This window comes from Sciurus carolinensis, chromosome 3 (assembly GCF_902686445.1).
Source record: "Sciurus carolinensis chromosome 3, mSciCar1.2, whole genome shotgun sequence".
In the NCBI taxonomy this organism is placed as follows: domain Eukaryota; kingdom Metazoa; phylum Chordata; class Mammalia; order Rodentia; family Sciuridae; genus Sciurus; species Sciurus carolinensis.
In genome coordinates, this window is record NC_062215.1 from 69,466,749 (window position 1) to 69,610,927 (window position 144,179).

Consider the following 144,179-nt stretch of genomic DNA (forward strand, 5'->3'; position numbering starts at 1 on the left):
GTTTGCAAAAGGTTTACACTTTTGAATAGTGGATAGGGAGAGAACAGAAATGATAAAGAATGTGATGATTATGAGGGAGGAGGGGAGAAGATAGAAGTAAAAAATTAAAGAAAGAGTGAAAGAGAAAACAATAGAGATTGGATCTTAGCATAAGAAAAGAGAGAAAGAGTCAAGGAAGCAGGTGAGAGAAAAAATATAAAGTAAAAATTTTAAAAAATCAAAAAAATAAAAAGTTACAAAACAAAACTGAAATATACAATCAAGCATCCTAGTCCTTAAAAACTGATCCATGAAAAATAACTGACTTCAAGAACTGCAATTCTTTTTGTTCATTCACATTGCTGAGTAACTACCTGTTTTCTTAGAAATGAGGAAAAATCAAATATGAGTATGTATAAATATCCATGAACCACTAAGATCACAATTATACAGAACAAAGGAAAGAGATAGATAGATGAATCTCAATGAAAAGTTAAAGAATTCTTTCTGTTGGAGTTCAAAAGATTCTCAGCTTCTCTTCTCAGCAGTGTTAGATGGGATCATCTGGAGCATGATGCTCCACCCTCTGGTTGCTGGAATAAGAGAGGTAATCCAGTAGGCAGAGTTCCTAGACGTGAGGTTTAGGCTTAGTTGGGCTCCAGAGTCGTGACTGAATGCCAATTTTTCTGGAGATTTTAAATCAGTGCACCTCCAAGACCCAATAATTGCCACTCATGCTGGAAGACTGCAGTTTAGGGATGTCCTCTGGGTTCTACCTGTGTGTTGTGGAGCATTATATCACCTGCAGACCCCATGTTTCCTGGTCTCAGGTTCAGTATCCAAACTCAATCTCTCCTACCCTCACCCTTTTGAATTCCCATCCAGGCACATCTCTCCCAGGTGGTCCTGCAAGCAACTGGATTGGAGGGTGAGGAGGTGAGATGGGTGGGTTTCCACGATCTTTTGTGTAAGCTTCTCTCCATGTTTGATTTTTTTTCCCCTGGTCACTATGTCGTACAGTTTGGGTTTGCCAGACATGTATTTTGGCCAAACTCAGATTTGCCAGGAATCAGCTTCCCCCGCTGCCATCCCCATACCATGTCCTCCACATGGTGCCAGGAGAGATTGTGGCTTCTTTCCCACACAAAGATATTGTGCAGTGTTCCTTTCAGTTTAGTTGGCCAGTGTCTTTGATCTCTAAACTCTCCATATCTACACATGCTTTCTACAAATGCAGGTTCTTTTAATTTCCTTATCCCTCCACTTTTCTTGCTGAGGGACTGCTCTGACTGGTGCCTCTGGCCATGGCAGTGACTGTGGCACTGGGGATTTTTTCCTTATTTTATTATTTCCAGCCTCCTGACTCCCCGATCTACTTTGAATGTACAGTTTTAAAATTCCAGTAAAGTCCCTCCCCCACTTTTTTGTTCATTCACATTGCTGAGTAACTGCCTGTTTTCTTGGTTTCACTTGATGGAGTAGCCAGGAAACTGACCTTATTTCACCATCTTGTTTTTTAGTACTTTCACTTTGAACCTACCTATGTCATTAAAATTTAAGTAAGCTTCTAACAATCAGCATAAACTTTGGTCATATTTTGAATTTACTCTGCTCATCTCTGTCTTTTTATTGGTGTGTTTGGAGCATTTGCACTTTAATTATTGGTATTATTTTAGTCAACATTTTTGCTGCTGTGATTAAAGACCTGATCAAAACAATTGTAGGGGAGGCAAAGTTTATTTGGGCTTCACAGTTTCAGAGATCTCACTCCATAGACAGCAAACTCCATTCCTCAGGGGTTCAAGGTGAGGCAGGACATCATGGTGGAAGAGTGTGGCAGAAAGAAGCAGCTCACATGATGATCAGAAAGCAGATAGTGACAGATCTCCACTCACCAAATACAAATATATATCCCAATGTCCTACTTCCTCCAGGAACAACCTACCTTCCTTCAAATACCACTCCATTAGTTCCATCAGGTGATTAATTCACTGATTTGGTTAAGGCTGTCGTAACCCAATCATTTCTCCTCTAAACCTTCTTGCATTATCTCACACAATAGTTTTTTTGGGGGACACCTCACATCCAAACTGTAACATTATGTTAGCACTGAAGTAGCATTTTGTATGTTTTTATTTCCTCTTATTTTCATTCCTTTGCTTCTCTTTTTCTTGCCTTCCAGTGGATTATTTGAATGTTTAAGAAAGACTTTGTCCTACTGTTGACTTATAGTGCTTTTGAATACATTTCTCTGATTAGTTCTTTAGTTGTCATTCTTGTCATCACAGTATACATATGCAGCCTATCAACATTTTATTACATGTTAAAGTTCAAAGATTAAAGCTACTTCTACTTAAGTCCATGTACCTTCATCACTTTTAAATATTGTTGCCCGGTGTACATTTGACATTGTTATAATATTTTTATTCAATCATAAAATGTATTTCAGAAAATTCACAAGTAAAAGAATAGTCTGAAATATTTATCCCCTTTCTATTGTTCCTTCTTTCTTATCATGATCTAGGATCATTTCGCTCAGCATTTCATTTGTATGTGAAAACACTCTTTTTGCCCATTTTCAAGGACAGATATGCCAATTACAAAAATATTCAGTTTTATTCCTTTGAGAATGTTTTGATTTCCTGTTCATTTCTGAAGGCTTGTTTTGGTGGATATAAAATTTTCAGTTAGTGATTCTTTCCTTTCAGTGCTAGAAGAATATTGTGTTACTTGCTTTTGAGCCCCAAGTCAGGATAGGTTTCTGTCATTTAAATTGTTGTTACCCTATAAGTAATGTATCATTCTCTCTGAATATTTTCAAAATTTTCAATGTCATTAGTTCTCAAGAGCTTTCTTATGATATATCTTAGCATGAGTTTCTTTGGCTTTTTCCTGTTTTAAGTTCCCTAAGCTTGGAGCTGTAGTTGAGTCTTTTGCCATATTTGGAAAGTTTTTAGCCATTATTGTTTTAAACGTGAATTGAGCCCCTTTCTCTCTATCATCTCTGTCTGGGACTCCAGTGAAAGTTGGATTTTTTGTTGTTGCTGTTGCCTCACATATTTCTGGGGCTCTGCATAGTTTTTGCAGTCTATTTTCTTTCTGTCAATTAGGTTGAGTAAAGTCTATTGATTCATCCTCAAGCTTATTGATTCTGTGCTCTCAAATGTATTCTGCTACTGAGTATTTGCTGTGAATTTTAAAATGTCTGTTATTTAGTTTTATTTTGTTTCTTCTTTAGAGCTTCTATTTATCTGCTGATATTTTCTGTTTTTTTTTTTTTCATTTATTTGAAGAGGACTTATAACATAATTTAAGCATTTTGTGATGGCTGTTTAAATTCCCTGTCAGATAATTTTAACATCTCTTTCATCTTGATGTTGGTCCCAGATGATTGTTTTTACTTGTTCAAATTATGATTTTCTTGGTTGTTATTATGATGAGTTAATTTTGATCACATCCTGGACATTTTGCCTATTATGTTAGGATACTAACAACCAATTAATCTTTTGTTTTAGCAGGGTATTCGCTCTGTTTAGGTTTAGCATTCATGTCTTGACTTGCTCTTGTGGGCTGAAATTAAAATGGCAATTTAATTTCTGAGGTTTCGCAGTGTTGCTTTGGTTTACCAGACTTATCTGTGGCCAGTGGGCTGCTGCCATTTCTCTGGCATTGAGAAGGAAGGGGGTCCTAGGCTAAGAGGCTGGGTCTCTCTTTATTGGGGAGGTTTTGGTGGGTTATTCTTACTGGTGACCCTTGGTTTCCTTATTGTCTTTATAAAAGGGAGGGGAATCCTTAAGATAGTGTCAAAGACTGGATGCTTTCTATAAGGAGGTCCCTCTTGTCAATTCATTCTGGCTGGGAAAGAGAGTTTTAGACTCTTGGAGTCATGGAGTCTGTGGAGTAAAGGAGGCATTCCATCCTGTCTTGATTGCTTGAATGGTCCTCCTCACTGGTTCTACCTTCTTTTGGATCAGTGAGGACAAAGAATTCCTGGACTCCAGTGTCTCCATGTAAGGGAGTGGATTCTGAGGCTCATGGGCTTTTCTTATGGAGGCTTCCTGGACCATGTTGCCTATGGTTGGATCCCACCAACTGGACTCTCCTACCTTCCCTAATTTCTTTTGGTAAGGAAGTCTCGGTATGGCAGGAAAGGACAGTGCTTCCTCTAGGCTATTGTTGGTAAGGCTTCAACTGATACTATTTTGTGGTAATGATGAGCTCACCTCATGTTGTCAGATAAATTCCTGTTTCATCCTGACTAGGACTGAGCCAACCTGGACTACCCTCTGTTGCTAGATTAGGGACAGAAAAATGCTAGGTCTGGGGTGACTTCTTCCATTGGGGATGTTTGGGACGTATGACATCCTGCCAATGTGTTGTTACTCAGGCTCAAGATTCCCAAATCAGTTGTTTCCTTCTAACCAATTTTATTGTATTCTTCTCGACTATCTCTTGAATTATCTCCAGGGTTATGCTTAGGTTTGGAGAAGCAGGGAGCAATGAACGGGTTTGCACCATTTGTCCCTAGGTATATATTTTAATCCTGAGTTCTGTTGGACCATAGACTAATGTTCAGTTCGTCAACATAGAAACTGGGAGCTTCTTTCCCAGCAGGGTCTCCTGTGGCTGGTCTGCTGTTGCCACCCTGGTTGCTGCACTCATATGATGTGGTCTGGTCATTTCACCATCTGCATCTCCCACAGGTTGTGACCAACACGGCTCAGTTGTTCCCATCTGTATCCCCAGGGCAAGGCAGCATTCCTGGTCCTCAGTGTTCAGTCAGTAGTAGCTGCACTATGCCTTTTGCTCATCATTTGACTCAGTCAGCTGCCTTTCTGCTTTCTACATTTGTTGTTATTATACTGGTCTATTGTGTCCAGGGCAGATTTGTTGAAGTTAAGAATTTCAATTCTGAATCTTAGCTGCCTGCTTTTGAATTCTATCTCTGTGACTTGCTACTAGTGAGACCTTGGGCAAGTAACTTAAGTCAACTGTGCATCAGTTTCCTCACTTGGAAGATGGGAATGATAGAAATACCTTCTCATTAGGGTCATAGATTGAACATGTAAATGCTTATAAATTTTTTAGAATGGCACCCATCACATGCTGAGCACTCTGAGAATTTACTAAATCAAACCATTTTAAAATTGGTCATGAAGACATCAGAGGGATGAGTTGAGTCCCATCTGTTCTAAGTGCACGCAGGCTGTTTCCAAGTGATGGATGGCTGTTTGTTTTTAGTTACCTATTCAAAATCACTTGCTGAATGATCTGTACCTAAGTGTTGCTGGGTACGAGGTCTGGCTGCTCTACAGTGCAAAGGTTGTTCCTCTATCAGCTTTGTCAACCCTGGGGTGATGATCTCAGCCCTAGTGCTTTCACAATTGGCCCAGTTCTCCACCTCTTCCCAAGGATCACAGGCTGTGATGCTGTGATTATAAATGACATTACTTCATATGCTCGAACTCCATGTCTGGGCTTTGGGCCCCAGCCTCAGTCGATTCTGAAAGCTCTGGGAACACCTACCCTTCCTCTGCAACTTAATCTTCTGGCCTCCCAGAGAGAGGACAGAACCTTTTAGATAATAACTGCCTTATTCACAGGTTTGAGTAACCTTTTTCAAATAGAAAACCACTTTCATTAGTATATAAAATGGAGCCAATCAGGAAATAAATGATTCTGTCTTTATTTTATAGTGCATTCAGATTTCATTTCCCACCCTTACAACACTAACAAGTGGTGAACAGACACACCACAATTCACTGCTTTCCCTGAACTGTGTGTTTACTCACTTCACCTTACCTTCCTCCCTAATGACCACCAGCCTGCAGTAAATTACTAGATTTTGCTGATGTTGCCTTTTGCATTCTCAGCTTAATGATTTGTTTATTGATAACTGATTTCCCATGTAGGCTTTTATCACATTAAAATCATAGTTGCTGCTTTTGCTGGACCTCTGCTCCTAGGAGACGAAATAATTGTGTTTTTAAACAGTACAACTAAAAACCTCAAATAAAACAAACATAAGAACAAATAGAAGGGAGTCCCATGGAGGAGAGAAAGGGCACCAGGGGGATGGAGGAAAGAGGAATAGGGGAGGTTCTGGAGAATGAAACTGACCAAATTATGTTATGTGCAAGCACAAATATGTCACAGTGAATCTGTTATGCATAATCATAATGAACCAATGAAAATTTTAAATTTAAAAATAAAAAGAAGAAGAAGAATAAGATGGGTTAACTAAAGATCTTGGAGTACGATGACTGACAAGGTTGTAAGGTCTATAGGTTTTCTGTTTGCCCAGAGTACTCCAGCACCTTGGAGTACCAATGGGTGCCAGAAAGGAGGCAGTCTAGTAAGTCAAAAACCTTTCAGACAATAACTGCTCTATTCCAGTCAAACACCATAGAAGAACCCGTGGCCCCCTTGCCACCCATGCTAGTAGCCCGAGTGGGGATTCTGCACTTCTAACCCACCTGGGAGGAATGACGGCTTCCCCTTTCATTGTCAGAAGTGTTGTTGTCCCAACTAGAGGTTGAGGACTTTTACTTTCCTTCAGTACTAGCAAGGCTGGAGGCCACATGGGAACAGGGCTGGGATACTCCTATTCTGAACAGAAGGGGAGCTTTCAGGGAGGCTGGGTGGGGAGCTGGAGTCCCACCACTACCCGGCAGGTGAAAGGAGACCCTGCCCTCTTTGGCATCATTGGAGGTTGAAGGTAAGACTTGAACTTCCTCCCTCTCCTGGCAGTGAAAAGGCAGCAGGATTCATTCCCCTGGAGAAGCATGGTCTGGGAGGGTTGGCAATGCTGAAGTTTCAGTAAGACCTGGAGACTCATTGAATCACGCCCAGAAGTTCAGGCTTCAACCGAAAACCACTCGTCACACTAAGAACCTAGAAGATTTCGAACTGGATGGCAAAAGTCAATGGATGGATGCCAACACCATGATGCCAGCAATGTTAGAATGATCTTACAGAGATTTTAAGCCGCCGTCATAAAAAAAAACATTCCAATGAGCAATTAGGAACATGCTTGAAATAAATGAAAAGTTGTACATGGTCTCAGCAAAGACATAGAAATTATGAAGAAGGATCAAGTGAAAAATTTAGAACTGAAAAATACAACAAAAACTAAAGAAAAAATCTCACTGGATATGTTCTATGTGAAATAAGAGGGCAGGAAAACTTGTGAAATGAAAGAATAGAAACTCCTCATCTGAAAAATGGAGAAGAAATAAAAAGGAAAAATAAATAAATAGCCTCAGGTTCTTGAGGGACTACAACAAAAGACCCAATCCTGTGTCCTCTGAATCCTGGGGAGGGAGGGGAGATAGAGTGAGGCTGAAAATTTACTTGATGAAATAATGGCAGCAAATGGCCCAAATTTGGCAGAAAATAGAAGTGCAGAGACTAAAGACGAAGAACAAAACTTAAACAGAATAATCCTGAGGAAATCCACATTTTGATGCAGTAGAGTCAAATTTATGAAACCCAAAGGTTTTTAAGAAAATTGCAGCAAGACAGAGACACACCTTACCTCTGGGGAAGCAACATTCAAATGACAGAGACCCTCATTCAAAACCTTGGAGGCCAGAAGGGAGTGGCTTGGTGTTGCTCAAGTGCTGAAGGAAAGAACTGTCATTCTTGTCAGTGGGAATGCACATTAGCACAGCCATTATGTAGAAGAGTATGAAAATTCCTCAGAAAACTGAATGCAGATCTACCATGGGATCCAGCTATCCCACAGTTGGATATATGTCTAAAAGACATTAACCAGCACACCGAAGGAAAGAGCTGTATAGCCATGTTTATTGTAGCACTATTCACAATAGATAAGATATGAAATCAGTCCAGGTGATCATCAACAGGTGGATATATAAAACATGTGTTATACATATATAATAAAATCTTATTTATCCATAAAGAAGGATGAAATTCTCTCATCTGCAGCAAAATGGATGGAATTAGGGGACATTATGTAAGTCGAATAAGCCCAACATGGAAACACAAATACCACATGTTCTCTCATAGTCAACCTGAATATAGAATAGTTATTAATAGAGGTTGGAAAGGGTGTGTGTGTGCAGGGAAGGTGAATAAAGGGAGGCTGGAAATGATCCATGCATTCTATATGCATGTGTGGAACCACATTACTATGCACAATTAATACATGTTTTAAAAATAGAACTGTAATCCCAGAATCCTATACCCAGTCACAACATCCCTCAGTAATAAGGGGAAATCAAGACAATTTCAGATATGAGAAAAGCTTTGAGAAATTCATTAAAGAGAAAGAAAATATCTTAATAGGAGAAGTCTTGAACCATTGGGAAGGAAGAATGAACCTAGAAGGAAAATATGTAAACATAATAGGCTTCTTTCTCTTGGGTTTTCTAAATGATATTTGATATAAAAATTATAGAACTCTCTGTGTTTCTGAATTATATAAATATTTAAGACAATAATATTATAAATGAAGGATAGTTAAATGATCTAAAGGAAGATATATTTCCTACAGGTCACTTAAGTTGACCAACTCAAAGCTCTAATAGATGGTGACGCATAATGTAAAGCATAGAGCAGCCACTGACAAAACTGTGTAAAAAGTAAACTCAAAAACAATATAAATAATATGAAATTCCAAGATGAGCGCAAAAAGGAAAAAAAATGATAAATTGAACATTTTCAAAATTAAAGACTTTTGCTTTGTGACTTTGGTAAGTACACAAAAAGACAAGTCATAAACAGAGAAAATATTCTCAAGTCACATATTTGATGAAGGATTACTAAGATACAAAGGACCTTCGAAACTCAGTAATGAAAGAAAAAACAACCCACTTAGAAAATGGGCGAAAGATATGAACAAATATGTCAAAAGAGATGATTTACAGATGGCAAGTAGGCTTATGAAAAGATTAAAACCATAATGAATGAAATATCATACACACCTATCAGAATAGGTCAAGCTTAAAATAGGTGATAGCAGCATGTGCCGGTAAGAAAGCAAAGAAACTGGATTGTTCTTACTGCTGGTGTCCATGTAAAATGGTAAAACCGCTCAGAAAAAGTTTGTCAGTTAAGGAACTAAACTCAGCACACAATACTTGACCCAGCAATGATGTTCCTGGGTGTTGTCCAAAAGAAATGTAAACTTAGGTTCACATAAAAAATACATGAATGTTCACAGTGGATTTCTTTGTAAAAGTCTAAAACTGTAAATGACTTAGATACAGATGGTTAATGCTATAACATTCTTACCATGGAATAAATAAAAAGGAAGAAACTTTTGAAATAACCTGGATGGATCTTTGAAAAATTATGGGAAGTGATAAAAGTCAATCCCCAAATGTTACATACTCTCTATTTTCATTCCTAGAACATTACTGGAATGACAACTTACAGAAACAAGGAACAGATTGCCAGTTGTCAAGGCCCCAAATTAAAGAGAATGAGACATTTTCTCTAAAACAATGGAGAGAGATTTGGTTGTGCATGAACCTTTAGGTCCCAAGGGAGAAAGAAAGGAACATGTATTCTGATCTTGCTCAGAGAGGAGAGGGAAGAAGAGTTGGATGGGAGGGAACCATTTGGAATAGATTCATTTTAGGTAATGTTGAATATGAATGAAACTCAAGAGAAAGACTCTCAGGTGCTTCTTGATTGAATCATGCATGAATTTAACTGTGATGAATGGTGGGGCGTGCTATGACTTAAAAAGTGCCCAGACTGTGGGAGCAGCAGGGCAGTGGTTTCTTTTCATCTCTCTTTTCTGCATGCCAACAACAGCCTTCTCATCCTACTCATACCCCACTCACTCTAGAAACTGTTGGAGGAGAGGGAGATTCTAAGGGCCCCACAGTGAGCTCTGGCCTGGATTACATGAAAGGCTTTCCCTACTAGAAAAGGACATAGCCTCAGGCATCCCATCCCTTAGCTGGGGCTCTGAAGGGATCACTCTGGACCTCCTAAATTAGAATCTCCAGGAGTAACTTATTTTATTTTATTACTATTATTTTTTGGTAAACTCCCAGGTAATCCTAATGCATGGGTAAATTTGGGAGCCAAATACTGATGTTGGAATAAACTGAAGTCACTGTCAATCTGTAATAAGTGTACATAGCAGTACAGTTCTCTGGCTTATTGCCTGACATGACATCTCCAAGTAGAGTGATGTGCTGCATAACAATGATCCAGTCAATGAACACATCACATATAGGAGGGATCTCATAAGATGATAGAGCCTAGTGATGCTGTAGTTATCTCTGTTGTGTATGCATAGTCTATGTTTGCATAAGAATATGAAGATCTAATGGTGCATCGCTCAGATTGGATCTTCATCATCAAACAACGTGTGACTACGCTCAGAATCCGTCCATCAAACAACCAAAGAGCAAGCCATGTACTGAAACAGTTTATAGCTCCTGCCTGATTTTGGAGAACTTCTTGATGCACTGTGTGGGAATTCATTCATTTATACTGGGAGTTAAATGGTAAGATTCTTACTTTATCAATAAAGGCACAGAGGTTCAGTGAGAATAAATATTTAACTTCCTAAAATGGGATGCAAACCCCAGTCTGTTTAGTGTTTTTTTTTCTGCTAAAGATCACTCTGCCTGCCCCACGGTGCCAGGCACCTGGGGAGCTGGGTCATGGGGCCCCTTCTCTTTAGAAGCTGCCATTTGATGGAGAAAGACAGTTCTAAAGCACATGAAACTATTAGAGGACAATTAAGTGTGAATCAATGTGGTATTGATTCTTGAAAGCAATGGGGACAAACACAGCATACAATTGTGTTCCTGTGGTTGATCTGTCAGGAAGTTTTGTGCTAATTTAAGTGGCTGACATACCCTCCTTAAGGTAAAATGAGCTAGAAAGCTTCCTTAGGTTGACAGGCTGTCTCCCTGTGTTGACACTTGTCTCAATGAATGAGAAATGGAGGGCATGCTCTCCTGTCTTTGTCCCCAGGTGAAGACATGTGTCTGAAAGGGTCATTCCACGCTGGTGGCACCTGCTTTCAGGAAATGAAAGGGAGCCCAATGACAGCTGCAATGCAGGCTGCTGCTAGAATCACGAGGGACCAGCAGTTTCAGTTCAAGCGGGTGTCCCAATAAATAGCTGGGGTTAATTTGTGGATGATATCACAATTCAATGGTATCTGAGGCAGAAGAAGAAGAAAGAGCATTTGCTTTACATTCACTGCTGGTTTTGGAGTATTTGCCCCAATATGTATTTATAACGTGACATATGCTGGGACCAGAAAGTGGCCCTTGACAAGCATGTCAAGAAAAGGAGAAGAGAGAAGACGGTTAGGTCAGACCATCACCTGCCTTCCAGGAAGAAGTGCTTCTCCCTCTGTTATGCTTTGAAACATAAAACCTTTTCTGGTCTTCAACAGTCACAACATATATTTGCTGGCATAATGACCTGTCAACTATTTAACATTTAATAAAAAGTGTCAGTCATGCTTCTGTTTTGATTGGCTTACAGAGATGCCACATAAGGAGAGTTTTATTATATTTGGAAGTAGTTTTTAAATGCCATCACATAAAATTTAAGAAATTCTCCTTTTGTGGGAATGATCTAAGCTAAATTCCAACATACATTGTCATTGTAATGCAGTAGTGAAAACGCAAATTTTCTACCTCATGCTTAACCCAAAATGCGCCACTTCTACTTCTGCCAAAATATTTAGGTGAAGAATGTAAAGGTCAGGCCAAATAACTATGCCAAATAAAGAAGGTAAGGTCAGAGTTCCTCAAATAATGCTAGGTGATGTCTTTGTGATGCTAGTTATTTGGAGTGGTTACCAGGGTGGTGATCATTTTCACTCAACTGCCTGTTTTCTCTTGGAATTCAGGTATTACCATGGGGCCCTCAATGTCCTCCACTGGAAGCAGCCACCAGGTACGTCTTATGTCAATCATGTCAGCTCCTACTGTTTTTGTCTTTCTTAAATTCATTAACCCACAGCTCTTCATTTATTCTTCCATTAAACTCTTTTTTGTTTTGCTCCATAGCAGATGTGACCATAATCAGAGTTGATTCTATGTTTTCTGGGGTGCTTTTAATCTAATTTCTTCATTTCTTATATCACCAGTGAAACTATAAATCCATTAGGAATGGGGCATGGTACACCACACAAAGATACTAGTGAAAGGCACCATCCCACATGGCCTACCCTATCATGGTGTTCAACAATAGGACATAGAACTTGTGAAGTCTATGGGTTCCAGATGCTGAAACCTGGATTGGATAGTGTCTTCAGCATTCTCATCTCAGAGCCCTGTACGTCACGGAATGTGACTTCCTTTCTCTCCATCTCCCTTTCTTTCCAGGCTGTGAACATGCCCCTTGTAGCCTAGTATCATCTCTGGCACACGAGAGGCACCCAGTAAAAGCTTTCAGAGTGAACTAATACATTAACCTGTTCAATCCTTATATCACTGAGGTGTTACTGCATGCAACACACTTTAACAGGGTGGTAGATACTTGCTAATTCTATGCCTCAGGAATTAGTGAGCTCTTTAATGTCTTGGCTATGGGGAAATCCAGACATCTCTTCTTTCATCATCTTAGACCAGTGTTGACCCTCTTTTCTCCCTGCTACTGTCTTACAGCAGCCTGTGCCATCTTTGATCTCAGATTGTGGAGAATCCACAGTCAGTTCTTTGCAAGGACAGAGGAATTCCATCCTGCCTTCACTTGGACACATCTCACAGGGCAGCTCCTGTGCTGTGCTGATAATTGCTTCAGAAGAGCAGCCAGCATTGGTGGGACAACTGGGGATAAGAGTGAAAAATCTGCACTTGTGAGCCACTGAGTCGGGTCCTTGAGGGACCATTACATGTTGCCAATCCTGGTTGTCAGAGCTGGAATTGTTGTGCTGTGAATGTTGCGGGGTGCGTTGTTAAGAGGATCAGAGTGGCAAGATGTGGATCCTTTCAGTCTTGGGGACTCTGGAAGTTCATACCTGGGCTTTAGATCTTGAAAAGCTTTCTCAGTTTCCAAGTATGCAAATATTACCATTTAATGAAAAAGCCTGGGAGACACTGATTTATCTCACCTCCCCCTCCATATAGGAATCTTTTTTATGTCACCTTGGCATGTGCCACCCTCTTTCTAGTTGACAGCATGCAGCTCTCTGTGGGATAGGACACCTTTTACTCAGAGAAATAGCATCATGCTGAGCTCAAAGCTTAGCTATATCTTTCCCATTAATCCTCTTTCCTCCAGAACAGTGCAAATACACTTAATTCTTCTTATAAAAGTTTTGAATGTGTAAAAGATATGTCTCAAAAGAAGAATATTTTAATAATTACTGTGAAATTAGTATAGGTACATGCTAAAAATTTCAAACTGATATGAATTAATGAAAATAAAACTAAAGATATTCTTGTATGTCCATAACATTTAACCTCAAATATTCAGTTTCTAGTACATCTTTCCAGAAACATATCCTGTCTTACATATAATAGTATTTTAAAAATTATAAAATGTAATCTTGTATCCATAGTTCCATGTCTTGTTAGTCTTCTCTTCCACATCAGCATATGTGTGTGGTTATAAGCTAAAGCAGACTAAGTTGCTGTAACAGAAGCCCCAACACTTAGTGACTGAATGCATTAGCAGTCAATTTGTTGCCCACATGGAGGAATGAGCACTCCTGTTCCACCTGTTGGAGAATTCGTGCACCAGATAGGCAGGCAGCTCTCCTCTCAACCGGGAAGCTCCTTCTGTGCTGTTGCTTTTTCAGCAGACTATTCTGAGGTCTCTGTACTTACTGCCATCAAAGGGTAGCAGGTAACAACGTGTAGCATTAAGCAAGGGAGGTTTCCTAGGAGCCAGTCTTAAGGTTGAGTGGATTGTGTAACTTGCATTCCATTGATTAGAGCTAATCATGTGGCTACTGGCTACTTCTGACAGCAAGGGTAGCTGATGAATGTGGTCCAGCCCATTAACCAGGAAAAAAGAGAAGATGGATTAGTTATACACTGGCAGTGTATAACAGTCCACCCTCTGGTTATCAGATGCCCATACCACGCTTGAAGATGGAGCGAATATGATTTATATTTTGGAAAAAGAGTTTCACATGGCCATTCAGTTTCTGCATCCAGCTCAAAAGAAGGAAGAAGTATACTATGCTTGCCAATCAGTATACATACATGGGGTTTCTTCTAACTCAACCACCTAGGGATTAAAAGAAAAGGTATTTGCATCCTCCTCAATCCTTTGCAGTACCCGATGCTGGGGTAGGGGGTGGAATCACCATAATATGAATTGTTTTAATATAGTTAGCAAGAAGGAATAAGTTCTAGTGTTCACAGCAATTTATTTTATATTTTAGAAAGAACTAGAAGAAAACATTCCCTTAACAAAGACATGATAAACATTTAGGGTGATCAAAATGGTAACACCCTAATTTAGTTATTACACATTGTAAATCTGTATAGAATCAGCACACTGCACCCCATAAATAAGTACAATTTTTATCTGTCAATTTAAAAAAATTGTCTTAGGGCTCCAATATTCAAATACTGCATTAGAAGAGATTTATGATCTTTTGGTAATGTTGATCTTAGAAAAACTTGGTAGGTTTTTGATGTATTTGTCTTTGGTCTGCTTTATGTGCCTCTAAATATACTGAAAATTCTTCCTCAGACACCTCTCAGGCTGTATCAGATCAAAGAGTGTGATGTAAGCTGCCCACATCTGATCTTTCCAGTGAGCCAAGTGAAAGGAGAAAATGTCTTTGCAAACCTCTCTCCATCTTTTCTTGTTTTTGGTGCTGTTGAACCATCAGATTTTCTAAAATATTAATGTTCCTAAATTTCTACCTTTTTTTTTTTTTTACTCTTCATTTCTTCTTACACACATGCCAATTCTTCTCAGTTCATGTTTTCCTTATAAAAAGCAGGAAATAAAAACAACTTACTCTGTTATTTATTTTCTTATGCCTGCTATTTCCTATGACTTCACCTAGAGTCATGGGCTTGCCAGCCATGGGCTGACCTTCCAAATTGCAGCAAACACTTTCATTAACTGCTTGGCCGCTGCAATATATGGACTCCTCTTTCCACTCTCTCCCATCAAGCCAATGCCACATACTTAAGGTATGTGCAGGATTTTAAAGTACCCCACTTCAGAGTAAACATTTTAATTTTGGTTAGGTTGATTCTACTGTTTTTAATAGAACTACCTAAAAATCTCAAAAAACCCTGCAGACACTTAATTTTTAGTCACATAATATCCAGGACTAGTTTTTACACTTGGCAGGTGGCTTGTCATTAGCATTGATCCAGGTTCTTCACACTGTTCCTAAATGGCTTTCAGGTCACCTTGGTCACCTGCATCAGGTAGAGATGGGGAGCAACATGGGAATACCCATGTGGTGGGGATCACACAGACATTATTCTATGCCTGATTTCAGGAAGCTAGGGAAGTACATCTGAAGTATGCTCACAAAAACAAAATCTAAAATCAAAACAGTGTTGCCAGACCTTACCTCTCAACTCCTTATTAGCTTTACTTCTAGAATAAGAATATGTTCAAATGGTATCCAGTGAAAATCAAGGCTGCTTCCCTGAACCACTCTTGCCAAAGTATTACTTTTAGCAGTCTCTCTGGTGGATTTCTGAAATTTTCATATATATGCAAACATATATGCAGGCTTGCAATTGTCCCTCTAACCAAGGGAGATTGGTTTCAAGACCCCTTGCTAATACTAAAACTCATAAATGCTCAAGTTCCTTATATAAATTGGTGTGGCATTTGTATACAACCTTTGCACATCCTCCTGTAGACTTTATGTCATCCCCAGATCCCTTAGAATATCTGACACAATGTAAATGCTATGTAAATAGTTGTTTAACATATTATTTAGGGATTAGAGACAAGAAAAATGTCTGTACATATTCAGTACAGACCTTTTTTTCCCAAATATTTTCCATCTGAGGTTGGGTCTTTGAAAATGGAACTGGTGAATATAAAAGGTAAGTATGAAGGTGTGTGAATATGTGTGTGTTTCTGTGTGTAGAAGTGTGTGTGTGTGTGTGTGTGTGTGTGTGTGTGTGTGTGCAATTTTTGCATCCTCAAATTGTCCTTTACTTTTAGGTCTTCAAATTTACAGTTAATGATGTTCTATGAGGGGTTTCTGAACTTTAAAATTATTTTCTTTTTTTAAAAAAAAAACGTAAATATTGCAATGAGCTTTCTTGAAATTTTGTCATGATCACATCTCCAGGGTAAATGGGTAAATTTCTAGGACTTCAGTCTACTTTTTTTTTTTTTTTGGTACCGGGGATTGAACTCAGGGGCACTTGGCCACTGGGTCACATCCCCAGTCCTATTTTGTAGTTTACTTAGAGATAGGGTCTCACTGAGTTGCTTAGCACCTCACTTTTGCTGAGGCTGCCTTTGAACTCCAGATCCTCCTGCCTCAGCCTCTCGAGCTGCTGGGTTTACAGGTGTGTGCCACTGTGCCTGGTCTCAGGCTACATTTTTAATTTTGTTATGTCACAATAGTAACAAAGATGAAATAGCCTTACATACTATTCTTTCCCTGTGAATACACATATTGTTATTGGGTCAATTATGGCATTCTTTTATTTAGTTCCTATAATTTGCTTGTTGTACATCTAAAGTAGTTTCTGTAAAATGTCAAGAAATGACTACTGCAAGAAGTTTATTTTCCCCACTGCTGACTTCTTAGGCTCAGATAATTTGCTTCCACTCCCTGACTTATTTCTTCTTTTATAGTTGGTTCAAGGGTTGTAAAGGCCAGAACCCAGCAACTGTGGAGGGGCCGTACTGCAGAAGCAAGGACTTCCTCTTGCTGAGCCACATGCAGCCCATGGAGCTTGAGGTTGAGATCCTGGTCACAGCAGTTGGGTTCCTTTGCAGAGTATCTGCCCAAACCTTCCCAGTTGTCTTCCTATCGTGCATCATACTTGCCTGTCATGCCCCTGCTCAAACCCTCCTTGCTGCTCATGAAGTAAATTTCAAAACCACATTCTGGTTTTGACAACTTGCTATCAGTTGGCCTTTCTGGTTCTAAGAAACCATGAGGAGTCAAATTCCTGAGGTTTACAGGGTCATGATGTGCTGGTGCAGGTATGGCCACCATGTTGGGGCTCCTGCTGTGGTTGTCACTGACCCCAAGGTTTTGCAGAGCCTGCCCTGCCTCCTGTGGTTGAGCACACGCTCCTTTTCCTCTCTTGTTGCCCAGCACTGTTAGTGTGTTTGAAGGCTTAAATTATACCTGCATTGGAAGCCTCCTCTGCCCTTCGCCCCATGTCAGTTGGCAGGAGAGGTGTCATCTTTGGTGCTCAGTGGGTTAGTTGTCTGTGTCTCTCAGGTGCATGAATCTAAGACCAGTCCCTTACTCCTGCCAGTCATATGGAAGGTCATTCAGGTTTCTGGGCCTCTGACCCCTCAGATGTCAAGTATAGGTAATAATTACAGATTGTTCATAGACTCCGGTCAAGTAAATTAAGACTTTATTACTGTAACATGCTCGATAACATAAGTCTTATTCTGTCTACTGACAGATTGAGGGTATTGAGTCACAAGGGAGGCAGCAGGGAGGATTGGGGAGGTGGTCTCTGAGGCACTGACCATGAGTCAGCTCCACAACTTTTGTGCTGTGATCCTTTGAACCTTACAAATCTTTTAACAGGGGAAACTCTGCAATTGCCTGGAGGCTCAGAAAATCATCCTGGATCCTTGCAAGAAGATTAGGGTGATATTGCAAAGGAGGGAAATCTATGTGGTGCCATCCCAGGGATGGGAGTCTGGAGGGAAGTGTCCTGGAGGGGAGAAGTAGACCATAGAGTCAAGGCCTGAGTTTCCCTATGGGCAGTTCATGTGGATAGAGAGATGATGAGAGGTGACCAGGAAGTGACATTGGTAGGCCCAGCCCTACAGTCAGTCCCTCTGTCTGCAATGTGCTGAATGGATACAATGAGGATTGGTAACTGAAGCTGAAGGCTGCAGTCAGGTCCTGGAAGAGTCCCTGACAGAAGCAGTAGGAACTGAGACCCAAATGTTTTGTAAAAGTTGGGTCTATGATTATCAGCAATGATCAGTACGTGGTGTAGGGAGCAAAAACAGGGATCTAAGACACAAACACTGGGCAAAGTGCAAAGCTGGTGCCATGACTCCTGGGGCAGAAGTGGGGGTTCAAGTCCTGTGGAAACTGGGAGCCCTGGACTGACCCACGTGACTCCCTGCTGCAGGGCTCCCCCTGGTGTCCTTCTAGCAGCAACAGCATCCCACCCTGGTTGCTCCTTGCCCAGTCCTGACATATGGAAATGTACTTCAGGGAGGTGCTGCCCCTAGGAAGGGCTGAGGTCAGGGACAGTGCTCTGGATTGGGTTGGAATTCCAGCTTGGAGGTGATGGAACTGAGTTCGGTTGCCATGCTAGTTTTTCGAACTTCGGTTATTTTATATATGAAATAAGAACATGGTTCCAACTTATTTATTTACTTATTTATTTAAGCATTTTTATTCATGCATTATAATTATGTATAATAGTGGGATTCATTGTTATATATTTGTACCAGCACATGATATGATAATATAATTTGGTTCACTTTGATGACGAATTTCAATGCAAGACTTTGAAGTAAACAGATTCCCGGTTCTCATCCAAAGCTATCCAGCTCCCTTCCCTTCCATAGGCTGGGGATCTACTTTGGCATGTAAAAACACATTCACCCCTAAACTTGAAAACACACATTTCTTTATTGATACAAATGGTAGCACATTTGATATTTTCTTTTCCCTTTTAAAATAAACCTTAGTAATTGTTACATATTGGTACACATTGCCTTAGCTTTTGCATGGAATTACCTTGTTTGGATGTATCACAATTTTAAGTTGTTGTTTTGTTATTAGTCTAAGTTGCAATTATTAAGCCATATTTCCTACATACCTGCAAGGTAACTGTAAAATAAACTTCTGGAATTCTAATTTCCAGAACTAAGAGTGTGTGTCTACATATAATTTCCCATATAGTGGTAAATTGATCTCCATGAATAGTGTACAAATTTAAATATGATCATGCATTGCATAATAACAATTCAAGAACAGAAGCAAACTCTATATCTAAAACATGAGTTCCTACTGATATGGCCAACTATAGTCCATTATCATGGATCATTCTTGTAATCTCCCACTTCATCAGTGAGGTAACGGATCCCATATACAATGGTCCATAATATTATAATGGAAGGGGGCAATTCCTATTGCCCAGAGATGTCACAGCCATTTCAACATCATGGCACTGTGCATGACTCATGTATTTGAGGTGGTGATGCCAGTCATATGACAGTATAGCATAAACAATTATGTACAGTGCTAAGACTTGATAATGACAATAAATGACTACATTACTGGTTTATGTACCTACCATACTTTTTATCATTATTTTTGAGTGTACTCCACATACATATAGAAAAAAAAGTTTACTGTGAAACAGAATGCTGTGTTATGCCCTTCATTTATATCATGGTACTGTCTCTTGATTGCATTAAATGGCCATATTCACTAGATGACCTCTACCATCCAAGTTTGTGCAAGTACACTCTTGTGATGTGTGTATGCACAATGACAAAATTGCCTAAAGACAGATTTCTCCGAATGTGTCACCATTTTAATTGATGCATGACTGTAATTATATTCTTACAAATGAACAAATATCACCATTGCTAAGGACTACACATACATGTGTGTGTGTATAATACACATGTGTAAATTGTACCCTCAGTCAAATATGTTATTATCCAATTAAAAAAGAAGATGGACTAGACTTTAGTTAAAATTTTTTTTCCTACAGTGGTGTCGGTTAACAATTCTGATACTGGTAAAAATGTGTACTGGAATTGAGCAATTAAGTAAATAGGTGAAAAATGGATAGAGCCAGTTTTCTCATTGATGGAGTAGTAGGTTACTAGAATGAACCACATGATAATAGATTATTGTTGGAGATACCAGTATGAACTCATTTTTAAGTTAATATAGAGAGTTACATATAGAAAGAGATGTGGAGATCATCTTTATAAGAGTTAGCATGCACATATATATTTCTTTGCTCTGCTGAATGACTTTAGGCACAAAGATGTCTTAATGATAGCAAGGGTCAAAGGGAGCAGCAGCTCAGTGATAGGATGCATGCTTAGTTTGTGTGAGGTCTAGAGTTCAATCTCCAGCACTGGAAAAAAAAAATCAGTAAGCACTCTGACTCTAGACCTTGGTTTCTAATAGTGTTCTCCAGTGAAAGAAACTGGGAGAAATGTTTAATTCTAGGACTGGGGCAGGATATAAGATGTATATGTTATGACTTAAGATGAACTTAGAAAATTCTATAGTGCCCAAAATTAAGGAAATGCAAACAAACATACAAGTAACAACAAGGACATGTCCAAGGGACACAGGAGCTAAGTAATGCCTCTAATGATCAAAGCCAGAATAATTTGAGCAACATAATAAACAATGCAGTATTGGATTATATCCAAAGCATAAAATAATTATTTGTGAATCAATACTGATATAAATAAATGATTGAACAAATAAATAAAGAGGGTATGGTAGACAAATATCCCAAGGAGAAAATTCCTCAGAGAAGAGGAGGAACAACATGACTCCATTCCTATCTGTTGACTGTGCACAAAAAATATATTATGCAAGGGGGACAAGGAGTAATTTTACAGGGGAGGAACCCAGAAATACCACTTCAGCCAGGTGATCAAGTTCAACATTGACAGTGATGAGTCACGTAGACAGTACGCACCCTTGATAGGATTTGAAAAAGTGGCACTATCTTCATGGGTTTCCTCCCCCAAATCCATAACCCCAGACTAAATATGAGAAAACAGACAAATCCCAGTTGAGACATGTTCTACAAAGTGTCTGACCAGAACTCCTCAAAATTGTCATACTCATCAAAAACAAGTAAAATCTGAGACACTGTCACAGCCAAGAGAAGCCTAAGGAGACATGGCAACTAGATGTAGTGTGAGATCCTGGAACAAAAAATGTACATTAGGAAAAAACTAAGGAAATCTGCAAAAAGTACGGGTGTCAGTTGATAATAGTGTATCAACAATGGTTCATGAGTTGTGGCCACTGTACCATGCCTAAGTAAGATAGCTGCAGTAGGATTGTGGATAAATGGGAACTCTGTACTATCTTCACAATTTTCTGTAAATCTAAGACTTTTTTCTTTTTGTTTTTGTTTTTCTTTTTTTGAGTGGGGTACTGGGGATCGAACCCAGGGCCTTGTGCTTACAAGGCAAGCACTCTACCGACTGAGTTATCTCCCCAGTTCCTAAGACTATTTTCAGATAAAAAGATTTTAAAAAAGGAAAGTTGAACAACCACCACCTAGATTTATAGTTCCTTTTGAAAATTAATTTAATACCTACTTTCAAATAAATACAATTTTTATAATTTGACATCACATCAGATGTGCTGTTCTAAAATAGTCTTTTTTTTTTGTTTGCTTTTTTCTCTCCACTACCTCATACATGTGTACACATTCACAATACACTTGTGCACATGTGCATTGTACACTCATGCTTTACAGTCACAGACGTGATAAGAATCAAATCTGAGTCGGGCTTGGTGGTGCACACCAGTAATGACAGCAACTCGGGAGGTTGAGGCCAGAGGATGGCCAGTTTGAGGCCTGTCTAGGCAAGTTAATAAGTCCCTGTCTTAAAATATCTGAAAATAAAAAAGACAGGGAACGTCATTCAGTGGTAAAGTGCCTTTGGATTCAATCTCCAGTACCAAAAGGAAAAAAAAATCATATCTGACTGACTGAATCCGATTTCTCCTATGGGAACTGGCCACCATGTACACCAGTCGAATGTGGGTAGGGGGATCTAGGATCAGCTTGTCTTGATGAGACACTTGTGTTCAGCACTGACAGGCTGAGGGACAAGTGAAAAATTAGCCTCTTGAGGCCCATCTGTTATCTGATACTCATTTATCTGCTTCTTAAGGGTGTTGGAAGGAGCAAATGAGATCACCCTGCTCTGATACCATGAGGGCCTTACTCAGAGTAGCCACTGCATAGATATCCTTCAGGGTGATGGTCCTCTCCCAACATCATCTCCTGCCATCATTCTTTCTTTCTATGTGCTAGCCACATAGACCTTGTTTCTTTCTGTTCCATAGAGAAGCAGGCTTGTTCCTGTTTCAGGAACTTTTCATGAGCTGCCGCTCACATTTTAATCCCCGGAACTCTGAAACCTGTCTCTATCTTGCCATACAGTTTCCAGGTACTTCAATGAAGCATTAGAAGGTCTTTCCTGGTCTTAAAAATATCCCCATCCCAGTTGCTCTGTTTTATTTTCTTCAAAGTATCTATCATTACTTGCTGTTTCCTTTTTCTGTAAAGTTTGTTCAATTTGTGCCTTAGATTCTGGAAAGTTGATTCAATAGGGTTAGATTTTATTAGTTTCTATGGTGCTTGAAATCCCAGTGCTTGAAACAGTGTTTGGTCACACATTAAGTGTTCTATATATTTTGGTTAAATGAATGAATATTTTAAAGATCAAATGTGATAATATAGGCAAAGAATATTCAGTGAATGCTTAAGTAGTTACTTAAGAAGTTGTCCCATTGAGGTAGCTCTTATTATAATCCTGAAGAAACGAGGGAACAAAGCTCAGTTAAGTCACCTTCCCCCAAGCCTCCCCACCAGCATATGAAGGGCCCAGCCCAAACCAGTTTTGTCTTCCGTTAAACATGCTTCCATTTCTACCAGCAGCTCACATGGTAGCAGAAGGCTTTCCAGACATTGTGGGGTTTGTCCTGGGGCAGTAGGAGGCTGGGCTAGCGGTACTGGATTAGAAGCCCACCCCTACTCCATTATAACCTCACCTTAACCAATTACATCTGTGATGACTCCATTTCTAAATAAGGTCACGTTCTGGGTTCCTGGGGAAATAGGACCTCATCACATGAATTTTGGGAGATAAAATTCAATCTATATTCTATGCATATTGCAAAATTCACATATTTTAGATGTTCCAGTTCATGGTGTTTGAAATATTTTTATTTCCATGTACTTCTCACCACAGTCAAGATATTCAGCATTTTCCTTTTCCCAGAAAGTTCCCTGATAGCCTTCTCTGGCCAATCATCTTATCACTATCCCCAGGCATTCTTTGCTCTCTTAAATAAATACTTACAGGGGAGTTTTCTCCACCATCTTGATAAGCAGCTGCCGAACTGGTTCCCGTTGGTTCCACCTTCATGTGGAATGGATGATGGCACCCATTGCTTCACACCTTTGCCAAAGCTTTACGTTTTCAGTCTTTTACTATTCAACCACTCCAGGGACTGCAAGACATCTGAAGTTTGCATTTTACTGACGACTAATGAAGTTGGGCAAGTCTTCATTGCTTTTTGTTATTTGAATATTTTATTTTGCAATGTATCTATTCACATTATTCATACTAGTTTTGAAATTGTTTTCTGTTTGTGCATGTGTTTTCTGATTGTTGTTATCTAAGAGTTCTTTATATATTCTGGATACATGTCCAAATATGTATTGTGGATATTTTTTTCAGACTTCAGCTTCCTTTTTAGTGTTTTGGCTCTTCTTGGTCCTTTGTACTTCTTAAAAATCTTTAGAATCAGTTTATCAATTAGTTTCAAAACTCTGCTGACTTTATTTTGGATTTCATTGACGACTGACTCTATAAAGAAATTTGTGTGAGTGGACATCATAACAAAATTTGGGTGTTTCAATCCCTGAACACAGATTTTCTCTTCATTTACCTATATTTTCTATTCCTTTTTTTTATTATTGTAAACAAATGGGATATATGTTGTTTCTCTGTTTGTACATGGTGTAAAGGCATACCATGTGTGTAATCATAAATTTACATGAGGTAATATTGTTTGATTGATTCTGTTATTTTTTCCCCTTCCCCCATCCCTCCCACCCCTCTTTTCCCTCTATTCAGTCCTTCCTTCCTCCATTCTTGCCCCCCTCCCTAACCCTAACTCTAACCCTAACACTAACCCCTCCCACCCCCCATTATGTGTCATCATCCACTTATTAGCGATATCATTCATCCTTTGGTTTTTTGAGATTGGCTTATCTCACTTAGCATGATATTCTCCAGTTTCATCCATTTGCCTGCAAATGCCATAATTTTATCATTCTTTATGGCTGAGTAATATTCCATTTGTATATATATATATACCACAGTTTCTTTATCCATTCATCAATTGAAGGACATCTAGGTTGGTTCCACAATCTGGCTATTGTGAACTGAGCAACTATGAACATTGATGTGACTGTATCTCTGTAATACGATGATTTTAAGTCCTTTGGGTATAGGCCAAGGAGTGGGATAGCTGGGTCAAATGGTGGTTCCATTCCAAGTTTTCTAAGGAGTCTCCACACTGTTTTCCAGAGTGGCTGCACTAATTTGCAGCCCCACCAGCAATGTATGAGTGTACCTTTCTCCCCACATCCTCGCCAACACCTGTTGTTGCTTGTATTCTTGATAATCGCCATTCTAATTGGGGTGAGATGGAATCTTAGGGTGGTTTTGATTTGCATTTCTCTTATTACTAGAGATGTTGAACATTTTTCCATATGTTTGTTGATTGCTTGTAGATCTTCTTCTGTGAAGTGTCTATTCATTTCCTTAGCCCATTTGTCAATTGGATTATTTGCATTCTTGGTGTAGAGTTTTTTGAGTTCTTTATAGATTCTGGAGATTAGCGCTCTATCTGAAGTATGATTGGCAAAGATTTTCTCCCACTCTGTAGGCTCTTTCTTTGTATTGCTGATAGTTTCCTTTGCTGAGAGAAAGCTTTTTAGTTTGAATCTATCCCAATTATTAATTCTTGCTTTTATTTCTTGTGCTATGGGAGTCCTGTTGAGGAAGTCTGGTCCTAAGCCGACACGTTGAAGCTCTGGACCTACTTTTTCTTCTATAAGATGCAAGGTCTCTGGTCTGATTCCGAGATCCTTAATCCATTTTGAGTTTAGTTTGGTGCATGGAGAGAGATATGGGTTTAGTTTCATTCTGTTGCGTATGGATTTCCAATTCTCCCAGCACCATTTGTTGAAGAGGCTATCTGTTCTCCATTGCATATTTTTGGCCCCTTTGTCTAGAATGAGAAAATTACATTTATTTGGGTTTGTGTCCGTGTCCTCTATTCTGTACCATTGATCCACCTTTCTATTTTGGTACCAATACCATGCCGTTTTTGTTACTATTGCTTTGTAGTAGAATTGAAGATCTGGTATTGCGATTCCCCCTGCTTCACTCTTTCTGCCAAGGATTGCTTTAGCTATTCTGGGTTTTTTATTCTTCCAGATGAATTTCATGATTGCTTGCTCTATTTCTGCAAGGTACATCATTGGGATTTTAATTGGAATTGCATTGAATCTGTATAGCACTTTTGGTAATATGGCCATTTTGACAATATTAATTCTTCCTATCCAAGAACATGGGAGATCTTTCCATCTTCTAAGGTTTTCTTTAATTTCTTTCTTTAGTGTTCCGTAGTTCTCATTGTAGAGGTCTTTCACCTCTTTTGTGAGATTGATTCCCAAGTATTTTATTTTTTTCGAAGCTATTGTGAATGGGGTAGTTTTCCTGTTTTCTCTTTCTGAAGATTCATCACTTATGTATAAAAATGCCTTAGATTTATGTGCATTGATCTTATATCCCGCTACTTTACTGAATTCACTTATGAGATCTAAAAGTTTTCTGGTGGAATTTCCTGGTTCCTCTAAGTATACAATCATATCATCAGCAAATAGGGATAGTTTGAGTTCTTCTTTTCCTATTCGTATCCCTTTAATTTCTTTGGTCTGTCTAATTGCTCTGGCTAGAGTTTCAAGGACGATATTGAATAGAAGTGGTGAAAGAGGGCATCCCTGCCTTGTTCCAGTTTTTAGAGGGAATGCTTTCAGTTTTTCACCATTTAGAATGATATTAGCCATGGGCTTAGTGTAGATGGCCTTTACAATGTTAAGGAATGTTCCCACTATCCCTATTTTTTCTAGTGTTTTGAGCATGAAGGGGTGCTATATTTTATCAAATGCTTTTTCTGCATCTATCGAAATAATCATGTGATTCTTGACTTTAAGTCTATTGATATGGTGAATGACATTTATTGATTTCCTGATGTTGAACCAACCTTGCATCCCTGGGATGAAACCCACTTGATCATGGTGCACTATCTGTTTAATATGTTTTTGTATGCGATTTGCTAAAATTTTGTTGAGAATTTTTGCGTCGATGTTCATTAAGGATATTGGTCTGAAATTTTCTTTCCTCGATGTGTCTCTGTCTGGTTTAGGTATCAGGGTAATATTGACTTCATAGAATGAGTTTGGGAGGGTTCCCTCCTCTTCTATTTTATGGAATACTTTGAGAAGTATTGGAATGAGCTCTTCTTTAAAGGTTTTGTAGAACTTGTCTGAGAACCCATCTGGTCCTGGACTTTTCTTTGTTGGTAGGCTTTTGATGACTTCATCTATTTCATTACTTGAAATTGGTCTATTTAAATTGTGTATGTCCTCCTCGTTCAGTTTAGGCAATTCATATGTCTCTAGAAACTTGTTGATGTCTTCAAAATTTTCTATTTTGTTGGAGTATAGATTTTCAAAATAGCTTCTAATTATGTTTTGTATTTCAGATATGTCTGTTGTGATATTTCCTTGTTTTCCGAATTTTAGTGATTTGGGTTTTCTCTCTTCTTCTCTTTATTAGTGTGGCTAAAGGTTTATCAATTTTGTTTATTTTTTTGAAGAACCAACTATTTATTTTGTCAATTTTTTGTATTGTTTCTTTTGTTTCAATTTCTTTGATTTCAGCTCTGAGTTTCACTATTTCCTGTCTTCTACTACTTTTGGTGTTGGTCTGTTCTTCTTTTTCTAGGGCTTTGAGCTGTAGTGTTAGGTCGTTTATTTTTTGAGTTTTACTTCTTCTATTAAATGCGCTCCATGAAATAAATCTTCCTCTAAGTACTGCTTTCATAGTGTCCCAGAGATTTTGATATGATGTTTCTTTGTTCTCATTTACCTCTAAGAATTTTTTAATTTCCTTCCTAATATCTTCTGTTATCCATTCATCATATAATAGCATATTGTTTAATCTCCAGGTGTTGGAGTAGTTTCTGTTTTTAACTCTTTCATTTATTTCTAACTTCAATCCATTATGATCTGATAGAATACAAGGTAGTGTCTCTATCTTCTTATATTTGCTGACATTAGCTTTGTGGCATAATATATGGTCTATTTTAGAGAAGGATCCATGTGCTGCTGAGAAGAAAGTGTATTCGCTCTTGGTTGGATGGTATATTCTATAAATGTCTGTTAAGTCTAAATTATTGATTGTGTTATTGAGATCTATGGTTTCCTTGTTCAATTTTTGTTTGGAAGATCTGTCCAGTGGTGAAAGAGGCGTGTTAAAATCACCTAGTATTATTGTGTTACGGTCTATTTGGTTTCTAAAATTGAGAAGGATTTGTTTAACATACATGGATGAGCCACTGTTTGGGGCATAGATGTTTATGATTGTTATATCTTGCTGATTTATGCTTCCCTTAAGCAGTATGAAATGTCCTTCTTTATCCCTTCTGACTAACATTGGCTTGAAGTCCACATTATCTGAAGTGAGGATGGATACCCCAGCTTTTTTGCTGTGTCCGTGTGCATGGTATGTTTTTCCCCATCCTTTCACCTTTAGTCTATGGGTATCTCTTTCTATGTGGTGAGTCTCTTGCAGGCAACATATTGTTGGATCTTTCTTTTTAATCCAATCTGCCAGTCTATGTCTTTTGATTGATGAATTCAGGCCATTAACATTCAGGGTTATTATTGAGATATGATTTGTATTCCCTGTCATTTGGTTCATATTTAAAATTTTATTTATTTATTTATTTCTTTTTTGACACATCTTGGTTCCTCCTTTATTTGACAGTTCCTTTATGGTAATTCCTCCCTTTGCTGATATGCTTCTTTGTTTTTTATCTCTTCTTCATGGAATATTTTGCTGAGAATGTTCTGTAATGCTGGCTTTCTTTTTGTAAATTCTTTTAGCTTTTGTTTATCATGGAATGATTTTATTTCATCGTCAAATTTGAAGGTAAGTTTTGCTGGGTATAAGATTCTTGGTTGGCATCCATTTTCTTTCAGAGCTTAAAATATGTTGTTCCAGGCCCTTCTAGCTTTTAGGGTCTGTATTGAAAAATCTGCTGATATCCGTATTGGTTTCCCCCTGAATGTAATTTGGTTCTTTTCTCTCACAGCCTTTAAAATTCTGTCTTTATTTTGTATGTTAGGTATTTTCATTATAATGTGCCTTGGTGTGGGTCTGTTGTAATTTTGTGTATTTGGAGTCCTATAAGCCTCTTGGACTTGATTTTCCATTTCATTCTTCAGATTTGGGAAATTTTCTGATATTATTTCATTGAATAGATTATTCATTCCTTTGGTTTGTTTCTCTAAGCCTTCTTCAATCCCAATAATTCTCAAATTTGGCCTTTTCATGATATCCCACAGTTCTTGCAGATTCTGTTCATGATTTCTTACCATCTTCTCTGTTTGTTCAACTTTGCTTTCGAGATTAAATATTTTGTCTTCAATATCTGAAGTTCTGTCTTCCAGGTGTTCTATCCTATTGGTTATGCTTTCTATGGAGTTCTTAATTTGGTTTATTCTTTCCTTCATTTCAAGGATTTCTGTTTGGTTTTTTTCAATATCTCTAACTCTTTATTGAAATGATCTTTTGCTTCCTGTATTTGCTCTTTTAACTGTTGATTGGTGCTATCATTCAATGCCTGCATTTGCTCTTTCATCTCATCATTCAATGCCTGCATTTGCTCTTTCATCTCATCGTTTGCTTCCCTAATCATTTTAATTATGTACATTCTGAACTCCCTTTCTGTCATTTCTTCTGCCATGCTGTCGTTGGATTTTTTGATGTAACATCTAGATTTGTTTGGGGCATTTTCTTCCCTTGTTTTCTCATATTGTTCAGGAATCAGTGGGTCATTAAGATATTGCAGATTTCCTCTATCGACTTATAATGTCCCTGAAGATTGCTAGTATATCCCCTCTTATCCTTCAGTAGCCTGAAGTCTTGGAGGAAGTTGATAATGCGGAGCTCCACGAAGAAGCTGCCTCTCTAGGGGTGGTGACCCTCAGGTGGCGTATATTCCCTGCTAGTGGGCAGAGGTGCCTCCACTTGTTGACCAATGGTCATCCAACGGGGAACTAGGCTGCGGGCTGAGGCAAGGCCTGTTTGTGCCTGTGTCTCTGGTTTTACCATCCCTGTGGGAAAACCTCATCCGGCAGGGAAGACTCACTCGGTGGGGAGGTCTCGCTGGTCATTTCCCCTCATAGAGGTTCCCCTCAATTTACAACTACCGCCTGGGCTGGGCTGTCTTCCTCTGCAACGTACCAGGGGCCCGGACCTACCTCCTGGGCCTGGGAGCCTCACCCTTTGCAGGCGAGTCTCCTTAGGCTGCCTCTCCCAGAGAATCTGCCCGCAGTCCTGGAAACCTCGCTCCGCCCCTAGGTGTGTCTCTGTGCGGCTCTTCCAGCAAGAAGCCACCTAGCTCCTGGGACCCTGCTCTGCACCCAATCGCCTGGCTATGTGGCCCCTCCTCTGAGCCGCCACCTGGAGCCCCGTACAATAGCTCCGAGACCCAGAGACCCGCCACACACCTCCTCCTCCGGACAGTGGCCGGGTTTCCGACGCAGTCACTAGGAGCCCAAGCAGTTCACTTCGCGTCTCCTCCTCCCGCCAACTGCCCGTAGCCGTAGGCAGTCACTCCAAGTCCAAGTGACCTGCCCTGTTCCTCCTCCTCCTCCTCGGGATAGCCCCCCGGGTGTTCAGGAGTGGTGGCTCCGAGACCAAGTGACCCACCACACTCCTCCTCCAGGCAGGCCACCAGTGTTCAGGAGCGGTCGCTTTTAGTCCAAACAACTCACCACTCGCCTCCTCCTCTGGCAACCGCCTGTGGCTCTGATGCAGTCACTCCTAGACCAAGCGACCCACCCCACTTCTCCTCTTCCTCCGGTCAACCCCCCGGTGTTCAGAAGTGGTCGTTCTGAGTTCAAACACCTGGCCACGAAGCTCCTCCTCTGGCAACTGCCTGTGGCTCTGAAGCAGTCACTCCTAGACCAAGTAACCCACCCCGCTCCTCCTCCAGGCAGGCCACCGGTGTTCTGGAGCGGTCGTTCTGAGTTCAAACAGCTCACCACGCAGCTCCTCCTCTGGCAACCGCCTGTGGCTCTGATGCAGTCACTCCTAGACCAAGCGACCCACCACGCTTCTCCTCTTCCTCCGGGCAACCCCCCTGTGTTCAGAAGCGGTCGTTCTGGGTCTAAACAGCTCGCCACGCAGTTCCTCCTCAGGCAGCCGCCCGGAGCCCCAGTGGTTGCTCGGAGTCCAAGCGCTGTGCTGAGCCACCTCCTCTACGATGATCCCAGTTGTCCGTGTTTGCCACTCCAGTGGGGGGAGGGGCGTCTCGCCAAGCAACTCTACTTCACAAAGTTTCCTGCATTCCGGGGCTACTGCCCCATCCGGGATGCCTCCCCAACGGGAGAGACTCACCCGGCGGCTTTGAGTTGGTCCCAAGTCTCTCACTATCTCCTCTTTTGAATCCTGCATCCTGGAGCAAAGTGAAATGCAGCCGCCCCCTAGTCTGCCATCTTGAAACTCCCTCTATATTTTCTTTAATTTCTATTAAATGTATAGTATAAGTATAGAGGTATTACACATACTTTGTTAAATTTATTTCTATACATTTAATAATTTTTAATGCTATTGTTCTTAAACTTTACTTTTTAAACATTTGATATATATATATGTATATGTATATATATATTCCTGTATAACCTGTAACCTTATTAAATACCTTTGTCCTTATAAATTAGTAAAGCAGAATTTTTGCAGATTCTTTGTATTTTCTGTGTAGACAAGCAGTTCTATATTCTACAAATATAGACATTGTTGCTTCCTTTCCCATCTCTATGGCTTTGATTTATTTTCATTGCTTTATTATACTTGCTAGGGCCTCCATTATAGTGTCTAGCGGAAGCGTTGAGTCTGAATATTCTTGTTCTGAACCCGGTCTTCGGGAGATAAAATTCAGTGTCTCAACCTTAAATATAATTTTTAGCTGTATGTCTATCCTAGGTATACATGATCAGGGTTAGAAAGTGTTATGGTTTAGATATGAAGTGTCCCTCAAAAGTTCATGTGAGAGACAATGCAAGAAAGTTTAGAGGTGAAATGATTGGGTTATGCAACCCTTCATGTAATTAGTACATTAATCCACTTGAATAGATTCACTAGGTGATAACTGTAGGCAGGTAAGGTGTGGCTGGAGGAGTGTGCTAGGGGCATGCTTTTGGGGCATATATATTTTGTTCCTGGTAAGCTGAGCTAGATTCTCGGTTTTCTGATTGTCATGTCCTCAGATGCTTTCTTCCTCCACATCTTTCTGCCTCACCTCAGGTCCAGAGCAAGGGAGTTGGCCTTCTATGAACTAAGACCTCTGAAACTGTGAGCCCCAGATAACCTCTTCCTCTTCTAAAAATTTATTTTCAGGTCTTTTGTTCACAGCAGTGAAAAAGCTGATTAAAACAGAAATTGGTACTGAGATGTGGAGTCCTTGCTCTGACTAATCTGAACATATGGTTCAGAAGTTTGACACAAAGTTGAATGATGTTTTCCAGGCACTGGGGAAAGGGGACATGGGACGTTAGTTTTTAATGGGAACAGAGTTTCAGTTTGGCAGGATGAAAAGAGTTGTGAGGAAAGATGATGGTGATAGTTGCTCGACAATGTGTATTTACTTAAGGCCGCAGAACTATATATTTAAAAATGGTTAAAATGGTGAATGTTATAAGTATTTGACTACAATAATAAGTGAATGAGTGGATGGATGGATGGATGGATGGATACAAACAGATATGATTGAATAAATGAGAATGGATAACATGATGTGGGAGAAAAATCGTGGTCTACAGGTTGATACAGGCATGGAGGACTGAGAATAGGAAGCTCTGGGGAGTAACCAATCTAGCACAGGCTGGATGAGGCTTTCACATGATAAAAACATAAGCCAATTTGGTTTTGTTCTGTTTTTCACCAGATCAGGGAGACATTTGCAATGATTGTCCATGTTGTAAATCATAGCATTTCATCTATCCCTGACACAGGAGATGTAACCAGTCAGCTCAGGCAGCCAAACCCATTGGTAAACCTCCAGTTGCAGTGACCCCCAGACCAGCTGCTTCCCCACCACACCCTCTGGTTTCCAAACCAACAGTAATTATTCAATAACTCACAGAGATCCATGCTATAAAAATGATATAACTGTGAAAAATTTTTGAAAAACTCCATATTTAAATATTTAAAATGTACTGATTTTTAAAATGAATTTCCAGCATCTGTTGATCACATGAAAAAAGTGTAATACAACATTTCTCCTTTATTTTCTTAAAATAGTAGATTGCATTAATTGATTTTTCTCTGGAATTTTGAACCAACTTCACATTCCTGGGATAAACTCTTATTAGTCAGGATGCAGAATATTAGATTTGCTAACATTTGAGGAAGATTTTTTTCCTGTGCTTATGATAGGTAATGGTCTATATTTTTCTTATGATGATTTTGGACAGTTCTTCTACCAGGATTATATTGTTTTCATAAAGTAAATCAGAAAAACCTCTTCTCTCTATTTTCTGAAATAATTTGCATAATATTGGTATTAACTCCTTCTTGAAATATTTAATAAAATTTATCATTTGAACTTTCAACTTTCTTTGAGGGAAGTCATTTTATGAACTTAATTTCTTTAATAAATGTAGATTCAGAAGTTCTTTTTGTTAAATTTTGGTAGGTTGTATTTTTGAAAAAGTTGTACTTTTCACCTTATTGTCAAACACACCAATAAAACTGATCAAACATGCTGTAATTATCCTTTTATTATCTATGTTTTTCATGTGATGTAATGTATTTCACTCATAATATGGGCACTTTGTGCATTTGTTTCTGATTTTCTAGACAAGTATTTATCTGTCTTATGAATTCTTTCAAGAGGCAACTTTAGGTGTTTTCAACTTTGTCATTATTTTGTTTTCCATTTCTTTTTTTAAAAATGTTTTTTTATTTGTTCTAATTAATTGTACATGACAGTAGAATGCATTTATGCATTTTGATAGAGCATACATACATGGAGTGTAATCTCTCATTTTTCTGATTGTACATTTTGCAGGACCACATCAGTCATGCAATCATACATGTACAAGAGGTAATAATATCTGTTTCACTCTACTATCCTTCCTACCCCCATTTCACTTCTTTTATGCCTGTTCCTATCTTTACAATTTCTTTTTAAAACAAACTTGTGTTGTTAGTCTTCTCTTCTAGTTTCTTAACATAGAAATGTAGAGAATTGTTATTTTAACTATATCTTCCTTTAAAAATTCATTTTATTTTAGAAAACGATTAGATATACAAAATGTTGCAACATAGTGAATAGAGTTCTAGAAACCTGGTAACTGTTTCCTCTGTTTATAAGATCTTATATCACTATGGTGCATTTGATACAACTCTGACCAATACTGAAATATTATTCACCAAATTTCATACCTACAGTTACTCAGGTTTCCATTGTCCTTCCATAACATCCATTTTCTGTCCCAGGATCCCGCATTGCTTGTAGTTGGCATTTCTCCTTGGATTTCTGCAGGTTATGTGTTTGGTGTTCTTGTTCTAGGCGATTCTGAGAGTTTTGAGGTATACTGATCAGGTAGGTATTTTGAAGTTATGTACCTCCATTGGGGTCTATCTACTGTGTTTTATGGTTTGACTGAGATTAAGGGTTTTAGAAGGAAGATCACAGAAGCAAAGTGCCTTTTGTCTCCCCTGTGTAGAGACACATACTACTAAGTGGCTTTTTGTGGCCAGTGTCAGTGTTGGTCACCTGGCTGAGGTAGTGCTTTTCGATATGAAGGTATTCTTTCTTACCTTCCCACACTGTGCTCTGGAAAAGGTGATCACTATGTAGAGCCCATACATAGTGGGTGGGAACTGTGCTCCATCTTCTAGAGGAGCAGTGTGTATCTGCATACATTTTTGGAGACTATTTTAAATGGAAGATTTGTCAACATCCTCCATTTATTTATGTATTCAATCCCTAATACCTGTATAGATTCATGGGTATTTATTTTATATATCAGGTTATAAGCTATGCCATTTGGATTATAAATATTATTTATTTGTCAATTTGTTTTGGCTTTGTCCTTTGGTGGAAATTCCTGTGTTCCTTGGGCATACTCTCATCGTATGTGTGTGTGTGTGTGTGTGTGTGTGTGTGTGTGTGTGTTTTGTGCATTTAAAAAAAAAAAACATTATTTTTGTGATTCCTAACTCTCTTGACACTATAATATGCTCCAGGCTTTTCTTATACTTTCTCTTTGCCAAAACTAGACTCAGCCATTTCTCCAGTTAACTGGTTACTGTTACAACAGAAGGGCATTAGAAGCAAAATAAACTGGTTACTGTTACCAGAGAAGGGCATTAGAAGCAAAATAAACTGGTTACTGTTACCAGAGAAGGGCATTAGAAGCAAAATAAACTGGTTACTGTTACCAGAGAAGGGTATTAGAAGCAAAATAAACTGGTTACTGTTACCAGAGAAGGGTATTATAAGCAAAATAAACTGGTTACTGTTATAAGAGAAGGGCATTAGAAGCAAAATAGATGTGCACTGGGTATGCTTGTTGCTACTGGGGTGTAGTTGCTACTAGGCTTGCTGCATGAGAAGAAATGTATGCTAACTCGTGCACATACACATATCTAGAAATATCTCATCTATTTGTCTATTTATATTAAGTTATCTGAGTTTACATTTATGTCTCAAATTCTAATTTGGCACCACTTGGTTCATCCTTCTCACCCTGTGTATCTGTAATGCCCCACTCCAGCAGTGAGAAAACTGGTCCCCACCATGTACATATTTATGCAATGACTGTATGTGAGTATAATGGTTTAGCATTGGTGACCCAATATGAGACACAACTTCAAGTAGCATTCAGTGCTGTGTATCGTTCTTTTTGTCTTTAGTCCTACAGTCTCCACTCTTCTTTTACTCACTCCGCAGGGCTGGAGATCAAACCCAGGGCCTTGCAAATGGTAAGTGTGTGTCTATCACTGATCTAGATTCCTCGCCCCTTTACTCATTTTAAATCTAGTTAGCTCAACACCCTTCCTCCCTCCCATGAGGCTAGGTCATACATTTAAAATGTAGTAAGATTATTTTGTCACAGTGTATATTTCATGCTGAGACTTCCCGACCTCCTAATTAATATTTTATTTGTATGTATTGAGCTTCATTCTTTGTGCTTTAAAATTCTATGGGGTTTCACACTGATATACAGGGTCATGTACTCACCTGTGCAGTATCATTCAGACCAGTTTCGTAGCCTTAAAAATTCCCTTTCCTTTATGGAAAGAAGTTTCCCTCCTTCCCAAATTGATTGCTGGAAGCCACTGATCTATTTTTCATGGCTTTAATTTTGCCTCTACCAGAGTTTCATATAAAAGGAATCAAAGTTTGTAGTTTTTTTTCCTGATTTTTCTTTCTTTTTAATATAGGCATAGAAGGCTGTTTTGTTTTTTTTATGAACACAGCTTTAGCAGCATTTCAAAAATATAGATATATTTTCTTTATATTAAGATTCAGTACTGAAATGTCTTCTAATTTCTCTTGTGATTCCTTTTTGTCCCTTGGTTATAAAGAAGTATGTTATTTAATTTCTGAATACTGAAGCTTTTTCCTGATATTTACGTATCACAGATTTTGAATGCAATTCCATTGTGTCAGAGAATATGCTCTCTATGATTTCAGTGCTTTGAAATACACCAAGATTTACTTTAAAGCCTAGAATATATTCTTTTGTGAGCAATTGAAGATGAAGTATGTTCTGCAGTGTCCTGGATGTACCTCAGTGAAAAATTTCAGGTCCAGGAGTCTTCAGAATGACAGGGTACCTCTTCAAACTTAAAGAAGAGAGTTATTTTTAGTTTGTAAATACCTTGCAATCAAAAGTGAGATCTAATGGCATCTCACTTTTCACAGCGACTGTCAGGAAACTAAAAATAAAATCTGTGACCTGTCTTTACTTTGAACATGGTTGTCATTCCCGACCTCTTCTTTTTCCTGCTTTTCCTTTCCCCATGAGGAAGAGAGATGCAGAATTCATTAGACATTTATGTAGACCTTGTTATTTGTTGAAAAATTTGAAACCATTTCAAACACCAATACTATATCTTTTGTGCGTGTATAACTAAAAAGAACCAATAAAAATAAATAAAGAAAAAATCCCTTGGAGGAATTTTAGCTCCTTGCAAATAATACATATGCATATTTTCTTCTTCATTTTGCTAAGTACAACAAAAAATTCCTGGACATTGTAATATAAATAAATATAAGGAGACCCTGAATGGTGAAGAGAAGAAAGCAGATCAAAATAAGGATCCAAGGAACAACATAGTGGTGGATTCCTAAATATTATTTTGTTTCATATATTCCTAACTTGTACTTGAAGTAGCTGCTAACTCAGAAACGCCAATGAGCACAGGCAAAAATAGCCCCAGGAAAAGTCTGCTCTTACCATGAAAGAACCAGAAAAATGACAGCCTAGAAAGACAGAAAACTTTCATAGAGCAACAACTATGGTAGTCTAACACCTCAGAAAAACCTGTCCCACACTTGCACAAGTGAAGGCCAAGTGGGGAGCCTGGACTTGCACTCTTGCCAAGCTGTAATGAGGAACACTGACACCCTCATGGGGTGTTAGAGAGGGCAGGCTCCCGAGCTGGGGTTCCACTTTTACCAGGTTGTAATGAGGTGCTCCTTGCTCTCCCTGTTTGGATGTTAACAGAAGAGGCCAGGGATAGGCAGGATTTTGACTTTCACTGAGCTGCAACAAAGCTAGTTCCACCCTCACAGTGTGAGGGATGACTAGGTGGGGAGAAATAATGAGGAGACCTCTCCTTCTAACACAGTGTGTGACAGTAGAGACCCAGTGGTGACCATCTCCCACTGTTCCCAAAGTAACAGTGTCAGTGAAGACCAGCTGGAGAAACTGGATTTCTGCTCCTACCTGGCATAAATGAGGAAATTCAATCACCAGAGTGGAGGCAGAAGATCACTAAAACAAAAAGATTTAAATAAAGTTCAGAGTCTTATAATACCCCAAATATTTACTTTTTTTGGAGGTGGGAATGAGTACTGGGGATTGAACTCAGGGGCACTTGACCACTGAGCCACATCCCCAGCCCCTTTTTATTTAGAGGCTTAGCAACTCCTCTTTTGCTGAGGCTGGCTTTGAACTTGTGATCCTCCTGCCTCAACCTACCAAGTCACTGGTATTATAGGCATGCACCACCACACCCAGCCAAAATATTCACATTTTAATAAAAAAATCTCTTGTCTTACTAAGAATGAGCAAGTTCTCAAATGAATGAAAAAAAGATAATCAGTAGACATCATCCTGAGATGACAACCATGTGAGAATTAATTTAAGAAATGTTGTAATACAGTCATCATAAAATGTTTCAACTAGTAAATTGCAAATACATTCAACTGAAAACATAGAAAGTCTCAACAAAGAAATAAAAATCTCAGCAGATGTTCTCCAATTCGATGGAACATCTACATCTTGTACAACTATAGAAACGAAAGGATGTACCCCATTTGTGTACAATGAATCAAAATGCAGTCTGTAACAAATAAAAATAAATAAATAAATAATAACAAATAAAAAAGTCTCAGCAGAGAAATAGGAGATGTAAAGAGGAAAAAAATGGAAATTTGGAACTGAAAATGTAATTGTAGTTGAAAAAAAACACCTTTCTATACAGACTCAACAAAAGAATGGAGACGCCAGAGAGATCAGTCAGTGAACACGAAGATAGAACAATAGAAACTGATCTATATGAACAACGCAGACATAGACCCAAAAGATGAACAGAGAACCTCAGGGGCCTATGGACCTATAACAAAAATCTAACTCTTTTGTTATTAGAGTCCAAGAGGAAAAGGAAAAGGTGAGGTTGGAAAAGCATTAAAAGAAACAGGGGCTGAAAACTCCCAATTTGTCTATGTATTTAAGAAATTGAATGTAGTCTAAAGAGGATAAACCCAAAGAAATTCACATCAAGACATATCATAATTAAACATATATAGAGAGACGAAGAGCAAATTTTTTTTTTTTAATACTTCAAAAGGTCTCTTTTTTGTTATTCTCGACCATTTGCTCTCAAAGGCCAACAAGACATGAGACCAGAAATCTCCATATACCTTTGGAATTCCACATTGGTTATATCAAGCATGTTAATCAGCTTTCCAGTGCTGTAACCATTCCTGAGATAAGTCACCTTTGAAAGAGGAAAATTTTACTTTGGCTCATGGTTTAGAAGTTTCGGTGCCTGCTCACTGGGCCCTGTTGCTTTGGACCTGTGGTGGAACAGTACATCCTAGTGGAAGTGCATGGCGGTGGAGGCCTGTTCACCTTATGGCAGCCAGGAAGCAGGACAAGAGAGACAGAGACAGGAAGAAGTCAGGGTCCCAAGATCCCCTTCACAGGAAAATCCCCAATGACCCACCTTCTTTCTACTAGGCTCCGCCTACTAAATGTTCTACCACCTCCCGATGGTGTCATGGGATGGAGATCAAGCCTTCGACACACGAGCCTTTAGGGACATTCAAAATTCAAATTATAACCAAGAAGAATGTGGAAATTCAGGTACCTTGAAAAAACCCTCTTGAAATCATTAAGTCAAATTCTGTTTGGTCTCTTTAGATTGACTAAGCTTTATCCCTTCCTCTCTGGCCAACCTCATCAGGTACTGGAAGCCATAATCCCTCTCATTCACTTTCACAGGCTAATTTTGAACATTTATCTTCCTTAAAATGCAAACCAAGAAGAGCAAGGCCCTAACACATGAGATTACATTCTCTACTTTCTTCTCTACCCAACTTTGTGTTCTAGCTTCAAGTGTCAGAAACGTTCACTCATTGATATTGGACATTTCAAGGAGAGGAGATCTGTAGATGTTCTGAGACGGGTTTGCTGAGGGTGAGGACGAATGATGCCTACCCTACTTACCCAGCGTGCTTACCCAGGCATCAGAGATGGAGCTCTGAAGGCACGGATCTAATTTTATTTAGGGTTGCACAGGACATATGTAGACACACCATCCAATCTGGTTAACACGCTTGTTAAAGTATAACAGAGTCAGCCTATAGGTGAACTATACGTCGAGGGTCTAGGTAGTGTAAACAAACCAAGCATGCCTAAGTAATTCTGCCCAGTAACAGGTCTGAGACAAAGGACTGGGGGAATGGCAAGCTCCAGCACACAGCATGAGGCAAGGCAGTGCGGGCGAGCTCACATCACAGCTTTCTGTGATGCATGTCAGAACAAGGCCTCCCTTCAGTTCAAACTCAGCCTCGGCAGCTGCGAAGAACTTCATTCCATGGCGAGTCTTTACCTTGACCTCAGTCTCTCTGTTCAGACTATTTGGCTTACTTAGACCATGGTGTCAGCGACTGCTGTCAGGTAAACTTGAGGAATGTTCCCTAGAGATCCCCAGATGGGAATGGCCTAGCCCATTAAGCCTTAGGGCAAACATCTCTCTGAAAAGAGGTCTAGGAGTCACTTTGATACAAAGGTTCCTAATAAAACCCACCTTGATGCCCACACAGCAGCTGGGACTACTATCAAGGTTCAGTCACAGCTCTCACAATGGACTTTTGAAGCTTCTTTCAAACTCAACATGCCAGATATCTTGCTCATTTCTCAGGACTTCAAATCTCTTTCTTCTGTTCATAAGAGCAGGGTGTCACCAAGTTCCCCCTGAAACTTGAAAGCTGGAAAGATGAAAAAGACAGCTTGGATGTCCTAATCATCCTACAATGGCTAAGTGTTGAATACAGCATAGGTTCTCACCAGAAGCTTCTTAAGTGGGAATAATCTGCTGCATGGGCTAGCTCTTCCTACTCAGCCACATCACACTGCACCAGAGTCAAACACTTCATTCCAGGGGCCCCAATTTCAAAGCACAAACCTTGACCCAGCAGGAAGAAACAAAGCAATACTTAAAGAAAAAAAAAATTGAATGTCCAGGAATATCTATCTAGAATTATGAAGGACAGAAAGAAGTGGCATGACATCCAACAGTCAAGTGTGAGTTCTATCCCCCGAATCAAGGAATGCAGGGTAAATAAAGACATTCTTAATAAAAAGAAAGTCAAAATAAGTTGTCGCTGATCACTTAAAGGAAGTACTTCGAACAGAAAGGAAATAATATAGGAAGGAATTCTGGAACATCCAGAACATGGTAAGCACAAAATATGGTAAATGCAATAGACTTTCCTGCTTTTATTGAGTTTTCTAAATTATGTTTGATTATTGATGCCAAAATTATAACATAGTCTTAACAATGTTTTCAGTGTATATAGAAGAAATATTTAAGACAACTGTAAGTGGGAGAGGGCGAAGGGACATAAAGGCATGTGTCATTAATATACTTTGCTAGAACTGGCAAAATGATGATACCAGTGGACTTTGATTAAATATAATTATGTGATATAATAAAATAACATACACAAAAATTAATACCCAGAGCAGCCATGTAAAATGCTATACAAAGAAATGCACCCTAAAATCCACTAGAGGAATTTTGGTTTCCAGTTGGTTTGTAAGGAGTTTGGAAGTCATCACTGTCCCAATAACAAGGAAAAAAAAAAAAAAAAACTGAACAAACTGAAACTCAACACTTCTTAGATGCTTCAAAGAATTGAGATCATAGGGAATTTAGCTGCTTCAAAAGTTGGAGACAGGTAAGTGGATACAGAGAATCACCACTTACTCAGAGCAGAGACTCCCAAGCAGAAATCCCAGTGGGCACTAGTACCCAGGAAGGAAAATGTGAATTGGAACCAAAAAATTGTTGGAGGTTCAGTGTGGAAAAGTCTAAGAGTTAAACACCACAGGGAACTTGGTCACAGGGGTTTTAAGAACTTTACTTGTAGGAGACCCCTACCAGGTTCTCATGCTGAAGATATCGGCTGTGGGAAAGGTTGTGTGTGTGGAGTCAGTAGACATTTGAGTGTTGTGCTGTCTGCTCAATTTTGCTGTGAATCTAAAACTACTCTAAAAATAAATTCTATACAAAGTCCCTTTCTATAGACAAGTCAACACAGAATCCTAAAAAAAAAAAAAAAAAAAAAAAAAAAGGAAGGCAGGAAAAAAGAAAAGAGAAAGGAAAACTGGAGAACCATTAGAAAACCAATTTATGCCCTCTCCACAGGACTTTAATTAGCAATGAGACTATTGACCCTTCTTGTCTTCCTCAACTTTTGAGAAAGCTGTTTTCTTTGTGCTTAGAAGGTCAGCAATGGCTATTAGCCATGTCCCAGACCAGGTTGCAACTACCATGGGCCCTACACACCAAAAAAAAAAGGTAAGCAGTGTCCATTGTGTCTATTGTATTGGCCCAGGCATCATAGCTCAGCCACCTCAAAACCACTATGCCCAGGGGTATAACAGACATTAAAATATTTCAAAGCCCAATCCATGCTCACATATGATGAGATGAGCCCATGGCGGGAAATGTTATCCTATGCAAATCTCATGATCACCCATTATTAAGAGTGGTTCAATTTGAGAACTGTCCCATCCGTAGGAGTCAATTCTCTGCTGATGTGTGATGAGAACACCATAGAAACGGTAGCACCTGTGCCCGAGCTCCATGTTCATATAAAGAGAACTGTCTGACTCTGCAACTGCTCAGGTCCTACACCATGTTCACCTGTCAGGAGATACCTGCAGACTTATCACCCCATACACCTGGACTTGGTATGCTCACATGGAATGAAAAGGGAATTACTATCCAAAGTCCACAAATTAATATTGTGCTTCCCCATAAAAAGAGCAACCTAATGTGAAGATGAAAGGCTCAGGGCTGTATTTTTGCAAAATGAGACCAGCCACTTGTGAACTGGGGACCCAGTATCACCCCCTCCCCCAACCCACACAAAATCTTACAACAGGAGAGTGGCTCAGTGTAAGTGCTGCTGTCCCATGTCTTGGACTCAAGGTCATGCGCATACATAATATGACTGGCTGACCTTGGGAATGCCTGTCCCTCTCTATGGGTCTCATCATCATGCTCATGAATAATTAGTGTGGTTTAAGTTAAAAAAAAAAAATGCTTCCCTGTACATAAAGCTCACTATCACACTTTAAAGTTGCCCTCCTTGGCAATTGACCATGGGCTCAATGAATTGCTCTTGCTCAATTAATTAATTAGAATGGCCCTTTCTATTGGGTTGAATAATCACCCACCCAAATTCATTCTGCCCAGACCTATGAATGCAATCTTAGAAAAACTTTTTGCAGCTGTAATCAAATTAAGAGAGTCAGACTGGATTAGAATTGACCTTATATGACATGCATCCTCATACGGCAAGAAGACAGAGAGACAGACAGGGAGGGTGCCGTGTGATGTTGGAGGCAAAAACTGGAATCATGTATCTATAATACAAGGAGTACCAGACATTATTTGGTAGTTGCTGGAAGCTACTGGAAACCACTGGAAGATAGTCAAGGGTAAAGAAGGATCTTCCCCCAGAGCCTTTAGAGAGCACATGGCCCTGCCATGCCCTTGATTTAGGACTTATAGCCTTTAGAACTCAGAATAAATTTCTGTTGTTTCCAGCCTTCTAGTTTGTGGTACATTGTTACAGTAGGCCCAGGAATATGGTACACCCTTTACTGTGGATGAAAGGACTCGTTAAGTCCATCCTACACTCAAAGAGAGAGCACGGATATCAAGAACATGAGTGTCAAGGACTTATCAAGAGACAGTTGTTCTTGGGTGCTTACTCCTTTCATTTGTACATCTCAGTTTTATCTAAGAAACATTTGTGGGCATTTTTGTGCTTACAAATTCAGGAAGAAGGCTGATAGGATATTATAACTCTTATGTTACAGAGGAAGAAACTTAAGCTCAGAAAGTTTAACTGAATTTCCTACAGTATTGTAGCTCCAAAATTTGCAACTAAAACCCACATTTTGAATCTGAATCCTCAAATTGGGAGATATAGATATGTATCTATCAATATAATCAAGGAGTCAACTTTTATCAGGACACATGACATGGAAAGTCTTTCAATTAAAGTGCAGCTGAGAATGTTACGTGGGGGCAGGATATTCACCGGTAGTATTTGCATTTGATCCTGTTTTTTTTTTTTTTTTTTTGAGGCAATGATAACTTCCCAACTTGGCATAGATGAACAGCACAAATTTGCAGTGGGCAGATTGAAGTTAGAAGTCACTTTCCCTTTCATCAGGGGAGAGAGCCTTCAGCTCCCAGGCCATGCAAGGTGTCTTTCTGAAATCAAATTAATCTATTAAGCCATGACATGCAACTATAGGTTTTATACAACATCATAAATCCCAGGAAATTAATTTGCTCTAAGCTGTGGCCAGGGGCAGCTCCTAGCAGTGAATGTCCTCTGTGAAGCTTAATTGCTGTTTAAATATTTCTTACTACCTTTCTTTCTCCTTTTCTTTTTCCATGCAACTAAAAAGGAAGACAGAGAGAGAGAGAGAGAGAGAGAGAGAGAGAGAGAGAGAGAGAGGGAGAGAGAGAGAGAGAGAGAAGAGAGAAGAGAGAAGAGAAGAGAAAGAAGCCTGTTTGCTTTTCACTATGGATAAATTTGCTTTATCAGGAGAGCAAATTCTCTCCACCAAGGGATGCAAGGGATGTATATGCCCTGGTGAAAAAATAAGAGACATCTATTGTTATGGTTTGCATCTGGAACATCCTCCCCAAACTTCTGGGTTGAAGGCAAAGAAGTAGTGTCCAGAGGTGGGGTTTTTAGGAAATAATTGTGTTATGAGAGTCGTAACTTCATTAGTAGATTGATCCATTTGATGGATCAGTATTTTGGATGGACTACTGGGTGGTAGCAGTAGGCAGGTGAGGCATGGTTGGAGGAAGTAGACCACTGGGGCATGGGCCTGGGGATGACATCCTCTTCCTGGCCCTTTCCTCTGTCTCTCTGTGTGCCTCTCAGCTGCCGTGAGCTGAGTAGCTTTCCTCTGCCATTCTCTTTTACCATGCTGTTCTGCCTCACCCCAGGTCCAAAGCAATGGATCCAGTGGCCCATGAACTGAAACCTCTGAAACCATGTGAATCAAAGTAAATCTTGGCTCCTCTAAGTTGTTTTTCTCAGGTATTTGTCATGGTGATGAAAAGTTGACTAGCATTATCTCTCTTTCAGAGCCACTAACCAAGCATGGTGTTGTAAGACCAGCCTGCATAGAAACTGGGCACATGTGGGGTGAATGTTGGTACAGAGACAGTGACTGAGGCAGGGGGTTGGTTCTTTCAACTGTTCTGTCTACATTCTGCGATTAACAATAAATTTAGAAGTTGTGTAAATGTCAACATAGTTAATGGTGAGATCATTGTTGAGCACCTACCACATGCCAGGGACACCATCCATAGAATATCTCATATAATTCTCATGGTGATTAATTTCAGTTCCTCAATGCATCAGTAAGAAAATCAAGAACTGGGTCTGTGACTCAGTGGCAAAGTGCTTGCCTAGAACATGAGAGGCACTGGGTTTGATCCTTAGCACCACAAACAAAAATAAGAAAATCAAATAAAGGTATGCTGTCCATCATGACTACAAAAAGTTAAAAAAAAGAAAAGAAAAGAAAAGAAAATTGAATATAAGAGCTGAGAACTGAGTTGCCCATGACCACATTGCTGGCCAGTGTTGGAGAGACATGATTTATTTCTAAGTTTTCCCAACTCCAAAGACCATATCTTCTCCCCAATATTGTTGACCTCAAAACTTTAAAAGAATCTATCTATTATCTCCTTTAACTACTTTCTTTGATGTTAATTTGTTGTTTTTCTCATTTTTCTAATTCTTGTGATAGAGACTCTTTTTCTATATATATGTACACACACACCCACACACACAATGTTCTTCCAAGCATTTTAAATTGTATCTCACAAGTTTTAATATGATCTTAGTCATTTCTTAAAGTTCTAAACATTTTCCAACTTCAATTGTAATTTTCTTCTACCTATGAGTTATTTAGAATTTAATTGCTTCCTTTTGAAGCAACTGAGATTTTTTTCTTTTAGTTTTGTTATTGATTTCTAACTTAATTCCAATGGGATCAGAGAAAAGAGTTTGAATGATTTCAATCTTTAAATTATTTTGAATCTTGCTTATTCATTGGCATATAATCAAGTTTTGTTCTATTAGTGCTTAAGAGGATGTTATGGTATTTGCAAATAAATGGATGGAATTGGAGAATATCATGCTAAGTAAAATAAGCTAATCCCAAAAAACCAAAGGCCAAATGTTTTCCCTGATAGTGGAGAATGATATATAATAGGGGTGGGGGTGTGGGGAGTGAGAGAAGAATGGAGGAACTTTGGATTGTGTAGAAGGAAACGAGAGAGGGGGTATGAAAGATGGTGGAATGAGACAGAAATCATTGCCCTATGTACAAGTATGATTGCATGAATGGTATGAATCTACATCATGTACAACCATGGAGATGAAATGATGTACCCCATTTGTGTATGGTGAATCAAGGTGCAGTGTGTAAAAAATTTAAAAAATAAATAAATAATTAAAAAAAGAGGATATGTACTCTGTGATTGCTCAGTATCCTAAACTTCTTAATTAAGTTGCTCTGTCATCTGTGACATTGCTGGGATTTGAACCTTGGTGATCCAATACTAGAGTCCATTTACTTATTCTCCTGTCTTTCACAAACTTCCTAAATAGGCACCGTGCCCTAAGGTACCAAATTGGTAAACTTTGTTTGGAAATGTAGGTCTCAATGGGGCCTTTGGTAGTCTTGAGAAGTGTGGAAGGTGGAGGCATTGCATGGTCTGCTTGTAGGACTATGTCATGCTAGAGCCACACACAACTTGCATGTCTGACTGCATCAGCAAGAGTCATTGCACCATCTGTGTTTAGTACACCAGTCCTTGAGGAAATGATGGTGGTGAAGTGTAAGAAAATGCATGCATGTGCAAGAGCCTCTATTATTAGTTTTCTTTTGCACCTTTAAAAATTGCCACAAACTTAGTGACTTAAAATAAGACATAATTACATTATGATTCTGGAGGTCAGAAGTCTGGCACATGTCTCTCAGTGCTACATTTCCTTCTAGAGTCTCCAGGGGAGGATGTGCTTTTTTGATTTTTCCAGCTTTTAGAGGTGGACCAGATTTCTTGGCTTGTGGCCTCTTGCTCCATCTTCAAAGCCAGCAATATTAGGCTGAGTCTTTCATATGCTGACATCTCTTTTTTTGCTTCTTGCTTCAACTTATAAGACCCTGTTGATTACTCAGATACACACAGATAATGCAAGATAAACTCCCTATTTGAGATCGACTGATTAGTAAACTTAGTTCCATCTGAGCCTTAATTCTCCTTTGATATGCAACCTAATACATTCACAGGTTCTAGAGAGTAAGGTCTGGACGCTTGGGAGGAGGGGCATTCTACCTACTACATCTTCTTACGAGGTGAAATCCTGTTACATTGGGACATAACTCACTTATGTATTTTAAATGATAAGGAAAATGTCCATGAATGAATTAAAAAAAACTGAATGAGGATTTTCAGAATATATGTGGCCAATAATCACATGAAAAATTTAATTAAACCAATGAGATCCTACTTCTTTATCTAATTTTTATCAGATTGAAAATAAATGTCTGTTCAATAAGTGAACTTCATTTGAGAATATGAAGATGCCTCCAGAACATCAGACCTCTGAGCCCACCCACAGAGGCAGGCCTTTCAGAGCATCTGAGGCTGAACATCTTGTAGCTGCAGCCTGGTTGGTGGCAGCTGGGGCTGGGGAGTGATGGTATGGGCTCCAGGGCTGGTATTCCCCTTGGCGTGGCTCTAGACCTGGGCGCTCTAAGCCACCCAGTCCCCAGGCCCTGGCAAGACTGGCTCCGAGTTTTCCAGGCATTCTTCTTAGTGAAAGTCAGCGTCCTCCTAAACCACGGCTTTCAGGGTCTCTCACACTTCTGCTTTTCTTCCTCATGAATAAAACTTGAGGAACCAAATAAAATCTCTAACAAAAAGAGAGATCAATTCTGGGCGATGACCTACCCTATTTGTTATGTATACAGTTTTCAGCTTCAGTACATTTTATTAAGAAAGAAGTGAGCCTTTCCTATATTGTATTAAAGACCATTGTATGGTATTGATTTTCCTCTGTAATAAACTGGATAAAGGCAGAAACATTCCACTCATAAAGTAGATTCTATGCAATGAAGTTGGATTTCCCCCAGTAATCCTGTTTTAAAATTTATGTTTGAAAAGCAGAATTCCCATCTGAAAAGAAAAGTTATTCTGGAGAAATTAGTGTCATGTAAGGCTCAGAATGAAAACTGAAAAATAGACCTTTAAATTGGAACCAACTACCATGCTATGGTCTGAATGTTGAATGTCCTTCAAAGACCCATGTGGTTTTCAAGGTGGAAAGGTGGGGCCTGGGAGGAGGTTCATAAGTTTTTAGGGATGTGCCCTCAAAGGAGGTAGTGGGACCATGCACTTCCTCGTTCCCTTGACTCCCTACCTGACTTGTGATGTGAATGGTTCTGTTCTGCCATGTGCTTCTGACATGATGGGCTGCTCCTGCCATAGGTTCAAAACAACAGGGTCAACTGACCAGGAACTGGAATCCCCAAAACTTTGAGACAAAATAAGTCTTTTCTCTTTATATTTTAATTAACTCAAGTGTTGTATTAAAGTCATGGCAAGCTGACTAACCTGTGCAGTGATCAGGCCCATGAATTGCTCTCCCCATGCTCACCTCACTACTGCCCTTCATTGCTTGTGTTAAAATGCAAGACTTTGGTCAACCTGGGATTTATGCTGGTATGCTCCTGGCTTCACTTTCTCTGCTGTGTGTCTGTGGTCTCAGGCACTATTAGTTTTAGTAACAGCTTCTTCCTCCACTTCGAATCTGAAGAGGATGAAATGAGGGACTATTTACAGAGGATGGATGATAATGGGAACAGCAAGGAAGGGTGCAAAACCCAGGTCCCAGCAACTACGGGAAGCCACCACAGCACTTTGACCTGGAGGTGTGAACCATGACACTGGGGACAGCGAGAGCCCTGTCATGGAGAAGGAGCTGGCTGACAAGAGCTGTGGCATTGGTAGAGGAACAGAGTAGGGATCGAGGGAAAGAAGAGCACCAACATCTCTCTCCTTTTCCCTTCTGGGTCCGTCCTGTGTAGTCGTTCATAGCTATATTCCTGGCATCTGGAACAATGCTCGACATGATGTACTAAATGCAGGAACGAGTTACCCATCTCGTGGGGCACTCCTTCCTCAGCTATGACTTGGAGTTGCCTTGATTAAAATGCAGGAAATTTCCAGGATTCCCCTTCTTGCTTACTAGATATGTGAACATAGGCAAGTTATTTAATTTTTCTAAACTCCATTAAAAAAATGATGACAATGATGACAATGGCTGTATGTGTGCATAGAGCTGTGGGAAGATTAAACGAGGCGATAGATGAACTGTCCAAACATGCCTTGTTCAGTAAGTGTCGCCCAACGTAGGCTGATGTCTTCTTCTTTCCCTCATTTCTCTCCCTGGTTTAACTTATAATTTGCAAGCATGGGGTAAATGATGGAGCCTTATTCATTCTGTCTTCATTTACTGCCTATTTTAAGCTTTCAGATCATCTGGGAGAATTGGTACCCAACAGTGTAACCAGAATGAAGAAATAGAGAGCTCTCAATCTTCCCAACAGCTTCTCTCTGGGATTCCATCACAGGTAACGAACTCAGTGACAGTAAAAGCACAATAGAGCACATGTCTTTCTGTAGTGTGCTGAGATGCTGAGAATACAGGCTGTGTGGGGCTTTACTAATTGGCTTCAGATCAATGGGATTGGCACTGCCTATGATCGAAAAGAAATAAGAATAAAGTCAGTTCCCCAGCCCTTTGACTTGCCTTGCACCTGCGTTGCCTAATTTAGCAGGAAGGAAAGAATTTGGGTTAGTTTTTTTTTTTTTTATCACCTCTAAACCCTTAGTGGAAGTAAAATTTTGGAGAGTAATACTGCTAAATTACTCTGAAAAAGAGTTAAAAAAAGAAGCGAACTTTTTTCACATTTTTTCTTGCTTTATGCTACCCAGCTGGGATGCCCACTCATCTCCTTTCTATCTTGGCCCTTGAGCTTAGCAGTTCTTTGTTGAGTGTCTGCTTTGTGCCAACCTCTGGGAATGCTGGCTGAAAAGAACACACACACAGTTCTCACCCCTCGCCCACCATCCAGCAGGGGGCCCTGCCAGTCTCCATCAGGAAGCCTACCTGGAATCGTGAACCACGCTGGCCAGCCCTTTGTGATGATGGGTGGCATCAACTGTCCATAACTTTATAATCCTCTTTTTGAGTGGAGGCATCCATGGAAGAAAATATCACTTAATGTGTGCCAACATTTGATTTCTCCTATTGTGGAAGACCACATAGGCTTGTGTAAGCAGCAGAGGGATGAGTTAGGAACAGTCAATAGAGCATGAGTTCTCTGGGATGGCTAGAGAGCCCGGTGGGCAGGATGCAGGCAGGGCCAATGACCTAAATGGCTCCATAGCCTTCCCTCATGAAGCTGACTCTGCTGAGCAGAGGTCACATGCCTGAACCTCTGCTGCCAGGAGATCAAGGAAAGTACATCTCAGATGTCTGCCTTGTTAAACAATAGACTCAGAGAAGGCATTGCTTCCAATATGGGGCAGTATTGGGATGACAGATCTGCAAGGCACGCTTTCTTTCTTTCTCGCCTGCCACCCAAGTGGTGGCATCTGCATCCTCCCCTTGTCTTAAAGGGAAAGGGAAGGAGAGCCAGGAGCAGAAGAACAATCATGGGGGACATTTAGTGTTGAAGACAATTTAAAAGCCATATCAGAATGTCCTGGTCAGTAATAAAGATTAAAAACAACATACTTTGCAGCAGAAAAAAGGCAAAGGAGAAGTCTGCTATTTTGAATTTACCCTTTATTGCTCCGAGAATGAGCCAAGCCCAGGAACATTTTGGAACATGACCAAGTTGGATTGGACTCCTGACCAAGTCCGACAGTGGGAGTCTCAATCCCAGTGGCCCTTGTTCATGTGTCCTCTTGCTGCTAACACAAGAGAATGGTCCTCAGAATGGTCCTCAGTGACTATGCACTGTGCATTCTGGAGGGAGATAGCAGAAGAGGGTTTGCTGAGTCATTTGTGTAGTGGACCAAGATGACTGTTCTGAGTGGATGCACCAGGATCTTAGATGTGAAGCTGTGCCGAATCTGTCGCTGGTGGAAATGGGATAGATGAAAATGATATAAGAGGTATGCACTTTCTCTGTTGCTGGGAATCAACTTCACTGCTTGGTAGGAAACCTCAGGACCAGTAGGAGGTAGAACTGACTCTCTTAGGAATGACTGGTAATTTGGCTAGAGTTGCTAGAAATGGTGCTGGCCTGACATTGGTATTTTTCCCTTGGACCTTGTCTTATCAAGAATGGCAAGGATATTCAAGGGAAAAGTGTCTTATTGATATTAGTGGATAAGGACAGTCACCATGAAGGCACCCACCTGACACACTCCTACAAAAATGCCACTGCTCAATGCATGCGATAGGCAAATGTGTACCAATAATATTATAATTATGAGGGACAAGCTGACCTGGAGGTGCAGTTCAGTATTGATGAATATGACTATAGTGTGTTGGAAGCTTGGAATGGAGTTCACAGAAGTCAGGGCCAGAGCTATAGGAATTCTCCAGGGAAGAAAGAGAACAACCCACAATACCCATACCAATAGCCCCAGAGTGAACAAAAACATGAACAGGAGAAGCTCATGTTTGGCAAAAAGGATATTCCTGGTAACTCATCAATGGCCGATGTTAGGAGATAAATGTGGCTAGAAGACCAATATGAAAAAAAATGAAGTCCAAGTGTTCATGAATATTGGTATAAGAAGAGAATAGAGTAAAATAATAATTGTTGAAAGAAAGGGCTAAGGAACTGAGCAGACACTTCACCAAAGAAGATATACAATTGATGAACAAATATATGAAAAAATGTTCAATATCTCTAGTAATTAGAGAAATGCAAATCAAAACTACCCTAAGATTTCATCTCATTCCAATTAGAATGACTATTATCAAGAATATAGTCAACAACAGGTGCTGGCAAGGATGTGGGAAAAAAAGGTTCACTCATACATTGCTAGTAGGATTGTAAATTGGTGCAGCCACTCTGGAAAGCAGTTTGGAGATTCCTCAGAAAACTTGGAATGGACCCACCATTTGACCCAGCTATCCCACACCTCGGTTTATACCCAAAGGACTTAAAATCAGCATACTACAGTGACGCAGCCACATTAAAGTTTATAGCAGCTCAATTCACTATAGCTAGATTGTGGAACCAACCTAGATGCCCTTGAATAGATGAATGGATAAAGAAATTGTGGTATCTATATACAATGGAATATTACTCAACCATAAAAAAGAATAAAATTATGGCATTTGCAGGTATATGGACAGAGTTGGAGAATATCATGTTAAGTGAAATAAGTCAATCCCCAAAAACCAAAGGCCAAATGTTTTCTCTGGTAAGTGGATGCTGATACATAATAGGGAGCAGGGGTAAGGGAAGAATGGAGGAACGTTGGATTGTGTAGAGGGAAATGAGGAGAGAGGAAGGAGGGGGTTGAAGGAAAGATGGTGGAATGAGACAAACATTATTACCCTATATACATGTGTGAATACACAAATGGTGTGACTCTACATTGTGTACAATCATAGAAATGAAAAACTGTACTCCATTTGTGTTCAATGAATAAAAAACAATAAAAAAACTGAGATAATGTAAATTAAAAACAAAAAGAAAGAAAGTTAAATTATAACATATTTTGGGCTCTATCTCTTCCAGGAGCTAAGTAGATAAGAATTCTTTAGGACATCAGATTCCAAATGATGCACACAGAAAGTTGAACCTACCTCCCTATGATCTATTTCCATGGCCATTTTTACAGCCCATGATGTTGGAAATCTCGTACTCACTGCTTTTGTATCCTTCTTCATAAATGGTGGAAAAGTGGCATGCATGAGTATCAGTATAACCTGGGAGGTAAATAAGCAAATGCAGGCAGATCCACCATAAAAAAAATCCCACATGCACAAAAAAGGAACTCTGTTTTGAGACATTCTATTTCTTACTCTGTTTGCTTGGGCTTGATGACATCAATAGAAGAGCAATGAGACTCTCTTATGTCACCCTCAGACATTGCACTTACGTTAAACTACTCCAGAAGGAACCCAGAGAGGAGTAAGAAAAGACAAAGGATAAAAGAAATATTTAGTGACTTCACCAGAAGTGTGTATCTCAAATGATTGAGAGAAATCTTACAGGAAGACTGATGCTTCCTGTATTTTTCATGTTTTTGACTTTTTGCAATCATCTTAAACAGGCTTTACAAAGCTTGGTGCACTGCAGAGCACAAACACTGCAGAGAAAGAGAAGCTTATATTTGAGACAGCAAAGTCAACCCTGTAGAAAATGACGCCTCTGCGATGTGGAGAGAGGCATTTTTCTCCTTGTGTGCAGTGAAGCTCATGCTCAAGCAAAGAACATGGTCCCATATAATCAAACTCAGGATACTGCTACAAACGAATTGGCCCATAAATTAGTTAATAGCTTAGCTTATCACACTGCAAATTTATATATTTTTATCAGCATGGAGTAAGGCATGTTATTGGTACAGGATCTGTACATTATATTAAAGATGATTAATATGCTTCAAAAATACTTTAATTAAAGTACCCTCAGTAACTGGACAATACTCTCAATATTGCACTACATAAAATGGATGGAAAAGGACAGGTAAAAGTATGTGTTTGGGATCGGGATGGGTGAACACAGGGATAATGTTGACTTTCCATCTGCTGATGAAGTATCTGGATAAGTTTTATTAGTCCCCTAGCTAGCCATTTCTTGTTGTTGGTGTGTAGGATCACCAGAACCAATAATAAAGATGTCAACTGGTACTTTAAAGGAACATCATCATCCAAATGTTGATGAACTTTAATTTAGAAACATGCATGCTGATGTCATAGAATCCTGTCATTTCTACTGAGGAATGTTAGATTTGTAAAATTTAGGTAGATCACCACCCTGACCAAAATTGCAGTGGTTCATCAATAATCTCGTAGCTAGTTTTGGATTTTTGAAACAGCCAATAAATGAGCATAAGCAGCAACAGGAGCAATCCATACAGTGTGAGGCAGATTATAAGTGGAGGAAAGATCTATTACTAAATCTACCAGTGCCTTGAGATCGGGGTCTGCAGAGCAGAGGCAGTGAAGTCAGGTGTGTGCTAGGATAAATCCCAGGTGGATCAAAGGCTTGCATTTTAATACCTCATAATAATAAATCTAGAAAAAGAAAATAGAGGTAAATATTTCCATAATCCCGAGGGGACCTCTAAGATAGAAACCACAGGATAGAAAGGGCTGACTTAATTACATAAACATTTTAAACATCCATACATAAAAATGACTATAAACAAAATGGAAAACCAAAGATTAACTCAGGAAAATATTCCTATCAAATGGAAGTGGGTTACTATTCTTCAAATTTAAAGAGGTCTGAATGGTCATTAAAAAGACAAACACCTCAATACAAAAATACGTGTAAAGAATATGCATGGGTAATTCCCCAGAATAAGAAATACAGATAACTAATGAGCACATCAAATGCTTTGTAATAAAAATACAAACATAAATGAGATGCCATTATTTTGCACGTTAAATCGACTCCAGTTCCTTAAATAACAAAAAGTAAAGCAAAATGTATGTCGATGAACCTGTAAGGAAGTGAACAAGAGTGCAAAATAACAATAAGGATGTAAATCCCCTGGGCTTTGCTGTTGACTTGGAATTTCTTCATCTAGGAATTTATCCCAAGAGAAGGTAGATGCAAATAATAGAACAGATGAAGAGTGGTTTATATATAAACTTAAATTTTTTCTTACCTAGAACTAATCCCAAAGGGAGGCATTTCCATGGCAAATTCCACTGGCAAACTGCAGGAGGGCCCCAAGGTCCATCTTTGCTCAGTTCTCTTTACCTCTATCATGATCACAAAATGGCCTTCATGGTTTAAAGCATCACTTTTATACACAATCAAAGTCAAAGGTAAGAGGAAGCGGGTGGTTTCTCCTTGTGTATTTAAGCTTCAATTTTTCTGGAGGAACAATTTTCTCAGAATGTCTTAGCATACTTGCCTTTTCATCTGATTGTCCAGAATTATGTCACTTGCCCATTCTCTAGCCCCAAGGGAGGCCATTATAGGGAATGTGACCTGTTTAGAGTCTATCATGGGAGCAGACTGCCTGCAAAGAGGGCAGGCAAGGGAACGAGTGCTGGACACATGACCAACAGTATCTCCCACATGAAGTGAAGGTGTGCACCTAAGTTTAGTGTGGTCAGTGCTAGAGTGAGGGGTTGGAAAAAATGTAACTGGTCAATGAATAATAATTGTGGTCAGGCAAGATGGTGAATTACTATTGCTATATTTGAAGAATATTACCAAAGAGTATTGATGTGGAAATACGTTCGTGACACTAAACAGGTTACACAATCTGTGCCCTACAATCCTAACCCATACAGATGTATATCCACAAATATACTCTGATAAAAGAAAAATTCTGAGTGTCCTAAATTTTGTTACAATGGTCAGAGAATGGAGGACGGGAAGAGAGAGAAATATAAGTGAAGTAATCAGTTAATAACCATTGACCAAAAGCAACAAAAGACTTCCTCCTTTTTGAATGTAAGTTGAGACACTGACTCAAGCTGCAGACAGACCACCATTAAACCCCTGGCATCCCGTTTATATATGAATTTTCCAGACTGTTGATGCCAATTGATCCAGAAGCAATAAGTACTTTTCCTTAGGGGCTGTCCTCTTATCTCAAAGTTTTACCAGCTTGGTTTAACACTGCCTCTCTTATCTACAGCCAGTGTAGGCACAATGTGAACAACTAATGCTTGCCTACCCCAAATATTCATTATTAGGTGCTTTTAATTTTTAGGTGTGGCAGATATAATTTCAACAGCTGCCTTTCTGCTGCTGGCTGTAGAACCTGTCCCTGGACCTGGTCCTTTTCTGACTGGTATCTGTACCAGCTCAATACATTCCTTTATTGTAGAGATGCCTCAGTCTTAATTTTAGTTGAAAACATGCCCATACCCATACATGCGCACACCTAAAATGGGCCACAGATTATTTGAAATCCCTTTTACTGTGATATGAAGGTTTATTGCCCCTTCCTTCTATGGCTGAGCTAGAATGGGACTGCTTTAACCAATAAAGAATAGTGGATGTAATGTAATGCCAGTCCCAAGCTTAGCCTTTAGGAGGACTTGGAGCTTCTACCCAAGGTCTTAGAAGCACTGATGTGCTAGAGCCAGCTCATACCAGCACGTAGGAACCAACCAACCCTTAAAATTCCAGGAAGGTGAGGCTATTGACATTATGTTGATGGCTTGAACTTGCCAAAATGTATCAGGGCACTCCTGTCCGAATCCCTACACCATGAAAAAGTATGACTCAAGTGTTGGAGAGGCTGTGAGTCTACCTGAAAAAGGAGAGAGGCCTAGCTGAGCCCAGCTTCCCAGCCTCCCAGCCATCTGGTCAGTGAAGGTGAAGAAGTCTCAGACACTCTGTGTCAGCCCCGCTGCCTCTGAATGCCATCTAAGTCAAGGAGGTGGCTCCACATGGGATGGGAGAAATTCCCAGATGAACTATCCAGCTTCCTGATCCACAAAGAGATATAGTAAAATAATGGCTGTTTTATCCCTTATATTTTTTTAAGTAGAGTTACAATTTTTTCCTTAATTTTTTTTTTATTTCTTCTTTTTAGATATACATGATAGCAGAGCATATTTTGACATATTATACATACATGGAGTATAACTTCCCACTTTTGTGGTTGCGCATGATGAGGAGTTACACTGGTCCTGTATTCACATAGCAACATAGGAAAGTTATGTCCCATTCATTCCACCGTCTTTCCCATTCCCATTCCCCCTCCCTTCCCTTCATGCCCCTTTGTCTAATCCAGTGAACTTCTATTCTTCATAAATTGAGGCACACTTTTTAAGCCCAAAAGATAACTGGTATACCTGAGAATAGTGACCTTTTCTGAAACACATGGTGAATATTATTTTGCACTATTTGTTTATCTTTATACTTGCATCATTTTATACTACATATATATGCATTATATTATATATATATTATATGCATTATATATTTGATATAAAATGATTCAAGGATGAAGATATATACAATTAATGTAATAAGTATATATTATGTATGATAAGTAATAAGTAGTTATATATGCAAACATGAAGATTTTATATATATATAAAATGTAGTAAGTAGAAGGATAATAAGATCAACTCTGGAAAAAAAAACACATTGCAAAAAGTACACCTTCAGTCCTAAAACATCATCCTCTTCCTGAATTATTGACCCGTTTCCAGTTCTAACCAAAGACTCTTTAACTGTGGACCTTCTTTACACTGGGCTTGGTGTTAACCCTTAAGCCCCAAAGCAGGGGAAGCTTTCCATAGCTGTGGAAAGAGTGTTTGGTCCTAGAACTTGCCAAACCCGGGGCTGACAGCTGTGTGATAAGAAGCAAGTTCCCCAACCTCTTTGGACCACAATTTCCTTATATGTGAAATGGGAAGGAAAAATAAACACATTCTTGGCATAAGGATCAAACAGAATAATATTAACATATTTTGTATTATGTCTGGCGCGCTCCAGGCACGGTGAAGGGCATTTTACACACATTATGCACGTCGTATTCAGGAGTGAATTAACCATATCATTGTTTTGATTTTATGGATAAAATACAGTAAATGTACTTGAGGAACTACAGAAATTGACAGGAGACCCCAGATGACAGCATCCATAATAGGTTGCTAGGTTTAAAGCACATTTAAGATGACAGGAACACACCAAGGAGACAGAATTGAAGAAGCATGCCACTCCTAAATAAAACTCTTAGAGGATTAGAGCAGAGTTTACTTGTGGTCTGTCTTCTAGGGTACCTGTCACTGAGCCTTAACTCCTGGAAGATGCTCAGTAACTTTTTTTTTTTTTTTTTTTTTTTTTTTTGTGGTGGTGGGAATTGAGCCCAGTGCCTCACACAAGCAAGGCTGGTGTTTTGCAATCGTGCCCAGCCTAAGGCTCATTAATTTTCTCTAACCTCATTTGACAAGGAAGCTGTGCTCATTTGTCTCCCATTGGCCACTGAGTTGTATTCACACAAAGTTACACGGAATGTGAGGAACAGCTGGAACGGACCTGAGGTAAACACTATCAACTGAGAACACTGGCTGCTTAGGACTTCTCACCTTCCAGTTTTGTTTTTTTTTTCTCTCTGTCACACACATACAACATGCCTTCCCATTGCTGGTGATGCACAGGTTAAAGGTAGCTCTTCTGCTTGACTCAATCTAGCAGTTTACAGCTCCCTGGGTTGATGCTAGTGAGCCCTGAGAGAGGATTTTTGCTCCCCAAGGTCATGCAGGTGAAGACAGGATGAGAACAGATGTTGACAGAGCTGCTGGAGAAGGAAAGCAGGCTTGCCACAGCTGTGGGAGCCATTTAGTCCCAGCCATGGGCGGCACTTGCTAAGCAAGACTGACTTTTAATTAAAATGTTCGATTATAATTCTGTAATTGAAGATAGAAAAGAACATCTTGGGATGTCTTTAATTCAAAACAGGAAAAGCCACAGAAATCTTGGCTTTACTCTCATTTTCCTTTGGGAGATCATGCATTGGACTATACCTAGTAGAAAATAGTAAGTATCTTGATACACAAAAGATTTTGGAGTTGGGGTAGGAAGAACAATTGTATACTTGTGCTATATTTAATTAGAGGAGAAATTCACATTCATTGTAAAAAATGAAACAGAAGCAAAACAAAAACAAAACAATTTCAGCATAAAACTACAAAGATGCATGAATTTTCCTATTCTTTCCATTAAATACAACAAAAATTCCTTGGCATCATACACAAAACTAGCAAGAGGAGACCGAACAGTGGAGAGAAAGTGACAGATTAGCCCTCAGGATCCAAGGAAGAGAGCTTGGTTAGTCCCTGAATTTCCTTTATGTTCTGCATATCCCAGACAGGATTGTGGAGAAGCTGGCAACTAGAAGTGCCAATAAGCACAAAGTGAAAACACGGCAAGAAAAATCTTTCACTTCCTTCTTTCCTTCTTTCTTTCCTTCCTTCCTTCCTTTCTTCCTTCCTTCCTTCCTTCCTTCCTTCCTTCCTTCCTTCCTTCCTTCCTTCCTTCCCTCTTTCTTCTCCCACCCCACAAAAAAAAAAAAAAAAAAAAAAAAAAAAAGGACCAGGAAATGTTCAACTTTAGCAAGACACTTATAAAATAACCTCTCACTACAGACAGACACCACAAGAAAACGTCTGGTCACACCTCACCCCAACTCTGATGAAAGCAAGTGGAGAGCTGGATATCCATTAGTCAATGATGTCATGAGGTACAGTCCTGGGTCTGGTGGCAAAGGGAAGGCCAGGTGGGAGGCCATACCCCCCACTTGCAGCAGTGACAAGGTCCCCACCTGCAGCATCCAGTGGACAGTGAAGATCACACAGAAGCCTGGACTTCCACTCCCACCTGAACAGAAGCCGTGTCCATGGCTTCATGAGAAAAGGTACCATAGTGAATTTATCTTCATTTGTGCCTCTTTCCCCTTTGGCCGTTCTTCCCTTTCATTTCTGGCTCCCTTTCTCCTAACTTCAGGATAAATCATGTGTTCACTGATAGTCCCACCTTGTGCCCCTACTGACCTCCTCATATATCAATGTGTCAGAGTTGCTGAGTGAAACGCCCGCTAAGGAAACATGGAACATGGAGCAATGACTCCTAGAATCTTCTTGGATTCTGTCAAGGGATGACACTTGACAGTGTGAACACAGTTGGAGCAATTCTAAAACTCTTTAGCCCTAAAGAAAACCTTACGAATCTTTTTGTTGTTATTGTTGTTTATTCATACTATCTGGCAACGGAGAAGCAAGATTGCCCCATTTCACTGTAGCCCATGGAATAAAAAGGATGAAAAAAGAAAGGAACGGTTCTTTTCCCTTTTCTAATGGCAAGGGTGCAACTGTTGAAGAGGAAACACAGAAGATCTGAGAGGCCAAGCTAGTACCTGAACCTGAAAGCACGAGTCAGGGTCTCTGCCTCTACATTCCTAGGACAGAGTGCTCATTCACAGGTTGTACAGACTGCTCAGAGGTCTACTGTGTACAGTTACTGTCTGCCTGTGCTGTATGAGGACTGTTGGTTTCCAGTGAGTTGAGAAACTTTTCTAAGAGAGGAGGCTTTTCTCCTTCCCATGGCCTTTGGACTCGTCCATGTGCACACGTGGTGTCTGAGCAGCTTTCAGAGCTACCATGTGGTGTGCTCTGTCTTCTGTTTTAGGTAGACATGAGAGCAGCACTGGTCTCACACGTGCTGCTCCTTCAGTCTATATCCCAGAACAAGAGAGACGAGGAGCAGAGCTGCTGCTGACTTTCAGCTCACCCAGAGTTTACTGGCAACTGTCATGTGAGCAAGAAATAAAGTTATAGGTAGTGTAAACTCTAGGCCAGTCGCTAAAATTTTCTAAAAAAATTTGAACAATATTCTAGGAGAAGAGACACAATGGAATCAAGTACCTGGCTCAATTAAAATGAAAGGGGAGTGAAAGCGTTTCTGAAAAAACAAAGCAAAAAGAAAACAGTCTAAAAATAAATGTTACATCACACAAATAAATAATTACTTCAGATGTGAAAGTCAAGGCAGAAGTTAAAAGATTGTTTTTGGAGAGAATAGAAATATGCAACCTCAATGCATGCTGCTTAAAGGAAAACCACTCAAAGTACAAGGGCTCAGATGGGAGAAAAGCAAAGTGATGGGGAAAGGTACATATATCTACAATAATAAAAATAAAGCTGGATTTTCTCTGAGAATCTTGAACGAAGCAGAATTCAGAACAAGGAGGATTATCAGGATGAAAGAGGGGCATCATAGAAGTCTCTAAGAAGCCATAACAATTTTTATGTGTTCGTTTTAGATATTCATGACAGTAAGTGAATTTTGACATCTTACACACACATGGAGCCTGACTTATTCTGATTAGGATCCCGTTCTTGTGGTTGTGCATGATGTGAAGTTACACTGGTTGTGTATTCATAAATGAATGTAGGAAAGTTATGTCCGAAAAGGAAAGTTATTTTCCTGTCTTTTCTATTCTCATCTCCCATCCCTTCCCTTCATTCCCCTTTGCCTAATTCAGTGAATTTCTGTTCTTCCCTCCCCATTGACATAACAGTTCTTAATGACTTGTATCTAACAAAAAGCATCAAAGTGCATGAAGTAAAAACTGATTCAACTGCAAAGAGAAACAGACAAATCCACTATTCCAGTTGGAGATTCCAACACCCTTCTCTTAGTAGTTGATAGAGAAAGAAGGCAGGAAATCAGTAGGGATATAGATGGTCTAGGAAACACCATCAATCAACAGGATCTAATCGGCATTTCTGGAATACTTCACCCAACAATAACAGAAGATACATTCTTCTCACGCTCACATTGAACTGAGATAGAACACATTCTGAACCACAAACACATCTGAACAAATTTAGAAGAACAGAAACCACACAAAGCATGTTCTCAGACAACAATAGAATTAAACTAGCTATAGACAACAGAAAGAGGCTGGAAAATCTCCAAATATTTGGAAATAAAATGTAACACTTCTGAACAATTTACTGGTTAAAGACATTTCAAGTCAAATTTAAAAATATTTTGAATTAAGTAAAACTGAAAATATAACACCAAAATATATAGGATATATGTGAATTAGTACTTTCTTTGAGGGAAATTTGTAGAGCTAAGAATATATTTTAGTAAAGAAAAAGACTAAAACATTATGCTTCTCTGAACAACTAGAAAAAAAAGAAAAGTTTCTTTAAACTTAAAGCAAAGATAAAAGAGTAAGATAGTAAACAATGGAAACAGAAATCAAGGACATTGATATTAGGAAAACCAGAGAAAAATCAACAAAAAATAAATTTTTTCTTTGGAATGATTAGAAAGTTACAATACTAGTATGAAAGCAGTTCTAAGAAGAAAATTTATTTTGTTGAATGCCTACATTAAAAAATAGAGATCCTCCCAAAATAAACTTATGTTCTACCTCAAGGCCTTAGAAAAAGAACAAATTAATTTCAAAATTAGTAGAAGACATGACATAATAAAGATCATAACCAAAATCAAAGAGTTTGTTCTTCAAACATAATAAGATTGATAAACCCTTAATCAAACTAATCAAAGAGAGAAGATGCAAATCAACAAAATCAACAAAATGATAAATTGGAGATATCACCACAGCCACTTCTGTAATCCAGAGGATCAATAGAAACTATTTTGAAAATTTATACTCCAATAATATGCAAATTCTAGCTAAATATGACCTGCCCAAATTGAACCAGAAAGATAGAGAAAAACTAAACAGACCAACACCAAATAATGAAAATGAAACAGAAATTTAAAGCCTATAAACAAAGAAAAGCCCAGGACCAGATGGATTCTCAGCTGAGTTCTATCAGACCTTTAAAGAAGAACTAACACCAGTCTTCCTCAAAAATTTCCATAAAATTGAAGGGAAGAAAACACTCCCAAATACATTCTATGAAGCTAGTATAATCCAGATGGCAAAACCACACAAAGACATATTGAGAAAAAAAATTATAGACAAATATCCCTGATAAATGTAGTTGTAAAAATCCTCAAAAAATATAAGCAAACTGTATTAAAAAATATTAAGAAGATAATACACCATGATCAAGTGGGCTTCATTCCATGGATGCAATATTGGTTCAAGATACTCAAATCAATAAATGTAATTTATCACTTACAGAATGAAGAACAAAAATTGTATTATTATCTCAATGATGCAGAAAATGTCTTTGATAAATACAGCAACCAGTCCTCTTAAAAACACTGATGATACAAAGGATGGAAAGGACTTATCTCAACATTATAAACATTATATTGATGAGACAAACCCAAAGCACACATCATACTAAATTAAAAAAATTTTTCCTCTAAAATCAGAGACAGGACAAGGATGTCCACTTTCACTTCTGTTCAATACAATTCTTGGAACTCTAATCCAGAGCAATCAGGCAAGTGAAGGAAATTAAAAAATTATAAATTGGAAAAGAAAAAGTCAAACTTACTGTTTGATGATGACATGATTCTTTATCTAGAAGACCCAAAACATTTGCAGAAGACTTCTAGAGCTGACAAATGAATTTAGTAAAGCAGCAGACTGCAAGACCAAAACTCATAAATCACTAACTTTTCTATACTCCAACAGTGATTCAGTTGAGAAAGAAACCAGGAAAACCATTTCCTTTCACAATAACCTCAAGAATAGAAAAAACACCCTGGGAATTAATCTAACCTAGAAAGTAAAAGAACTCAACAGTGAAAACTATAGAATGCTGAAGAAATAAATCAAAGAAAATTTGAGAAGACAGAAAGACACTCCATGTTCTTGGATAGGCAGAATTAATATTATCAAAATGACCATGTTACCAAAAGCAATATACAGGTTCAATGCAATCCCCATCAAAATATCAATGACATTCTTCATAACACTCGAAAAATCAGTCCTTAAATTCATTTGTAATGAAAAGAGACCTAGAATAGCCAAAGTAATTCTGAACATAAAAAGCAATGCAGGAGGCATTATGATAACCTGATCAAAACTCAAATCAAAATGGATCAAAGACTTAAAAATTATACCAGAAAACTTGTAACTCCTGGAAGAAAACATAGGTTCAAAACTTTATCATATTGGTGCTGGCAAGGACTTCCTTAACAAGACCCATAAACTCAAAAAATAAAATCAAGAATCAATAAATGGGTTACCTTCAAATTTAAAAATCTTCTGTACTGTAAAGGAATGGTAAAGAAAGTGAAGAGAGAGTCTGTGGAATGAGAAAAATTCTTTTCCAGCTCTTCCTCTAACAGGGGATTAATATCCAGAATATACAAAGAACTAAAAACACCTGATGTAAAAGAAACAATAAGTGGGCCAAAGAACTAAATAGAAATTTCTCAAAAGAGTTAATACAAATGACCAACAAATATATTTAAAAAATGTGCCATATCTCTAGTAATCAAGGAAATGCAAATCAAAACTACACTAAGATTTCATCTCACTCCAGTCAGAATGATAATTGTCAAGAATACAAAGAATGATAAATGCTGATAAGAATGTGAGGAAAAAGGCAAACTAATACATTGCTGGTGGGATTGAAAATTAGTACAACCACTCTGGAAAGTATTGTGAAAACTCCTCAGGAAAGTAGGAATGGAAACACTACATGAGCCACCTATCCCATTCCTTAGTATTTATCCAAAAGTACTAAAATCAGCATACTATAACAATACAGCCACTTCAATGTTTATAGTAGCACAATTAACAATAGCCAAATTATGGAATCATCCTAGATTTTTATCAAAAGAGGAATGGATCCAGAAAATGTAATACACATACACAATGGAGTTTTCCTCAGTCAGTCATAAATAAAAATGAAGGTATGGCATTTTCTGTAAGTGGATGAAAATGGAGAAAACTATGCTAAGTGAAATAAGCCAGACTTAGAAAATCGAGAGCTGAATGTTTTCTGTTATATGTGGAATCTAGAACAAAGTAAGGGAAAGAAGGTGGAAGGGCAGGAGACTAAATATCATAAAGTTATAAGGTAGATCAGTAGAGTAGAAGGAGGAGGATGAGAGGGAGATAGGGAAGAAGGGAAAGGGATAAAAATATTGAAGAAATTTAACAATAGCATGTTATATACTTATATAAATGTACCATAAAGAATTTCACCTGTATGTATATGTAGAAAATACTAATAAAAATAAATAAATTAAGAAGTCAAAGGAAAATTAATAGAGGCAATGAGAGAATAAGGGAAAGTGGGGGAAATGGGGATTGATATATTCCTTGCATGTATTATTTTGTCAAAATGAACCCAAATGCTATGTATAATTTTAACACTCTAAAAAAATTACAGTTCTCTGCCTGGCTTATGAAGAAAAAATGACAGCAGACACAAATTATTAATGTCAAAATGAGAGAGAAGTTTTCACTACTGATCCAACTGACATTACAATAATAATAAGGGAATAGAATACTATAAACAGGGGTCCCATCAAGATATCTTGTAGATTTCAATAAACAGATTTTAAAATTCATCTCATACATTGCTGGTGGGAATGGTCAAATGGAACACCATTTGACCTAGTTATCCCACTCCTGGATTTATATCCAAGGGACTTAAGATCAACATACTACAGTGATGCAGCCACATTAATGTTTATAGCAGCTCAATTCACAATAGCTGAACCCTGAAACCAACTTAGATGACATTCAACATATGAATGGATAAAGAAAATGTGATATATGATGGAATATTACTTAGCTAAAGAAGAATGAAATTCTGGTATTTGCTGATAAATGGATGGAGTTAAAGAATGCTAAGTGAAATAAGCCAAACTCAAAAAACAGAAGGCCAAATGTTTTGTCTGATATGTGGATGCTAATTCACAATAAGGTGAGGAATAGGGAAGAATAGAGTTACTTTATATTAGGTAGAGGGGGGTGAAGGGAGGAAAAGGGTATGGGGGTGGGAATGATAGTGAAATAGACATTATTACCTCATGTACATATATGACTGTATGACTGATGTGATCCTACATGTATAATCAGAAAAATGAAAGATTATTTATGTATGATCTATCAAAATGTATAAATGCATTCTACTGTCATGTACAACAAATTAGAACAAATAAAAAATTTTAAAAATTTGTTTGAAAGCAAAGTGTATGGAATACTCAAAACTAAAAAAGAAGAACAAATTGAAAAATGCAATGTAATTTCAAGATTTACTCTAAAGCTACAGTAATCAAGATGGCATAGTATTGAGAGAGAATAGCCACATGTATCAATTAAATAGAACAGAGAGTCTAGAAACTCTCTACAGTCAACCAACTGAACTTTGACAATCCCACAAAGGCCAGTCAATGGAGAAAAGGCAGAATTTTTACCAAATGGTTCTGGAGTAATTGGTATGCAAAAGAATGAAACTTGACATAGAGCATACATTTTGTACAAACTAACTCAAAATAGAAAATAAATCTAAATATAAAATATAAAAGCATAAAAATTTTGGCAGAAAACAAGAAAAAAATCTATGTGACTTTTTGTGGTGATGAGTTTTAGATATTACTTCCAAATCATCACTCATGAAAGAAAAAAATAATTAAGCTGGACTTAAAAAAATCTAAAATTTTTGTCTATGAAGAGTGTTATGAAAATAAAAAGGCAAATCACCAAGTGGAAGAAAATATTTAAAAAAAATCTAATAAAGGACTTGTGTCCAAAACATAACATGAATTCTTGCATCTCAACAAGATGAAAGTAAAAAACTCAATTTTAAAAATGAATGATATATCTAAATACACACACAATAGATGTATAAAAATGTATTCAGTATCATTTGTGATTTTAGGAAGATACAAATTAAAACAATGAGTAACACTCTATACCTATTAGAAGCACAACTACTTACCTGTTAAAATGGCTAAAATAACTTGCCCATTTTTCTGGTTATACATGATGTGGAATTACATTGGTTCTCTATGCATACATGCATATAGGAAAGTAAAGTCCAATTCATTCTACTCTCTTTCCACATCTGTATAATATGTGGAAATACCTTCTACTGTCATGTATAACTAATAAGAACAAATAAAAAAATAATAAAAATGACTAAAATACAAAATCTGACAATATCAATTTCTATTGAGGATACAGAGCAACAGAAGCTGTCATTCATTGCAGGTTGGAATTCAAAATATTACAGCACCTTGAACCAGATTAGCATTTTCTTGCAAAGTTAAAAATGTAGACTTACCAAACTATCCAATAATTGCTCTGTTAGGTATCTACATGATTGTTACGAGAATGCTGGTCCACATGAACACCTGCATGCCAGTATTCATCACAACTTAATTTATGATTATCAACACTCAAAGCAACAAAAATGTCCTTTAATAGGTGAATGGGCAGACGAACTGATATGATATGATGAAAAATGATTCAGGAATGAACAATAACACATGCAAAAACTTAGATGAAGTTTCAACTCATCTCGCTAAGTGAAAGAAGCCAAAATAAGGAATTATGTGATGCTTTAGTATGGCATTCTGGAAAAGGTTGAAAAAAGAATAAATGGACCATAGTCTATTAGGGACTTGGAGGAGAGGTTTACATAAGTGAAATACAGGTGATGTTTAGGGCAATGTACTATCTGCATGATGTTGGAATGCTCTCTATATAATATTAGACATTTATTAAAACCTATCAAATTTTACATAAGAGTGAACCTTAATAAATAAAGGTTATAAAAGAGGGTAAACTCAGGATGGAATGCATGTTGTGATAAAATAATTCAACCATGTTACAAATATGTGAAATGATATATTGATTGTGGTTGGGAAAAAGTTACTGACCTAGATAACTTTGAATGAAGACTAAAGTCAAAGGAACTGTCCCTAAGCACTATAGTCTAGTTGGTAAGGGTGTTTCTTTGACTGGGGCACACATGAACAAGTCTAAAAACATTATACATAAGCATTGGAACTGAACAATTAATCTAAAGGATAGAATGTGGTAGAAAGCATCTTCTCTCTGTTGATGTGAGAAAATACAGAAAAGCAAGTGGAAAGGACCAAAGTGATTACATGGCAGTGAATTCCAGTGAGAATGAACTCATAGTTAGCTTAACATAGATTCACATGGACACACAGAAATATTTACTGATATGTGCGTATTTGTGTGCTAATATACACCCATATATTTTCTTTCTACATCAGTTGAGGAGACCTGGAAGTAACAACACTATAGTGCCAGTGAGCACACCCAAAGTCCAGATCTTGGTTTCCAATACCAATCTCCAAGAAAAGGGATCAGAGCTCCTGGAAGAAATGAATGATCGTAGTGCCACTGTGGAGAAAAATACACAATTTGAGGCAAGCACATGTTGTAGTGCTAAAAAGGAAGGAAGTGGCTAGAAAAGTCAACAACCCACCATTATGTGAGTATATCAAAGAGACATAGGACCATCTTAAAGCTCTTGCTGTGGACAAAAAAATAGAAAAATAGGAAAATGTCTGCACAGATACAAATAAATGACTGAATAAACAAGTAAGAGTAGTCAAATATCCTATGCAAAAGAACTTTGAAGTAATTCATGTAGATACTCTGTGTTCAAGTGGTTCTCCATTCCTTAATTGTAGAGTGAGCATGCTGACTTTCTTACCCTAAGAAACTCATCCAACATTACCTCAGCTAGGTGATAAAGGTTAACATCTACAGTGACCAGTTGTATTGACAGCATTGCCTTTGATATCATGTGATAATGTCATTTTCTGTCTGTGATTTTTCCCCCGAAAACCTATAACCCCAGTCTAACCATGAGAAAAACATCGGATGAATCTCATCTCAAAGAGAGTCTACAATATTCCTGACCAGCACTGTTTATAATTGTTAAGGCCATTGTAAACAAGGAAGGATTGAGATACCATCCCTGCCAAGAGGAACCTAAGGAGACTTGAGATCTAAATAAAATTTGGAATCCTAGATGGGCTTCTGGGATAGACAGCACATTAAGGGAAAACTGAGATCTGAGAAAGTAAGGAAGGTGGCTAACAATAATGTCTCAACATTGGTTCACTAGTTGTGAGAAAGGGGCCATATTAATATAAGGAGTTCACAACAGCAGAACCTGGGTGTGGGTAGATGGGAACTCTATTATCTTTGTGATTTTTTCTTTAAATCTAAAATCATTGTAAATTAAAAATCTGTTGAAATGACATATGCCATGTCTTGACAAGCTAAATATTGGCTAAGAATGTTCAAAAACTTAAGGGGAGGGCCGGAAGCCACCTCAACAAGAAACAAAGGGTTTCGAACAAAGGCAGAGCGCCAGCTTCCTAAAGTGACTTGTTTTTGGGAAGAGATAAGATTCATTTGTGTACCTTTCAACACTCATGAAAAATTCTCTTCGCATTATAGGCACATCTCACAAAAAGCAGCAGAATTGATAATTCAGAGGAGGTGGATTCCAGGTTCAGCCTTGCTCAGTGATAGCTCTGTGAAAAGAGAAAAAATGGTTTGGGGCTGACATCCCCTGCTCACCTGCAGGTGCATAAAGTCTAAATGAAGAAGAACAAACAAGCAGAAGTAAGAAAGCCTGGGAACTAGGAACGCAAACTTGCTGAAGGCACAGAGGGAGTTTAGCAAAAAGAAGCAAAGGCTTATGCCATAGTATGTTCCCTAAAACCAAACCCCACTCCTTGAAAGTGCACACTGTTAGGCTTTATGGCTCCTCCTCAGGGCGACACCCTCCTTCCTTGAGGAGGTGACCTCTTGCTTACTCTCCACCAGTGTGGGTGATATTCTTCCTATCAATATTAGCAACTGCTTAGATATTTCTAGAAACTTCTGGGCCTCTCATTTTTATGGCCTTCCTGCTTCCATGGTCTTGTCGTAGAGAGCAGACTGTGCCCTGCTCTGTTATTCCATGATGCATAAGGAGTACTTTTCAGGTGGTGCCTAAATCTGAGTTACTCTATTTTGTAAAGCAGGGGTTTGCCAAAAGTGACTCCCTTTGGAGTACAAAAGTCAATGAAGAATGATTCTAAGAGTAAATGATCTCCATCTGCCCAGCACAACCATACAGCGCAAATTGATACATAATTCATATGTATCAAACTAAATTTGGAGTACCTGGACATGTTGCCATCCCAGATCATATCAGGAACATTATATGCAGGAGTTTATCAACCTCACGCGACACAAGCCCCTTACCGAAGACCTGTAGAAGGAGAAGTTTATGGGACAACATCCTGATCCGGTCACCTGGTCACTTGTTAAGAGCCTCACCCAGGAAAATTGTCACAGTGATGAACCTCTGATTTCCTGTCCCATTGGGCTTCAGCATGGCATGGTTTCTTCTGTCCAAGATGACCATACATGGTCCACTCTCACCTGACATCTCAAGTTGACACTGAAACTGGAACTGCTGTCCATCCAGACCCTCTACCTTGACAGCTCTGCAGATCTTGTATCTTAACCACCTACAGTGACTCGTTTGACCACGTACAGTGACTCTTTGAATTCATCTCTCTCACTGCCTGTGTTCTGGACACAGCATTCTGTAACCTGGAGTCCACCTTAACCACTTCTTAGTCCTTCTGTGGTATGTATTTATATATTTCCTCCTGTGAAGTACTCTGTGTCACTTGAGTGTTACAAATATTAAAAATCAAGATTAGAATGGAAGAAAATAAATTGTGAACTTATGACTATCAGAAAACTTATGAATATTTGGGGAGTTGCCACTGATACCACTGTTTACTGGTGACGAGCTCTGCTTCCTCAGATGTTGAAGTATAGCGCCAGAGAAGCTCGCCCAGGCAAGCATATTAAGCAGGTTTTATTTAAAGGTAGTAACATAGACTTCTAGAACCTGGGAGGGAGAAGGGGGTCATGGCTGATGTTCTAGAATCCCAAGAAGTGAGTGTGCCCTGCATCTTTTATAGATTATGGTGTCCTTTGTTCTCCTGTTTTTTCACCCCTTATCTTTTTTCTTCCTGCCTACGTGCTGGTGAGATGGCATTTGGCAGGGGGAGGGCCAAATGGAGTGATTCAGAAAGGTTGGGGCCCAGGGGGCATTAATTAGCATTTCCCTACCTTTAACTTTTTGGGAGGGGTAGTACAGGTAAGTCACCCTGGTGATCAACAGGGCTCTGGAGACATTGACATTCCAATCTCCCAGGGATGGTCTCCAACTTCCCAGTCTCAGATGGCCTCCATTCCTCGAATTGACCAGATTCCCAATTCTACACTAACTGCCTGTCCACAATTCTGGCACAATTTATGACACTGAAAATGACTTAACTTGTGTATTTATTATTATTCAATGAATTCTGACATTGTGGAAAGACACAAATGTTTTGTCTGTGTTAATGGCAATAGCTCCATCATGACACTTGTCCTCCATCCTACCTCAGCCTACCTGTGCCATGGGCTAGACATTTGACATTTTAATTACAGGTTGAGTATTTCTTATCCAAAATTCTTGGGCCCAGACACTGTTTTGAATTTTTTTTTCATATTTTGGAACATTTGCATAGTCTTTACAGGTTGAGCATTCCTAGTCTGAAAATCCTGAGTCTAAAATGTATCATGTCAGTGCTGAAAATATTTTGGAACATTTTTTAATTTTGGATTTTTGTATTAGGGATGTTCAACATGTACCAACAACTCTGTAATCCTGATTTTGAACAACCCACTCTGTAGTAGTTTCCAAGTTCACACTCTGGTTCTTTTCCCACAGCCACTCTGCCATCCAGAGAATTAGATTCCAGTGATTTTACCACCTCTCACTCTCCTGCAGCATTATAGTTCTCACCTTGCCTCTTACTCTGCAGATATTTCGTGATTCAACATCATAATTCTTCTCTTGCATTCACCCTTACAGCCCTTGCTGTCCCTTCCTCTATCTTACACACACCTGATGTCTTCTGTTGGGTTCCATGGGAACTGAGTTTGGAGATGGAGGCTTGAAGGTAGGACTTACATTGGGAAAAGATCTCCAGAAAATCACAGACTTGTGGTGGTGGCACAAGTGGACACAAACCATCGGGGTTGCATTTGCTCATCACCCATAATAATTGAGAAAAGAGCTACTGAAAGATCTCTTATGGTTTAGACATGTAGTATCTACTAAAATCTCATTTGTGAGGAAATGTAAGAGTGTTCAGAGGTGAAATGATTAGATGATGAGAATTGTACCCTAATTAATGGCTTAATCTATGAATATAGATTAACTGGGTGGTAACTGTAGGCGGGTAGGTTGTGGATGGAGGAGGATCCATCCACAAGGGGATTTGCTTTTGGGGCTTACATTTTGTCCCTGGTGAGGTGAGGAGAGCTCTCTCTATGATTCCTGGAACCGTGTCCTGTGCTGCTTTCCTCTGTCTTGCACTGCAACCGTGATATTTTGCCTCAGGCCCAGAGCAATGGAGTTGGCCAACTGTGAACTGAGAACTTTGTAACCATGAACCCCAAATAAACTTTTCTAACTCTACATTGTTCTTGTCAGGTCTTTTGATAATAATGACAGAGAAGCTGACTAAAACAATACCCCAGAAGGTGATTTGGGTTCCAAACATATCATTCCCTTATTATTTTAATCTGATGATCTGAAGAGTTTTGTCCATTTACATTCCTTCCATCTTGAACCTTCCACATGACCAGTCTGAGTAGCTTCCAGTTTTCCTTCTCACCTCTCAGTGGTGTTTGGGTAGTTGATCTCTTGCTTCCCCTGAGTGCAATCCTTTCCCTTAGCCTGCTGGACTTGTACTGCATAAGAACACAGTAATGATATTGCTGTGCCCTATGGTACTTCTATTTCTAATATTTTGAGAAATCTCCATGCTGTTTTCCATAATGGCTATATTGTTTTACATTCTTGACAACAGTATATAAAGGTTCCTTTTCTCTCACATTAATTGCTAACATTGATTATCTTCATTTTTTCACTCATATTCCTATAATGGGAATTTCCCCATCAGATACAAAGTTTGATTAAATAGTTTCCAAGACTTTTCTATACTGGAAACATAGAGATGGATTTAGTACATCTAAATCCAACTTTCATGAGGGTAGATTTGGAGTTAGCCATTTAACCTCTGGGTCTCAAACTTGTTCATCTCATAGCAAGGATCAGAGTAGACATCAGTGTAAATTTCAAATGATGATGTTAATGCTATGGAGAATAATGATTATAGGATTCCTCTCTCAAATGCTCCTAACGTGGCCTAAGGTATTTCAGTAGTGAAGCAAAGACAGAAGCAGAAATTACTTCACCAGTGTCTCTGACTTTAATTCAATCTATATATCAATCATATACTTTCTCTACATTATCCATTAATTTAGATGCCAAAGTGACCAATGTATTAGCCTTATGATTAAACATGAGGTGGACTTTCTAATGAATTTTAAGTTTTTAATTAGTGCATGATAGTTATACATAATATTGAGGTTCCTTTTGACATAATTTTGTAAACATGAAATATAATTTGCTTCATTTCAGTTCCTAGTTCTTTCCAATTTCTTCTCTTTCTAGTTCTCCTTCTCTCTCTCCCTTCTTGCTTTTCTCTACTATATTACTCTTTCTTCTACATATTTATGTTTTCTTTAAATCAGTGAATCATGGATATATATATATATATATACTGTGAATGTATATACATAGGAAAGTTTGGTCAGATTCATTCCACCATTCCTTCCTTTTTCTGTCCCTCCTCCCTCCACCTCAAACCTCTTTCTGTACTCCATTAAGTTCTCTTCTATTTTCATGAGATTCCCACATTTTCTTTTCTTTCTTTTCTTCTTATTTCGGTATAGCTTCCCAATATGAGAGAAAATATTTGATCCTTGACTTTCTGAGTCTGGCTTATTTCACTTAGTGTGATGGTCTCCAGTGTCATCCATTTACCTGCAAATGACATAATTTCATTCTTTATGGCTGATTAAAATTTCATTTGTGTACATACACTACCTTTTCTTTATCCATTTTTCTGTTGATAGACAACTCAGCTGGTTCCATCACTTGGCTCTTACAGTTGTGCTTCTAATGATATAGATATGACGGTATCACTGTAATATGTTGATTTTAGATTTTTTTTGGAAATATAGCAAAGAGTGGGGGAGTAGAGTCATATGGTGGTTCCATTATTTTAAAAAACATTATTTATTTATTTTTAGGACTTTCCATACTGTTTTCCAAAGTGGTGGTACTAATTTGAAGTCCCACCGACAGTGTATGAGTGTACATTTTCCTCCCACAGACTCACCAATATTTACTATTATTTGTATTCTTGATAATTGCCATTCTGACCAGAGTGAAAAAGATCTCAGAGTAGTTTTTTTTTTAAATTTAAGAAATATTTAATAACAATGATTCTAATATTAGGCATTTTTATGACATATACCTGCCCCCTTTTTTCCACTATAGTAGATTTATTGAAATAGAATTCACATGCCATACCATTCATCCATTTACAGTATACAGTTTGATGGTTTTTCTATGTTAGGGTTGTGCAACTGTTGCCACAACTGATTTTAAACTTTTTTGCCATTCCCCAAGGAAACCCTGGGCTTATTAGCAATCACTTCTCATTTCCTCTCAATATCTCCAGCCCTAGGCGAACATCAAGTACTTTCTGTCCCTATGGATTTGTTTGTTATTTTTATTTTTATTTTCTTTCATTTTGATTCATTGTACACAAATGGGGTACAAGTTTCGTTTCTCGGGTTGTACACATAGTAGAGTCACACCATTTGCATAATCATACATGTACATAGGGTAATGATATTTGTCTCATTCTATTATTTTTCCTTCTCCCTGCTCCCTCCCAACCCCTCAATTTCCTCTATACAATCCATCCTTCCTGCATTCTTGCCTCCATCCCACCACAGATTATGTATGTATCATCATCCATTTACCAGAGAAATCATTTGACCTTTGGTTTTCTGGGATTGGCTTGTTTCACTTAGCATGATATTTTCCAACTCCATCCATTTACCTGCAAATGCCATAATTTAATTCTTCTTTATGACTGAATAATATTCCATTGTGTATATATTCCACAGTTTCTTTATTCATTCATCTATTGAAGGGCATCTAGGTTGGTTTCACAATCTAGCTATTGTGAATTGAGTAAACATCGATGTGGCTGTGTCAAGGTCAAGGAGTGGGATAACTGGATCAAATGGTGGTTCCATTCCAAGTTTTCTAAGGAATCTCCACACTGCTTTCCAGAATGGCTTCATCAATTGGCAACCCCATCTTTCCCTCCACATCCTCGCCAACAGCTATCATTGCTTGTATTCTTGAAAATAGACATTATAATTGGGGTAAGATAAAATCTTAGGGTAGTTTTGATTTGAATTTCTCTTATTACTAGAGATGTTGAGCATTTTTTCCATGTAGCTGTTGATTGCTTGTAGATCTTCTTCTGTGAAGTGTCTGCTCATTTCCTTAGCCCATTTATTGACTGCGTTATTTGTATTCTTGGTGTAAAGTTTTTTGAGTTCTTTATAGATTCTGGAGACCTGTGTTCGATCTGAAGTGTGTGTAGCAAAGATTTTCTCTCACTCTGTAGGCTCTCTCTTCACATTGTTGATTGTTTCCTTTGCTGAGAAAAAGCTTTTTAGTTTGAATCTATCCCAATTATTGATTCCTGATTTTATTTCTTGTGCTTTGGGAGTCATGTTAAGGAAGTCTGATCCTAAGCTGAAATGGTGAAGATTTGGGCCTACTTTTTCTTCTGTTAGGTGCAGGATCTCTGTTCTAGTGTTTAAGTCTTTGATCCACTTTAGTTGAGTTTTGTGCAGGGTGAGAGATAAGGGTTTAATTTCATTTTGCTGCATACAGATTTCCAGTTTTCCCAGCACCATTTGTTGAACAAACTATCTTTTCTCCATGGTATGTTTTTGGCACCTTTGTCTAGTATGAGATAACTGTATGTATGTGGGTTTGTCTCTGTGTCTATTCTGTAACTGTCTATTTTGGTGCTAATACCATGCCATTTTTGTTACTATTGCTCTGTAGTATAGTTGAAGTTCTGGCATTGTGATGCCACCTGCTTCGCTCTTCCTGCTAAGAATTGCTGTAGTTATTCTGGGTCTCTTATTCTTCAAAATGAATTTGATGATGCTTTCTCTATTTCTGTGAGGTATGTCATTGGGAGTTTAATTGAATTGCATTGAATCTGTATAGCACTTTTGGTAGTATGGCCATTTTGACAATATTAATGTTGCCTATCCAAGAACATGGGAGATCTTTCCATCTTCTAAGGTTTTCTTTAATTTCTTTCTTTAATGTTTTGTAGTTCTCAATGTAGAGGTCTTTCACTTCTTTGTTAGATTGATTCTCAAGTATTTTATTTTATTTTTTGAGGATATTGTGAATGTAGTAGTTTTTCTAAATTCTCTTTCAAAGGATTCATCACTTATGAATAAAAATGCATTAGATTTATTAGCATTGATTTTATATCCTGCTACTTTACTGAATTCATTTATGAGTTCTAGAAGTTTTCTAGCAGAATTTTTTGGCTCTTCTAAATATAGAATTATGTAGTCAGCAAATAGGGATAGTTTGAGTTCTTCTTTTCCTGTTGGTATCCCTTTAATTTCTTTGGTCTCTCAATTGCTGTGGCTAAAGTTTCAAGGATAATGTTGAATAGAAGTGGTGAAAGAGGGACATCCCTGCCTTGTTTTTAGGGGGAATGATTTCAGTTTTTCTCCACTTAGAATGATGTCAGCTGTGAGCTTAGCATAGATAACCTTTACAATGTTGAGGAATTTCCTACTATCCCTATTTTTTTCTAGTGTTTTGAGCATGAAGGGGCACTGTATTTTATCAAATGCCTTTTCTGCATCTATTGAAATAGTTATATGATTTTTTAAGTCGGCCAATGTGGTGAATTACATTTATTTATTTCTGTATATCGAACCAATCTTGCATCCCTGGGATAAAACCCACTTGATCATGGTACACTATCTTTTTAATATGTTTTTGTATGTGATTTGCTAAAATTTTGTTAAGAATTTTTGCCTCTATGTTCTTTAGGGATATTGGTCTGAAATTTTCTTTCTTTGATGTGTCTCTGGTTTTGGTATCAGGGTGATATTAGCTTCATAGAATGAGTTTGGAAGGGTTCCCTCCTTTTCTATTTCATGGAATATTTTGAGGAGGATTGGAATGAGTTCTTTGAAGTTCTGGTAGAACTTGGCTGAGAATCTGTCTGGTCCCAGACTTTTCTTTGTTGGTAGGCTTTTGATGACTTCTTCTATTTCATTGCTTGAAATTGATCTGTTTAAATTTTGTATGTCCTCCTGATTTAGTTTGGGTGGATCATATGTCTCTAGAAATCTGTAGATGTCTTCAAGATTTTCTATTTAGTTGGAGTATAGATTTTTAAAATGACTTCTAATTCTGTTTTGTATTTCAGTAGTGTCTGTCATGATATTTCCTTTTTCATCCTGAATTTTATTAATTTGAGTTTTCTCTCTCCTCTTCATTAATGTGGCTAAGGGTTTACCAATTTTTTAAAAAATTTTTTCAAAGAACCAACTTTTCATTTTGTCTATTTTTTGAATTGTTTCTTCTGTTTCAATTTCATTGATTTTAGCTCAGATTTTATTTATTTTCTGTCTTCTACTACTTTTGGTGTTGTTCTGTTCTCTTTTTAGGTCATTTATTTGTTGACTTTTTCTTCTTTTATTGAATGTGCTCCATGAAATAAAATTTCCTCTTAGTACTGCTTTTATAGTGTCCCAGAAATTTTGATATGTTGTATCAGTGTTGTCTTTTACCTCTAAGAATTTTTTTTTAATCTCCCCCCTGACGTCTTCTGTTATCCATGCATTATTCAATAGTATATTATTTAGTCTCCTGGTTTTGGAGTAGTTTCTAGTTTTTTATTTTATTATTGATTTCTAATTTCATTCCATTATGATCTGATAGAATACCAAGTAGTATCTATTTTTTTTGTATTTGCTAAGAGTAGCTTTGTGGCATAACATACATATGGTCTATTTTAAAGAAGGATCCATGTACTGCTGAGAAGAAAGTGTATTCTCTTGTTGATGGATGGAATATTGTACATATGTCTGTTAAGTCTAAATTATTGATTGTGTAATTGAGTTCTATGGTTTCTTTGTTCAATTTTTGTTTGGAAGATCTGTCCAGTGATGAGAGAGTTGTGTTAAAGTCACCTAGTATTATTGTGTTGTGGTCTATTTGGTTCCTGGAATTGAAAAGTATTTGTTTAACGTACCTGGATGTGCCATGGTTTGGGGCATTATATTTATGGTTGTTATGTCTTGCTGATTTATGCTTCCATTAAGCAGTATTAAATGTCCTTGTTTATCCCTTCTAAGTTTGGCTTGAAGTCTGCTTTGTCTGATATAAGGATGAAGCCCATGCTTTTTTACTGAGTCCATGTGCATAGTATGTTTTTCCCATCCTTTCACCTTCAGTCTGTGGCTATCTTTTCCTATGAGATGAGTCTCTTAAAGGCAGCATATTGTTGTGTCTTTCTTCTAAATCCAATTGCAAGTCTATGTCTTTTGATTGATGAGTTTAGGCCTTTAACATTCAGGGTTATTATTGAGATATAACTTGTATTCCCGGTCATTTTGGTTTATTTTTGGTTTTTGACTTGATTTATCCTTTTTTGGCTATTTCTTTAGGATAGTTCCTCCCTTTGCTTACCTACATTGTTGTTTTTTATTTCATCCTCATGGAATATTTTGCCGAGAATATTCTGTAGTGCAGGCTTTCTATTTGTAAATTCTTTTAGCTTTTGTTTGTGATGGAAAGATTTTATTTTGTCATCAAATCTGAAGGTAAATTTTTCTGGGTAAAGATTCTTGGTTGGTATGCATTTTCTTTCAGAGTTTGAAATATGTTGTTCCAGGCTCTTCTAGCTTTTAGAGTCTGGGATGAGAAATCTTGTTATCCTTATTGGTTTCCCTGTATATGTAATCTGATGCTTTTCTCTCACAGCCTTTGAAATTCTATCTTTATTTTTTGTGTTAGCTATTTTCATTACAATGTGCCTTGTTGTGGATCTGTTGTAATTTTGTACATTTGGTGTCGTGTAAACCTCTTTTATTTGATTTTCCATTTTATTTTTCAGATGTGGGAAATTTTCTGATATTATTTCATTGAATAGATTATTCATTCCTTTGGTTTGTATCTCTTTGCCTTCCTCAATCCCAATAGTTCTTATGTTTGGTATTTTCATGATATCCCATAGTTCTTGGAGGTTCTGTTCATGATTTCTTACCATCTTGTCTGTTTGGTGAACTTTGTTTTCAAGATTAAATATTTTGCCTTCATTGTCTGAGGTTCTGTCTTCCAAGTGATCTAACCTGTTGGTTATGCTTTCTATTGAGTTTTTAATTCGGTTTATTTTTTCCTTCATTTCAAGGATTTCTGTTTTTTTTTTTTTTTTGAGAATCTCTATCTTTATTGAAATGATCTTTCGCCTCTTGCATTTGTTCTTTTACTGTTGATTGGTGTGATCATTCATTGTCTGCATTTGCTCTCTCATCCTTTGCTTTTTGGATCATTTTAATTATGTACATTCTGAACTCCCTTTCTGACATTTCTTCTGCCATGCTGCCTTTGGATTCTATTGATATAGTATCTCCATTTTTTGGGACACTTTCTTCCCTTGTTTTCTCATGTTGTTTGTGTAACTTTCCCTCTAGCAGTGGGAATCTGAGGTATTGCAGTTTTCCCCCTATAGACTTATATGGTTCCTACAGGTTTCCAATACCTCACCTTGAAGTGAGAGATCAATATTAGCAGCATACAGTACAAACAATATGCATCCTTAAATAGTCCCTATTAAGATAATAACAGTTTTGTTTCAGTAAACAGAGATGATGTGTTCAATTTTTATCTACAGCATAAACAATAGTTTTGCAATAAGGACAATGATTTCTAATGGTGGACAAAGAGGATGGGGAGGGGTGTAGGATATAATGTTAATAAGGTAAGAAGTGAGTCTATAGAGGTACTATGACATAGGAATAGTGAAAGCAGAATTTTAAAAAATTATTTTTTAACATGAGAAAAGGGGGAGAGAGTCTCCAAGGAAACAGATAGGTAAGAGGAAAATACAGTGATTAAAATATTAATAAAAGAAAAGAATAGCAGGAGAAATTATAGGTACATAGGAATAATCATAATAATACTACTAATATAAAACATTCTACGATAAAACTATAATGTACTGTTCATACCTCCTAGTCTTCAGTAACCCGATGCCTGAGTGGAACTTGATAATGCTATGTCCCAAGAAAGGTGCAGCCCCTCTCAGGATGGTGGCCTCCAGGTTGGGAATAATCCATGCTAGCACACAGAGGCTACCCCGTGTGTTGATAGATGGTCAGCTACTTCTAGGGCTGTAGACTGCACAGGATGCTGGAAATGAAGGATGCTCTCAGTGTAGTTTTGATTTGCATTTCCTAGATGGCTAGAAGTGTTTAACATTCAGTCGTATATTTATTGACCATCTGTATTTCTTCTTTTGAGAAGTTTTTTTTTTTCCCATTTATTGCTTGGGTTATTTGGTTATTTTTTCTTAAACTTTTTGAGTTCTTTATGTATTCTGGATTTTAACTCCTAACTGAGGAACAGGTGACCAAAATCTCCCATTCTATAGGCTCTCTCTTTACATTCTAAATTCCTTCCTTCACTGTGCAGCTTTTAAATTTTATTTTACCACTCTCATTAATTCTTGGCTATATTTCTTGTACTTTAGGAGTCTTGTTAAGGAAGTTGGTGCCTGTGCCAATATATGGGAGTGTTGAACCTATATTTTCTTCTAGCAGTTGCAGAATTTGTGGTCTAATTCATAAATCGTTGATTCACTTTGAGTTGACTTTTGCATGGGGTGAAAGATAGATAAAAGTTTCAATCTTTTTCATATGGACATTCACTTTTCCTAGCACCATTTGTTTAAAAATCTATCTTCTCTCCAATGTAAGTTTTGTCACCTTTTGTCAAGTATCAGATAATTGTAATATGTGGATATGTCTCTGTGTCTTTTATTCCATTCTATATGTCTTCAGGTCTGTTTCGGTGCCAATACCATGCTGCTTTTCTTACTATTATAGCTCTGTAGCATAATATGATACCTCCAGCATCAACCTTCTTGCTCAGGATTGCTTTGGCTGTTCTATGTCTCATATACTTTCAAATAATTTTAAAACTGCTTTTCTAGTTCTGTGAAGAATGCGTTGGTATTTTGATGGAGATGACATGAATCTGTATAATGCTTTGGGTAGTATGGCCATTTTGATAATATTGACTCTGCCTATCCAAGAACATGGGAGGTCTTTCCATCCTCTAAGATCTTCTTTAATTTGTTTCTTCAGTGTTCTATAGTTTTTGTTGTAGAGGTCTTCCACATCCTTGGTTAGTTTTATTTCTAAGTATTTCATTTTATCTTGTTGAGGTTATTTTGAAAGGGATAATTTTCCCAAATTTTTTCAGCAGATTCACTATTGAGTATAGGAAAGTGATTGACTTATGTTGATCTTGAATTCTGCTACTTTTCTAAATTTGTTTACGAGTTCTAGAATTCTTCTGTTGGAGTTATTTTGGGCCTTTTAAACATAGGATTATGTTATCAGCCAACAGAGATAATTTGACTTCTTCTTTTCCTTTTTATACCTCTTTTATTTATGTCTCTTGCCTGATTGCTTTGGCTAGAGTTTCCAGGACCATTTTGAGTAAAAGAGATGAGAGTGGAACTTCCTTCTGATTTTGAGGAAATATTTTCAGTTTTTGTCTATTCAGTCTGGTGCCATGCTTGGGTTTGTCATACATAGCCTTTACAATGTTGAGGTGAGTTTCTTCTATGGTTAGCTTTTCTAATGTTTTAAACATGAATGGTTCTGGAGCTTGTCAAATGAAGTTTCCTTTTCTTGATGTGGTTTGGTATCATGGTGATCCTGGCTTCATAGTATCAATTTGGCAGTGTTCCTTCCTTTTCTATTTCATGGAATAGTTTGAGGAGGATTGGAGTTAGTTCTTATTTTAAAGTCTGGTAGAACTTGGCTGAGAATCTGTATGGTCCTTGTTTTTTCTTTGTTGCAAGGTTTTAAATAGCAACATTCATTTTATTGCTTAATATTGGTCTGGTCATGTTTTCTATAATCTCATTATTCAATTTGGGTAGGTCATGTGCATCTAGAAATTTCTCTATATCATTGAGATTTTCTAGGTTATTGGAATATAAATTTCAAAAGTTTCTAATGATCCTCTGAAGTTCAGTAGTGTCTGTGGTGACATCGTATTTTTCTCTCTGATTTTATTAATTTGGGGCTTTTCTCTCTTTCTTTTGGTTAGCTTGGTTAAAAGTTTATCAATCTTGTTTATCTTTTTGAAGAATCAACTCTTCACTTTCTCAATCCTGTTTTTTTTTTTTAATTCTTAGTTTCATTAATTTTGGTTCTGATTTTACTTATTTTCTGTCTTCTGCTGATTTTGTTATTAGTTTGTTCTTTCTCTTCTAGGGACTTGAGGTGTATTATCAAATTACTTATTTTGTATCTTTCTAGTTTTTAATGTATGAACTCAGTAGTACAAACTTTCCTCTTAGAACTGCCTTTATGTTGTCTCAGAGATTTTGATGCATTATCTCTATTTTCATTTAGTCTAAGAATTTTAAAAAATTTCCCCTGATTTCTTCTGCAATCCATTCCTCCTTCAAAAGTGTATTGTTTTTAAATTGGCTTATTTTACTTAGTATGGATAGTCTCCAGTTCCATCCATTAGCAAAAGTCATGAAGTCATTCATTTTATGAATGAATAATATTCCATCGTGTATAAATATCACATTTTCTCTTTTTTAATTTTACGTTATTTTTTTTATTATTGTATACAAATGGGATACATGTTGTTTCTCTAGAGTCAAGGCATACCATTTGTGTAATCATACGTTTACATAGGGCAATGATGTTTGATTATTTTTTATCCTTCCCCCCTACCCCTCCCATCCCTCTTTGCCCTCTATACAGTCCTTCTTTCCTTCATTCTTACCGCTCTCCTTATCCCTAACCCTAAACCTAACCCTAAACCTAATGCTAACCCCTCCCACCCCCCATTATATGTCCTCATCCGCTTATCAGAGAGATCATTCGTCCTTTAGTTTTTTGAGATTGGCTTATCTCACTTAGCATGATATTCTCCAATTTCATCCATTTGCCTGTAAATGCCAAAATTTTATCATTCTTCATTGCAGAATAATATTCCATTGCATATATATGCCACAGTTTCTTTATCCATTCATCAACTGAAGGGCATCTAGGTTGGTTCCACAATCTGGCTATGGTGAATTGAGCAGCAATGAACATTGATGTGGCTGTATCTCTGTAGTATGCTGATTTTAAGTCCTTTGGGTATAGGCCAAGGAGTGAGATAGCTGGGTCAAATGGTGTTTCCATTCCAAGCTTTCTGAGGAATCTCCACACTGCTTTCCAGAGTGGCTGCACTAATTTGCAACCCCACCAGCAATGTATGAGTGTTCCTTTTTCACCACATCCTCGCCAACACCTATTGTTGCTTGTGTTCTTGATAATTGCCATTCTAATTGGGGTGAGGTGAAATCTTAGGGTAGTTTTGATTTGCATTTCCCTTATTACTAGGGATGTTGAACATTTTTTCATATATCTGTTGATTGCTTGTACATCTTCTTCTGTGAAGTGTCTGTTCATTTCCTTAGCCCATTTGTTGATTGGATTATTTGTATTCTTCATGTAGAGTTTTTGGAGTTCTTTATAGATTCTGGAAATTAGCGCTCTATCTGAAGTATGGTTGGCAAAGATATTCTCCCACTCTGTAGGCTCTCTCTTCACATTACTGATAGTTTCCTTTGCTGAGAGAAAGCTTTTTAGTTTGAATCTATCCCAGTTGTTGATTCTTGCTTTTATTTCTTGTGCTATGGGAGTCCTGTTAAGGAAGTCTGATTCTAAGCCAACAAGTTGAAGATTTGGACCTACTTTTTCTTCTATAAGATGCAGGGTCTCTGGTCTGATTCCGAGGTCCTTGATCCATTTTGAGTTGAGTTTTGTGTAGGGTGAGAGATATGGGTTTAATTTCATTCTATTGCATATGGTTTTCCAGTTTTCCCAGCACCATTTGTTGAAGAGGCTATCTTTTCTCCATTGCATATTTTTGGAACCTTTGTCTAGTATGAGAAAATTGTATTTATTTGGGTTTGTGTCCGTGTCCTCTATTCTGTACCATTGATCTACCTGTCTATTTTGGTACCAATACCATGCCGTTTTTGTTACTTTTGCTTTGTAGTAGAGTTGAAGATCTGGTATTGCAATACCCCCTGCTTCGCTCTTGCTACTGAGGATTGCTTTAGCTATTCTAGGTTTTTTGTTCTTCCAGATGAATTTCATGATTGCTTGCTCTATTTCTGCAAGTTACATCATTGGGATTTTCATTGGAATTGCATTGAATCTGTATAGCACTTTAGGTAGTATAGCCATTTTGACAATATTAATTCTGCCTATCCAGGAACATGGGAGATCTTTCCATCTTCTAAGGTTTTCTTTAATTTCTTTCTTTAGTGTTCTGTAGTTCTCATTGTAGAGGTCTTTCACCTCTTTTGTGAGATTGATTCCCAAGTATTTTATTTTTTTCGATGCTATTGTGAATGGGGTAGTTTTCCTAATTTCTCTTTCTGAAGATTCATCACTTATGTATAAAAATGCATTGGATTTATGAGCATTGATCTTATAACCTGCTACTTTACTGAATTCACTTATGAGTTCTAAAAGTTTTCTGGTGGAATTTCCAGGTTCCTCTAAATATATAATCATGTCATCAGCGAACAGGGATAGTTTGAGTTCTTCTTTTCCTATTTGTATCCCTTTAATTTCTTTGGTTTGTCTAATTGCTCTGGCTAGAGTCTCAAGGACGATGTTGAATAGAAGTGGTGAAAGTGGGCATCCCTGCCTTGTTCCAGTTTTTAGGGGGAATGCTTTCAGTTTTTCACCATTTAGAATGATATTGGCCATGGGCTTAGCATAGATGGCCTTTACAATGTTAAGGAATGTTCCCACTACCCCAATTTTTTCTAGTGTTTTGAGCATGAAGGGATGCTGTATTTTATCGAATGCTTTTTCTACATCTATTGAAATAATCATGTGATTTTTAACTTTAAGTCTATTGATATGGTGAATGACATTTATTGATTTCCGAATGTTGAACCAACCTTGCATCCCTGGGATAAAACCCACTTGATCGTGGTGCACTATCTTTTTAATATATATTTGTATGCGATTTGCTAAAATTTTGTTGAGAATTTTTGCGTCGATGTTCATTAATGATATTGGTCTGAAATTTTCTTTCCTCGATGTGTCTCTGTCTGGTTTAGGTATCAGGGTGATATTGGCTTCATAGAACGAGTTTGGGAGGGTTCCCTCCTCTTCTATTTCATGGAATAGTTTGAGGAGTATTGGAATGAGCTCTTCTTTAAAGGTTTTGTAGAACTCGTCTGAGAACCCATCTGGTCCTGGACTTTTCTTTGTTGGTAGGCTTTTGATGACCTCTTCTATTTCATTGCTTGAAATTGGTTTATTTAAGTTGTGTATGTCCTCCTTGTTCAGTTTAGGTAATTCATATGTCTCTAGAAATTTGTTGATGTCTTCGAGGTTTTCTGTTTTGTTGGAGTATAGATTTTCAAAATAGCTTCTAATTATGTTTTGTATTTCACTCGTGTCTGTTGTGATGTTTCCTTGTTCATTCCGAATTTTAGTAATTTGAGTTTTCTCCCTCTTTCTCTTTGTTAGTGTGGCTAAGGGTTTATCAATTTGTTTATTTTTTCAAAGAACCAACTATTTATTTTGTTAATTTTTCTGATTGTTTCTTTTGTTTCGATTTCATTGATTTTGGCTCTGATTTTAACTATTTCCTGTCTTCTACTACTTTTGGTATTGGTCTGCTCTTCTTTTTTCTAGCGCTTTGAGCTGTAGTGTTACGACATTTATTTGTTGATTTCTACTTCTTTTTTTGAATGTGCCCCATGAAATAAATCTTCCTCTAAGTACTGCTTTCATAGTGTCCCAGAAATTTTGCTATGATGTGTCTTTGTTCTCGTTTACTTCTAAGAATTTTTTTATTTCCCTCCTGATGTCTTCTGTTATCCATTCATCATATAATAGTGTATTATTTAATCTCCAGGTATTGGAGAATTTTCTGTTTTTTATTCTGTCATTTATTTCTAATTTCAATCCATTATGATCTGATAGAGTACAAGGTAGTATCTCTATCTTCTTGTATTTGCTAACAGTAGCTTTGTGGCATAAAATATGGTCTATTTTAGAGAAGGATCCATGTGCTGCTGAGAAGAAAGTGTATTCGTTCTTTGTTGGATGGTATATTCTATATATGTCCATTAAGTCTAAGTTGTTGATTGTGTTGTTGAGATCTATAGTTTCTTTATTCAATTTTTGTTTGGACAATCTATCCAGTGGTGAGAGAGGTGTGTTAAAATCGCCTATTATTATTGTGTTGTGGTCTATTTGATTTCTGGAATTGAGAAGGACTTGTTTGACGTACGTGGATGAGCCAATGTTCAGGGCATAGATATTTATGATTGTTATGTCTTGCTGATTTATGCTTCCCTTAAGCAGCATGTAATGTCCTTCTTTATCCCTTCTGACTAGTTTTGGTTTGAAGTCCACATTATCTGAAATGAGGATGGATACTCCAGCTTTTTTGCTGTGTCCGTGTGCATGGTATGTTTTTCCCCATCCTTTCACTTTTAGACTATGGGTGTCTCTTTCTATGAGATGAGTCTCTTGCAGGCAGCATATTGTTGGATTTTTCTTTTTAATCCAATCTGCCAGTCTATGTCTTTTGATTGATGAGTTCAGGCCATTAACATTCAGGGTTATTATTGTGATATGATTTGTCTTCCCAGTCAATTGACTCATATTTGTTTTTGACATGATTTGGTTTCTCTTTTATTTGGCTATTCCTTTAGGCTAGTGCCTCCTGTTGGTGATTTGCATCATTGTTTTTCATCTCTTCCTCATGGAATATTTTGCTGAGAATGTTCTGTAATGCTGGCTTTCTTTTTGTAAATTCCTTTAGCTTTTGTTTATCATGGAAGGATCTTATTTCTTCATCAAATTTGAAGGTAAGTTTTGCTGGGTATAAGATTCTTGGTTGGCATCCGTTTTCTTTCAGGGCTTGGTATATGTTGTTCCAGGCCCTTCTAGCTTTTAGGGTCTGGATTGAAAAATCTGCTGATATCCGTATTGGTTTCCCTCTGAATGTAATTTGATGCTTTTCTCTCGCGGCCTTTAAAATTCTGTCTTTATTTTGTATGTTAGGTATTTTCATAATAATGTGCCTTGGTGTGGGTCTGTTGTAATTTTGTATGTTTGGAGTTCTATAAGCCTCTTGTACTTGGTTTTCCATTTCGTTCTTCAGATTTGGGAAATTTTCTGTTATTATTTCATTGAATAGATTGTTCATTCCTTTGGTTTGTTTCTCTAAGCCTTCCTCAATCCCAATAATTCTTAAATTTGGCCTTTTCATGATATCCCATAATTCTTGTAGATTCTGTTCATGATTTCTTACCATCTTCTCTGTTTGGCCAACTTTGTTTTCAAGATTAAATAATTTGTCCTTCCTATTGGTTATGCTTTCTATGGAGTTTTTAACTTGGTTTATTGTTTCCTTCATTTCAAGTATTTCAGTTTGCTTTTTTTTCAGTATCTCTAACTCTTTATTGAAATGATCTCTTGCTTCCCGTATTTGCTCTTTTAACTGTTGATTGGTGCGATCATTTAATGCCTGCATTTGCTCTTTCATCTCCTCCTTTAATGCCTGTATTTGCTCTTTCATCTCCTCAGTTGCTTCCCTGATCGTTTTAATTACGTACATTCTGAACTCACTTTCTGACATTTCTTCTACTGTGCTGTCAATGGGTTTTATTGATGTAGTATCTAGGTTTGTTTGGGACATTTTCTTCCCTTGTTTCTCATATTGGTCAGCTGTCAGTGGGACCCTGAGATATTGCAGATTTCTGCTATTGGTTTATAGTGTCCCAGTAGATTTCTAGTGTATCACCTCCCAGCCTTCAGTAGCCTGATGTCTTGGAGGAATTTGATAATGCAGTGCATCCGAAGAAAGCTGCCCCTAGCCCCCTACTGGTTCTAGGGTTTGGAGCTGGCTCTGTGCGGAAAGGCTCTCACTGGGGACCTGCACCGTGAAGCTGGCTGTGTGGAAGGAGCCCACCACCGGAGTGTGGAAGGCTACCTTGGGAAGACTCAAGCTGCCCTGCCCGGCTCTGCTAAGCCACCTCTATCTGGGCCTGCCACCCGGGCCGAGCTTTACCCAGTGGGCAGACTCACCCGTGGCTCTGTTTCAGTCCGAGTCTCTCAATGCCTCCCCTTCTTAACTCCTGGGTTCTGGAGCGACTGGGGGTGCAGTCACCCTCTAGGCCGCCATGTTGGATCGCCCGTGGAAAGATCCTGCGACCAGAGTGGGCAGAGCCGCCTGAAGAGGTCTCTGGCTGCCCTGCCCTGATCCCAGAGGCTGCTTGCGGATCGAAGCTCTCCGTTGGTTTGGAGACTTGTGGCTGGTTCTATGTAGAAAGCCTCTCACTGGGCGGTCTGCTCTGAGAAGCTAGCCTTGAAAGGCACCTCCCACCGCAGGGGTCCAGGCTACTTAGGGAGGTCTCTGGCTGCCCTATCCTGGTCCCTGAAGCTGCTTGCGTGCCGAAGTACACTGCGCTGCACTGGCTCCAGGAGTTGGATCTTGTTCTGGTCAGAAAGGCTCTCACTAGGGGGCCTGCTCCGAGTACCTGGAGAAGTTGGCTGTGTGGGCGGGGCCCACCCCCAGAGTGCGCAGGGCTGCCTGTGGAAGACTTTAGCTGCCCTGCCCGGCTCCGATAAGCCACCTCTATCTGGGCCTGCCACCCGGGCCGAGCTTTACCCAGTGGGCAGACTCACCTGTGGCTCTATTTCAGTCCGAGTCTCTCAATGCCTCCCCTTCTTAACTCCTGGGTTCTGGAGCGACTGGGGGTGCAGTCTCCCTCTAGGCCGCCATCTTGGATCACCCCGTGAAAAGAGCCCAATATCACATTTTCTTTATCCATTCTTTTGTTGAAGGACACCTAAGTTGGTTCCATAGATGAAAAATTGAATGTTCTCTTTGCTATGTGGAAGTTAACACACAATGGGGGGTATACAAGTTCAGTGAATTAGACAGGGGAATAAAGGGAAGGAAGTGGGATAGAAATAGGAAAGACAGTAGAATGAATCTGGTATAACTTTTCTAGGTTCATATTTGAATGCAACACCAGTGAAACTCAACATCATGTACAACCACAACAATGGGATCCTAATTAGAATAAGTTATACTCCATATATGTATGTCACAATACACTCTATTATCCTGTAGATCTAAAAAGAGCAAAAATGTACTTTTTTTAATCTCTGGGAATTAGAATGTTTTCTCTTTTTTACCTTGTCATTGATTTCTAATTTCATTCCATTATGATCTGACAGGATACAAAGAATTATCTCTCTTTTTTGTATTTGCTAATATTTGCTTTGTGCCCTAAAATATAATCTATTTTATAGATTCCACATACTGTTGTGAAGAAAGTGAATTCAGTTGTCAATGGATGAAATAATCTATAGAGGTCTGTTAGGTTCATTTGATTAGTAGTATTTTTTATTTCTGAAAATCCTTTATTTAGTTCATGTCTCAGTGACCTATCTAATGGTGAGAAAGGTGTATCGAAATCACCCATTGTTATTTTATTGTGGTCTGTTTGTTTCTTTATATTGAGAAGTGTTTGTAGTGCTTTGTGTATGTATATGAACCATTGTTTGGTGCTTAAATATTTTTAATCATTTTATCATTTTTTGGATGATTCCCTTACCAGTATGAAGTGACCTTTGTCTCTTCTGATTAATTTTGGCTTGAAGTTTACTTGTCTGATATGAGCGTAGCTTGGTTTTGGTTTCTATAGGCATGGTGTATCAATTTTTATCCTTTCAACTTCAATCTGAGGATGTCTTTGTCTATAAGGCGAGTCTCTTACAAACAACATATGGTTGGGTCTTGTTTTCTAGTTCAATCTTCCAATCTAAGTCTTTTGATTGGAGAGCTTAGACCATTTACACTAAATAATATTATAAGAAGAAGATTTTTATTTCCTGACTTTCTGATTTACTTCTAATGCTTAATTCAGATTTGATTTTCCTTAATTGATTATTTGCCTGGTGCAATTTATCTCCATGCTGCTTTTCACTCTTATGTTTAAAATTTCTTCTGCATGAAATATTTCATTATGTTTTGCAGTGTAGGCTTAGTGGTTATAAATTCTTTTAGTTTCCATTTAGCATGGAAGGTTTCATCTAATCTTTGATCCTAAAGGATATTTTTGATGGATATAGTAATCTTGGTTGTCACCCATTTTCTTTCAGGGCTTGGTGTATATTATTCCAAGCCCTCCTTGCTTTTAGGATTAGACTTGAGAAATTAGTTGAAACATGAATTGTTTTACCTCTATATGTGGCCTGTAGTTTTTGTCATGTGACCTTTGAAATTCTATCCTTATTCTATATATTAATATGTGGCCTGTAGTTTTTATCGTGTGACCTTTGAAATCCTATCCTTATTCTATATATTAGCTATATTCATTATAATGTGTCTTGGAAAGGTCTTGTCTATGTGGGGTTCTACATACCTATTATTTTTGGATTCCCATCCATCTTGGTCCTAAGATTTGAAAAATTTTCTAATATTATTTCTTTGAAAAAAGTGTGCAGTTCTAAAGTTTACATTTCAGAGTTCCTTTCTATTCCAATGATTCTTGAATTTTGTCCCTTAATGTTATTCTGTATTTCTTGAATATTCTGGTTATGGTCTCTTAACATCTTTTCTTTATTGTTGACTTTATTTTCAAGATTATATACTTTGTCTTCAAGACCTGAAAGTCTGTCTTTGAAGTGATCAAATCTATTGGTGATGGTTTCCACTGAATTTTTAATTTGATTTATTAGTCTTTCATTTCCAGGATTTCCATTTTGTTCTTTTTCATATATTTTCAGAATATCTGCCTCCTATTTCACTTCCTGTATTTCTCTCTACTTTCATGTTTTACATCTACTTTTAGCTTGTTAAACATCTTAACTATGAACTTTCTAAATTCTTTCTCTGACATTTCCTCCACTGTGTTGTCAATGGGATCAGTTGTTGAAGTGTTGTGAACTGTTTGGGATGGTTTATTCACTTGCCTATTCATATTGCTTGTATGTCTACCTACTTATTGGGATAATTATCATTTCTTTTATTCCAGAAAATATTTGGTGCACTTTTTCTCCCAATTGTCCTAGGTTGGGTGACTATTCAGGTATTAATACCTTCACTCAATGTGTGTTTTCTCCTGTTTCGAGTATCAGTGCCACTTTGAGAGAACATGAAACCCTATTTACTACAATCACTTCAGAACAAAGCTCTGGCGAAGCTCCTAAGCCCTGGCTTAGGAAAAGCCAAAAACTTTTGATAGTGTTCTCCACAGTTCTTCTGATCTAGGTATAATTTGCTGTAATGTTCTGGAATAGGTTAAAAATTACTAAGTATAGTAAAACTGTTATAATATTATAAAGGGCTATAAAAGGAAGAGAGAAAAATTGGGCAAGAGAAAAGTTAAAAAAAAAGAAGACAGAAAACAATAATAGACACCAAGATAAAAAGAAGAAAAAGATGGGTAAGGTGCGGGAATTGAAGTATTAACAGGTAATGTAAGAGGGATAAGAGGAGCAAATATAAACCTGAGTTAGGAAAATAAGGATAGAGGAAATGATTTCAATTAATGCTGTAAAACATTGGAAGAAATACAATCAATGGTTTGGGGGAACATTATCAAATACCAGGGCCACAAATGTCAAATTAAAATGAAGAGTGATTAAAATCCACATTAGAACTATTTACAGTAAGCCATGCCAAGGTGAAGAAAATCCTAATTGAGTCTGATTTGATTTCTTCAGGGATTGGACCTTTAGAAGATGTCCATCACTCTTCAGCTGTGAATTCCCTCAGAGACGCAGGGGCACAGTCGTCATTCTCCCAGTTGCCCCCAAACTCCCATGAGCTGTCTTTCATTTGTCAGCCTGTGGGCTGACACCTGTCAGGCTGAAAGCTCAGAGGATGCAGTGCTGTGTCTGGTGGCAGTTTCCAGCGTGTGCAGGACGCAGGCTCAAGCCTGTTGCTCTGACTTCAGTGGATGACCACGCACCTGCTCCCCTCCACAGTGCTCTCTTCAAAGTGATGTGGTCTGGTGGTTGTCTGCAAGTGCAGGACCTATGGTTGTGGGTTCTCTGTGGGTGGACTCGGGGGCAGAAGAGCATCCCCTGCCCAACACAGGTTGTCCTGGCACTGCCCCTGCTTCTGGGAAAGTGAGTCAGCTGGTTCATGTAGTTCGAGCTCCCACTGCCAAGGTTGTGAACTAGAGGGTTGCTCCCCTGCACTGGGGACAGACAGCCATCTTGCCCATGTCCAGGCTCCTGCCAGCTGAGGCTGTGAATTATGGGTACCAACACTCTCCACTGCTCAGGACAGGGTCAGCCATCCTGTCTGCTTCTGAGTTCTCACTTTTCTCCATTGTGAATTTCAGCATTGGCTCCATTACCTGAGCTCCTGCAGAGACTGTGAAGAGCACTTAGCTAGGCTAGCCCCTCCTGGCAGTGACCAGCCCTTGGGTGTACTCCATCCTACTCTCCCTTTTTGTGGTGAATGGCAGGGGGTTTCAGCAACTTTCAGCTAGTGAAACCTCTACAAGTTTCTTCTAGATGGATTATGAGACATCCCACTGCAGGGGTATTCCCCTTGGTTTTACTTGTTGCCATCGGAAGGTGGGGAGATGTCATGTTGACTTAATTTCTTCTAGGGCAGCTGGCCAGCTGTGTTCTCACAAAATGACTCCCGTGCTTGGACGTGGCTTTCTGTCCACGATTTTGGTTATACCACTTGGTTTAAACCACTTCAGTGACCTCGCAGCTCTCGTTACCTTTTAATTTGGTCTGCTTTTATTCTCAGCTGATCTTAAGGGAATGAGCTGATGTTCTTTTCTTCTCTCTATTGCTTCTCCCATGTTGTCCTATCTGAGTCCCAGTTCAGGGGTAAGGAACTCTGTCTTATATTATGCTCTGGAACCCAAACTTCAAGTCTCTCCAGGTCTGAGTGTGTCTTAGAGCATTTATTTTGTTACCCACCTTTTGATTCAGCTGTTCCTTTTACTGCCTCCTTTCTGTGCTGTTTAGGAGTTAAGAATTGCTACCTAGCACTGCTCTGCCATCTTCCTACAAGTCTGAATTTTAGGTTTAATTAAGGAGAGTTTCATTAACTAATATTCACTATGTTTAGTTAGCAAGTAGCAACAACTTGTGAAAATACAGAGAAAAAATATCAATAGGAACAGTTGTAGCTGGGTGCAGTGGTGCATGCCTGTAGTCTCAGCAGCTGAGGAAGCTGAGGCGGGAGGATCATGAGTTCAAAGCCAGCCTCAGCAAGAGCAAGGCACTAATCAACTCAGTGAGATCCCATCTCTAACTAAAATACAAAATAGGACTGTGGATGTGGCTCAGTGGTGAGTGCCCCTGAGTTAAAATCTCCACTTTTCCCTCCCCCTGCCAAAAAACCAGAGGAACAGTTGTGCCAAAATTGAAACCATATAATCTTTAAGGGACATTTATATACCTTCGACCTGCTTATAGGCAAAATTTTCCTTTCCTTGTTCTAATGCCTTTAGTTATTGCACATGCATTGCGTAGTTTCTGGACTTGCTAAAATAGTCACTTATTATGAATTCCTTGGGACTCATTTTAAGGGCCAGTTCTATTGAACTCACCTACTATCACTTTACATTCAAAGAATATTCCATTGGGCCTGCTAATGCATTTTGAGGCACTTTCACCAATAATTGCTCTAATGTTGATAATGCTAGCATATCTACACAAAACAGAGTAAGAATCATGATACAAAATACATTCAAAATATTTATTGAACCATTGGGAATGACTTCTGGTTTCAAATGTCTTTGTTATGGATGAGTTATGCTGAGATGGAAGCGGGTGTTGCAGAACAACACAGACTTTGGAATGGGCAGATCAGGTTAGAATGCATGCTTATCTGCATGCCAGTCAGCTACTTTCAGCTTTAGAGTCATCATTTGAACAATAGGGAATGTGAAAACAAAGGCTTACATGTTTGTTTGTGTTTCAGTCACCATCCCTCTTGTTTTATGTATCTGAGCTCATGTAATCTGCAGAACAATCCTCTGAGGCAGGTGCTTATTCTGCTTACAAAAGAGAGGAAACTTGTTCATAGAGACTCAGTCTTCTACTGCAGGTTCCTCAGCCTCCTGGGCTTCTTCCCATAAGAGCGTCTACCTTCGGGCAGCCCTGATGCTCCCATGACCTGGGTCACCCTATTTTTGTGCAAGCCTCTGTTCTGAGCCCCCTTCTGTTTTCACCAGCCCAGAGCAGTGAAGCAGGGAGAGGATCTGTGAGAATCAGAAAGTCTGGTGGCCCATTTTAAAAATGCAGTATTTAACTTTAAATGTAAAATTACTTGAGACATAAGAAAGGCAGCTGGAGGGGAGAACAGAATGAAAAACTATAAGCAGTTAACACTAGACTGAAAAATTCACAGCCCCTTAACAAACAGGGGGTGAGAAGGAAGGGGCCAGACCTGACCATAAGAGAGAAACTCTGTGTGCCAAAAGGCACTCAATCCAAGGGAAATTTCTTGCCACAAAGTGCTGAAGAGAACAAAGGGAGGTGGGGACAGCTAAGGGTGTATCTCTTTAAGTAAGTCAACAAAAGTCAGTAAAGCTCAGGTGATGTTTGGAAAGGCTGTACATGCCAGCCAGTGAGAACCCGGGGGAAGGGTCGCACTCTAGGAGAGAGAACACTGGCTGCCACTGCTCTCGCCAGATGCAGGGTCTTGGAAGACACCTGATCTTGTAGGATCATCATTAAAGCAAAACCTTGCTTTTTGCTATGCTGTGTGTCTGGTAGTCCATGCTTTGGTTTTGGACTGGTGAGCTTCTTTCTCACACAGTTTCCTCTCCCCATACCCAGGGCTAAGGCTCTTCTTTTGAACCTGATGCTGCTGTCAGGTATTTCACAGTTGTGAATTCCAGAATTTTGCAGAATGCTCAACACTGTCTCAACCTCAAAAGCCTCCATGAGACCCAATGCATAAAACTGCAAATTTATATAAAGAGACATTGAGATACTACAGTCAGGAGCTTCTCTGCCTAAGGCCCATGAACTTCCTGCCTTACTGTGCCCCCGTCTCCCCCTAGGTTTTCTTGGGTATAATTTAAGACTAGGGATTCAAGACTTAAGCAGCTTCTGAATTTGCAAAGGCATGTTCTTCCCTTGCTTCATTTCTCTAGTATGTTGCCAGACATTTCAAACAGCACTCAGTCAGCCACCAGCAGAAACTTGTTGGGTGCCTGTTCAATGCTTGGTGCTCAATCAGGCACTAAGAAGGGTAAGCACCTTATCCTCTGCCCAGGATCCTGTTTCAGTAACCATGAACTTTTAATCCTGGAGAAAGTTGAGGCAAAACCAAAACCACTCTGACCCATGGAATATTGGGTGGTGCATATGTTATTTTCAATCAATGTGCTGATGTCACCTAAGATGGACATGAAAGTGGGAACAGGTGTAAGACACCTCTAGCCAAGTGCTGAAGGGGACATTCTGTCTAGATAGTAAATAAGAAAAGTATTGCTCTCCCACATTCACCTCTCTTGAGTCCTTCTAGACTTGGGCCCCTTCTCAGCCCCATGAAATCCCACCTCAGTGACAGTCCAGTGCATAAGTGGAAGACCCAGGTCAACTTGATGATTTGACAATGGACATTTCCCATGGTTTCTCTTTCTGTCTCCCCTTTTGGGTTACTGCATTGTGGAACCCTGTGCTGAGGATGACACCCAGATACCTGTGGGTTTCTGGAACCCTCTTCTCCTATCCAGCATCATTGCATTTATTAGGTTGATATTGAAACTCCTAAGACCCTGCATGTCCACCAAGGGGGAGGAGAAGGCAGAAGAACAAAAGACTCAACATTGTACTTTCTGTTTAATACTTCAAGAAACACATGATAACTGCTTAGAAGGACTATTAGTCTTAGAGATTCAAGGCTCCATATTCTTGCATCTAAGGAGGGAGCACAGAACACTTCCCAGGCACTAGACTGAAGTCCTGTGTGATTGGTGGCCATAGTCTCCATTCAGAGCAATGGGACCCTTCAAGAAGCTTGTGAGAGAGAAGATAAAACCTGATGATTTTATTTCCACTTATAGACAGGGTCCTCTCAATCAGGAAGGACCTGCTAAAATGAAATTGTTCAGTAATGGTTGTCAAAGAATAATGACAGCATAATTTTGGCAAAGCAAGTGTGTAAAAGCCTCCATTTTTAGTAAAAGGGCCAACTGACCTACTGTTGGTGATTAGGGGGTAGTATTATTTTTAATGGAAAGCCCTTTCTCTCTGCTGGGGTTGTCTGCTTAGTGCAGGCTCATCCTTCTCCTAGACAAGACTGTATGGTGTCCCTAGTGGTGAAGTACAGAATTCCACACCCTTGTCCTAATGAAACACATGTTTACTCTCACTACTGTATTGGGGTATAGTTTAGATAATGAAACTCAAAACTGTGTGGGGAATAGCTTTCACCCAGACCTTGTGAGCAAGGATGAGATCATCAGTCACAGGGGCATCCATACACAGGAGTTCTTGGTTCTAGGACTCATTGCTTTTGAGCCAATTTTATCAAATCACCCTTTTTGAAAGGATTTGCAATGGAGTCCCCACACCTGTGCTCTGGTATACTGACCACACTGCCTCTTGCTCAAAATCCTATATGTTTTCCTACCACTAAATGCAATTACTTAAGGAACAAGACAAGCAACTTATCAGAGAAAGCACATAGAACAAGTTCTCAATTCCACTAAGAAATGTCCTCCCTTCCATTTCCCTTGGAATAGACTTTCTTATTGATAGAGCTCTCAATGTACCATTTTTTGGTTTTCATGCTTTTCTTTTTATTATGGTAAAAATGCATAACATAAAATTCACCATTTTAATCATTTTAAGTATAAATTCCAATGGAATTACATACATTCACATTGTTATACAACCATCACCTCCATCCATCTCCAGAACTTTCTCAACCGAAACTCTGTACCCAGTTAGGTATGAACTCCCCATTTTGACTTTCCTAAACCCATGACAGGCACCATTCCAACTTCTGTCTCTATGGATTTGACTACTTTAGAGTCACCGTGCTGCTTTTGACACACAGACAGAATTAGTTCCCTGCCTTAGAAGAAGGAGGGAGAGGAGGAATGACAGTGGAAGGAAAATATACTGGGGAGAACACTGCAGCTCCACAATGAGATGGTCCACAGTAAACTGATCTTTAGGCCCATGTTGCAGAGTTCAAGCACTGGTGGGGAACATAGGATGTTCAGATGCCCTCGTTTCCCTGCCATGAAATGATTTCCCAGACACAGAGCTTTTAGTTTAAAAAGTGGAAAAGTTTTCGGAAAACTGAGCTGGTTGGTCATTCTGAATTGCGGACACTAGGAAGAGTCTGAAATCTAAAATCCTCCTTACTTTTCTCTAGTCTACTGCCTCACACAGAAACATAGACTCAGACACCATCAAACTCCTCTGTAGTTAAGTCAAGAGTCAATAAATGGGATAGACTCAAACTAAAAAAGCTTCTTCTCAGCAAAAGAAACAAGCAATAACTTGAAGAGAGAGTTGAGACCAGGAGAAAATCTTTACCACATGCACCTCAAATAAAGCATTGATCTCTAGTATATATAGACAGCTCAGAAAACTTAACACCAAAAAACCAAATAACCCAATCAATAAATGGGCTAAGGAACTAAACAGACACTTCACAGAATAAGATATACAATTGATCAACAAATATATGAAAAAATGTTCAACATCTCTAGCAATTAGAGAAATGCAAATCAAAACTACTCTAAGATTTTTATCTCACTTTAATCAGAATGGCAATTATCAAGAATGTGAGCAACAATAAATGTTGGCAAGGATGTGGGGAAAATGTACACTCATACTTTGCTGGTGGGAATGCAAAATGGTGCAACCATTATGGAAAGCAGTATGGAGAAAACTTGGAATGGAACCACCATTTGACCAAGTTATCCCACTCCTCTGTTTATACCCAAAGGACTTAAAATCAGTATACTACAGTGATGCAGCCACATCAATGTTCATAGCAGCTCAATTCACAATAGCTAAACTATGGAACCAACCTAGATGCCCTTCAACAAATGAATAGATAAAGAAAATGTGATATATGTATATGTATCCATATATATATATATATATATATATTATATATATATAAAATATATGTGATGGAATATTACTCCGGTTTAAAGAGGAATGAAATTCTGTCATTTTATGGTAAATTGATGGAGTTAGAGAGTATCATACTAAGTGAAATAAGCCAATTCCAAAAAACCAAAGGCCAAATGTTTTCTCTGATATGTGGATGCTAATTCACAATAAGGAGGGGATAGGGAAGAACAGAGTTATTTTAGATTAGGTAGAGGGGAGTGAAGGGAGGGGAGTTGGTATGGGAGTAGAAAGGATAGTAGAGTGAAACAGACATTATTACCTCATGGACATGTATGACGGCATGACCAACGCGATCCTACAATATGTATAAGAAAAATGAGAGATTACACTCCATTTATGTATGATCTATCAAAATGTATAAATGCAGTCTACTGTCATGTACAACTAATTAGGAAAAAATAAACACTCCTTTGTAACTCCAGCACACCTGCAGGATGATGTTTTGCCCTCACCACTACCTGCTGGCTATCATACACTGCACTTGCATAGTTCTGACCCATGGCAGGCACTACTCTGAGGACTCATGCAAGTTCCCTTTCAAAGTTGGAAAACTTGGAATGGACTCACCTTTTGACCCAGTTATCCCACTCCTCGGCTTATACCCAAAGGACCTAAAATCAGCAAACTACAGTAACACAGCCACATCAATGTTTATAGCAGCTCAGTTAACAATAGCTAGATTGTGGAACCAACCTAGATGTCCTTCAACAGATGAATAGATAAAGAAACTGTGGTATATATATATATATATATATATACAATGGAATACTATTCAGTCATAAAGAAGAATATTATGGCATTTGCAAATAAATGGATGGAATTGGAGAATATCATGCTAAGTGAAATAAGCCAAGCCCAAAAAACCAAGGCCTAATGTTTTTCCTGATAAGTGGAGGATGATATATAATGGGGGTGGGGGTGGGGAATGAGAGAATAATGGGGGGAACATTAGAATATGTAGAAGGAAATGAGAGGGAGTGGGGTATGAAAAATGGTGGAATGAAACAGACATCATTACCCTGTTTACATGTATGATTACATGAATGGTATGAATCTGCATTGTGTACAATCATAGAAATGAAATTATGTACCCCATTTGTGTACAATGAATCAAAATGCAGTCTGTAAAAAATTAAAAGCTAAATAAAAATTTAAAAAAAGCTGGACAAACCAAGGGTGTTTCTATACAATTGAAAGTACCTGGAAACCTTCCCATCTCTTTTTTTCTGCCCATGCATGACTGAAGCACAAAACGGTTTCACTAGAGGCTCTGGGACTGGGTAGACAGGCACAGAGAAAATATAATTTATGGCCTTGCATAATAAAATGAATTAAAAAATAATATTAATCTAAAACACAATTAAGTAAAAGGTCTTATTTTTAATTCAATTTTATCATTTTAAAAGTATTAAATTTCCGAATCAAAAATGTTCCCATTTTGCAGAGACACCTGTGTCTCTCTGGAAGGCTCTGATCAAGCTCAAAATGAAGTTGAAAAAGGAATGGCTATCAAATTTGAAAATAAACCCAATCTCACTAAAATTCATGGAGGATGAACCTAGAATGTAAGACTGTTCATTTATGATTTATGTTGTAGGAGAGGGTTCTACTTTCTGTTTTAGTTACTTTCATGATAATCTCAAAACAACAACAACAACAACAAAAAGATGAAATACTCATGTTAGTCAGGACTTTGGAAGTTGCTGTTCCTAGCCGAAGTAACTATTAATAAAACACGTCCTGCCCTCCCTTACTCAGTGTGAGATTGTTTTTATTTTTTTCAGTACATGTACACAATGTTATGATGATCAGATGAGGATAATCAGTAAATCCATTACCTTGAACATTTCTCATTTTCTTGTATTGGGAACACTTAAAATTAGTAGCTGTTTTGAAATAAACAATGAATTGTTATAAACCATAGTTAATCTACTGTGCTATAGAGCTTCTATCCAACTTCATCCTTGCACTGATTTTCAGCATCCTTTCTCCATCTGTCCCAACTCCCCCATCACTAGCTTTTGGTAACCATTGTTCTATTTTCTATTTCTATGAGAGCAACTTTTTAGATTCTACATAGGAGTCTGTGCCTGACTTAAAATAATTCACTTTAAATTTTCTTAATTTCACTTTAAATAATGTCCCACAGGCTCATCCATGTTCCTGGAAAATGACAGAATTTCATTTTTTATGGCCAAATTATATATATTCAATTGCATATAGAAAACATAGTCATCAATTGGTGAATACCTATGTTGGTTTCATGTCTGGCTATTGTAAATAGCAGCATGAAAATTTTTACATCTCTTCTAGAGTGTTAGCTGATATGACCACGCAGGTAAAGTAAGTCATATGATCCCTGCAAGATCTTGCAGGACAGATAAAACTTGGGATATGGTCTTGTATTGGTCAGCTTTCCATCATTGTGATAAAATACCTGATAGAAATCAACTCAAAGGAGGAGAGGCTTATTTTGTTTCATGGTTTCAGTCCATGATCACTCGCCTCTATTGTTTCTGGGCTTGAGGTGAGGCAAGGCAGAACATCATGATGGAAGGACATGCGGAGGAAAATGGATTAACTCATGGTGGCCAAGAAGTCAAGGGAGGGAAGAAAGAAGAGAGGAAAAAAAAAAAAAAAGGAAAAAAGGAAGTAAGGGAAGGAAAGAGGATGACAGAGATAGGGAGGGAGAGAGGGAGAGAGAGAGAGAGAGAGAGAGAGGAGAGAAGAAGATGAAGAGGAGGAGAAGGAGGAGGAGAGAGAGGGAGAGGGAGGTGGAGGGGAGGGGACTGGAAGAGAAATGGGATATCCTTCAAGGACACACACCCCAGTGACTGCTTCCTCCAAGCCGGCCCCATCTTCTGCAGTTCCCAGTATCCAACAATACTGACACCATCTGGGAATAAAGCCTTCAACACCTGAACCTTTGGGGGTCATTCAAGACCCATACTCGAACAGGTATGCTTCCTGAAGCCCTCCTAGTCCAGTGATGGATTTCCTCCATGGACAGTTTTCGCATCAGAGATGTCATTCAAACTAGGGAAACAGAAAAGGCAATGGATATAAAGACCCGAGTATAAGAAAGCAAGAGGAGTTACAGGAGTCTGAATTACCTGAGTACCTGAGCACAGCCAGAGGAAAGAAGGGACACTTGCTGCTGAACACTTATTTGACATCCCTGAAACAAGTCTCTGCAGAAAGTCTGTCTCTGCTTTTCTTGGGTCCTTCTACCTTCCTGGCTTCTCCTTCTTGTCTGCACAGACTTCTCAGTGTCAGTCCATAGTTTAAACAATACTCATCAGCTTTTCAGAGCAAAGGATGTATTTCACCCTTTATTTGCAAGACTTCTTTTGACACATGTCACTTTTGATACAGTATTTAAAAAAAAAAAAAACTCCTTTTTCTTCGGCTCTCCTGATCTTATACTTTGCAATAAATTTCCTGAAATTCCTTCTGGCTATTTTCATAGGTCTCTTCTATTTTTTTTCCAGGCTTAAAATAAATGGAAATATGTTTTAGTCTAGTCCTTGATGCTTCTTTCTGTCATTTTGTGATCACATTCACATCCACGGTTTGTTACCTCATGGTTGCAAAACTCCCAATCTCCACTCGTAAAACCCCAAGTACTACATTTCAGTACCAATCCATTTCTTCTTAAACATATTCTGACTGTTTTCCTATCTTAATTAGGGACTTCCCAGCAATCCTAGTTATTAATGCTGGAAATCCCAAGATGCCTCATTTATAGCCTCTGTTCTCTAGGGAGATAGAACCAATAGGATGGATGAACAGATGGATAGATTAGAGGGGATTTATCAGGGGAATTGACTCAAGAAGTAATGGAGGCTGATGAGTTCCATTTTAGACTTTCTGCAAGCTGATGACCCTGGAATACTAGAAGCATGGCTTCCACCTTTACTTGGCTGGTGGAGTTGCAAATCGGTGCAGCCACTCTGGAAAGCAGTGTGGAGATTCCTCAGAAAACTTGGAATGGGCCCACCTTTTGACCCAGCTATCCCACTCCTTGGTATATACCCAAAGGACTTAAAATTAGCATACTTTAGTAACGCAGCCATGTCAATGTTTATAGCAGCTCAATTCATAATAGCTAGATTGTGGAACCAACCTAGATGCCCTTCAACATATGGTATATATACACAATAGAAGTATGGCTTCCTAACAAGGGAAGATGATGCTGTAGCTCAGTCCAAGATCAAAGACCTGAGAACCCAGGGATCTGCTGGTGTTAAGTCCCGAAATCCAGAGCTGGAGAGACTGGACACCTGAAATCCTTTCCTCAAGAGACTGACACATTTGCCTTTTCTCCAATTTTTTATTTGTTCTAATTAGATGTACATGACAGCAGAATGCATTTTGATACATCATACGTTAATAGTATAACTTCTCATTCATCTGGTTGTCCATGATGTAGAGTTACACGGGTCATGTAATCATGTATGTATATAGGGTAGTAATGTCCAATTCATTCTATTATCATTCCTACCCCTATGCCCTCCCCCTCCCTTCACTCCTCTCTGCTAGTCCAAAATATGTCTGTTCTCCCCTGTCCCACCCCACTTATTATAGATTAGTATCCACATATCAGAGAAAACATTCAGCCTTTGGTTCTTTGGGATTGGCTTATTTCACTTAGCATGATATTCTCCAATTCCATTCATTTACCAGCAAATGCCATAATTTCATTCTTCTTCTTTTAGGTTGAGCAATATTCCATTGTGTATATGTGCCATATTTTCTTTATCCATTCATCTGTTGAAGGGTTCCTAGGTTGGTTCAAGGGTTTAGCTATTGTGGATTGAGTTGCTACAAACATTAATGTAACTATGTGTTATGGTTTAGATATGAGGTGTCCCCCAAAAGCTCATGTGTGAGACAATGCAAGAAGGTTCAGAGGAGAAATGATTGAGTTATAAGAGACTTAACTCAATCAGTGATTTAATCCTCTGATAGGGATTAACTGAGTGGTAACTGAAGTGGTAGGGTATGGCTAAAGGTGGGGATTGGGCATGGCTTTGGGGTGTATATTTGTATCTGGTGTATATTTGTATATTTGTATTTGACTCTCTCTCTGCTTCCTGATGATGCTAGCTGCTTCCCTCTGTCATGCTCTTTTGCCATAATGTTCTGCTTCACCCTGAGGAATGGAGCTGGCCTTCTATGGACTAAGACCTCTAAAACTGTGAGTCCTCAAATAAACTTTTCCCCCACTACAGTTGTGCTGACCAGATCCTTTAGCTGTGAAATAACTGACTAAAAATCCATGTCTTTAAGTCCTTTGAGTATTTGACAAGGAGTGGGATAACTGTGTCAAATGGTTCCATTTCAAGTTTTCTGAGGAATCTTCTCTGTGCTTTTCATATGGTTTGCAGTCCCACCAGCAATTAACCATTTTTCCCACATCCTCGCCAACTTGTACTGTCACTTGTATTCTTGATAATTATCATTGTGACTGGAGTGAGATGAAATCTTGGTGTAGTTTTACTTTTCATTTCTGTAATTGCTTGAGATGTTGAATATTTTAAAATATATCTTCAACCATTTGTATTTCTTCTGTGAAGTGCCTGTTCAATTCCCTAGCCCATTTATGGATTGGGCTTTTTTTTGTGTGTGTGTTCAGTTTTTTGAGTTCTTTATATATCCTGGAGATTAATGCTTTATCTGAGGTGCACGTGGTAGAGATTTTCTCCCATTCTGTAAGCTCTCCCTTCATGTTATTGATTATTTCCTTTGCTGTGAAGAAACTCTTTAGTTTGATACCATCCCATTTATTGATTCTTGATTTCACTTCTTGTGCTTTAGGACTCTTGTTGAGGAATTTGTTTCCTAAGCCAACATGATGAAGATTTGGGCCTGCTTTTTCTTTCAGTAAATGCATGTTTTCTGGTCTAATGCCTATGTCTCTGATCCACTTTGAATTGAGTTTCATACATGGTGAGATAGGGATTTAATTTTATTTTGCTGCATATGGATTTCCAGTTTTCCCAGCCCCATTTGTTGAGGAGCCTATCTTTTCTCCAATGTATGTTTATGGCACCTTTGTCTAGTATGAGACAAATGCATATATGTGAGTTTGTCTATTCTGTTCCATTGGTATTCATGTTCATTTTGGTGCCAATACCACGCATTTTTGTTACTCTAGCTCTGTAGTATAATTTAAGGTCTGGTATTGTGATGCCTCCTGCTTCACTTTTCTTGCTGAGGATTGCTTTGGCTATTCTGGGTCTCTTATTTTTCCAAATGAATTTCATGACTGCCTTTTCTATTTATATGAAGAACATCATTGAGATTTTAATAGGAATTGCACTAAATCTGTATAGTGCTTTTGGTAGTATGGCCATTTTGACAATATTAATTCGGTTTATCCAAGATCATGGAAAATCTATCTTCTAAGATTTTCAATTTCCTTTTTTTTTTTTTAGTGTTCTATAGTTTTCATTGTAGAGGTCTTTCAACTTTTTTGTTAGATTGATTACCAAATATTTTATTTTCTTTGAGGTTATTGTGAATGAGATAGTTTCCCTAGTTTCTGTTTCTACTGATTAATCACTGATGTGTAGAAATGCAATTGATTTATGGGTGTTAATTTTATATCCTGTTATTTTGCTGAATTCATTGATGAGTTCTAGAAATTTTCTGGTAAATAAGCAATAATTTTTTAAAGCATAAATTTATCCCAACGAGTATTGGTATATCATCCTAACAAAAGTTATTTTTAAAACCTAATTTCAAATTTAGCTGGTCAAGAAAATAAGCAGCACAAGAAGAATGTGCATCTAACACTATGCCTTTACACCTAATATTTTAATGTCAGAATTATTAAAAATATAAGTTGAAATTAACTTCATCTATATTTGCTAATTTGATATTAAAACTAGTTTAAGTTTTATCCTCCAAAAAATGTTAAATGTAATTATTTGATTATGGGGTGTACCCCAAAATTCCTGAGTTAATGCAGGGATGTGAAATGATTGGATTGTGAGAGCTGTAAACTTATCAGTTCATCCTAATTTGAATGAATGTGCAGTAACTATAAGCAAGTGAGGTGTGACTGGAGGAAGCAGGTCACTGGGAACATGCCCTGGAAGGATTGTTCTTTCTGCATCCTCTTTCTCTCTCTACTTCCAGACTCCACTATGAGCTGAGTCGCTTCCCTATGGCATGCCCTTTCCCCATGATGTGCTGCCTCATCTTGGGCCCAGAGCAATAGAGTTGGCTGGCATGAACAGAGACCTCTGAAACTGAGGACCTCAAATAAACTTTTCCTTCTCTAAGTTGTTTTACCAGGCATTTTGGTCAGAGCAATAAAATGTTGAGTAAATCACAATACATATACAAAAAAGAATTCACCCATTTTGATGTAAAATTCAAAGGTTTTTTAGCATATTCACAGAGTTTTGTAATCATCACCATGATCTCAGTTTAAGACTCATTCCCCAAATCTTGTGCCTATTAGTAGTCACTTGACGCCCCTACCACCAGCATTAGGTGACTTCTATGTCTGTATACTTATTTATTATTAGCTGATATTTTATTTTATGTCTCTATAGATTTGCTCTTCTTGGATATTTAAATGAATGAGACTATACCACATATGATTTTTTTATGATTGACTTTAACTTAGCATGATGTTTTCAAGCTTCACTCACATTGTAGCTCCTATCACTACTTTGCCTTCCGTGGCTAGATGATGGTGCAATGTAAGGAACAGTGCATTGTAAGGGTAGTCTACATATTGTTTCTTCATTCATATATTGATGAGCACTTGGGTTGTTTTTATTTTTGGTGTTATCAATAATGCTGCTATGGAAATTTTTATACATGACTTTGTATCAACATTTTTTTTTTTTTTAATTTCTCTTGGGTATGTAACTAGACATAGAATTCCAAGATCTCCTTAAAAATATGAGGAAGCACCAAACTCTTTTTTCAAACTAGCAGTGTCATTTTACATTCTCACTAGCAACTTGCAAAGAGTCCCAGCCTCTCCTCATTCTCAACAACACTTGTTATTATCTATCTTTTATTTTTTAGCCATTCGAGTGTCTGTGAAATGATATTTCAGGGGTTTTATTTGCATTTCCATGATGACTAATGATGTCAAGTAGCTTTTTATATGCTTATGGCAATTCATTCATCTTCTTTGGAAAATATTTATTCAAATACTTTGCCTATTTTTAAATTTTTTAAAAATAAAATTGTATTTAAAATGCAAGTTCTTTACTTATGATAAGTGAAGATATTTTCCCATGTTTTGTGCCACCTCCTGTTTTGATTATGTTCTTTGAAGTATAAAACATTTTAAAGTTGGTGAAATTCAATTTATCTACTTTTTTATTTTGCCATTTGTGCTTTAGATATCATATCTAACAAATTATTGTCCTATTTGGTAATTGGGAGTGGCTGGGGTGATGTCTGTCTGCCCCTCTAGAATGTTAGATCCACAGGCAGGCATTTCTGTCTGTATTCCTCAAATTTAGAAAACACATAGTAGGAGGCGAGACTTCCCTGCACAGGTGGTAGACAGAACAGCACCAGGTGAGACTTCCCTGCTGAGGAAGTAGGCCCAGAGAGCAGGGACCAGACCAGCTGGGCCCCAGCCCACAGTCTAGTGCCCTTGCAGTTGACCAGCTGTCAAGAGGTGGAGTGCCTCTGCCCATTAGCAGGGACTATACCCTACCTGGAGTCCACCATTCCTAGAGGGGCAGCATACACTTTGTGTCACTGCATTATCAAGTTCTCCAAGACTTCAGGCTACTGAAGACTAGGAGAGGGGAAGATACATGAGCAATATGAGAAAACAAGGGAAGAAAGTGTCCCAAACAAACCTAGATGCTATGGCAATAAAATCCAATGACAGCATGGCAGAAGAAATGTCTGAAAGGGAGTTCAGAATGTACATAATTAAAATGATCAGAGAAGCAAACGGTGAGATGAGAGAGCAAATGCAGGCATTGGATGATCGCACCAATCAACAGTTAAAACAGCAAATGCAGGAAGCAAAACATCATTTCAATAAAGAGTTAGATATTCTGAAAAAAATACAAAGAGAAATTCTTGAAATGAAGGAAACAATAAGCCAAATTAAAAACTCCAAGGAAAGCATAACCAATAGGATAGAACACTTGGAAGACAGAACCTCAGACATTGAAGAAAAAACATTTAATCTTGAACAAAGTTGACCAGACAGAGAAGATGGTAAGAAATCATGAACAGAATCTGTAAGAATTATGGGATATCATAAAAAGGCCACATTTAAGAATTATTGGGATTGAAGAAGGCACAGAGAAACAAACCAAAGGAATGAACAATCTATTCAATGAAATAATATCAGAAAATTTCCCAAATCTGAAGAATGAAATGGAAAATCAAATACAAGAGGCTTATAGGACACCAGATGTACAAAACTACAACAGATCCACACCAAGGCACATTATAATAAAAATACCTCACATACAAAATAAAAATAGGATATTAAAGTCTGTGAGAGAAAGGCATCAGATTTCATGATGAAATAAAATCCTTCCATGATAAACAAAAGCTAAAAGAATTTACAAAAAGAAAGCTGGCACTGCAGAACATTCTCAGCAAAATATTCCATGAGGAAGAAATGAAAAACAACAATGTAAGTCAGCAAAGGGAGGAACTATCCTAAAAGAATAGCCAAATAAAGGAGAAACCAAGTCAAGTTGAAAACCAAAAATAAGCCAAAATGACTGGGAATTCAAATCACATCTCAATAACAACCCTGAATATTAATGGTCTGAACTCATCAATCAAAAGACACAGACAAGCAGATTGGATTAAAAAGAAAGACCCAACAATATGCTGCCTTCAAGAGACTCGTCTCATAGAAAAAGATACCCAGAGACTAAAGGTGAAAGTATGGGAAAGAACATACCATGCACAAGGACTCAGAAAAAAGCGGAGGGTATCCATCCTCATATCAGATAAAATGGACTTCAAATCAATGTTAGTCAGAAGGATAAAGAAGGATATTTCATACTGCTTAAGGGAAGCATAAATCAGCAAGACATAACAATCATAAATATTTATGCCCCAAACCACGGCTCATCCATGTACATCAAACAAATCCTTCTCAATTCCAGGAACCAAATAGACCACAACACAATAATATTAAGTGACTTTAACATACCTCTCTCACCACTGGACAGATCTTCCAAACAAAGTTTGAACAAAGAAATCATAGATCTCAATAACACAATTGATAACTTATTCTTAAGAGACATATATAGAATATTCCATCCATCAATAAGTGAATACACTTTATTCTCAGCAGCACATGGATCCTTCTCAAAAATAGACCATATGTTATGCCACAAAGCTACTCTTAAGCAAATACAAAAAAATAGAGACACTACTTTGTATTCTATCAGATCATAATGGAATGAAATTAGAAATCAATAAGAAAGCAAAAAAAAAAAACTAGAAACTACTCCAAAAACAGGAGACTAAATAATATGCTATTGAATGATACATAGATAACAGAAGTCATAAGGAGGGGAAATAAAAAAATTCTTAAAGGTAAATGAGAACAAAGATACAATATATCAAAATCTCTGGGACACTATGAAGGCAGTACTAAGAGGAAAATTCATTTTATGGAGTGCATTCAATAAAAGAAGAAAAAAATCAACAAATAAACAACCTAACTACAGCTCAAAGTTCTAGAAAAGAACAGAATAACACCAAAAAGAGTAGAAGACAGGACATAGTTAAAATCAGAGCTGAAAACAATGAAATTGAAAGAAAAGAAATAATAGAAAAAATTGACAAAATAAAAAGTTGGTTCTTTGAAAAAATAAACAAAATTGATAAACCCTTAGCCACACTAACAAAGAGTAGGAGAGAGAAAACTCAAATTAGTAAATTTGTAATGAAAAAGGAAGTATCACGACAGATGCTCTTGAAATAAAAAACATAATTAGAAGCTATTTTGAAAATCTATACTCCAAATAAGTAGAAAATCTCAAAGCCATCAACAGGTTTCTGGAGACATATGATCCACCCAAACTGAATCAGGAGGACATACAAAATTTAAATCGATCAATTTCAAGCAATGAAATAGAAGAAGTCATCAAAAGCCTACCAACAAAGAAAAGTCAGATGGATTCTCAGTCGAGTTCTACAAGACCTTCAAAGAAGAGCTCATTCCAAAACTCCTCAAAGTATTTCATGAAATAGAAAAGGAGGGAACCCTTCCAAACTCATTCTATGAAGCTAATATCACCCTGATACCAAAACCAGACAGAGACATATGAAAAAAAGAAAATTTCAGACCAATATCCCTAATGAACATAGATGCAAAAATTCTCAACAAAATTTTAGCAAATCACACACAAAAAACATATTAAAAAGATAGTGCACCACGATCAAATGGGCTTTATCCCAGGGATGCAAGGTTGGTTCAATATCTAGAAATCAATAAATGTAATTCACCATATCAACAGACTTAAAGTTAAGAATCACATGAGTATTTCAATAGATGCAGAAAAAGCATTTGATAAAATACAGCACCCTTTCATGCTCAAAACTAGAAAAAAATTGGGATAGTAGGAACATTCCTCAACATTGTAAAGACTATCTATGTTAAGCCTATGGTCAATATCATTCTAAATGGAGAAAAACTGAAAGCATTCCCCCTAAAAATTGGAACAAGGCAGGGATGCCCTCTTTCACCACTTCTATTCAACATCATCCTTGAAACTTTAGCCACAGCAATTAGAGAGACCAAAGAAATTAAAGGGATATGAAAGGAAAGAAGAACTCGAACTATCCCTACTTGCTGATGACATGATTCTATATTTAGAGGAGCCAAAAAATTCCACTAGAAAACTTCTAGAACTCATAAATGAATTCAGTAAAATAGCAGGATATAAAATCAATGCTAATAAATCTAATGCATTTTTATTCATAAGTGATGAATCCTTTGAAAGAGAATTTAGGAAAACTATCCATTTACAGTAGCCTAAAAAAAATAGAATACTTGGGAATTAATCTAACAAATGAGGTGAAATACCTCTACAATGAGAACTAGAGAACACTAAAGAAAGAAATTAAAGAAAACCTTAGAAGGTGAAAATATCACCCATGTTCTTGGATAGGCAGAATTAATATTGTCAAATGGCCATTCTACCAAAAGTGCTATACAAATTCAATGCAATTCAATTAAAAACCCGATGACATACCTCATAGAAATAGAGCAAGCAATCATGAAATTCATTTGGAAAAATAAGAGACCCAGAAGAGCTAAGGAAATCCTTAGCAGGAAGAATGAAGCAGAGGGTATCACAATACCAGAACTCCAACTATATTACAGAGCAATAGTAACAAAATCAGCATGGTATTGGCACCAAAATAGATAGGTAGATAAATGGTACAGAATAGAGGACACAGAGACAAACCCAAATAAATACAGTTTTCTCATACTAGACAAAGGTGCCAAAAACATACAATGGAGAGAAGATAGCGTGTTCAACAAATGGTGCTAGGAAAACTGGAAATCCATATGTAGCAGAATGAAACTAAACCCATATCTGTCACCCTGCACAAAACTCAACTCAAAATGGATCAAGGACCTTGGAATCAGACCAGAGACCCTGCACCTTGTAGAAGAAAAAGTATGCCCAAATCTTTATCATGTTGGCATAGAATCAGACTTTCTTAACATGTCTCCCAAAGCACAAGAAATAAAAGCAGGAATCAATAATTGATATAGATTTAAACTAAAAAGCTTTTTCTCAGCAAAGGAAATTATCAGCAATGTGAAGAGAGAACCTACAGAGTGGGAGAAAATCTTTGCCACTCATACTTCAGATAGAGCACTAATCTCCAGAATATATAAAGAACTCAAAAAACTCTACACCAAGAATACAAATAATCCAATCAACAAATGAGCTAAGGAAATGAACAGACTCTTTACAGAAGAATATTTACAAGCAATCAACAGATATATGAAAAAATGTTCAACATCTCTAGTAATAAGAGAAATGCAAATCAAAACTACTCTTAAGACTCCATCTCACCCCAATTAGAATGGCAATTATCAAGAACACAAGCAACAAGAGGTGTTGGCAAGGATGTGGGGAAAAAGGTACACTCATACACTGTGGTGGGGATGCAAATTAGTGCAACCATTCTTGAAAGCAGAATGGAGATTCCTTAGAAAATTGGGAATGGAACCACCCATTCCTAGGTTATCCCTCTCCTAGGTTAATACCCAAAGGTCTTAAAATCAGCATACTCCAAAGATGCAGCCACATCAATGTTCATAGCTGCTCAATTCACAATAGCCAGATTGTGGAACCAACCTAGATGCCCTTCAATTGATGAATGGATAAAGAAACTGTGGTATATATATATACCATGGAATATTACTCAGCCATAAAGAATAATAATATTATGGCATTTGCAGGCAAATGGATAAAATTGGAGAATATCATGCTATGTGAGATAAGCCAATCTCAAAAACCAAAGGACGAATGATCTCGCTGATAAGCAGATGATGACACATAATGGGGGATGGGACGGGGCAAGATGGAGGAAGAAGGGACAGTACAGAGGGAAAAGAGGTGTGTGGGGTGGGGGGGAATGAAAAAATAACAGAATGAATCAAACACTATTACCGTATGTAAATGTATGATTACACAAATGGTATGCCTCTAATTCATGTACAAACAGAGAAACAAGATGTATCCCATTTGTTTACAATAAAAAGAAATTTTAAAAAATTATGGCATTCTCGGCAAATGGATGAGGTTGGAGAATATAATGCTAAGTGAGATAAGCCAATCCCAAAAAACCAAAGGACGCATGATCTCTTTGATAAACAGATAATGATCTCTTTGATAAACAGATAATGATACATAATGCGGGGGTGGAAGGGAAGCAAGAATGGAGGAAGGATGGATTGTATAGAGGAATGAGGGGCGGGAGGGGTGGGGGGAAGGGAAAAAATAACAGATTGAGGCAAACATCACCCTATGTACATGTATGATTACACAAATGGTATGACTCTATTTCATGTACAACCAGAGAAATAAGTTTTACCCCATTTGTTTACAATCAATCAAAATAAATAAATTAAAAAAAAGAAAAAATAAAAGGAATACCTTTCTCCCCACATCCTTGCCAACATTTATTTTTACTTGTACACTTTACACCTGCCATTTTGACTGTAGTAAGATGGAATCAAAGTGTAGTTTTAATTTACATTTCTCTCATTGCTGGAGATGTTGAACATTTTTTCATATTTTTTGAACTTTCATCTATTTTTTATTTTTGGGGTGCTGGGGATTGAACCCAGGGCCTTGTACTTTTGAGAACAGCACTCTACCAACTGAGCTGTATCCGCAGCCCACTCATCTTTCTTCTTCTGTGAAGTGTTTGTTCTGTTCCTTTGCCCATTTATTGAATGGTGCTGGGGAAACTGGAAATCCATATGTAATAAAATGAAATTGAACCCCTAAAAAAAAGAAAAAAGAAAACACATAGTAGGTGTTCAATGATAATGTATTGAATAAATAAATGAATGAATGATGTGGAATTAATGAGGAAAGAAATGGGAGTATAATAAAGAAGAACCCAAAGTAGAGGGGAGTTTGTTGTGTAAGATGGGGAGTTCAGTATGATTATAGATGCAACTAGAGGCAGTTGAAGGCAGTAAATGAAGATCAGAAGAAATCAGGGCAACTGATGGAACAAATGGATCTAGACCATAGACTGAGAATTGCCTTCCAAAGGAACTTCACTTTCTGCACAGAGACACAGATGAATGTAAAACAGGAAAGTTGGAAGTTCACACCAGGTTCTGTTTTTGTCTGTGCTCAGGCAGGTGATGCAATGAGCCTGCCTGAGGTGTGGAGTTTGCAGAAGAGGCTCTGTGGAATCACACTATGGACTATTAATTGATGCCTAGACTTTTTAGAAGACTAGGGGGCGTAGGTAAACTTTCTTTTTTTTTACTACTAATCTCCAAGTTTGGGGGCTTCATATCACAAGGTATAAGAGAAGCAGAGAATCTGCACTCCATGCCTGAATGGACACCCTTGCACTCTGCCTTTTTATCATAGTGTGGGCTTGGCATTGGGGTTCTAAGATGTGAGGGTACCATTTGTCCAAAGACTTGAGGGAGCATTCCCATTTCCAACCCTTCTTCAGCATCTTTTTTTGTGACTTCACCCAGAATCTTACAGGATAGAATAAATTTTCCCTCCTGTGTCCTGGGTTAAAATGCTGTCATTCTTGATGCTGTTTTCAACAACCATAAAAACAAGAGCTTATTTAGAAAGGGGGATCTCCATTTCATACAAAGTACTAACACCAAAAACAAGCCATTGCCTACACTAACAGAAAATGGAGTATTTAACAAATGAGTCTGAGTGTGGTGAAGAAATTAGGTGAAATTAAGGAGAAACAACTGTCCTGACAGAACATCATTGGCCAGAGTAGAAAGAAGCTAATTCTAGCTCTTTGCCCCAGCTTCAGATCACACCTTGAGGATGGCTTCACAGATGGTGGCAGGATTGTTTTTGTCCAATGCTGGGCAAGGGGACATAAATTTTGTTGCTCATGCTCTCACATGAATCCATAAGAAAAGATGGAAGATGTTCTTGAAATAGGATGTTTCTGATAAAACCAGAGTCTTTTCTGCAAAGAAGACAAGGGTGAAAGGAATTCTGTTAGAAATGCCTTAACTTCTGTTATTTTAACTTGTGTGGACTGACTTTAATTTTGATGGTCCCCACATCATGTCAGACATCTGGAACCCAATGGGCTTCCAAAACTGAAGATGTCCCTTAAGAACTGTGGTGTTCATGCATCACTCTGACACTGGATTTACTCAAAGCTGTGTAGAATTTCGACCTCTCTGGTACCCTTGAAAACTTCCTTTATATGTAAGATTCTTTCAACTCTAATGTGGAAAACCCATGATTTCTCACACAAGTAGTCAGGAAACGAGAGGAAAATTGGTCATATTCAAACTCTTGACTAAATCAACTTTAAACTGAATAAAATTACAGAAAATATATTTCAATTTATTTTTTGATATTTTTATTATTGCATATTGATTATACAGAATCATGGTTTTCATTGTCACATTCATACATGCATGTTACATAATTGGATAAATTTTACTTCCTCCTACCTCTTTTCCTCCTTTCCCAAGATCCCTTTCTTCTACCCAGTGGTTTCCCTTCTACTTCTATGACATCTCATCTGAAAAGAAAATTTTAATATAGAAGTTACATGTACGTTTGAGTGAGAGTTGACTATTACAAATATTGCTTCAATTAAACAACTGGGATGCAATCACACCTGATCTGGGTGAAGCAATTTTGCACTTGTAAATGTTAGAGTTTGACTGCATTAGTAAAATTATATTCATTAATGTAAATTGCATGCAGTGAAAACCTGGTCTTTTTCTTGTTTATGTAAACAGTGTGTGCCTATATATTCACATGCAGTCATTATGGATGCATTCAGATATCAAAGCTGAATGTACTTTATTCTGGAAGTTATTTAGCAGTGACTCTGCCAAGATCCTCATTGTCAAATTGCAAAATAAAACAAACAGCCATTTAGCACTCTCCAGCTGAGATCATTTAGTCTTCACAGAAACTTGCAAGTCTGTGCTATCAGAGGTTTCTTGCTGAAGTAACCCCTGTCCAGATTTCTAGAAATATATATGAATTGAGGATGCCAAGTCAGGTTCACAGAGGCAACTTATGCTCAATGGGGGTTTGTAATCTTCCCACAAAGTTGCTTTGATTCCAGTTCTAAAGTATAATTTGCCTTCTTCTTATCACTCCTGTCACCAAAGAGGCCCTCATCACTTGTCACTCAGACCCTTGAGAAGGAACAGAGTTCTTTCCTTGAATCTTCACCTGCACCCCTAGTGATTACGGTAGACACCACTGGTTGTTCTCAACAGCCATCCCATCCCCTCCTTCTTTAGAACATAACTTTTTAGGATATCCATCTTATTCTGTCTTTCAAGTTTCAAATAAAAAAAAAATTCCTGGATTAATATAAATCAACCATAAGGACTTTATGCTCCTTATCAATGATTCATTTAGGATGAGAGTAGGATGCCAATCTGGTCAGGAGACACAAGTGAAGTCTACTGGGAGAGAGGTGTGCCTGTGAAAGGTTTCCTAACCCTTACCAAGAAAAATGAAAAATAAACAGCACTGGATATTGGATGAGAATGTAGAAAGGTTGAAGCAAATGCATCTACCTTGCAACCATTTTCTCTTGAGAAGAATCCATCACGTAGAGTCTAAAGATAAAATAATCTAAAAAATAAAATAATCTGGGTTGTTGATATTTTGGAGCTGCTGGGTTAACCAAACACTAACTCTAAGCATTTTAGGTAAGATTATATATTTTATTTATATTTAAATTAAACAAATCAGAGTTTTCTATTGCTCTCAGCTGGGGAATTAAAAATTATCCTACTTTCTAAAAGCAAACTGAGTAGTGTTATTTGTTGTGTTTCACATCTCTGTTAACTCCCCTCACCCATTGTACCTGGAGAAACCCAACTTCATAGATTACCGAGTCCTCCAAGATCAAGTCCATTTCTCCATCACTAGATTTTTTCCTTACCTTCAATCTTCATGACCAACAAGTACAACAAACAACATCTGTATACCAAAGGCAACTTTCAGATTCTGAATTCACCATGTGCTATTTTATTGCAATGACTTCACATAGGCTCTCTTACCTTCATAGAAGGCACTGTCCACGTTTGATTGATCTGACAAATCACCCTTTATTTTGGACTCAGCTCTGATGTCATCGTCTCAGATGTGATTCTCTGACTTCTGCTTGACTGTGTGGTCCCTATCTATCCTCTCTGCTTTGCTCATCCTCTTCCCTGGAGTCACCTTACGTATTACTTACTTACTAACATCAGAAGGCATCTTAGAAGTCATGACCATGAACTTTTAGCTTTTACCCAGTCTTCCTTATAGATCTTCCCTGGCAGTATGGAGTTCTTGATATTTAATAAGTGTAACTAATGTGACGACTGAGGTCCAGAAGATATCACTCACTGCATGTGTCACCTATGCCTTCTCCTATTTTGCCACTTTTTATAGTTCCCTTTTAATTCAATATCCATTTGTCCAGTTAGTCATCTTGATAACCTGTGTCCCATAGTAAGGAGAAGAAATAACTTTGCATTTGATAACAGGGTTATCACTGGGTGGCCTGTGGGTCAGTACTGTGATGGACAGTACAAATTTGTTAGTTTGTGTCAGTTCCAAGGCTGCATTCTCAGGTCCACTCTCACACTGGGGATGGGTGTGCTGCTTACAGACCTACCATCCTCACCAATATGGAGCATCAGACACCAGGAACAAAAAGATATTTCATAGCGTGAAAAAGGAAGGCAGAGAAACTCACCTCATTAACCCATTACCCTAGTAGATGGCAAAAGTCAGTGGTAACAGGGGATTCAGAGTGTCCTCTGAATGTGTCATAGTGAATTAACCATCACAAAAGGAAATTAGAAGGGTAGAGAAAGTGAGGACAAATTCATGCTGTAACTTAGAGATCTTTGTGTGCCAGGAGCTGGGCACCTAGTGTATCCTGTCCTTTTGATGACCACTCAATTTTATCTCTTCAGCATTTTATTTTGGCCTTCTATATTAGGCTATAAACTTTTGAGTGAATGATTTATTTCATTATTTTGCGTGTATCCAGAACAAAGAACATTTTAGAAATTTCCTGTTTCTAGAACAGTGCCTGAATTGTAGTTTACATTCAATAATATTTGCTGGGCAATTGTGAATTCAATTCAGTATTCCATTTCTGTATTTCCCCTTTACCTCTCTTTCCATGTTCTCAACACCTCATGCTATTTCCTTCCTGTTTATACTCTGAGATTCCTCACCATGATCTTTTCGGGAGTTCATATCTTTTCCCGTAAAATTCCTGTTATCTTCTCAAAGATAGCCATGTGCAGCAAACATGGGCTTTTAATTTATTAGCCAGCTGGCCTGGAGCAAAGGAGAGATATGAAGTATCTAGTATATGTTAGATACATAAAATTGATCTTAACTTATGCTGGGATTATGTCCTGGTCAATTGGTTGCTATTTGAAAATATCATAAGTGGAAAATGCATTTAAACTTAACTTACTGAACATTCTAACTTAGCAACATAGTACACTACAGAATGTCAGTTGTTTCACCTTGGATCATGTGACTGACAGAGCAGCAACTGCTCCCACGGCCTAACATCTCAAGAGAGTATTCAGCTGACTACTAGACTAGGAAAAGATCCAAACTCAAAATTTGAAGTCCTGTTTCTATTGAATGCATATATCACTTTTGCACTATCATAAAAATAAAAAATAAAAAAATGGAATGTACACAGTACCCACCATTACAAGATGTAGCACTCCCTGGGGGATACAAGTAAGTAGGCCTTTTCAGTGGAATTCCAGAATGACCAACTTGATTGTGCATCCATTCAGTCATATGGGGAGGATGTTTCAGTCAGCTTTAAGTCACTGTGACCAAAAGACCCAACAAGAACAATGTAGAAGAGAAAAAGTGTATTTTGGCTCAGGGTTTCATAGATTCAGTTCATGATTGGCTAACTCTATAATTCTGAGCCCACGTTGAGGCAGAACATTATTGTGGAAGAGCATAATTAAGGAAAGCAGTTTAGGACATGGCAACCAAGAAGCAAAGAAGGAGTTCTGCTCACCAGGTGCAAATATAAATCCCAAAGTCATGTACCCAGTGATCTACTTTCTCCAGTCACATCCTTCCTGCCTTCAGTTACCAACAGTTAATCCATACTAGTACATTAATCCACTGATTAGGTTGAAATTCTTATAATTTAATCATTTCACCTCTGAAAATTCTTGCATTGTCTCACACATGAGCTTTTGGGAAACACCTCATATCTAAACCATAACATTATGTCTCTGGTTCCCTAAAGCTCATGCCCATCTCACACTACAAAATGCATTTAGTTTATTTCCAAGATTCCCCATAGTCCTAACAGTTTCAGTGTTACCCAAATCCAAAATCTCTTCTGAGTCTCAAGGTAAATTCTTAGCTATTTTCCTCTATAAAGATAAAAGCAAGTTAAACATGTTTAGCATATAATGGCATATAATAAAAATTTCTATTCCAAAAAATAAAATGCAGGACATAGAAAGAAGAGATGTAGCCAAAGCAAGATGAAAATCCAGTGAACAAAAAAATCCTACAGTTTCATGTTCAGCCTCTGGGGCACATAGCATCCTGATGTCCTCTGTAAAGGGCTTGTGTAGTTATACCCTTCTGGTCTTGCCAAATGAAGACCACATGGCCTCTCTCGGTTTGTTTATGCTCAATTCCTGCATCTTTCCTCAGCAGATGTCCCATGTTACTGACATCTCTTAATCTCAAGGGACTCCACTACAGATTCTGTTTCCTTTTCACACCTCTACATATCACCATCTCAGGGGTTGCCAGCAGGGACTCCAGCCTCCTACATTTTGCCTGGCCTTCCAGGCCTTCTTTTGAAATCTAAGTGGAAACCTCCATTATTCCCTAAATCCAGCATTCTGCATTCCTGCAGAACCAGCACCATGTGATTGATGTGAAGGTATGCCACCATCTCCAGCAGAGGTCAAGCCTCCAGGAATCAAAATTTGCAGAAGTCTCTGAAGTGTCTGGGTTGCTGAGCATGGTGAAAAACCTTCCTAGGCCCTCCTGTGAGAGTAGAGTGCTCACATGCTCTCTTCTCAAAGGAATTTTTATTTTTATACCTTTAAGTCTGTATGGTCTTGTCAATTCCTGAAGTGCCCTCTTTCCTATTATCTCTGGGTAAAGTGTTTAGTATCTCTTTATTGGTTATAATCTGTTTAAAAACCAACTCTTCCTTAGCCTTGGTTTTCCTCCCACTTTTATGACAAAAACCACAAGTTTCCCAAATCTTTCTGCTTGCTTTTTGCTTTCTGATTATCATGGTAAACTTGACTAAAAGCTGCCAGCAATATTCATACCACCCCCTGGATGCTGTGATGCATTGAAATTTCATCGACCATATTAGTCAATCCATCATCTTTAAATTCAGTCTCACAAAAAATTCAGGACATGGGCAAAATGTAAACCATTTCCTTGCCCAGAACATAAAGCAAATGACCTCTAGTCCAATTTTCAAGAGTCTTCATCTTCTGAAACTTCAAGACCCAGTCTTTAATGTCCATAGTTCAGATTCTGGTGTTTTGATCTCCTACCATAATCAGCCATAAAGATCTGCTTACAACAATCTACAAATTTCCAGCTTGCATCTCTAATAGTTTCAAAATTCCTCCCCCGACCAGTTCCAAAGATTTCAAATTCAGAACCACATGGTCAGGTTAGTCATAGCAGCAACCCTACTTCTTGGTACCAGTTTTGTTTTAATCAACTTTTGCTTCATGTGACCAAAAGACCTGACAAGAACCACATAGAGGAGGAAAAGTATATTTTAGCTCATGGTTTCAGAGGTTCGTTTCATGGGCAGCTGACTCCATGGCTCTGGACCCAAGGTGAGGCAGAACATCATGGCAGAGGGGTATGGTAGAAGAAAGCAACTCAAGACATGGCAACCAGGAAGCAGAGAGGGAGCTCTGCCCACCGGGGACAAAATATAAACTCCACAGTCATGACCTCAGTGACCTGCTTCCTTCAGCCACACTCTACCTGCCTATGGTTACCACCCAATTAATTCATATAACTGGAATAATCATCTGATTAGTTTACAACTCTCATAATCTAAGTATTTCACCTCTAAAAATGCTTGCATTTTCTCACACATGAGATTTGAAGAACACCTTATGTCTAAACCATAACGGAGGGGAGTTCAGAGAATATTCCAGAGAAGAAGGAACATAGGAACTGGGTTTTGAGGAAAAAACAGGATTTTCCAAGGCAAAAAGTCAGAGAATGGTATACATGACAAAGGACACAGTAAAAGTGGGGGCATGGATGTCAAAGAGCAAAAGGGTGAGTGGGACAAGTTTCTCTACTTTACTGGTCACATTCTTTCAGCTCTTAATCAAATTCCCTGCAAATATCAACCCTGCCCCAGCCATGTCCAGTTGGTACCAAGGTAATTACATGATCTTGGGACACCCACTCAAAAAGTTAAAAGTAACTTTTGGCAGAGAAGCTAAAAAGGAAGCTAGCTCAAGAACACAGATTAAAAAATACTGGTGGTGGGGAGCTGAGAACAAGGGCAGTATGAAATTACCAGTAAAAAGGGATGAATTCTGGAGATGGGTTGGCAGAAAGAAGACTGAAGCACAGGGTCAGAGGAAAGCAGAAGGGTCACAGCAATCTTAGCTCTGGATAAGACACCACCTGCACTTACTCTTCTTACCCGGGAGTAAACGTGTCATCAGAGTTAAGTGACTATCCCACAGAGTCTGCCAGCAGGTGAGCCGGGGTGAAGATCACCAAGTACCTGACTTCAAAACCCATGTTGGTGGCATTGCATCAACCTAAGCAAAACGAGAAAGAAAAGAAAAAGAAGTAAAGAAAAAGCAAACATAAACAACAGAAAAGATATTACTTACCGTTCTTCAATTGAATGCAATGTCACATAAGGTGAAATAGGACTCCTCCTGTGTTTAAAAATGACTCTAATATTTATAACAATAGCTAACACTTACTGGGCACTTACTGTTTGCCAAGCAGTGTTCTAAGTACTTTTTGTGAGTTATCTCCTTTATGAGAATTTGCTGCATGCTCCATTTTAACACTTTTCTTAAGTTACTCCATAGGAATTGGGGCTGATTGCCATTGAACCATAGCTATTTTCCAAAGCATCCTCTGCTTTGGTGTGGTGCCATGTGTGTACTTAGTTTCAGAATTTGTGCACACTTTACTTCGTTTCTTCATCTCATCCTCTACAAACCAAGGGGAAAAATCAGTAGAGAAGAATTCGACCAATGATAACTAGATTATTAGGAAAATGTTTATTACACAGATTCTTTGCATGCATACAAGTATTTGGTCTTTTTCAAAGAATCTTCACAATTATCATTTTTATTGCATGGATCTCTGTAAGTTTTTGTGTTATAGTGACTGATCTATTTGTTTGGAAGCCAGAGGGTTTGTGGGAGAGGCAGCTGCCTTGGGGGGGGGGCTCTGCAACTGGTGGCTAACTGAGGGCATGGTCTGCCTGAACACACTGGTCACATCTGTGGCAGTGTAGAGCACTGCTATGATTCATAACATGAACAATCTGTAGTTTACTGCTAATTTGTCCCTGGTTTAGTGGAGGTGTTTTAACAGAATAAAAACAGATCAACTTATGCTTTTCATGGTTTGAAAGCCAGTCTAGGCTGGGTTGTGTGCCCTTCTGGGGATTCCCAGAGATTCCTGTTCTTCTCTGCCATGAGCTGTATCAACCATGATCTCTCTCTCACTTCATGTTATTCATTCTTGTGTTTATTCAATCAGACTTGCCTTTATCCATTCATCCATCCATCCATCCATCCATCCATCCATCCATCAATCCATCCATCCATATTGTCATTCTGTTTTTACAGTAGTAAAGTACTTACAGCATTTACCATCTTAATCATTTATAAGTTCAGTGGCATTACGTAAATTCACGTTTTTGTGCAACTATCATCATAATCTATCCCCATAGCTCTTTTCATCTTTCAAAACTGAAACTCTGTACTAATTAAACTTTAACTCTCCATGTTCCCTATCCACAATCCCTGGCAACTATCAATCTATTTTCTGTCTTTGTAAAATTGACTACTTTAGGTACCTCATATGAGCAGAATTCAAACAACTCCACTTAATTTAACATCTTCAAGATTCATCCCTATTGTAGCGTATGTTAGAATTTCCTTCCTTTAAAAAACAGAATAATACTCTATATATCTATATACCACATTATGCTTATATGTTCTCCTGTCGGTGGACACTTGGATTGTTCCCATATTTTGACTCTTGTGAATAATGTTATAAACGTGATATGCAAATAGCTCTTAGAGGTCCTGGTTTCAATTCTTTAGGGGTATAGCCAGATGTGGAATTGTTGGATAAAATGGTAGTTCTAATTTTAGTTTTCTGAAGAACTCTCATACTGTTTTCAGTGGCCTATTTGTTAATTTTAAAATACAACCTGGCTTCTGTGGAGAAGATCTGTGGCAGCCTAGCAGAGCAAGGCTGGGTTCCCTGCATTCTCAGATGCCCCAGTCACCACCCCATTCTGGCATGAAGTGGGTGGTCAGTGAATATTATGTTGAATGATCAACTAAGTTTGAGACATTTTCAAAACTGTTGGAAGATATAGGGAACTTTCCTATTTCCTTCAGAGCAGTCTCAAAAAAAAAAAAATGAGAGAGAGAAAAGTGTCTTGGTTTAAGACTTCAAAATCCTCTTCTCCTGCTCATCTTCTTCCCATCCCTGTAGGTCAGGAAAAAGTCCTGAACTCCACTTAGACCCCTGTTTATATTCAGGGACTGGAGAGCATCTGTGGTTCTGCAAGGGTGGAAGAACGGTTTCCCAACTTGCTTTGGGAAGGAAATCATGATCTCAACTAAATAAATGGCTGTTGCTCTTTGCCTGCACCTGCTGTTGGATGATTCATGGTTGTGAAACTCTGCAAGTTATCACTGCTTGAAGAAAGAGTTTAAAAACTCACAGATTGGAAAGAAACATGTACTCTTATTACCTAATGTTATGATACGATGCCTTCATTGTAGACAGAAGCTTAATGAAAACAATTGCTAAATTACCTTGACAATAATGGGAATGTGTCAAAGAGACCAAAAAGTTGACAGAGCTCCCCATGGTCAAAGCTGAAAAAAATTGAGAAAGAAAATAAATATAGGAGTATTGGATTTTGATTCAAAGTATAAAATAAATATCCATGTGGTCATTATAATGAAACAAACTTTTGAATAAATAAATGAGAGACAACATATAGATCTTTCATACAGAAGAATTCCAAATAACTTTGGGAGCTGCTCTACCTTCAAAGGAGTGGAAGCATAACTCTCAATCCTGTGAATGAGGGGTTGAGATCATGATTTCCTTCCCAAGGGTACAGGATGGAAAAGAAGAGCAAAATCTAACTTTCATTGGAGAAACCTGACAAAAAATGGTGTTGTAGAGGTGATCAAGGTCAACATCAATAGCAACGTCATGCTGATAATGTATTTTGTCAGACCACGTGAAAAGAGTGGCACCTTTTTTAAAATAAATTTTTATTTGTTCTAATTAGTTACACATGACAGCAGAATGCATTTATGAATTGTGATAAATCATACAAAAATAGAGTACAATTTCTCATTTTTCTGAGAAATTATGTTGTAGGATCACATCAGTCATGCAGTCATATATGTACATGAGGTAATAATGTCTGTTTCACTCTACTATCCTCCCTATCCCCATACCAATTCCCCTCTCTTCACTCCCCTCTACCTAATATAAAGTAGCTCTATTCTTCCCTATCTCCCCTTATTGTGAATTAGCATCCGCATATCAGAAAAATATTTAAAATTGTGATGATGTTAAATTTTATTGATTTTTCTTCTTATGGATCCTACTTTTGGGGGTTAATTCTAAAGAATTTTAGATTCTCAATATCTTTTTCCATGCATTTTTTTCTTAAAAGTTTTATCTTTATTCATTATTCATTTTGGATTAATTTTTTATAAAGTGAGAGACAGATGAAGATTCATTTATTTGTGTTTATGGATATCCAATTCCTCCAGCATCCCTTTTTGAAGATACACTATCTCTACATTGCATGTACACCTTTGTAAGAAACCCATATATTTGTGTGATTCTATTTTTGGATTCTTAATTTTGATCAATTTACCAATACAACAGTGTGTTGATGACTATATCACAAACCTAGTATCAGGAAGACTAACTCTCCCCACTTTACTCTCATTTGTCTCTTAAAGTTTATTTGCTATTGGGGAGGAGTGGAGGTTCAGCTCTCTGCTGGGACCTCTGATACCAGGTGTGGGGGGAATGTGGCCTGCTAATTAGTCCTAGGTCACATTGCCCTGTTCAGTCTCCTGATGCTGAAGTCATCTGACATTGAGCGTTGGAGATGGGGCTCGGTGATGACGGGCACTGCCTTGGACCACTTTGTCAAGTCTCATTTCTATGGTGGGCATGGGAGTGAGTGGAGGCTCAGCTTGCTCCTGACACCAGTGGGAACCAGAACACTACTTGTTTTGTTGGAGGAGAGATGGAAACTCAGCTTCCCACTCAGCCTTTCCCATACTACCCTGGCAGTGAGATTTGAGACCACCATCTTCCTCCAGTGTCCTAAGGATGGAACATCCATGAACTGCTTGGGCCAGCCAGGAAGCCACCTGCTTTCACCAGTCAGGGTAGAAGATGGGCACCGGGTGACAGCTCCCTGCTGCTCTCTCAGGTTGACAGTGGTGGTGGGGTGTTAGATCTACTTCATAATCAGCCGGGTGAAACCGTAGGACAGGGGAGGCTCTTAGACTGGAGGAGGGCAGCATAAGCCTTTTGGTCTGGACAAGAAAGTGTTCTATCAATAGGTCTTTTCCAGGTCCTTTGTCTGAGAAACCATCAGGGGAGATTTGTTGTCTGGGTTTGTTCTGTTGTGGAGGTTCTGTGATGGGTGGAAAGACGTAAGGACACTAAAGGACTCCCGTGTTTTTCAAGTTCTCAGGTGGCTCAGCAGTAGGCCATCTTCTCTGCACCTGGGAGAATTCTGTGCTCTGTTGTGTTATGTAAGGTGAAGAGACACCATGTCCCCTTTGCCATCATCTTTTGACAAATAACAAGTTCTGGGTTATGCTGCAAAGGGGGCTCCCCACTGCAATAGAGGCAGTGGCTCTTGCTGGCTCAGTGGGGCAGTTGGTTTTCTCCACTCCCTACTTCAGAAGGATTCCAGTGAGGAAAGAAGAGTCACACCAGTGTATTTTATAGAGAAAAATATGTGAAAAAGTACTATCTAGGTATAAAATCTTACTATGTGACAGAGGACAAAAAGACGACTCTAAGATGTGATGGAGATACTACCATAGCATGTGGCCTCCACGTGTAGGAGCTGGGAACAGAGAAGGACCTCTGAGCCAATAGGCCTTGGAAAGGTGGCAGAGAGGCTGATCATCTCAGCCTCTGCTGGAGTGGACCTGGGGCACTGGGGTCCAGGCTGCTGTGAAGAAAGGACCAGGGGGTGCTGATATCTTGGGGATGGAGGCACAAAAAGGTCAGTCCTGCTGCTTTCTGAAATCTGGACTCAGTTGCTGCCAGAGTAAAGTGTTTTTTCTGGTCTGGGACTAAGAGAGTGGAAGCAAGGCCCCTCAGCCTCCTGTAGCCTTTTGCCTCCCTTTAGCCTCCCCTACTGGCAGAGCCTAATGGAGCCCTGGCACTGCAGATCTGCAACTGGCAATGTCCGGCCCAACACAGAGCAGAACTTAGCATCGATCATCATGTTTGGAACTGAGAGATTAGAACTGCTGCAGGGTGAGAGATTAGAACTTCTGCAGGGTGAGATACCCTTCCCAGAACATTACAAGTGACCAGGGCTGCCAGAAAGCAGCCTCTGCAGAGGTAGGAGGCTCAAGTCATTTCGAGATAACTGGGCGGAGAATCAAGTCCCAGAATGGACACTCAGCAGCTGATGGTTCTGCTACTTTTGGTTGGGGGTGTTGGTTTTATCACAGCCAACTTCAGAGTCATCCACAATGAAGGGTGGGCCCTTCTTGGACTTAGTGGACAGAGGCTCCTTCACATCTTCTCCAACCTGGCCTCCCCCTCCTCCTCTTCCTCTGTTTCCTCTGCCTGGGAGTTTCATCCATCCCTGGGAAAGAAGATCCTCTTGAATTTACTCTTCTGGATCTGTCTCGAACATTGCCAGTGGCACATTTCCTTAGTTTGTTTAAACAGCTGAAGGGGATACCACTCTCTGGGACGAGAACTGTGTAGGGATAAATAGATCTGGGTATCAGCAAAAGTGAAAAGATCATGGGGTTCACAGGAAATGCCCTGGTCAGTACTTGGAGATGCAGCCCTGTCACATAAGAATCAACTTTTAAAAAGGAAAGAAAGTCCTATAGTCAGAGATGGATATTAAATGTAAGCCTAAAGTCCAAAAGGTTAAAAGACAAGATAAAGAAAATGAGTTAAAATGACTTGACAGCTAGGCATGGTGGCATGCACCTGTAATCCTAGTGACGTGGGAGGCTGAGAAGGAGAATTGGAGTTCAAAGCCAGCCTCAGCAAAATGTGAGACTCTATGCAACTCAGCGAGACCCTGTCTCTAAATATAATACAAAATTGGACTGGGGATGTGGCTCAGTGGTCGAGTGCCCCTGAGTTAAATCCCCAGTACCAAACAAACAAAGAAACAAACAAAAAATCTGGAGAACCAGGCATGGTGTGGTTTGCCCTTAGTCCTGGCTATCCAAGAGTCTTAGGTAGGAGGATCACTTGAGCTCAGAGTTTGAGACTATCTTGGGCAACAGAGAGATTCTGCCTCAAAAAAAAAAAAAATAAACAAATAAATAAATAAATAAATAAATAAATAAATAAAAATAAAAATAAAATAAAATAAGAGACTCCAGGAAAGAAATGAGTAATGTGAAGCCAGCCTACTTTGAAATACTAGTGTGAAGATTGACTCTGACAATTTAAATTAAAAATGAATATAGACATGAATAAACACAAACTTCACATCCTAGTCTCAGAGTGAGGTAGGGAGTCCATTTCTAGATTACAAGTCTGACACTGAAAGGAGAACTAAATTATTTAAATATTCTCCGTGTTCGTTAGCTTGAGACAAAATCAGTAGAGATAATTATAGAAGGATGGTGAAAGTATTAGTATAATATTTTAATTCCTTCAAATCCTCCACACAAACATTAGAATGTTAAAAGTAGGTGGCAATTTTATCTGTTAAATCTCAAAATGGAAGCCAAAGAGGAAAAAAAAAAATTTTTTCCCCAAATACTGGGATTGAGCCCAGGGCCTCAAGCATCTTAGGCAAGTGCTCTTCCACTGAACTACATCCCAAGCCCTAAGGGGGACAAAATTGCAGCTAGGTCTACGTGACCTAAGATCTGGGAAAAGTAAACTGGGGGAAGGAACACAGCTTGCCATGCACCTGAGAATACAACACTCGAAGCACCACTAAGTCACTGCTGACTTAGAGCACACTGTTCACTTCAGTTCATGGGTGATTCTGAGAAATATAAAGCAGGGTTCACCCTAGATGTGAAATTTCACAGTGCATAGTTTTTCAGATTGTTTTCTTCCACTTAGAAATATGCATCTAAGATTCATCCATGTTTCTTTTTTTGCTTTTTTTGGCCTGATAGTTCATTTCTTCTTATTGCTAAGGATTTCATTGTCTGAATGTACCACAATTTACCTATTTACCTACTGAAGGACATCTTGATTGCTTCCAACTTAGCAATTAGAATAAACTTCTCCAAGCATCATGTGCATATTTTTGTGTGAACATAACTTTTCAATTCAGTGAAGAAATACCAAGAAGTGTGATTGATGGATCGGATCGTATAGTAGGCTTAGTTTTGTTGGAAATTGCCAAATGGTTTTCCAAAGTGGCTGCAATATTTTACATTTATACCAGTTTCGGTTGCTTTACCTTCTTAACATCATTACTATTGCTGATGTTTTGGATATTTGGCCATTATAATATCCCATTAAGTTGAAACCTCATAAAATCAGCCCTCATGATCCAGTCACCTCCCAAAGGCCCCACCACTGAACACTGCTGTAATGGGACAAAACCTTCAGCAGATGGGTTTTGAGACATTTAAGTTCCAAACCATATCAGCAAGGGTTATTCAATATTAGTTAATCCATTTCGGTTTATAAATCAAGAAGAAATATAACATGAGGATGTTGCCATCTTGTCATTCCTAAGGAATCAGTGGGTCTAAGTGTCAATCATCAATGGCTGCTTATTAGCACAGAAAGACTGCCAAGCAGAGTCTTGTGGAACAGCATAACCTCACTGCTAAGGCAGTCTTGCAAAGAAAAAGAAGGAAGAGCAGGACAGGTGGAGTAGGAAGGGGAAAGGAGGAGGAGGAGAACGAGAATGAAAGAATCCAAATATGGTAAAAACTCTGGGTCCAAACACCAGTTTGCAAGAAATACAGAGGATAACAAGGCATGTAAAACAACACCTGAGGGATGAAATCAGGAAACTACAAGTTGTGAAACATGTACAGGACAAACCATCTAGTTTATTTGGCACATAAATTACAAGGAATAAAAATAGATGGAGCAAAAAGAGATGACAATAAAGAGATTTAAGAAACAATCTAATCATAATACATGCAGTTCATTTGGATATTGATATAAACAAATCATTGGGGACAATAGTAGTTATGAGATAATCAGGAATATGAATTCTGGCTAAGAATATGATAATATGAAAGAATTAGTAATCGATATTTGGAGTGTACATTTTAAAAAGAATCTTTTTGTATAAAGACAATGTTTGTACATAAAATTGCATGATGCCTGGTATTTTCTTCACAATAATATGGAATATGAGAAAGGGGTTGGAAGAATAAGTAAAGAAAGACTGGGAAAAACTGAGTAATTGTTAAACCCCAGAGAGGGATGCAAGGTGGTTCATTATATTCTTTTTTCATTTGCATTATACTTTCTTATTGCCTTTGTATATTTAAAGAAAATAACAAAAATATAGAAAAATATTTCATAAGGGGTTGAGAACTGTTCACTCAGATTTCTTAAAGGCATCTGTCTTTCAGATTACCTTGGTGTTTTCTGAAACACCTACTGGTTTCATTATCATGTGTTTATAAATAAAGTCAGAAGGATTTTGAAATCTTTATTTGCAATGGCTTTCTTTGCAAGTACACTTCCACCTGAGTTGGCTTTTCATGACTCCAAAATTGCTCTCCAGTTTTGGGTAGAGACATCTGGTTGGTTTGAATAAGTATACTTATTGGCAGGTGGACAGCTTTCTCCATATGGACTATCCCATTACCATAAATCCATATGCATAAATATACATGTAATAGGTGCCATATGTTCATTTATTGCTCAAAATTCATAAAACAGATTCTTCCTGAAAATCCTTCTTTCTCTTCTTTAATCTTTTCCTTTTGTCTAATCACTGGTTCACTTGATTTCATCCTGTGCTATTATTGCTCCTTAGGTTTTCTCTTCTTTTTTCCTCTTTGGGGAAACAAAGAATCCTGCCAAATGGGAGGAAGGGGTGCTCTATCTTTCAAGGCATGAAGTAGCAATATTTGCTATATATGTGGAGGCCATGGAATTATTCTGGGCAATAAGGAAAGGGGAATTTGGAAATCTACAAGGTGTATCAATTTATAGTGAGCTTGGGGGTTTCTGCTATACAATAATCTCTAGTTAGTTTGTTTTTCTATTGTTGCATAGCAAACTCCCTTTCATTGGAGGGTTTGAATAGGTTATTCTTCTGTTCCATCTGATGTTGTTTGAGAATATAATCATAAGAGGGTCAACTGATTTAGAAAGTCTAAGATGGCTTACCCCACAACTGACATCACAGAGGAGATGACTGGAGGGTTAAGTTCAGCTGGATTACTTCAATGCCTGCCCCATTCTGTTTCCTACAGGTAACCTCAACATTTCTTCCTTTTCTTAGCTTCTCCATGGGATTTGTATAAGGTCTCTCACACACAGTAGTCAGACTTTTTAGGAGACAGCTCAGGTATCTCAAAAATGCAAAGTAGAAACCACTAGGCTTTTGAAAAGGATGGGCCTAGAATCAGCACAGACATTTCTGTTGTATTCCATTGGTTAACATGAGTCACAGGTCATCACAGACCCAATCAGTCATGGGAGACCATTTTGTCAAGTTGCTTTCATGCTTCTCCTCTCTCTGGCATTCACTGACCCATATCATTCCTTACTTGTACAAAACACTCACCTTCTTCAACCACCTCCAAGTCTTGTTCCATCATGGCATCGGTTTCAGGCTTGAAACTCAAGATCTTATCACTCAAGTTAGGTTGAGATGCAAAGACCAAAGACTAGTGTCTTTTGGTGCTGTCCCTCAGGTACATCTCAGTTATTATTTCTCCTGAATGGAAGAACTGTCAATAAAAAGACAGAGTATCTCTTCATCATCATCCAAATCATAATGATGGGCAGAGACAAATTAATCATAACAAATAACTTAATAAAAATCCCAATAGACAATCTAGTAGAAAAATTAATCACAATTAATAGTTCAATAGAAACAGAAATGTCAGTCAGGGACTGAAGTCATGTAAAAGTCAGTGGACCATATAAATCTTGGAACTGGACACATCTCTTCAGTCTGTTCCCTGGGATTAGTTCTCCATGCTTCCTGCCTCTTTCTACTGAGTTCTCCTCCCTTTTCTAGAAGAATTGATTCTATTTGCAGGTGAGTAGTATTCATCTCAGACTCCTGGTTTCTCATAAGGCTGAGGGACTCAGAGGATGATTTTCATTTTTAACTGTATCAGTACCTTTCAAGCCAAGCTGACAAAATTTCTTTTTAAAAATTGTATGTTTATTTTATATCAAATTAAAATTATTTTCCATTTTTTTCTTGAAACAAGTTATGTTAGATTGCTGTTAGAGAGTCCCCAAAAGATTCTTAGAAGCTTAGTTGTAGGTACGTGACTGTTTACCCAATGGGATATGGATGCAAATGACATGAACCACTTCTCAGACTGACCTGTAAAAACTTTCTTTGGATATCTTCTATCTCCTTTCTGCATCCTACTGGCTGCATAGAGACTAATTTCAAAGCGATCTTGGAGGAAACAGTTTGAAGATGGCAGAGCTTCGGTTAACTAGAGTACCCAAATGACTGCAGTAAGGATTATCCGATTGACTTATATACCTGTCCAATCCAATACTATTACAAGAGACAGAAATGAGCTTCTGTTACGTTGAAACCATTATACATGCTTAAATTTCTTTGAAATAAAGTCAGTCTACATAATAAATGCATGACTATTATGATAATTTAATGATTTAATACATATGAAGTACTTACGACAGTGCCTAGAACAAAGTAAAGGGTCAATGATTATTATGGATGATGCATCACTAGTAGGTTTATACAGCATTGCTAGTGCAGCTCCTTGCCTAGTATAGATTTGACACTGATGCCTCTGTTCTTGTTTGGTTGGTGAAATGCTGGTTCTGCTCATTTGTTTCTGTCTTTACTTTTGATTCCCTTTATGCTTTGGAAGCCTGAGTTTACCTGCTTAGCATATTGGCTGTGTAGACTTCAATTTTTGCAATCTGAGGATTTTTCTTTCTTCCAATTTCTATTAACTTTTAAAAGTTAAATTTTACATAACAGTTATACTAGAAAGAATGTCTACATTAGCTAATTCTGCTGTGTTCCAAGAGGTGACTCATTTTTAAAGCCTACAAGTCTCAGGAGCTGCTGAAATGTGCACATTATCAAGAGATTGCTAAGAAAAAGGAAGTTTAATCGGTGAACTATGCCCCAAAATTACTTGATTAATCTCAAACATTCTCTTGAATTCATAATTAAGATTCTTATGTAAGTTATCCAATACTAAATTCTGTACTTCCCACCTTTAGCAAATCAGTTACCAAAATTTCAAGCATTCTCAGAGCTTCATGGTGTGTTCAGCTGATCTAAATAATTTTCCTCATCTCGTATGCACTTTTTATGAAAGATAACTCCAAATAATCTTATGTTCTTGGGGAAATACAGCACCCTGCAGTTTTTTGTCCATGCAATTAGTTAGCCTGAGCCATCTGACATATTTTCTTAAAAATTGGTGTCATATTCTTGGAAATAAATAAAATATTTCTAGTTTTTTACTTATAGAGCTCATAAGGGTGACAAGTAAATTCTCAGCTTATGTTCCAAGGTTCTTTAAAAAGAGATTAGGCTCAAGTGATCATCCCATACACAAAATTTTGAGAACATAACTGCAGACTGGTGTATGGCTACCCTATCAAAGAGTCATATCCACGTCTGCAGTTTTGATCTAAGTTTAGATCCCAGACTTGCCATTTGTCATTTATTAACTTTGCCATCTTACCCTTTTAAAAATAATTTTTATGTGATCTTTTTATATATACATAACAGTAGAATATATTTTGACGTATTATACATGAATGGAATGTATAAAAATGCAAATGCAGTTGATTTCAAAGTGTAAGTTTAATGATAATACATCTAAGAATATATCCAGTATGTGATCTGAAAAAAGAATCATACTATCATGGTGACATAGAACATGGGTTGATATGGTATAAATATGAAATGTCTCCCCAAAGCTCATATGTGAGACAATGCAAGAATTTTCAGAGATGAGATGATTAGATTAAGAGAGAGGGGTTATCTAATCAGTGGATTAATCTCTGATGGATTAACTGGGAGGTAATTGTAGGCAGGTGAAGTGTGTCTGGAGGAGATGTTTCACTGGGGGCATGCCTTTGGGGTTTACATTTTGCCTCTGGTGAGCAGAGCTCTTTTTGCTTCATGAGCTCTTCTTGCTTCCTGGATGTCATGTTCTGAGCTATTTTCCTCCATCATGATTTTCCACCATGATATTCTGGATCCAGAGCAATGGAGTCAACTAACCATGGCTGAACCTTTGAAACCATGACCAAAAATAAATGTTTCCTCCTCTATGTTGTTAGGTTTTTGGTTGGGCTTATGCGAACTCTGCTAGCAAGAAGTTGGAGGCTGGAGGCGCCACAGTGATATGGACTTAGGTCGGCAAGATTAGGGCGGGGAGGAAAATATGGGGCTGAGGCATAAATCTGGCTCACAATTTCCCTTTAAGACCCTTGTTACACCTCAGGATCCGTGTCCATAGAACAAAGCACTGAGTGTAGAAGATGAAAGGGGCAGCGCAGAAACTGTTACCTGTGCAAAGGCAGGGGTTCCCAGAGGGTCCTGGGTCCAGATTTTTGGCATATGGAGCCAAGAATTGAGAGAGGCCAGAGGCTGGCAGGCTAGTCGGAGGTTTATTAAAAGCAAAAGTAACACTCTGGGAAAACACGAGTGGGCTGAGCAGCGGAGTAGCTCAATACTCCATCGACGCCGAGTGGCCCGCTTTTATTGGGCTTGCTAGTACTCCCCCTTCTTCCCTGGTTGGAGCTGAGGTTGCTTGGCACCATGACCGACAGCTGAATTTAACACAACATTTTCTCTGCTGCCCAATTGAGTCCCCATGCATCCATCCCTGCCTCTGTGATGCTTGTTAACTAACAAGAACTTAACTTTAGGTCAGTCTCTGGGGCCACTGCACATGACCGAGATTGAGGACTTCCCATTCCTGGGCTTGAATTCCCTTGTGGTCCACTAGCTCCCTCCCTTTATCTGCAAGGTGGCCCAGTCTTTCCTCACTGGAAAGAACCCAGGGGAGTGAAGTTGGGAGGAGCTCAGAGTCTAAGGGGTGGTCCTTTCCCACTCCTTCGGCATGCCCATCTCCTACTGTACAAAATGAACACCGAGGGAAGGTGCCCACAAGCTCAGGATACTGGGAAGTGTCTGATTAAGAGTGCCTTGAACACTGTGGGCTTCTGGGTAGAGTGAGAGCTGCCCCTTAACTAAGAATCAGGGAAATAGGTTAAGGTGGCCTGCCCACAGCTCATCTGTCTCCCAGAAGAGAAGAATTCCCTCCACAAAGAATAAAATAAAGTGGAAAAGACAGTATCAAATGTGAGTAAGGATGTGGGGATAGGAGAACCCTGTTACATTTCTGGTGAGGTTGGAACTTGACATAATCACTATGGATGATGGTTTGGTACCATCTAATACAGAAGAACATGAACATAGCATGATATCCAGAAGTACTACTCCCTTTTGGCTAGATATTAGAGAAAGTGTGTATATGTGTTTTTAAAAATACAGAAAAAAAGTTAAGAGCAAGAGTATATTTATAAAGGTCTCAAACTGGAAATTATGAAAATGTTTAATAGGAAGATGGATAAATAAATTGTTGAATATCACATCATATAATACTATGAGAAAAAAGCAAACTGGTGTTATATGCAATAATGTGAATGAATCTTACAAACAATGAAAGGAGTCAGACACAAAAGACGATATTGTATTGTTTCACTTTTATAAATTTCAAAAGCAGGCAAAGATAATATCTAATGTTAGAAGTGAAAATAGTGGTAGGCTTTGCAGGGAGGCAGTGTCTGAGAAAATTGAGAGAGGTTTTGAGATGCTCAAAAGCTTTTTGAGCTTTTATCTCTCCGTGTGTGTGCTAGTTACACAGGGACGTTCATTTAGTGAAAATGCACCGAGAGGTTTAAGATACATATCCATCCTTGAATGTTTCTTGCAGTATTTCTTTAAAAGGCAAAAACTATCTTACACAATAAAAAATCAATTTTGGTTGTATTCAAAAGCAATACCTTATCTATAAAGATATAGAAAAGTTGCAAATTAAAGAAAGAATATAGTTTACATTAACACTAACCAAAAGGTTCTTATTCATGTATTAATAGCAGACAAAGTGGATGTTAAGTAAGTAGTAATAATGAGGGAAATTCCATAACAATGAATGCATCAAAGTAACTATAACACATAAACATTTTATATCTATAATGACCTAACAGCCTCACCTCAAATTATATAGCAAAAATGCATAGCAATCAAAGGAAAAATAGGCAGGTCAATAGTCATATTTGGAGATTTTAGCCAATCTTTCTACTGATCCAATGCAGAAACAAACAAAAAAAATAGTAAAGACATGGAATATTTAAAGAGTACCCTTATCAAACTTGAAACAATTGACCTGATAGAGCATGCTACCAACAATGTCAGTCAGGGTAATTAAGATATCTTAAATATTTACCAAAAAGACAACATGACTTATTATGAAGCAGAGCTTACTAAAATTTTGAAATATCAAATTTCACAGAATATGTCCTCTAATCATAGTGGAATAAAATGTAAATTCAACAGCAGAAAATAACACAGTAATTACAAAGTCCCCAAGTGATTGCAAAACTAAGCTATATACAAAAACCCCCAACAAACCATGTGTCAAAGAAGAAAACAAATTGAAAATTATAAAATATTTTTATTTGAACAATAGTTAAAAGCATCACATCAAAAATTATGAGGTGCAATTAATGCAGTGCCAAGAGGGAAATATTTAGCCTCAAATTCATATATTAGAAAATAAGGAAAGTTAAAAATTAATAATCTAATTACCTATCTAGGCTACTGGAAAAACCAAAATGGAAAGAAATTGGGGTAAAAAATAAAAAAAGTAGAAAACAAAATAGAAAACACATATAAAAGAAAATCAAAATTTTAAAATAAGGGTCAACCAAATTGATAAGTCTCTGAGAAAACTACTCATGAGAAAAGAATGAATTGCCAATTTCAAGACTTAGTATGTATTACAGACTCTAAAATGAAAAAAAAAAAAAAAAAGATAAATAAATGCGTTGCCAACAAATTCAGTCCAAACTGGCAGATTCTGACAAAAACGTGACTTATCAAACCTATCACAAGAAAGAGCAGAACTTTTGAATTTTTCTGTATCAGTCACATGAATTTAATTCATAATTAAAAATCTTTCCCTGAAACAAACTTCAAAGTACATATCCAAAGATTTGTTTTGGTTCCTAATGCTATTAAATCAGTTCAGCAGGGTGAACCACCTCCCCAATAAACCCCCAAGTACATAAATATACAAAAGCTCAACAAAAATGTGAGCCTTGTGCCACCTGCCTGCCTATACCATGCCAATCTCACCCCAGTACCACAGTTCATAAATATTACCTTCCCTGAATTTCCTCCTTATCAGGAGTATAGTAAAATGTCACATTTTATGGTCTCATTCAAGTTCTACTTCCTAATTTCCTTTCTGATTAATTCATCTTGCTTGTAATTTCCTTATTTCCCACAGAGGCACATCCAGAATAGAAAGCACACTGACTTAGAAGTCAGGTAGGCCTGGCACCCAATAACTCCCCATTGAGGTTCTAGAACCTGTCTACTTAGCACCTTTGGTCAAGTAATTTATCTCACTAGGACTCAATTTCCTCCTCTGCAAGAAGAACAAGAGAAACAATTTCAGAGTGTTGAATTCTAATGCAGCCAGGTATGGTGGTACGTTTGGCGTCTAGCTACTCTGGAGGCCAAGGCAGGAAGGTCACAAGCTCAAGGCCAGCCTGAGCGACTTAGCAAGGTCCTGTCTCAAGATTAAAAAAAAAAAAAATTCTAATGCAGCATTTGGAGTCCAAAGAAAGTGTTCAGTAGAATTCAATGCACTTTTCTGTCCTCCAACAGACCGATCCATTATTATCACGATTTCTCGTTTATTTGTGCTGGGGTTGGAACTTGGGGCCTTACTTATGCTAGGCAAGTGCTCAACCCCTGAGCCATGTCCCCACCCCATGGTTATGATTTTACCATGAAACTGGGCTTTGTTTCTTCTGCATAAGTTAGTTTTGCCTCCCCAGTGAAAACTTAAAAAGATATGGGCTGAATTTTATTTTTCTTCTTTGTTCCCTGGATACTTAGTTTAAGGCTATAAAATAACATAAAAATCACCCTAAACAATAACAAGGGGAAGAGCAGGAAGAGGACCATTAACATTTTTTGGTAGATAAACTCCACGTCACACTCTGGACAGATGACTTAAAATGCATGGTCTCGTCAGTTCTCTAAACCTGTAATCCCAATTGTACAAATTTGTCACTGCCCTCTGCAGTAGAGAATTGGCCAAGAATCATTCCAGTTGCTTGATCCAGACCTTCCTGGTTCAAAAGTCTTGTTTCCTTAACCTCTCAATACACTCATCCACCCATGATGAGCACCCATGGTGCATTTGCTGCCAAACTGATGATTCATGTCCTAAAGGGCTTGAATAAAGGCACCAGCCAGGGTAAGTTAGGCAGATGGCAGAAGGGGCACAGCGAAGAGTGCCCGGTGGTTGGGAAATGGACTAGTTTTGTCCCTTTCTGGGTCCAGAACCCTCTCACCATCATCTGCTAACCATGTCAAATTCTATTAAAACTACACAACCAACTGACCCTGTCCCTAAATTTTTCAGGAATTGTAGGAATAGGGAGAGAGAAAGAGAGAGAGAGAGAGAGAGAGAGAGAGAGAGAGAGAGAGAGAATATGACTTGTTAATGCTTTTCTGAGACTTGTTAATGCTGTTGAATGTCAGGGATAATTCCTATGGGATTTACAGTGTACTGGTTATCATTTTTTTGGTTGGAGTTCAGTGAGGCAGAACATCCACATACAACAAGCTACAAGGCAGGTTTATTACAGTTAGGTAGCACAGGACAAAAGAGGCCTAGGAGTCATTGTGAGCTGTCCTCCCAGGCTTAGGACAGCTGCCTGGAGTCAATGGAGTCTTATCTGCACGTGTCCCACTTACACCACAAGCCCCACACTGGGTTTACACCCTGAGGCAATGAGACATGTGACATGCTACATGCTGGGCCAAGGCATTGCTGGACGTCTTATTCTGTGAGAGCCAGGGGGAGATCCTGGGATGTTCTGGCCAGTCCTTCTTTATCTCAGCATGTTGCAGTGCCAGCACACTCTACAGTCATTCTTAAGAACTTATCGGATGTAAGAACTGGATTGACCCAGGGTCACCTGGAGAACTGCCCTGTAGTGCCAACGCACAGCACAAGAGGAGCTGGACATAACCAGATATGTGGATTTATCCCCTTGAGATATGCCAAAGGGCTCCCTAAGGCACACCCTTTTGCAGTTAGAAGAGGGTTCTCGCTAGCTGGTCCTTCACAGGTGAGGAGGTGGAGGACGGAGAACGGGAGCAGGGCAGTGTGGGCTGAGATACACCCTGACTTCCAGCCACCACGAGTCCTTCCTGAGAGTTCTCTGAAGGGCACATTCAAGGGACAGGCTTGACAGGGCTGAGGGCTGCTGCAGCCAGCACTGCCAGAGGCCACTGCCAGCTCACTCCTCACGGTGACCACTGCTCACCGAAAGCAGACCTTGAGTCTGAGTCCTGTCATTGATGGCAGCTGTCTATCATAGACTATCAGAAGAAGGCTTTGCTGGTGTCGTCTGATTTGATTCATGATTCCATCCTTAAGATAACTCCAACTAAACCAACAGCACTGTAATGGGGAAAATCGGATGCTTTTAGGTCACTTGATCTCCTTGGAAAGAGAATTCTACCCCAGTATTAAGGAGGGACTCTTTGGATGTACTTAATGAATTTGTAGATCTTTTCTGCTATAAATATTTTATAACTTGACAGTTTTCTGGCTCAGATAACCACTCGACGTACACCTTTCCTGTTGTATGACTTTTTATTTCAGTTATTACATCCAACTTTAAAGGCAGGTGGTGCGAAGGCTTGGAATCTCAGCATTGCTTCAATGGAGCTCCATCCTTAGAAATCCCATGCTCAATGTTGCTAAGAATCCGAAATGTGGAAAGGTTGACTCATAGATGATAAATAGATAGTAAACAGACATTGATTTAAACTGTGGTGATTACGAGGATTTATTGCTCCAAGAAGCATATATTGACTAAAAAAAAAAAAAAAGTAAGGTCAAATTTTGACATTGAATTAGCAATAAATATTGATATATACCAGAGCAAAAAGGCAGTAGATGTAAATAACGCTTGCTGCATGTTGAATCTAAAAATGAATCATTTGCTCTTCCAACCCTAGATTCCCAGGACACACACAAAAAAGACTTGTTTAAACATAAGGAAGAAGACGCCTTGGTACCAAGCCATTTAGGTGTCATTGCAACAGCTACAACGACATTAGGAGTACCAAAATACCAGTCTCCCTGCAATCATGGTAGTGCAACTGTTTGCAGCTGGATTTCATCCTAGGAACTGGGTTGATTACAAAATAACATCATATGAGAGACTCTACTTTCCCTGCTTAGGTAGAAGAAGTATTGCTGCTTTCTGCTTCGGGTCAGAGAGGCCTATTGGAATCTTAAAAAATGGTGCTTTCAGAATGTGCATAGACCGAGTAGCTGAATAGAAATCAAGGAGTATGATCAAAAAAGTGTTGTGATACGAATTTTCCGTCTCATCCAGATGTCACCCTGACTTTGTAAAACCTAGAGACACTTTGCTACCTGTCCACCTGTTTATGGACCCTTTGCAGGTCTATCTTTCACTCCTGATGCTCACGGACAGGAACACTGAACACGGATGCTTCAGCATCTAGGTTTTTGGTTATTGAAATTGACCCATAGATTTCATGAAGCTCCTGAAATTGTATAAGATTTGCTTATATATTTATGTGACGTGTGTATGTTCTTATCTATAGAGAGATCCTAAATCTCTTGACACATTCTAAATAGATCCATGACCTGAAAAAAAGACAAGAACCTAAAAAAAAGCATGAATTGTTAAGAGACATAACCACAGCAAATCTAATTTGTAGATCTTACTTGACTCTTTTCCTGATTCTAAAATCGGGCCACATCTGGACCTCCACTTGACTCACATTTCTTGACTCCACCACTTGGGTAGGTTATATTTATAGCTGGGGAAAAGGAAATGACATATAGAAAAGGCAGAGACACCTGATTGGTTGAAGTCACTGTCTGTCTTATTTGAATATGTTCTGAACAGTTGGCTGCTTGTGATTGGCTAAAATTCAACCCATGTTACAAGAAGAGGTAACACTTTGCACTTCAAATTAGGTTTCAATTCATTAGGTGTTGACAAACATTTACACCAGACTTAAACTTTGAATGCAGGCAGCTTTAGGTACAAAAATAATGATATAACTAAAATGGAAATAGACAATTGGAAGCATTTCTGAGATTTCCCCTCACTTCATTGTGTGACAGTAACATTATGGCTTTTGAAGAGAAGCAGCACTACTTTGGGGGAAACCTCTTAATATTTTCATTTTGCTTTTTCCACTATGATTCCATCTTAGTCGTTTTTTTTTTTTTTTTTTAAGTTTTGATTCACTGTACACAAATGGAATACAACTATCGTTTCTCTGGTTGTACACGAAGTAGAGTCATACCATTTGTGTAATCATACGTGTACATAGGGTAATGATGTTTGTCTCATTCTATTATCTTTCCTTCCCCTGCCCTGTCCCCACCCCTCATTTGCATCTACACAATCCATCCTACTTTCATTCTTCCCTCACCTCTCCTGGCCCCCATTATGTATCATTATCCACTTATCAGAGAAATCATTTGACCTTTGGTTTTCTGGGATTTATTTCACTTAGCATGATATTCTCCAATTCCATTCATTTACCTGCAAATGCCATAATTTTATTCTTCTTTAGGGCTGAGTAATATTCCATCGTGTATATATACCATAGTTTCTTTATTCATTTATCTATTGAAGGGTATCTAGGTTGGTTCCACAATCTAGCTATTGTGAATTGAGCTGCTATAAACATTGATGTGGCTGTGTTACTGTAGTACGCTGATTTAAGTCCTTTGGGTATAGGCCAAGGAGTGGGATAACTGGGTCAAAAAATGGTGGTTCCATTTCAAGTTTTTTAAGGAACCTACATACTGCTTTCCAGAGTGGCTGCACTAATTCGCAATCCCATCAACAATGTATGAGTGTACTTTTTTCCTCACATCCTTGCCAACACCTATTGTTGCTTGTATTCTTGATAATAGACATTCTAATTGGGGTGAGATGAAATCTTAGGGTAGTTTTGTTTGCATTTCTCTTATTACTAGAGATGTTAAACACTTTTTCACTTATCTGTTGATTGCTTATAGATCCTCTTCTGTGAAGTGTCTGCTCATTTCCTTAACCCATTTTTTGACTGGGTTATTTGTATTCTTGGTGTAGTTTTTTGAGTTCTTTATAGATTCTGGAGATTAGTGCTCTATCTGAAGTAAGTGTGGCAAAAATTTTCTCCCACTCTGTAGGCTCTCTCTTGACATTGCTGATTGTTTCCTTTATGGAGAAAAAATGTTTTAGTTTGAATCTATCCCAATTATTGATGCCGTTTTTTATTTCTTGTGCCTTGGGTGTCATCTTAAGGAAGTCTTGTCCTAAGCTGATATGATGAAGATTTGGACCTACTTTTTCTTCTATTAGGTGCAGGGTCTCTGGTCTAATTCCTAGATCCTTGATTCATTTTGAGTGAGTTTTGTGCAGAATCACTAAAGCAATCCTTAGCAAAGCAGGTGGTATCACAATACCAGACCTTCAACTATATACAGAGCAATAATAACAAAAATGGTTTGGTATTGGCATCAAAATAGGCAGGTAGACCAACGGTACAGAATAGAGGACACAAAGACAAACCATCATAAATGCAGTTATCTCATACTAAACAAGGATGCCAAAAACATACAATGGAGAAAAGATAGCCTCTTCAACAAATGGTGCTGGGAAAACTGGAAATCCATATGCAGCAAAATGAAACTAAACCCTTATCTCTCTCATCCTGCACAAAACTCATCTTAGTCCTTTTTCTATTGCTAATTATATGGTATCACATGCTGGCTAAGTTATACATATAGTTTTTGAAAATACTCATTTTGGATCCTGGTTCTGGTAAGTTCAGGGGGTGCATTCAGTGATGTCTCTTGCTAGCAGAGTTCCAAGGTGGTGCAGGGACATGCAGGGAGTGGGGCAGTGCCTCTCTCTGTTCTGTGGTCTCTCAGTCTTCTCATAAATCCACCAGATTCCACACCAGGGGCTCCGCCCTGATGCTTCTATCTCATTCTCGTCACCTCCTAAAGGCCCATCTCTGAACACCATAGATGGATGAATGCTTCATGATGGAGACTGAATATCAACACTTGAACTACTGGGGGAACACACTCAAACCATAACTGAACTATAGCATCCCTCCCTATCATCTTTGTTCTTCTCGAAGTTCTGAACACACTATTGTCCTTCTCCCGCAGGAGACATTCCTGAAGGCGGCAGGCACGGCTGTCAAGGTCATATCCCTAACCCCTAAGGGCAGAGTCCTGCATGGAGAGAAGCTCAGGAAATGTGTTTGGAAGGAGTTTTCTGCAGCCACGGTGACCTCTGCCTCCTCAAGGCAGCTCCTGTGGGACTCACCATCTGCGTCACACCTGGTGATAGCCTTCCTGCTTAGTGCTTCCGGGTCCTTTGGAATACCTGAGGCAAATGGAAAGGTACTTGAAAACAGAGGATGTTTTCATATTCTCTAACTCACAGAAAAGCCCAGTTCACTTAATCCATTCGGAGCACCTGTGAAAAACAGGGCCTGGCCCAGACAAACGTTGGTCAAGTGGAGGTGAACACCTCTAGTGTTGGTTAAATCTTCAGAGAGGAAAGAACTGCCTCTGATTTTTGACAAAGATGAAGTTAAGAAAGAGATCAACCAAATTATGCTATGTACCTGTACGAATATAGTACAAAGAATTCTACCTTTGTGTATAATTAGAATGCACCGATTAAAAAAAATAAATAGAAGGGACACCAGTGAGTAGGTGAAGGGGATCAGGGGGAGAGAGGAGGAGAGGGAAAGGGGAAGTGATAGGGAATAAAATGGAGCAAATTATTTTATATCCACGTATGACTATGTCACAATAAACCCCACAATTATGTAGAATTATAATTCATTTTGTTCTCTCTGATATGTGGATGCTAACACACAATAAAGTGTGTGGGGGAATGGAAGTTCTTTCGATTAGACAAAGGGAATGAAGGGAAGAGGGGACGGGGACAGGAAAGAGTAGAATGAAACAGACATAACTTTCCTATGTTCATTTATGAATACACCTCTAGTGTAACTCCACATCATGTACAACCACAAGAACGGGATCTGAATTAGAATAAGTTGTGCTCCATGTATGTATAATATGTCAAAATATACTCTACTGCCATGTATATCTAAAAAGAACAAAAAAAATGCTATGTAATTCAGACACATAGGCAACAGAGAATGCTAAGTAAAAATAACATTTACAATGGGAGTTTTAGTTATAAAACAGGAGTTTTAAAAAGATATCATCTTTTTATTTTCTTCCAAAAATATTTTAAAATGGCACATAATAAGAAAAAGAAAAAAGACAAAAAGAAAATGAAAACTTCCAAGAAGAAAAATGTCAAAATTTTGCCATTGATATCAGTCATCAAGGAATTCTAAATAGCCCATTACTATTACCTATGTTAGGATTTCAGAAGTGGGCCAGGAGGGGAAAACTGCCACAATAAGCAGACACAGACTGGGAAGTGCTATCCTTCCCACTAACCCTGAAATCTCCTTCCCTCATCCAGCCACACCATGGCCTGGGGTGACCAGCAAGGAGGACCACATCTCAGAAACTGCCTGGAGGGGATCTTTGTCTCCACCCCTCAGAGATTCCATTTTCCTTGTGGTGAGGCAACAGACCAGCCTGGAGCAGTTTCCTTATTCCCTCTAGCAGCACAAGTAGCAACCCAGGAGACTTCCCAGTGAGAAATATAATTGCAAAATATCTTCGAAAGAAATTAAAAGCAATGTAAATAATTAGAAAAACATGCCATGTTCATTCACAGATTGAAATACTGGAATTGTTAAGATGGCTTTACTTTATAAATTGACCTATAGATTTAACATGATCCCCATCAGAATTTTACCGATTTCCTTTGTAGAAATTGAGAAGTGGATTCTAAAATTCATATGGACTTGTAAAGGACATAAGAAGCCACCCCCCCTTCACAAAAATCTTGAAAAGAAGAACAAGTCGGAGGAATTGCACTTCCTGATTTCATAATTTACTAAAAAAGCAATAGAAATCAAGAAGATATGATAGTATCATTAAGAATAAATATATAAATCAAATAGAATAAAATTGATAGACTCCAGAAATAAACCCACATCACTATGGCAAAATGATTTTGTTTACAAAATCTTATTTTTTTTTTGAGCATAAGAGGCAAAGCTACAAAAATCTCAGGGTAAAGCATAAAGGTCAATATTCATGACCACCGATTTGGTGTTATGGTTTAGATATGATGCATCTCCCAAAAGCTCATATGTGAGACAATGCAAGAGAATTTAGAGGTGAAATTATTAGGTTATGAAAGCCTAACCTAATTAGTGCATTAATCCTTTTTTAGGGATTACTGGGTGCTAACTGTAGACAAGTAGGGTGTGTCTGGAAGAGGTAGGTGGATGGGGGAATGTCCTTGGAATTTAAACTTTGTCCCTAATGAGTGGGGCTCTCTCTCTGCTTCCTGATGACATCCTGAGCTGCTTTCTTCCACCACACTCTTCCACCATGATATCCTGCCTTACCTAGGACCCTGAGGAATGGAGTTGGCCACCTATGAACTGAGATGGCTGAAACCATGAACACCACATAAACTTTTCCTCCTCTAAAATTGTTCCTTTCAGGTCTTTTGGTCATAGATATGAAAAAACTGACTAAAACACTTGACAAAGGATTCTCAGATATAGCACCAAGAGCACAATACAAATAACAAAAATGGAAAACAACCAAATAAATGCAAAACAAGACAAAGAAGGAACCACAAATTAACTGAACCACACCAAAATGAAAAGCTTTTGTGCTGCAAAGGACACTATCAAGAAGGTGGAAAAACAATCCACAGAATGGAAGTAAATATTAGCAAAGTATATATTTAAAAAGAGACTTGTTTTTAGGATGTGTGAAGAAACTTCCAACTCAAACAACAACAAAAACCCAAATAATTCAATTTAAAAATGAGTGAAGGACATCTGGGTTGATTCTATAATCTAGCTATTGTGAATTGAGCAGCTATGAACATTGATGTGGCTGTATCTCTGTAGTATGCTGATTTTAAGTCCTTTGG